At 42.5% G+C, this 144,179-nt stretch overlaps 1 protein-coding gene across 1 annotated transcript; it reads left to right on the top strand.

The window, feature by feature from the left end:
• The first annotated feature begins 23,178 nt into the window (after positions 1-23,178).
• BAZ1A (bromodomain adjacent to zinc finger domain 1A) lies at positions 23,179-132,652 on the top strand. The gene is made up of 27 exons (XM_054027108.1): positions 23,179-23,303; positions 23,966-24,114; positions 33,627-33,905; positions 51,275-51,418; positions 62,768-62,869; positions 64,193-64,280; positions 70,670-70,804; positions 71,345-71,444; positions 75,655-75,821; positions 77,680-77,775; positions 82,765-82,903; positions 83,352-83,498; positions 88,698-88,793; positions 88,930-89,154; positions 91,709-91,874; positions 92,188-92,301; positions 93,626-93,750; positions 97,539-98,150; positions 102,659-102,825; positions 103,209-103,363; positions 107,509-107,657; positions 115,451-115,698; positions 115,789-116,015; positions 117,168-117,655; positions 128,961-129,106; positions 131,001-131,088; positions 131,658-132,652. The coding sequence occupies exons 2-27, from the start codon at positions 24,002-24,004 to the stop codon at positions 131,846-131,848; spliced, it is 4,707 nt and encodes a 1,568-aa protein (XP_053883083.1). The 5' UTR covers positions 23,179-23,303; positions 23,966-24,001; the 3' UTR covers positions 131,849-132,652.
• The last annotated feature ends 11,527 nt before the right edge of the window (positions 132,653-144,179 follow it).

Raw genomic sequence — 144,179 nt, 5'->3', positions numbered from 1 at the left:
GTCCAGTTTGCAAATTAATTCTAGTTCTGCAGTTTCTTGTTGAAGTCTGTTTTTGAAATTTTGCTGTTGAAGAATTGCCACTTTGAAGTCTGTTATTGAGTATCCAGGGAGATTGAAGTGCTCTCCTACTGATTTTTGAATGTTACAATTCTTGATGTCTGATTTGTGTCCATTTGTTCTTTTACGTAGAGACTGTCCGGTTTGGCCAATGTATTTGAAAATGTGGCCTTGCATGCCCATATTACTAAATGACACATTATTAAAAAACTCAATAGGAAACATACTGTTAAATTTGGACTATTAAAAGCACTTGTAGCATATTTCAGCCAAGTAATCAAAGCACTTTACAAAGGAATGGTTTTAGCCCCATTTTAGAGGTAAGGAAACTGGAACACAGAGGTTAAGGGCTTGATTTTTCAGAGTTGTCAAGTACCTGCATCTCCTGTTGACTTCAACAGGGCAGAAGATTCTCTAACCTTTATGTCTTTTGTGACTTACCCAGAGCTGCACAGTGAGCCAGTAGCAAAACTCAGGTGTCCTGATTCCCAGTACTTAGGCACCTTGTGCCCCACACACATTGTTCTGTCTGGGAGGAGTTGCACCCCATAGAAAAAGGCTGTAGAGCCTGCTTTCAGAACTCAGAAATACACAGAAATTCAGGGATACACACAAAGGTAGCACCATTTGTGTGGAGGTCCTGTACCTCATACAGCTCCTAGCAACTCCCCTTAATTCCTTAGCAGTGCCATTCCATTGGAGCCATCCTTTTAGGGACTCCAGCTGATCCTGGCTTGCCTAGAAAAGATATCAGAATGTCAAGCTGTAATATCTTCCCTGGGGGATCTGAATGAGAGCCCCACTCAGTTTCTACCTGTTTCCCTCTCACAGACTTCAAACCACATGGAGATAGCTTTGTGGAGTCCAAAGAGGAAGTGTGTGGGGATATAGTGTCATGGAGGTGTCTGGGCATACTTTCTATGCAGAAATGGGGAGATCTGTGCATGGAAGGTCCCATCAGTGCACCAATCAGGCTCCACAACAGCACCTCACCTGTAAAGCCATCTGGTCTTGCTAGTGGGAGTGTAATCAAACTTTGTTATCACTATATTAAAGAACCATGCTGTATGCCTGCTCTTTCATGAGTGATTCCAAGCTTTTTAATAGTTATCATGATCCATGAGACAAAACATATCATTCTTCAAGGTATTTTCTTTCCTATTCCCAAAGTCTCTCCTGTAGTACCACCACTGTGGCCATAAGGTCAGACCTTTATTTAATAGATGCCTGAAACAGTTACATATGCCTAAAGCGAAAATATAAATTAACTGAAGTAAAATCTATATTTTCAGCCGCGGCCAGCACATCCCTCGCCTGCACCGCTTCCCGCCACCCCATTGGCCCGGGACGGCGAACCGCGGCCAGTGGGGGCCGCGATCGGCTGAACCTGCCGCGTCAGCAGGTAAATAAACTGGCCCGGCCCGCCAGGGTGCTTACCCTGGCGAGCCGCATGCCAAACGTTGCCAACCCCTGATCTAAGTGGAAAGCATCCTCACAAAAGATCTGAAAAAAATGGAGGTATACTATTGGCTATGATGACTTCAACTGAATCATCAAAAGACAGCTATTTCCACGTTCCACCTGAACAACCAACATGCAAAGAAGCACCCGAATGTCACCTTCTGTGATACCAAACGCACACACAAGGATTTCCCGAAATATCTTAGAGTGGTTCTGGATCATAATATCACATACCACCAACATCTGACAAAGACCACTGTCAAGGTAAAAGCTAGGAACAATATAAGCCACAAACTAGCCTTGGGGAGCAGATGCTCACACCTTGCGGATAGCCACCTTGTCCCTGGTCTTCTCAACAGCTGAATATTGCACATTAGAATGGGCAGGTAGCGTATATATGAAATGTGTCAATGTTCATTTGAACACTATGAGAATTGTCACAGGAGTGCTGAAGTCAACACTGACATTCTAGCATCCAATCCTTGCGCATATCTTACCACCATCCCTCTGAAGAAAAGCAGCAATAATACGAGAATCATAGACTCATAGGTCTGGGACCTTGAGAGGCCTAGTCCTGTCCCCTGCACTCATGGCAGAACTAAGTATTATCTAGACCATACCTGATAGGTGTTTGTCTAACCTGCTCTTACAAATCTCCAATGATGGAGATTCCACAACCTCCCTAAGTAATTTATTCCAGGGTTTAACTACCCTGACAGTTGGGAAGTTTTTCCTAATGTCCAGCCTAAAGTGCCTTTGCTGCAATTTAAGCCCATTGCTTCTTGTCCTATCCTCAGAAGTTAACAAGAACAATTTACCTCCCTCCTCCTTGTAACACCTTTTATGTACTTGAAAACTGTTTTCATGTCCCCTTTCAGTCTTCTCTTCTCCAGACTAAACAAACCCAATTTTTTCAATCTTCCTTTATAGGTCTTGTTTTCTAAACCTTTAATAATTTTTGTTGCTCTTTGCTGGACTTGCTCCAGTTTATCCACATCTTTCCTGTAATGTGACATTCAGAACTGGACACAGTACTCCAGTTGAAGCCTAATCAGTGTGGAGTAGAGCAGAAGAATTACTTCTTTTGTCTTGCTTACAGCACTCCTGTTAATACATCCCAGAATGAGGTTTGCTTTTTTTCCCAACAATGTTACACCGTTGATTCATATTTAGCTTGTGATCTACTATGACTCCCAGATCCCTTTCAGCAGTATCCTTCCTAGGCAGTCATTTCCCATTTTGCATATGTGCAATTGATTGTTCCTTCCTAACTGGAGTACTTTACATTTGTCCTTATTGAATTTCATTCTATTTCCTTCAGACCATTTCTCCAGTTTGTCCAGATCACTTTGAATTTTAATCCTATCCTCCAAAGCACTTGCAACCCCTCTCAGTTTGGTACTGTCCACAAGCTTTATAAGTGTACTCTTTATGCCAAGGGTGAGCAAACATTTTGGCCTGAGGCCCACATCTGGGAATAGAAATTGTATGGCGGGCCATGAATGCTCACAAAATTGGGGTTGGGGTATGGGAGGGGGTGATGGCTCTGGTTGGGGGTGCGGGCTCTGGGGTGGGGCTGGAGATGAGGTTTACGGTGAAGGAGGGTGCTCCGAGCTGGGATCGAGAGGTTTGGAGAGCAGGAGGGGGATCAGGGCTGGGGCAGGGGGTTGGCGCGTGGGGAGAGGCTCAGGGGTGCAGGCTCTGAGCGGCGCTTAGCTCAAGCGGCTCCCAGAAGCAGTGGCATGGCCCTTCTCCGGCTCCTATGCGGACGCACGGCTAGGCGGCTCTGCATGCTCCCCATCCGCAGGCACCGGCCCTGCAAATCCCACTGGAGCGCCGGAGGGAGCCATTGGAGCGCATAGGAGTTGAGCGGGGCCATGTGGCTGCTTTCGGGAGCTGTGTGGTGCGGCCCCCAACCCAGCGCCCTGGCTGGAGCACCGGAGCGGGGCAAGCCTCAGATCCCGTTCCCCAGGCTGTAGTTTGCCTACCCCTTCTCTATGCTATTATCTAAATAATTGATGAAGATATTGGAACAGATCCGGACCTAGAACCTATCTCTGTGGGACCCCACTCGATATGCCCTTCCAGGTTGACTGTGAACCACTGATGACTGCTCTCTGGGAATGGTTTTCCAACCAGTTATGTATCCACCTTGTAGTAGCTCCATCTAGATCAGGGGTTCTCAAATTGGGGGTTGGGACCCCTCAGGGGGTCGCGAGGTTAGTACATGGTGGGTCACGAGCTGTCAACCTCCATCCCAAACCCCGCTTTGCCTCCAGCATTTATAATGGTGTTAAATATATAAAAAAGTGTTTTTAATTTATAAGGTGGGGGGTCACACTCAGAGGCTTGCTATGTGAAAGGGGTCACCAGTAAAATTTGAGAGCCACTGATCTAGATTGTGTTTCCCTAGTTCTTTTTATAAGAAGGTCATGTGAAACAGTATCAAAAGCCTTACTAAAGTCAAGATATACCACATCTATTGCTTCCCCATTATCCACAAGGTTTGTTACCCCGTCAAAGAAAGCTATTAGGTTGGTTTGACACTATTTGTTCTTTACAAATCTATGCTGTTACTTATCACCTTATTATCTTCTAAGTGTTTGCAAATTGATTGCTTAATTATTTGCTCCATTATCTTTCCAGGTACTGAAGTTAAGCTGATAGGTCTGTAATTCCCTGGGTTGTTCTTATTTCCCTTTTTATAGATGGGCACTATATTTGCCTTTTTCCAGTCCTCTGGAATCTCTCCCGTCTTTCATGACTTTTAGAAGTCAATCACTAGCGGCTCAGGTATCTCCTCAATCAGCAACTTGAGCATTCTAGGATGTATTTCATCAGGCCCTGGTGACTTGAAGACATCTAACTTGTCTAAGTAATTTTTAACTTGTTCTTTCCTTATATTAGCCTCAGATCCTACCTCTCTTTCACTGACATTAACTATGTTAGATGTCCAGTCGCTACCAACCTTTTTGGTGAATACTGAAACAAAAAAGTCATTTAACACTTCTGCCATTTCCACATTTTCTGTTATTGTTTTTCCTCACTCATTGAGGAATGGGCCTACCTTATCCTTGGTCTTCCTCTTGCTTCTAATGTATTTGTAGATAGTTTTCTTGTTACCCTTTATGTATCTGACTAGTTTAATCTTGTTTTGTGCCGTGGCCTTTCTAATTTTGTCCCTACATACTTGTGTTATTTGTTTATACTTTCCACTTTATGTAGGATTCTTCTTTGAGTTTCAGATCATTGATGATCTCCTGAGTAAGCCAGGGTGTTCTCTGGCCATACTTCCTATCTTTCCTATGTAGTGAGATAGTTTGCTCATGTGCCCTTAAAAAGGTCTCTTTGAGAAACTGCCAACTCTATTGAACCATTTTCCCCTTAGATTTGCTTCCCCTGGGATTTTACCTACCAACTCCCTGAGTTTGCTAAAGTCTGGCTTCTTGAAATCTATTATCTTTATTATCCTCCTACCATTCCTTAGAATCATGAACTCTACCATTTCACGGTTACTTTCACACAAGCTGCCTTTCACTTTCAAGTTCTCAACCAGCATGACAATGAATCCAGATTTGCCCATCTGTGAAGATCTCCAACATCCCCCTCGCTCATACCAAAATGCCACCTTAAGTCCAGAAACCCCTTCTGATTGGCAGCCAAAGTTCTAAAAACCTTGGTACTGTTATCAAAAGACAAGTGACAGAGGCTGTGGGAAATAGTGGGGTAAAGAATCAAGACCTATTTATGGATCCTACAGACCAACCACCTGACTTCACCATCCCACATAAGATATGGATCATAGTGAACTGCATCAGAACCTCACCTGGGCATTGTAATTATCTACTGCATAAATGGAAAATTAAGGGCAGCCCAAATATGTGAATGTGGATAAGATATCCAAACCATGGAACATCTAATGAACACTGCTCTCTAAGATCCTTCTCCAGAGGGACAGCTTTGATTCATTCCATGTCACCTCAGAATCATAAGGGTTAGAAGGGAATGCAAGGGTCATCTAGTCTAACCCCCTGCCAAGATACAGGATTCGTTGTGTCTAAACCATCCAAGACAGATGGCTATCCAGCCTCCTTTTGAAAACCTCCCTAGGCAGTCTGTTCCATTGTTCTACTGTTCTTACAGTTAGGAAGTTTTTCCTGAGATTTAATCTAAAGTGGCTGAATGGAAATGGAAATAGCGTGGATGGCAGAATTGGATGTTAATCTTTAATGTTGCTTTTCACGTTGCTGTACAAAAAAGAAAACTAGTGAATAAGTGCTACTCAGCAGTGTGACTAAAGCCTTGTTTTATAATGGAGGTTTTCACCAGTTACAGACATTAGTGGCAGGGTATCACTGTTGCTGCACCAGTGCAAACTCCTAATGTAGACAAACAAAACCACTATTTGTACCAGTGGAGTTCATGGTGGTTTCAAGCAGAGGTAAGGTCCACTGGTGCAAATAGTGATTTTGCCTGTCTATGTTGGGAGTTGAGAGGGTGCATTTCCACCGATCCATGCTCACCAGTGGCACATGCCCAATAGGTGAAAGATTGCCAAATTGGGCCTGACTAAGGATCTCAGGAATTGGACTACAGAGTTTTGCCTGAGTACAACTGTAGGAGTAGGTCAAAATACATCCATTGATGTGTTGCTTGGAAAACATAATCCTAACTATACATATACAATGATGGGGTCTAAATTAGCTGTTATCACTCAAGAAAGATCTTGGAGTCATTGTGGTTAGTTCTCTGAAATCATCCACTCAATGTGCAGTGGCAGTCAAAAAAGCGAACAGAATGTTGGGAATCATCAAGAAAGAGATAGATAATAAGACAGAAAATATCATATTGCCTCTATATAAATCCATGATACTCCCACCCCTTGAATAATGGGTGCAGATGTGGTCGCCCCATCTCAAAAAAGATATATTGGAATTGGAAAAGGTTCAGAAAAGGGCAACAAAAATGATTAGGGGTATAGAACAGCTCCCGTATGAGGAGAGATTAATAAGACTGGGACTTTTCAGCTTGGAAAAGAGGCAACTAAGGGGGGATATGATTGAGGTCTATAAAATCATGATTGGTGTAGAGAAAGTAAATAAGGAAGTGTTATTTACTCCTTCTCATAATACAAGAACAAGGGGGCCACCAAATGAAATTAATAGGTAGCAGGTTTAAAACAAACACAAGAAAGTATTTTTTCACACAACATACTGTCAGCCTCTGGAACTCCTTGCCAGAGGGTGTTGTGAAGGCCAGTACTATAACGGGGTTCAAAAGGGAGCTAGATAGATTCATGGAAGATAGGTCCATCAATGGCTATTGGCCAGGATGGTCAGGAATGGTGTCCCTAGCCTCTGTTTGCCAGAAGCTGGGATTGGGTGACGGCATGGATCGCTTGATGATAACCTGTCTGTTCATTCCCTTTGGAGCACCTGCTATTGGCCACTGTCAGAGGACAGGATACTGGGCATGATAGACCTTTAGCCTGACCCAGTATGGCCGTTCTTATGATATACACAGCATAAGAGAAGAGGTGTGTCAGATTCAATACTCAGTGAGCTAGACATTACCAGTTTGTAAGGGGGACTTTAACTACTCAGACATCTGTTGGAAAAGTTACATAGTGAAACACAAAATGCCCACTGTTGTTGGAATGTACTGGGAACAACTTCTTGGTTCAGAAGATGGAGGAAGTAACCAGGGGGACAGCCATTTTAGACTTGATTTTGACTAACAGGAAACAATTGGTTGTGAATCTTAAGGTTGAAGACAAATTGGATGAAAGTGATCATGAAATGATAGATTTAATGATTTTCAGGAAAGGGAAGATTGAGAGCAGCAGAATAAGGACAATGGACTTCTAAAAAGCAGATAGGAAGTATAGTAAGAGGCCAATATCGCAAGAGTTCTTCAATTATCTGAATATCAAAAATGAATCCTACTGTAGTGGTCCCTCGCTCTCCAGTGGGGAGGGAGGCCACTCTGCCTCGTTGTAGGGGTGGTAGTCTTCATGCTTGGGCTGCCCCAGCAGGCTGAGCCATACGCAGTCTGTGGTTTGGAGTCCGTCTAGCTGAAGAAACCACAAAACAATAATCCGGGCTTCTGTCCCTACCCTTGGGTTAGCCTTCAGCTGCTCAGCCGGGGCTGACACCAATTAACAGTCTGAGGCCCCCGCCCTTGGGGTGGGTCCGGGCTAGTAGCAGGGTATAGCCTATGCCTCCGGGACAAAACAGACAGCAATTATACACTGTCACAGTCAATAGCCCTAGCCCTTTGGGCTGGGCAGAGCAGGAAGAAGGCTTTAGCCTAAACTTGGGGCTCAGGCAGCCAGCAAACACATACAGACTCAGGGTTCAGGTAGGGGTGAGCGCCCACACAGCCTCAGGGGCTCCAAAAGTATTGTGCATCCAGCAGGCAGCCTAGGATGCTGACAGGGGTGTTCAGAGAGTAGACGCCTCCTGGCCTAAGGTGGGGAGTCAGCTCCCCTGGGGTTTGGGCTGGCAGGGGGACACAGGCCCACCCTACTCCACCACGTCCCAGCGTAGGGCCCTAGCAGTGGCAGAGAAGTCTGCCACTGGGTTGGTGGGGATCCAGCTGCAATGATGCCGACCTAGAAGCGGTCAGCCCTGTAGCCGGCCAGTCGTCGGCTGCCCCTGGGCTACTTCCTACTTCACCAGGGTTTGGTACCTCGGGCATCCCACAGTCCTCAGGCTCCTCTGGATAGACAGCCGATGGTAGTCCCAGCAACTCCTCGTCTGGATCTGTCTCCTTCGGGGCAGGGTGCGGCAGAACGTAGATTCAGCTCCTGGGTGCCACAGCAGGACAGAGGTGTCAGTCTCCTCACACCTGAGTTGCAGGGCCCTCCCTTTATACTTCCTGCCCCTCCCCGGTACTTCTGACGAGGGGGGCGGGGCGGGTTTAGCTCCATCCACCAAGGGGAGTGTAGTGGTCCCTCGCTCTCCAGTCTGGAGGGAGGCCACTCTGCCTCACTACACCTACAAAAAGTGAAACATGGACAAAGTGCTAAAGTTGAGTACAAAAGAATTGCACAAGCAAGTAGGGACAAAAAATCAGAAAGGCTGAGGCACAATGAGTTACACCTAACAAGGGATATAAAAGGCAATATGAAGAGGTTCTTTAAATACTTTAGGAGCAAAAGAAAGACAAAGGAACATGTAAGAGCTAACAACAGACAACACCAAGAAGGCTGAAGTGTTTAATACTTATTTTGCTTCAGTTTTCTCTAAAAAAGTTTATTGTGACCCAGTGCTTAACACAATTAATATTAACCACAAGGGGCAAAGAACATAAGGCAGAACAGGGAAATAATAGGTTAAAGAATATTTAGATGTATTTTAGTTAGCAGTACTTGATGGAATTCATCCTAGGATACTAAAGGAACTAGCTCAGTGGCTCTCAAACTTTTTTACTGGTGACCCCTTTCACACAGCAAGCCTCTGAGTGTGACACCCCCCCCCTTATAAATTAAAAATACTTTTAAATATATTTAACACCATTATAAATGCTGGAGGCAAAGCGGGGCTTGGGGTAGAGGTTGATAGCTTGTGACCTCCATGTAATAATCATCTCGTGGCCCCCTGAGGGCCTGACCCCCAGTTTGAGAACCCCTGAACTAGCTGAAGCAATCATGAAACCGTTTGTGATTATCATGGAGGATGGGTGTGATCCCAGAGAACTGGAGACCGGCAAACATAGTACTTATCTAGAGGATAATAGTGTGATAAATAATAGTCAACATGGATTTATGAAGAAATTGTGCCAAACCAACCTAATTTACTTCTTTGACAGCATCACTAGCCTAGTGGATAGGGGAGAAGCAGTAGACATGATTTATCTAGATTGTAGTGATGCTTTTGACACTGTCCTAAATTAACGAGGGAAAAGAGGTCTAGATGAAATTACTGTAAGATAAGCGCACAATTGGTTGAGAAAATATACTTAAAGAATAGTTACCAATGGTTCGCTGTCAAACTGGGAGAGCATATTATAAAATTTTCAGATAACACCAACCTAGGATGGATTGCAAGCCCTTTGAAGGACAGGATTAGCATTCAAAACAATGCTGACAAATTGGAGAATTGTTCTAAATTTCATCCTGTTGATTTCAATAAAGACAAGTGCGAAGTCCTTCACTTAGGAAGGAAAAGACAAATGCACAACCACAAAATGGGGAATAATTGGGTAGGCAGTAGTACTACTGAAAAAGGTCTGCAGGTTATAATAGATCACAAATTGAGTATGAGCCAACTTGATGTAGTTCTGAAAACAGATAAGATCATTCTGGGGTGTATTAACAAGAATGTGCCACCTAAGACATGGGAGGTAATTGACTTGCTCTATTTGGCACTGGTGAGACCTCAGCTGGAGTACTGTGTCCAATTCTGGGCACCACACATCAGGAAAGATGTGAATAAACTGGAGAGAGTCCCGAGGAGAGTTACAAAAATGATAAAAGGTTTAGAAAACCTGATCTATGTGAAAGGTTAAAAAATGTGGCATATTTAGATTTGAGAACAGAAGACTGAGAAAGGATCTCATAGCCTTTGGATATGATAAGGGATATAATAAAGAGAATGGTGATCGATTGCTCTCCATGTCCACTGGAGGTAGGACAAGAAGTAATCTGCTCAATCTGCAGCAAGGGAGATTTAGGTTGGATATTTGGAAATATTTTCAAACTAGGTGGCTAGTTAAGCACTGAAATAGGCTTCCAAAGGAGGCTGTGGAATCCCCATCATTGGAGGATTTAAGAAGAGGTTAGACAAACACCTGTCAGGGAGGTCTAAGTATACTTGGTCTTGCCTCAGCACAAGGAGCTGAACTAGATAACCTCGAGGTCCCTTTCAAAGCTACATTTCTATGATTCTACATTTGTTGGTAAGCATTCTTTGTATCCAAATGCTGGTGGGCTGCAGGAAAAATCAATTGCTGGCATTTCGCGAAGGTTCATGCCACACGAAAAGTGTGACCATTTTTTGCCTCAAAGGCCTGAAGAATGCATGTTTTTAAAATAATTTTCTCTTCCCCCTTCCCCTTAGGCCTGGCCTACACACATCTTTTGTAGATGAATAACTTTCTTAGTTAGAGTGTAATTTTTTTAAACCAAAATAGTTATCCCAGTACCACTCTTAGGCCTGGTCTACACTACAGGGTTAGGTCGAATTTAGCTGCGTTAGGTCGATTTAAAAATAAATGCAACCACACAACCAACTCCATTCCATCGACCTAAAGGGCTCTTAAAATCGACTTCTATACTCCTCCCCGGCGAGGGGAGCAGCGCTAAAATCGACTTTGCTAGGTTGAATTTGGGGTAGTGCAGATGCAAATTGACGGTATTGGCCTCCGGGAGCTATCCCAGAGTGCTCCATTGTGACTGCTCTGGACAGCACTTTGAACTCCGATGCACTAGCCAGGTACACAGAAAAGCTCCAGGAACTTTTGAATTTCACTTTCTGTTTGGTCAGTGTGGTGAACTCAGCAGCACAGGTGACCATGCAATCCCCCCAGAATCGTAGAGCGTAGAATGTTTCTATGTTCCCCCTATCATCTCTGTCCCTAGAAGGCGAAAAAAACGCACTCGCGATGACATGATTTCCGATGTCATGCAGTCCTCCCACACTGATAGGGCACAGCTTAATGCATGGAGGCATTCAGTGGCAGAGGCCAGGAAAGAATTAAGTGAACGCAAAGAGCAGAGGCAGGACGCGATGCTGAGGCTAATGGGGGAGCAAATGGACATGTTGAAGCATCTGTTGGCGCTGCAGGAAAGCCAACAAGAGCACAGACCCCTGCTGCATCGACTGTATAACCGCCTACCCTCCTCCCCATGTTCCATAGCCTCCTCACCCAGATGCCCAAGAACGTGGGTGGGGGGGGGAGGCTCTGGGCACCCTGCCACTCCACTGCAGAGGATGGCCCAAGCAACAGAAGGCTGTCATTCAAACAGTTTGATTTTTAGTGTGGCTACAATAAGCAATGTGGCCTTGTCCTTCCCTAAACCACCCGGGATACCTTGTCCATTATCTAATTATTTTTTTAGATAATAAAGAAAGAATGCCTGGTTTCAAAACAATAGTTACTTTATTTTGAAGGGGGGAGGTGGTTGGCTTACAGGGAATTAAAAATCAACAAAGGGGGTGGGTTTGCATCAAGGAGAAATACACACAACTATCACACCGAAGCCTGGCCAGTCATGAAACTAGTTTTCAAAGCCTCTCTGATGCACAGCGCAGCTTGCTGTGCTCTTCTAATCGCCCTGGTGTCTGGCACGAAACGATTGTCTGACGTTGCTTTCACAGAGGGCGGGGCAACTGACGACATGTACCCAAAACCACCCGTGAAAATGTTTTTGCCCCATCAGGCATTGGGAGCTTAACCCAGAATTCCAATGGGCAGCAGAGACTTTGGGAACTGTGGGATAGCTACCCACAGTGCATCGCTCCGTAAGTCGATGCTAGCTATGGTAGTGAGGACGCACTCTGCTGACTTAATGCGCTTAGTGTGGACATACGCAATTGACTGTATAAAATCAATTTCTAAAAATCAACTTCTACAAAATCAATCTAATTTTGTAGTGTAGACATACCCTTAGTGTGGATACAGTTATATGGCATAAATGTGACATACAAGTATAGCTTATTCCCTTTCCCATGGGGAAATAAGCTATACCAGTATATATGCATCCACACTATGGGGTTGAACTGCATTAATTATACTGGTGTAGTTAAAGCAGTCTAACTTTTGTGATTAGACAAGGCCTTAGAAATATCAGGAATGTGAAGTCTTGTCTTCCCTTTTTGTTGGAGTACTTCTTAGATGACTCAAATGAGGATTGAGAGAATTCTCAGCCCTTAATTTATGAGATGTTGTTGAATCCTTAACAGAGAGCTTTTTCCCACAAATGTTTTGTTGTAACACCTTGTAGTCAGGCATGGACTCACCCCGTGGCACCTCCTGTTGGTCGTCCAGGGAATTAGCTCACCAGCCTCTGGAGTGCCCTCTGCAGGCCGGTGGTCCACCTGTCATTGGCCCCCATGTCCCTCCCAGACCCCGGTGCCCTTAACTTAGGTGCTGCCCCCCCGGTAGTACCCCACTCTTTCTCTAGGTCTCCCCACCCAGGGGAACCCCCACCCCTTTTCCCAATGTTACCTCAGTTATGGCTACTGCCAGTCACCATCTAGCCCCCACGCCCTGGGGCAGACTGCAGTCTATCAGCCAATCATCACAGCGAACAAGGGGTTTGGACTGGCTGCCTTTACCCACCCTCAGACTACCCCTCTGCAACCCCAATACCTATATGGCCTAGGACCAGGCCCTGCAGCCTGGGGAGTTGCTGGCCTAGGGCTTCCCAGCCCCAAGGCCTTTCCCCAGCCCTGCCTCACTCTAGGTCCCCAGATAAGCTCCCTGCAGCCAGGCCTATCTCTCTCTCCTCTCAGAGAGAGACTCCTCTGCTCTGAGCACCCTGGCCTTCTTATAAGGCTAAGTGGCTCAGTTTGGGGCGTGGCCCCAGATGCAGCCACTTCCCCAATCAGCCGGGGTTTTGCTCCTTTTTACCCAGGCCCAGCCCTCTGCAGGGCTTTTCCAACCCCACTACACACCTATTTAATTAAAAGAAAAGAGTTTTAAGAATATTTTCCCCTCAGATAATCAGGTTTTATTTCCTAAGCATCTGTAATATCAAAATCCCAATAATTCTCCAGTTCTCCATAGAATCTTCCAGGATAGACAAGAATTGAAATTCTAATGAAAAGCCAAAGGGGGGAAAAAAGTACACAAAAAGAACACGAGCTCAGTGTTTTGTATTACCTTTGGACCATTATTTATACTTAAATAGAATTATATAAACAAAAAGCTTTAAAATGTAGAAACTGTGTAATGTGGAGATTACCAGAAGTTATGGTAATATGCTGCATTTGTCAAAACAATAATATTAATAAATTTTCAACATAGCAAGTATTTCTGAAGAAATATTATGTTTTGTCTTTGGTCACTATTGATCCTAGTTATTACTTACAACAATATTATGGATATAGGGTCGAGTTCTATAAACATATTTTCACTGGGACTATTCACATCAGCGAAGTTACTCATGTGCATAGCGTTTCCAGGATCAAGCTCAAAAACAGCAGTGACATTGCATAGTAAATTTCACTGTATAATAGCAAGAAGTCTATAATATGTAAACATATTTATGTAATCTAATCTCAAATCATAAAAAAGAATTGTAAACAGAAAAGAAGGAGTGCAAGGACAATTATTGGGACATGTACAGTTGTACATCAAAAAATCATAAATTATTGCAACATCTTAAAATTATTGGTTCTACTTATCAACAGGGAGATTTTTCCAATGCACTTAATTCATTGAAGGCCCATGTAACATTTTGATAAATGCCAGGTTTGCACTATAAGCTTTTAGATTCTTAATTTTAAATTTGAATACACAGAGTAAGCGAACTTATACAAATCCAGGTTTCAGAACAGACTGATACAAGGCAGAATATAAAAATCAAAAAGTAAAATACTACCAATCTAGTAGTGATGGTGTGGGTATAGCACAAGATGGTAAATTCATCCCTCATCCTCACTTCAAATAGCCTTAATCACTGAGGAAATAAGTTTGGTGGAATGCATGAACAATTCTCACAGTATTAGACAGTAACAATAGTGTCAGTATTCTGTACTCTATGACTGTAATTGAGTAAGAAGACTCAGTACCAACCCTTCTAGAGTTTTAACCTGGTTACAGAGACACTATTAGGAAATGACTAGTGATTACACAACACCTTTTTGCCATGTTGTAATCAGCTCAGGAGCCAACCATACTTGGTTATAGCTCTAGTGTAAATGTGATCAGAGTTATTCCCCTTTCGTATAGGTTATCAGTGTAAATAGCCTTAAAACCAGTAGTTACGAAAGAAATGTGATGAAAAGAAACCTTCAAGGGATGTATCTTTTTATTTTCAGAGATGCTTGGGAAGTTAATGGATGTTGTGTGCTTACATCAGTGGGAGCTGTGTGCCTAAAACCTGTTAAGTTCTGAAAATGTAAGGATCAGTGATAGAATAATTCTTTCTGTGACCCTTATTAAAGAAATCACAATAGTGCCAGGAGGGCCTTCTTAGGATTAAGTCCTTGCTGTGCTAGGTGCTGTACAAACTCAACAACAGACACAAATATTGTCTTGTAGGCTACTCTATTAAAAGGCAAAAAGTAAAGAACTTGTCTCCATTCACAGCTGTAGTTCTGCGTAGGGGACTAGTACTGAATTAAGCGAATGGACAAAATTTTAAGTATAGATGAGAATGTGCTAGACACCGGATGTGATTCTAGAGCTGCTGCCTATGTGTGACTCCTATGGAAGTCAATACATGTTAAAATAATAGAACAGCAAAATCAGGAACTCAAAATCCAAGTGATCAGAAAGCCATTCAAGGACCATACTGAAACACAACTGAGCCAAACTGAAACAAAAACAAACATTTTATGAAAATCACCTGTGTATCTTTTCCTTTTGTCAACTGAAGGATGTTATTATTTATACTATATCAAAAATTTACATACCATTTTACAGTCTAGTAAAACACAATGGACCATATGTAGTGGTACACATGCAGTCGGAGCATACTAGTAAACCTGGCTCACTGTCTCTGCTCAAATAGCTTAAAATCTAAGGTAAGTCAAAAGTTACAGCAATAAGTTGCATTAATTATTAATGTATGCATCATCAGAATTACATAAGATATTTTTGGTTTGTAGGCATTGTGGAAGAAAAATGTTTTAAGAAGGTTGGTCCCAAAATGAGATGTTGCTCACATCATTTATGCAAATCTTCATAATATGTTTGTCCTTTTCCTTTCTTATGTACCTTCTTGATCAGCAGTGAAACAGTTAACAATGTTGACATTTAAATTATCATCATTGGGCATCTGAGGGTTTGTCTTCATGGCAATAGTTAGAGCTAGTTACACTTAAAATGTGTAGGTAAGCCACCTCCCAAGAGGCGGTAGCTAGGTCGACGGGAGAATTCTAGACCTAGTGCTGTCTACTCTGGGGGTTAGGTTGATTTTAACTGCATCATTCAGGGATGTGGATTTTTCATGCCACTAAGCGATGTAGTTATGCTAACCTAATTTCCTAGTGTTGACCAGATTTTAGCTTGAGTTAGGGCAGTGGTTCTTAACCAGGGTACATGTACCCCTGGGGGTACACAGAGGTCTTCCAGGGGGTACATCAACTCAGGGTTTTGGAGCTGTGCTCCAGCTCCGCTCCAGCTCCAGGCAAAAACCTGCAGCTCCACTGCTCCGCGCTCCAGCTCCAGGCTGTACTCCAAAGCCCTGCATCAACTCCTCTAGATATTTGCCTAGTTTTACAACAGGCTACATAAAAAGCACTAGCAAAGTCAGTACAAACTAAAATATCATATAGGCAATAACTTGTTTATACTGCTCTAGATACTATAGACTGAAATATAAGTACAATATTTATAATCCAATTGATATTTTATAATTATATGGTAAAAATGAGAAAGTAAGCAATTTTTCAGTAATAGTGTGCTGTGACACTTTTGTATTTTTATGTCTGATTTTGTAAGCAAGTAGTTTATAAGTGAGGTGAAACTTGGGGGTACGCAAGACAAACCAGACTCCTGAAAGGGGGACAGTAATCTGGAAAGGTTGAGAGCCACTGAGTTAGGGTATGTCAACATTTTAAAAGCTGCAGCAGTGCAGCTGCATGACTGCAGCATGTCAGTGTAGACCAGGGGTGGGGAACCTTTTTTCTATCAGGGGCCATTGACCCACAGAAAAAAATCAATCGTGGGCCACACACAGCCCCACGGGGGGAGGAGGGCAGAGGCTCGCAGCTTCTACCCACAGCAGGGTGAGACAGTACTCGCAGCTCCAGCCCCGCAAGAGGGCGTGGAGGCTCAGGGCTTCCCCAAGGCTCTGGGGTGGGGTTGGGGTGCAGGAGGAGGTGAAGGTTCCAGCTGGGGGTGCAGGCTCTGGGGTGGGACTGGGGATGAGAAGTTTGGGATGCAGGAGGGGGCTCCGGGCTAGGGCCAAGGGGTTTGGAGTTTGAGCGGCAGAACAGGGTGTTGATTGACTCCCTTACTTCACGGGAATCTGCTTCAGAGATCTCCACAAAATTCTCATGGAGATACTGGGCAATCTGCTGCTGCAGGCTCTTTGGCAGAGCTGTTTTTTTCTTGCCCCATTAAGATTAACTTTCCCACGCCACTCTGCCATCACTGGACAGGGGGACCATTTAGGGTGACCGGAAGGACAGCAAGTGTGAAAAATCAGGACAGGGGGTGGGGCGTAATAGGTGCCTATATAAGAAAAAGCCCCAAATATCGGGACTGTCCCTATAAAATAGGGACATCTGGTCACCCTAGGACCATTGCTGCACACAGGCGAGCTGAATAAGGGCCAGGGCGGAAGCCGCAGTCTTGGAAAAGACCCTCCCTTGATTCCCTGCTCACCCTCAGCAGCGAGATATCTTCCATAATGAACACAGCCTGTGGAAAATGTGGGGACAGTAATGATTATAAGCCGCCCACCCCCCAGTGCTGGCTCTCCCCAAGAGCCACGTGCCCAGTGTACAGTACGGTCCTGGAAAACTGATTTCCGCTGCCCCTGTGGTTACTCATCATTTAGGGGGTCTTGTGACTCATGTGTGCTTGCCTGGGGTCAGCCCGTTTGTGACAGGTATGTGAACAGTGGCTGTGTTTTAAATCACTGAATCAGGGGTCTGTGTGTTGCAAACAATACTGCTTCTGTAAAATGTTGCATTTTGGCTTCACAGATATGACCCTTGGAGCCCAGCCTCCCTCTTTGTTATTGCCTGCTGAACGGCTGCATAGAATTAGAAAGCGGCCACAAAAAAATAAAAAGGATTTTCTGCGTGATGTCATGATGCACCCCACACCCGAAAAACAAGAATTGAAGTAGTGACAGGACAGCGAGAAGAGGGACCGAAAGGAGAATTCAGCGTGCCAGAACAAAGCCACAGAGTGGCTCTTAAACATTATGGAGCACCAAGCAGACACGCTCCCAGGCACTACTAGCACTGCAAACCGAGCAGCTCTGTGCCTACCCACCGCTGCCGCAAAACTCTTTCCCATGTGTCCCCCAGACACTGCCAAGACACTCTTATCAATTTCCTGGCTCCAGTCTATACCCGCTCCTGCCCCGTCACAGTCCAGCCCTGCGGATTCCCAGTATCCACTGCACTCAACATCCGTCCCTCTGCAGTTTAGCCCTGATGAAGTACAGTACCCCCTGCCCTGTACTCCAAAGGACAAGGTTTCATATGTTACCTGGACATACACAAATCTTTAACCATCTCTGGACCCCACCTCCTCCTGGGACCCTCCCTTCCCCCATCCCCCCACAGTGCTGATGTGTTTTTTGGTTTGTCTCCTCTATCTCCTCCGGTTGTTGTTTTTTAATAAAAGAATTGTTTTTGTTTGAAAGAAATCTTTATTCCATTAATTGAAAGCAAACAGAGCCCTGAAAAGCAACAGGCTATTTTCTTAAACCTTTACAGTGTATCATCTGCACCAATCACAATCACCTCCTAGCATTACAAGCACTGCACTCCCAAGCATAGCAACAAATATTAGTGACTTTCAGCTTCAAATTGCTGCCTCAAGGCATCCCTGATCCTTATGGCCCCGCGCTGCCCCCCTTTAGTAGCCTTGGTCTCTGGCTGTTCAAATTCAGCCTCCAAGCGCTGAGCATCAGCAGTCCAGCCCTGAGTGAAGCTTTCACCCTTCCCTTCACAAATATTATGGAGCATACAGCACACAGCTATAAGCACAGGAATATTAACAGAGGGTCCTGTGGCACCTTTAGGACTAACAGAAGTATTGGGAGCATAAGCTTTCGTGGGTAAGAACCTCACTTCTTCAGAAGGTCCTAAAGTCCTAAAGGTGCCACAGGAACCTCTGTTGCTTTTTACAGATTCAGACTAACACGGCTACCCCTCTGATACATAGGAATATTGTCATCGACCAGGTCCAGCCTCCCAAATAGGCAGCACCAGCAGACCTTTAAATGGCCAAAAGCGCACACGGTCATTCTGCACTTGCTCAACCTGTTGTTGAACTGCTTCTGGTTGCTGTCTAGGTTCCCCATGTCTGGCTTCATAAGCCACAGCATTAAGGGGTAGGCAGGGTCTCCCAGGATCACAATGGGCATTTCGACTTCCCTTATGGCGATCTGCTGGTGTGGGAAGAAAGTCCCTGCTTGCAGCTTCCTGAACAGGCCAGTGTTCCGAGAGATGCGTGCATCATGCACCTTTCTGGACCAGCCTGTGTTAGTGTTTGAGAAACACACACAGTGATCCACAAGCGCTTGGAGAACCACGCTTCTCCGAAGACATGGCAGCTCTCATTCTCGTATCTTTGTGCTGCAGGGCTGGGGCGAGCTCATCACACAGTCCCATGAATGTGACTTTCCTTATCCGAAAGTTCTGCAGCCACTGCTCGTCATCCCAGACATGCATGACAATGTGATCCCACCATTCAGTGCTTGTTTCCCGAGCCCAAAAGCGGCATTCCACTGTGGTCAGCACCTCCGTGAATGCCACAAGCTATCTTGTGTCATAGCTTCTATGCGTGGTGAGATTAATGTTGAACTCCTCTTGCCTTTGTAGTTTAAGTAAAAACTCCACTGCCACTCGTGACATGTTAGTGAGAGCGAGCAGCATATTGGTCAACGGTGCGGGATCCATTCCTGCAGACCGAAGAGGCAGAGTGCGCAGTACACAAACTGTTGAAAGATGGCGCCAAATGCAGATGGAAGCATAGGGATTGCTGGGATGCGAAGCAATGCATTACGTGGCATTGAGACAGGACCCAGGATGTCCTGCAACCCCCTCTGCCTTCCCAAAACTCTTAGTGGCAGAAGAGGAAGAGAAAGGCCCCGGGGGCAGCTGCCCAGAGTGCATCGCTCTGAATACCAATGCAAGTGCTGCAAGTGTAAACACACTATTGTGCAGGCAGCTGACAGTGTGAACACACAACAGCGGTTTCCCTTCAGCGCTCTCTGAGTGGGGATGTAACTGCTGGCGATGTAAATCTGCCAGTGTAGACATACCTGTAGTATAGACCGGGCCTAAATACACTCAAGTTACTGCACTCCAGCTAGGCTAGCTCAACTGAGAAGAGCATACTGGAGTTACACACAGAGTAATGTGATTAGTAGCACAAAATGATTGGATTAGCTGCTGATGAATTGTAATTTGAGCTGTTGCATTTCCACGGCATTACTAGCTCATGCATCAGGATCAACCCACCCCTCTCTCCCTGAGGAACTAGCTTGTTTGAGTTTAAATCACCATTTAATTTGAGCTAGTGGATTTTTGTGTGTGGACATGAGTGAGTTAGGGGTAACACTCCAGCTAACTGTGCTGTAAAAATGCTCCCTGAGTTAACAGTCCATTGAAATAAATGGGGAAGTTCACACCTCTCCAAACTATTGTTTCAGGCTCTCTACAGGCAGACATTATTGCATCAGCTACACTATAATATTTTATCATTTATCTTCTCAGTCTCAATGGATAGACTTGCCTTTAACAAAAATTAAACATGAGAATCTAGGGCCTCATCCAAAGCCCATTGAAGTAATTGGAAAGACTCCTATTAACATTAGTGGGTTTTGGATCAGGCCCCTGGAGAATAAGATGGTAGTGTCAAAAAAAAAGAAGAAGACGACGACACAAGATCAGGTGGCAACCAATGGTAATTCAAACCCTAAAGAAGAAAAACTGAATGAGGCAAGATGGCAGAGTTGAAACAGGTGGGTAAAAGGCTTACTTTCTTGGGGTTTCAGTCTTAGGATTTGCCTTCACATTAAAGTTGTTCTAGAATAGATTGGTTGTAAATTTAAAGCAGAATAGCTATTCCTGAATAACTCCATGTGTAGATAAGCCCTTAGGGGCTTGCAAGGAAAAAAGCAGGAAGATGGTAGTGGATGAAGGAAACAAAGGATGAAGGAAACTGCAGATTTGATGGAATAGAGGGCAAGTGAAGAGACAAAAGCAGAAGAGTTACTGGGACTCAGGGTAGACTGTGGAGGGCTTTGAAGGAAAAGGAACTTGCCCTGAGTCTGGGTCCACACAGTCCCTAGGAAATTGTTTTACTATTGACAACACAGTAGCCATAAACCTAATATCCAGTATTTTACAATATTTGATATTTGTTATACTCTCAACTACAGGTATTTTTATTTATAAAATGGCATGAATGAATACTGTGATCTGATTGGGTAATGAGGATTCCAGTACATATCAGCTGATTATCACATTTCAAAAAGAAACCGCTACATAACTCCATACTTTTCTACCTTGACTCAAAAATGTATTTTTCAATTAAGTATTAAAGGTATAATGTATTATAACAACTTATAAATACTGTGTAGCAAAGACAAAAAATGACCTTGTGAAAGTAAAAACATAATTTCTGAAATCTGTCAGAATTAATTAATTTCAACTTAAATGCTCAACCTTTCCTCTACCAGTAGCCATTAGCTTGTAGGTGTGTTATAAGGATTCAGTCCTACTCCTGTTGACTTGATTGGGAGCAGAATCAGGTGCTAAAATCTTGGTTTTGTAAAAACAGAAATGGTTTCAGAACTCAAAGCTAAATATACCAACTGCTTCACTGTATCCTAAGCAAGAGCAAATGGTACCTCTGATACCACAACCCTACTACTCAATCCTCATAGGGAAACAGCTGAGGGAATAAATAGGGGGGAGGAACAAGAGGAGGAAAAGGTGAGAACAAGAGAGAGAGAGGGCAAGGGAATCTGCTTTTGATGTCACAGTTCTATCAACTCATGAATTTTTCATGGATGCCAACCAGTTCTAAAATAATGCAGTACTGACAAGCCCAACCATTCAAAAATCATTATATTGGCTCCAGAATCATTAAATTTTAACAAGTAATTAATTTGGGGCTTATTTTATTTCCTGTCTTTTCAGCCTTCAGGGTGCTCATTTTCAAGCTTTTGTCTGCAACCTTTAGAAACTTTTTCTTAAATTAAAGCTGAGATTCCCATCTAATCATGTCTCCAGGAGTTAGAGCTTTAAGACAGTGATATACTGCAAAATTCACCAAGAAATCACGAGAATTAGCATTGCTGAATGCCATTACCCCAATATTTGTAGTTCAAACACTGTAAGGTTTTGATGCAAAACAGACAAAAACATGATTTCAGAGGAGCTTGCTAAATACTTTTTTTTTTAATGGATTAATTTGCAATCACATCTCTGCCCTTCACTACAAATTAATTTATAATGGAGAGTGGAGGATACTGGCAAATGGAGAAAATAAAAGGGTAGGAAATTTGGAGTGGACTTGGGACAAATCCTATTAATAATTTAAGCTAAACATTTTGTAAACTGACTAAATGCAGGGAATAAACATAACTTAAAATGTCAATGACCAAAACCATATTTTTCACCCAGCAGAATAATTCAAACTCTATGATTCTATATCATGGAAACTTTCATTTAGGCTTTGATCATGCAAATTACACTAGTACAGATAACTGCACCTGCATGAAGTGTCAGCGAAGTCCATGGACTTTTGATAAGCACAGGGGACTATACAAGTGCACGTATTTGCAGGAGCAGGGCTTTAGATTGTAAACTCCTACTTACACACCAATCCTTCAAATACTTATATGCATGTGAATAACCCTACTGAGTTAATAAAGTTATCCATGTATTTTGCAGGACTAGCACCTTACATTTTAAAATCCTCAGGGTATGGCATCTAGCAAACCTGAGTGCTCAATCAATATATTTAAAATACATTTATTTAAATAAAAATCCATTTAAGAACAATAACAACAAGATGTGCTTTAGTAAGGTAGTGCTTGCCTGTCCTTAGACCAGCTGAGCTGAAGGTAGCAGGTCATGCTTTGTGGCCCAGGCACTCCTAAACCATGTATGGGAGTTATACTTGAGAATAATTTTAACCACAGTATACGTCCCTGTTCCACCTGAACTCATACAGAAACATATCATTTTGGTCTTAAATAATGGAAGAGAGACATTTCTCCATAATTGTACTACCAGCACTAAAACCTCTGAGATTGCAATTTGTATGAAAGAGACTATAAAGTACTTTGATATTTTTATCCCTGATGAATTGAGCATGTATTGTGGTCAGTGGCTTTTTCCAAAGTTAAGAAGTCAGCGAGGGTTTTGTGTGAGTGTGCACAGAGAGAATTTTCGAAGTAGCAACAGTGATTTCTGAAGAGAGAAGAAAATGTGACACGGAATTTGAAAGGTCTTTATTCCCGTCTTTGAACACGAACTCCCCTGTTAGCAGTAGCTTTCTCTAGTGTCCAAGTGAGGTGTCATTAAAATCCCAACCTGCTTGGGTACCACACCATGAGGAGGATCCAGGTCTTTGCCCCATATAGGTCACCCACCTCACTCTATAGATCTTTAGGCTGATAATTCAAAAATGGAGGATGAGTCTTCTCAGCCATTAATTAATAATGTAGCTCTCTGTCTTCCTGTGTGACACACGCGAGAAGGCACTGGGCGGCCAATAAAGATGTAGGGTAGAGAAGTGAAAAGCTCCTCCCAGCAGCTCTTCCTCATTGAGCTGAAGAAGTAGATCAAAAACTTCCCAGGAGCTGAGGGGGAAGACAGCAGAGCAAGGGGAGGAAAAGAAGCGAGGAGGAGAGGATCTCTTCATATCCCACCCAGGCAGAAAGGGGTCGGGACGCTATTAAACAGCAGGTAGGCAGGAGAAGGAGAAGACCCCATTATACACCACCCAGACGGGCGGACAAGGAAGTCCCCATTACACACCAGCCGGGAATGAGAAGGGTGACCCCATTATACCCTTCCCGGCAGAGACGCGGGGGGGAGTCCCACTGGACACTAGCCCGGCAGGAAGCGAAGGAGGAAGAGAAGTGATCGCCGCTCCCCCTCCCCCCGCGTTTGCTGTGTAGGGAGGAGGAGGCGGCGGCGAAGGGGGAGTGGAAGTTGGTGTCCGGCCCGGCGTGTGCAGGTCAGAAGCGGGGGAAGGGGGTGACCCTGCGGCCGGGGAACCGGAGGAGACAAAGCGCGATCGCAGCAGCCGGGGTATCCCCGAGCCGAGCACGTTGTGTGACTGGGGGGGAGGGAGCCGCCTCCGCCTGCTGCTCGGCGTCATGGCCCCATTGTGAGGCAGGAGGAGGAGGCGGGGGAGGAAGGATCCGCAGCTCCCTCCTCACAGTCCCAGGCAGGCAGCGGCGTGTCAGGCACACAAAAGGCTGCCGCTGGATCCCCGTGCCGCCGCGACCCGGACTCCTTCCCCGGCTCTCCTGGGGGGAGGGACACGCCGGGCCCCGCTCCCTCCTCCCCAGGCCGCCGCCGCCGCCGCTCGCACTCACGCTCGTTTTCCCTCCAATTTGAAGCGGATCGGGGCAGGAAGGAGCGCGCGGAGCGGGGCGATGCCGCTGCTGCACCGAAAGCCCTTCGTGAGGAAGAAGCCCCCCGCCGACCTGCGGCCCGACGAGCGCGTCTTCTACTGCAGGGTCACCAACGAGATCTTCAGGGACTACGAGTAAGAGACCCCCCTCCCCCCGTGTGTGTCCGCTTCCCCGGGCGGGCCAGGGCAGTTTAACCTCCCGAACGGCTGCTGACATCTGGGGTGGGAGGGGATTCCCCGCTCGGCGCCCCGGGGACCCTCCGCTGGGAGCGCTGTGGCCGGCGAGCCGTACTCCTCTCCGGCGGGGGGGGTGCCCCCGGAGACCGGGGGAATCCCCTCACCCCCGGGGTCTCGTCAGGGTTAGGGAAGGGAGGTCACTCGCCGCCCCTCCGCCGGCCGGGGCTCCGTGGGGCGGCGGGGAAGCAGCTGGCCGAGCTGCCCCGCGTGCGTTGTCATCGGCCGCGGGCCGCCAGAGGCGGCGGGGAAGTGAAAGTTGAGCGGGCGGCAGTAAGTGCCTGGCCCGGCCCCCTGCTCCTTCGGGGGAGCCGGAGCCGCATGTCGGCGGCTACTAGGCCTCGGTGTGTGCACCAGCCCCTTGAGCAGGGGCACAACGGTCACCGGGCCGCCGGCACTGAACCGCCGCGCGCCTAACTCTGCGGCGGCCGGGCCGCGGTTTAAATAACGCCGCGGGGGAGCGGCGGCCCCTGCTGCGGGGGGAGCAGCCTGACATGTGCTAGCCTCACTATTGTTGTCGTAGCAGCCGGGCCGGGGTGGCGCAGCATGTGGAGTCAACTCAGCCTCCCCCCCGACACTTAACCCCTTGTTCTCGCCTGGGGTTGCTGCGCCTCTGCGGGTAGCCCCTGGCGTCGCCCCCGCCAGCTCCAGTGCACTGCCGGGTTGGGAGCTGCTGGGTGACCGTTTGAACTCCCTCCCAGCTCCCGGTCTTGAACGTGCCTTGCCCCAGCGGTTGCCGTTGCTCGGGCGCCTAAGCAATAGGAGGGGGGTTCTTTCATCACACAGCTTTGCAGCCCTGAGACTCGTCCTTTGCGGTTGAGGAGGATTGCTGGGGACGGAAGATGTTGCATCTGTCCTTGAGGGCATTAATATCAGGGGTATTATGGTAGCATCTTTAATCCCAAACACTTTGCAGGCTCTCTGCTCAAAGCAGCCTCTTAAGGTCTTCTATGGCTCCCCTTAATAAGTAACTGAGCTTCTCCATGTCAAAGGAAGACCGACTTAATGCAGTAAAAAAACACCCCAAACAAACCCAACATGGTTACAAATAATACACTTGCCCCTCAGGTTCCCCCTCCAATATTTATAGTTTTACAATAATTTTTCTATTTTTAAAAAATGTTTCTTTCCCCTGTTTTTGTGTTAAAGACCAATCGAGATTGTGAAACAAAGTGTTGTCATATGTACAAGGTATATTAAAAAAGCAGAGACAATTATTATTTTTTATTTTTTAATATATATACATGCAGTCTAGCAAGATTAAACCAGAAATACTTTCATTTGCAACATATGAAATTAGAGCACACCTAAGTCTTCTCATGCTTGGACTTGTTTTTGCTACTCAAATAGACTTCACCTAACAAAACCTTAAGAGAAGTTGGATTAAGTACTTTTGAAAGGGTTTTCTGAGCAAAGCAGTGGAGGAGAGAATTTAAAAACAAAAGCCCTAAAGAAGGTTTATTAAGAAGTGTAGTTTGGAAGTGTTTGCATTAAGGTCTCAAGGATGTAAAGGGCAGGAACCTAAGAACCCACGTTTTTCTGCAGAACATAAAACTTCTCATAATTCCATTACTTTTAAAGTTTCTTTTATAAATTAGAATTATTGTTATCACAGTATTGTAACTGACTCTCATTGACATCCCAGGTGCATTGAAGAGGTGTGAAGATTAAAAAAATAAGAATGTCACTCATTCTTTGGAAAGGGCCAGATTCCGTTTTTCAATCTGGTTTGTAGGCTGGAGGATAAATTTTGGATTACATACTACACTCAGGTCGCAATGAATCTTCCCCCAGATCGGATGATACTTTGCATATATATTCAGGGATTGAATATGGCCTTCATGTACTAACTAAACTTTCAGTTACTATTTATCATATTAGATATCACTCAGTAGGAAAATATTCTCTCACTTTCTGGACCTCTGCTATTTCTGCACTCGCCTGTTCTCCTGTATCTGTTTCTCTTCCCCTTGCTTTGTCTCTGTTGGTGTTTAGGCTGGAAGAAAAGATGGTATGTTTTTAGTTTGGTTTGTTTTTTTAAAAATCAAGGTAGCCAATATGATTTGAAACATCACTTAACAACTTGTATAGTCATAGTTTAACATCTTTAAAATTGTGTTAGCTGGTTGTGGTGTACCCTAACTGAGAGTGGTGTTTAAAAGTGCATTAGCTAACATGTTTGGAAAACCTACCTTTCTTCCTTCTCTGTACATGGCCAATGAGATTTATGAGGGCTGGGGAGTTCACACTTTCCAGACCATTGTTTGTTTTATGCTCTGTGCAGTTGGGAAGACAACATTGCCTCAGTGTACACTCACTTTGTATTTAGGTTACTTTTGCAACCATAAGATGTAGAATTTTTTTTTTTTTTTTTTTTAAGTCCAGATTACACAGAATCTGAATTGGCCACATAAATACATCATATAGGCTGGATCTAGCACATTAGGTATTAAGACACCTCAGTTTACATTATGTGCTTAAGAGTTGGTATTACTGCAAGTTTGCACAAACAACAAACTTGGAAATCATCTGGCTGCAAATTTACTTTTATAATTACTATTAGCAGCAGTAATAGAGATGTATTTCTTACATTTTTGTATCATCCCTTTATTATTGGACAGCTGTCACGATAACAACCAATGCATGTAGAACTCAGCAGGACTAACATTTTAAAAAGACTTTTTTTAGTGATCTAGAACTTATTATTTCACCCTATTGGAAAATATTTCATAATTCTGTAATCTACAAAAGAGGGGTTGTGCAGGGAGATGGCAAAATTTGCAGGTGGCACAGTTATTTAGGGTTATCAAGACTAGAGAGGACTGGAAATCTTTAGTGATACCTATCAAAGCTGTGGAATTAAACAGTAGGATGGCAGATTAAATTCAGTATTGACGGTTGCAAGATATTGCATGCTGGAAGGAATAATTTAAATTATTCGCATACCTTGCTAGTAGTAGTAGGCATCCTTCAGTCTTGAGAGACCATAGATATGCACCCTGAGAGGTAAAGAATTTACTCAGTTGGTTTTATGGCAGCCATGGCTGCGGCTGAAGAGAGTCACTCGAGAGAGTGATTTTCTATTGCATCTGTCACATTTAAAGGTGGTGTTTCGACCCTTTGGGCTCCAACTTCTGTGAGCTCTTTTCTCCTCTGCTAAACTGGACTGCTTCCTCTCGTAACTCTGGAGACCTTTGTTAAGCTCTTGTTTCCAAAGGCTGTGGTCCTGAGTATGATTTTCCCAGTTATCCACATCCATGTCCATTTCTTTGAGGTCTCGCTTGCAAACGTCCTTGAAACGGAATTTTGGGCATCCTTTGCGTCTTTTTTCAGATGCCAATTCTCTGTAGAGGATGTCCTTTGAGATGTGCCCATCATTCATCACACATACCCAAGCCATCATAGGTGTCTCTGTTTGAGGAGTATTTTCATGCTGGGTATACTGGCCCGCTTGAGCACCTAAGTGTTGGTGACTCTGTCTCTCCAGGAGATTTCAAAGATTTGACAAAGGCAATGCATATGAAAGCTGTTAAGCCTCTTTTCCTGATGAGAGTATAAGGTCCATGCCTTGCTCCAGTACAAAAGTGTGCTGATAACACATACACAAAAATCTTTTGTGTTTTCTGTCTGTTTAGACCTTAATAGGTTCTAAATTAACTGTAACAGTTCAGGAAAAAGATCTGAGTATCACTGTGGACAGTTCAATGAAAACCACCTCTTGGTACGTAGCGGCATCTGAAAAAACAAATGCTAGGATGCATGAGAAATGGAATGGAAAAATTATAAAGCCCTTTAAAAATTGGTGGTACTATCTGGTAGAATGTGAGGTGCAGAGCCGTGCAATGTTTCTTCCATATGAAGAGAGACTGAAAAGACTGGGAATGTTTAGTACAGAGAGGAGAAATAAAGAGGAGACAAGAGAGAGATACAAAATAATGAACGGTATAAAGAGAGTAGTTGGGGCACTTCTGTTTGCCCTGTCTAATAATATAAGAACAATGGGACACTTGGTGAAATTGAAGGTCAGCATATTTGAAACTGATCGTGAAACTGATTTGAAACACTTTTTACTCAACTGCACAATCAGCCAGTGGAACACATAGACACGAGATATTATTGATGCCAGTAGTTTAGCAGAATTCCAAAAATGTGTAAATGGATAATGAGAGCATACATAGTTACATTACGGTGTTGGTATATTATTTTTTAAAGAGAAACCCAGAATTTTGGAATATATTCTTCAGGGAATATCTAATCTCTAACTAAGGAGTTTAGGAAGAAACTGTAGGCAGATGAGTCCATAACTGCTCACTTTGGGATATTTTGTACATTTCATATTGACCCCTTTTGAAGATAGGATATTTTGGAACACAGGAAATGCCATTCACACTAGCATCCTTGTAAGTCAGTATCCTAACATCATGCCTATGTGTACATTGTATGTTAGATGCCGATAGGGATCCATATTTAAAAAAAAAAAAGAGAGTTTTTCTTTTTTCTTTTCTAAATTCAGGATAATCATTTATTTTTTACCCTTTACATTGGGTTTAGCATATGTCAGGATGAAGTAACATTTTGCAATATTTGATGCTTGTGTTTTTAATTCTGTTTTAAGTAAACTTTCTTTCCTTAGCATTTTAAACTTTCTAAAAAAAGAAATTGACTTGAAATAAGCTTATTCTTAGACACACTCAACAATAAAAACATATATTTAGTAGGTCTTGGGGTAAGAGGAAACATTTGAATATGTTCAATTTAATCAGAACCACACACACCATTTTGGCCGTTGCACAAGGCTGCAGAAACTCCTAAATCAGGCTTCTGCGGCCTTTCACAAAGATTCTCAGTGCAGAAACTGGATGCAATTTCTTTTTTTTTTTTTAATTGAATCTGGCTCATAATAAATCCTTTTTACTTATTTAGTAACAGGATTGAACTACTTTTCAAGGCTTTTGCCCAGGATTTTGTCAATGGGTTTATTCTTGCATAAAAAGTTAACTTTTACATTGCTAATACTTTGTACATTTATAAATATAAATACAAACATGCCATTCAAATTCATGGTTTAGCATAAAGGCTTCCAACAAAAGGAACTCCAACTTAGTCCTCTGGATTGCAACTTGATTTTTGCTACTGTGGAACCCCTGGAGGTCAAATGGGGTTTACGTAGGTTGAAGGGTCCATTCTAATGGGCCTCAACTGCCATTCCATGTGAACTTCATCCTAATATGTTCAGGTGCAGAGCTCTTGGAAAAGTTGGTGATCTTAAAATGCCATATATGTCACAGCTTTTCAACATAAAGGGATGTAATAAGGACACAATTGCAATTTTAACTCTAATTGTATTTGCTTTTGTGAAGTTAAATGCAACATGAAGTATGCTCAATCAAACCTTTTATTTTTCTATTTCTTTTAATACAGAATATTGTAACTACCACTACTTAGCTGTATTGGTAGCTTCTATTTACATAACTGCAATGGCACAAAGATGCCTCCATGGAGCAGGAGTGCAGGAATATTAAAAATCTATTGACATGATGTTGGATTTTTGTTCTATCAGACCCAGTTTCAGTGAAATCCTTAATATGTTACAATAACATGTTAATGGCCTGTGCCATAAATTATCTGTCTGATGTGCTGTTTGTAGCCGCTACCTAAAGTTAAGGGATGCTGCCAAGATTAAATGTAATCAGTTTTTTAAAGTGAGAGAGCTGAAAGGTAGTTTCAGGGACTTTGCCTACTCCTGTGTCTTTGTGACTATTTTGATGGTTTTATAAGCACATTTACTTTTTTCTGCAAATGATTTCTTTCTCCATGCTGATGTGTGGAAAAACCCACACTAAACAAAAGAGTAAACTAACTACCGAGAAACAGGATACACAAAGTGTTGTTGTAGAGTAACTGAAAAAAAATTTTTCCCCCCTCAAATCTGTTTCGTTCATGGTAATCTGAGCTTTCACTTGTAACAAATTTACTTGTAGATTTTACTTGAGAGATGTGTGGGTTTTTTTTTTTTTCTTTCTTTTTTTAAGTTGAAGGTGTCATTTAAATCAGTGAATCTCAAACTAGGGCTGCCGCTTGTTCAGGGAAAGCCCCTGACGGACCGGGCCGGTTTGTTTACCTGCCGTGTCCGCAGGTTCGGCCGATCGCGGCTACCACAGGCCGTGGTTCGCCACTCCAGGCCAATGGGGCCTGCAGGAAACGACGCAGGCCGAGGGATGCGGCAGGTAAACAAACTGGCCCGGCCCAACAGGGGCTTTCCCTGAACAAGCGGCTGCCCTAGTTTGAGAACCACTGATTTAAATAAAAGAAGAACAGGAGTACTTGTGGCACCTTAGAGACTAACAAATTTATTAGAGCATAAGCTTTCGTGGACTACAGCCCACGAAAGCTTATGCTCTAATAAATTTGTTAGTCTCTAAGGTGCCACAAGTACTCCTGTTCTTCTTTTTGCGGATACAGACTAACACGGCTGCTACTCTGAAAACTGATTTAAATAACATGTCTGTCCCCACCACTCCCTCACAAAAAGGTAGCAGCCCTGAAAGGGACACTGTCAATTTGATTTTTATGTTTCAAGTGAACAAATTTTTAAAAACTCCAGTTTCTGATAGTGCCTCTTTTAAATAGTATATCCTGAAACTTTTTTAAAATAATTACTGTATATACTCGATCATTAGCCGGTTCATTTATAAGCCAACCCCCCCCCCCCCCCCCCAAGATGGATAAGTAAAAAAATGTTATGACCCATTCGTAAGCTGACCCTATAATTCAGGGGTCAGCAAACTTTGGCTCCCGGGCCATCAGGATAAGCTGCTGGCGGGCCGAGATGGTTTGTTTACCTCGAGCATTCGCAGGCACGGAGGTAAATCTAAGTAAACAAAGTGTCCCGGTGCGCCAGCTGCTTACCCTGACGGGCCAGGACAGCAACTGGTGGGGAAACGTTTTGGGGGGGAAGAAGCTGGGGGTCAGGGGAGTAACCTCTGTGACCACCCCCCACATGAACCCACCCCCCACACTCTCCCCAGGCCATCCCTTCCCACCTATTCTGCGGAGGGCCAGGGGACGATGTCTCTGGCCTGGGTGGAGTTGCTCCGGCAGGCTGGGCAGTGCGGCTGCAGCCTGCTTCGGCAGGCCAGACCAGGCAGCGCGGCCGCAGCATGTTTCAGCTGGCTGGGCTGGGCGGCACGGCTGCAGTGTGCTCCGGCGGGTCGAGTGGTGCAGCTACAGCCTGCTCTGGGGGGCGGGGCTGAGCGGCATGGCTGCAGCCTGCCAGCCCCCTGCTTCAGAGGCTGGGGAGAGAGCAGTGTGGCCAGAAGCGGAGAGACTCTGGTCCCGCCGCTGGCTCTGCTGGCTGTGCTGCTTCTCCTTGCTCCCTCTGTTCGGGGGAGGGGCTCTGTCCCATCTCTCCCTCTCTATACCCATTCATAAGCTGACCTCCTTCTCTGGTGCTTCCATTTTTTACTAAAAAAAAAATCAGCTTATGAATGAGTATATACAGTAGTTTGGAAAAAAAAAAAAAAATTCTCATCGCCAGTTGATAATTCTAAGAATTTCCTCAGCAAAGGAAGAACTAGGGGATTGACAGGGAGATAGTGGAACTATACACCAAAGGCTCCAGTCCTGCAAAGATTTAGTAAATATTTATATGCATTTAAGACTACTCCTAGTGTAAAAATTAAGTGCATGCATTAGTCTTTGAAGAATTGGGACCAAAGATGCTGTGAAATGCACAAAGTAGAGAAACTGGTGTTCTTTTAAGGAAGCTTTCCTAATGTGTGGGAAGCCCCCATTTTGAAGGCATGGGGAGGACTAGCTGGGAGACACAGCCAGACTCAATTGTCATGTAGAGTCTCAGCTTTCATGTACACAGTGTTTGTGTCTAGCTGTTATGGTTGCAATGCAAACTTTGAAAAGGTGAAGCAAATGTAACTGATCCACAGATGTCTGCCTGAGTGTGTAAAGAGCCTAAAACAATAGCTCTGAGGCGTGAGCTGCCCCATTCACTTAATTGGGTGCTAACTCAGATGACAATGATAATACTTTAAATGTCACCCTTAACTGTTTCACTCATCATCAAAGCATGCAAAAAAAAAAGTATCACATTATGAAGATGTATATCCCAAAGTATGGAGTGTACACCCTGAGGATGGGGCATGATAGATTAGCTGAAATGACACAGAAGATGTTAAATTTGTCGTGTGTCTTAATTTATAACAACACACGATAAGGTTGCAGGGGGGAGGGGAGGCGGCAATGATTGGTTTCATTAGGCTGAAGTGGTCCTCAGTTTTTAAATGTTTAGGAAACACTGCATTAAGGAATACGTATTTAAAGGCACACTGTCAAACTTAGTTGATCCACATTATGTGATGTATTTTAACATAACTATAATCTACTAAATGGCTTTGATTCTACATTTACTTAAAAAAAATCAACTATTCCATCTAGAAATTAATTTAACAAACCACTATTTTTGCCAGGTTCATCAAAAATATTGTGATGGGCTCACCCTGCAACAGCTGTTGAATAATCAATACTGTAGAAATTATGCTGGTGTTCTAAACAGGAAGTAAACAAGAATAACCATGGTAATTTCAGTATTAATTGGAACACAAGAGGGGAAGAAAAATCAATATTTGCCAAATTGAAAAGGGGTATGGGAAGAATCCGCAAAAAAAATATTTTAATGCTTTTATAAGAGCAATGCAAACAGTGAAAGCACAAAAACTATTTAAAAGAAGTGTTATTTTTTAACTTCCCCATTGATGGGCCAGAACACTCAAAAGCATTTAAGAGTTTTGACTGCTGAAAAGCAAACTGGAACTTAAATGAATTAAAAACATTTTAAGAAAAAAAAATTGCCAGACTATTTTATACTTGTACAATTTTAGATGCTGATTTTGTAAGCATATAAATGGGGTGGTGGTGTTAAATTTACACCCATGAGTAGTCTCATTGAACTCAGTGGGACTACTCCGATATATACAATTACTCATGTATGTGCGCTTCTTTGCAGGGCCTAAGGGCCTGACACTGCCCAGTTAAAATCAGAGGGAGTTTTGCTGCATGTAGACTGTAGTGAGAACAAGTTTTGGCCCTACAGTAGTAGATTTATTAAACACTGAAATATTGGGTTGAACAGAAGTGGCAAAATGACCCTTTAAGTATTCCATCATGAAGTGGGAGCCAATAATAACGTGTTCTAAATATACTGTAATGTCTGTAATTTAAGTCTGGCGATACTACAATCTACAACTCGAACAGAAGCAGTGCAATGTTTAAATTTTAGATGTGTAAAGAGTGTTTTTCACTTAGTTGATTGAAAACACGTCACACCATATTAACTGTGACTAAACTGTAGGTGTTGGGTAGAATTCTATTCACTCTTTTTCTTTTTTTCTTCATTATAGTGACTTTTTTGAACGCACCATTCTGTGTAACAGCCTTGTATGGAGCTGTGCTGTCACAGGTAAACCTGGACTCACATATCAGGAAGCACTGGAATCAGAAAAGAAAGCCAGACTTAATCTCCAGAGTTTTCCAGAGGCACTCATAGTTCCAGTTCTGTATTTGGCTACCCTAACCCATCGCTCACGACTTCATGAAATCTGTGATGAAATCTTTGCTTATGTCAAGGATCGATATTTTGTTGGCGAAACAGTGGAAGTAGTTAGAAATAATGGTGCAAGGTAAACACATTTTATATATATTATTCATTAAATATGTGTTACTGTATATGTATTTTTATTATTTACTTATTCATGTATTTATTTTTACAAAACTTGGGGTTATGAATTCTGTAACAAGCTATTTGTAGGACAAGTACAATGACTCTTGCTAGCCATGTGATTAATGCTGTTTATTGTGTTACTAGTGCCTAGGGTTGGATTCCTGGGCTCAGTTTCTCATTCCTTGGCTTGGCAGTTACTGTGGTTGCTGGAGGCAGCACATCCAGCCCCTTGGCATTTTTTTCCAGAGCGGCCCTATTGATGCTGAAGTAACATTGATGTGTTCTGAAGGAATTCCCATTCAGCCCTCTGTCAAGGAAAGCCACTGCAGTGCACAGAGTTGGCTGGCGTTCGGGTGGTTTGACATCCATTAAGGTCCAAAAAACATGCTGTGTGATCAAAGGTTACTTGAATGGAACACAGGAAAATGTTTGCAAATTATCGTGATTTTTGAGTGGAAAAATTATATAAACTTTGGTGACAAACTATTAGTTGATGTACTAGGTAACAGATTTACGAAAATTTGGAGTGAGATGTAATTATCAACTAGGGAACGTTATGAATGACTGCTAAACACTTCCTCAAAGACTTCTTTGATAAGTCTTGTGAAGTGAAGTAGTGTGGAAGTCACCAAATGGTATTTTTGTACCCCCAAAGAGGCAAAGTTTTAGAAAGGGAAATAAGCAATTTAAGCTGGGTTATCCAAGTTTCGTAATTGGTGGACTAAAAACACTTCCATTCCAAGAGTATTAGTTTGTTACAGGAACATGCTCAGAAAAGTGAGGAATGGTGAGAGAGGGATATAATATTTGGTCATTCCAGGGTGCACATATTTTTCTATAGGTTTTTAAAGCTGTTTCAGCTCATACTGTATATACGAACATGTTATGTGCTGCTAACAATGCTTCTTTTTGGTACTATTTTTGTATGAGTTACAGAAGCTTTTAGTTAAGGGAATGAGTGGTGAGGCCACTACTATTAAGGGTTTGGAGAAATCCTGAATTTTAAAGGTATTTTTCTCAGATGTGATCACTTTCATATTTGAATCCATTAGTTTATACTTAGCTATAAGTGTGTTAGTTGGGTTGAATTTTCCCTTACATTGTTTCTCTGAAGGGACCAGGAAATGTTCTTAATTTCAAGTCATAAAGTTTTCATTTAAGTCCCAATCCTGCAAAGATTTCCACATGCTTAAATTTACACACTGAATAGTCCCATTGATGGGAATACTCGGAGTGTAAATTTAAGCATATGTATACATTTTTGCTGGATTGGGCCTTTGTCCTGTTGGGGGTGAGGCAAGCTTCGCCATGCCATGAAGTAGTCGGATGGCATGACACAGCAGCCTGTGGATGCCGTGACATCTGTGGCAAAACCCTGCATATGTTAGAGGGGACAGGGTCTGCATATTTATTGGAGGCCCGCCCTTTCATATGATTCCTGGCTTTGCCTTTTTTCCATGGCAGTACAGATACAGAAATAGTTGTACTATGTAGTGGAAATATTTGATTAAAATCCTAATTAAAATACGAGTCCATGTGCTCCAGTGGAATATTGGCGAATTCAGATGTCTCTGAATTTGTCAAATAAGCACTCTCATATTGTCGTCTTCTTGGGCCTGGTCTACACCCCTGACTGATGTAGCTATGCCGGCCTAACCTCAGTGTGGGGGTAGCTATGTCAGTGGAAGAATGCTTCCATCAACACATTGTTCAAGGAGGTGATGTTCCTGCTCAGATACGAAAAACTGCTTCTGTCAGTGTAGACTGCATCTATGCTATGGGATTATGGCGGCGCAGCTACGGTTAAGTAACTAAGCCGGTATAGTGTAGATATACTCTCAGAGACTCTACCTCTACCCAGGGGTATGTACTGGGCCCAGTCCTATTTAAGATATTCATAAATGATCTGGAAGAAGTGATAAACAATGAGGTGGCAAAATTTGCAGATGATACAAGACTACTCAAGATAGTTAAGTCCCAAGCAAACTGCGAAGAGCTACAAAAGGATCTCTCAAAACTGGGTGGTGACTGGGCAACAAAATTGCAGGTAAAATTCAGTGGTGATAAATGCAAAGTAATGCACGTTGGAAAACATAATCCCAGCTATACATATAAAATGATGGGGTCTAAATTAGCTGTTACCACTCAAGAAAGAGATCTTGGAGTCATTGTGGATAGTTCTCTGAAAACATCCACTCAATGTGCAGCAGCAGTCAAAAAAGCGAACAGAATGTTGGGAATCATTAAAAAAGGGATAGATAATAAGACAGAAAATATCATATTGCCTCTATATAAATCCATGGTACGCCCACATCTTGAATACTGTGTGTGAATGTGGTCGCCCCATCTCAAAAAAGATCTATTGGAATTAGAAAAGGGCAACTAAAATGATTAGGGGTATGGAACGGCTCCTGTATGAGGAGAGATTAATAAGACTGGGACTTTTCAGCTTGGAAAAGAGGCGACTAAGGGGGGATCTGATAGAGGTCTATAAATAAGGAAATGTTATTTCCTCCTCATAACACAAGAACTAGGGGACCACCAAATGAAATTAATAGGCAAGAGGTTTAAAACAAACACAAGAAAGTATTTTTTTCACACAACACACAGTCAACCTGTGGAACTCCTTGCCAGAGGATGTTGTGAAGGTCAAGACTATAACGGGGTTCAAAAGGGAGCTAGATAAATTCATGGAAGATAGGTCCATCAATGGCTATTAGCCAGGAATGGCAGGGATGGTGTCCCTAGCCTTTGTTTGCCAGAAGCTGGGAATGGGCGACAGGATGGATCATTTGATGATTACCCGTTCTGTTCATTCCCTCTGGGGCACCTGGCATTGGCCACTGTCGGAAGACAGGATACTGGGCTAGATGGACCTTTGGTCTGACCCAGTATGGCCATTCTTATGTTCTTATATCACATCATTAGTCTTAGTTGAGCACTAGTTCTAATGTTGCAAATTACTTGAGCTTGTTTTGTGTGGGGCGATGGTTGATCTCCTCTGTCTCTTAGTTGTAGACTTTAGGCTTGGCTTAGCTGATGGTCAGAGATTTTCACTCCACCTTCTCTGGATGTCTGGTTCAAGAAAGAGAGCAGAATACAACTTCAGGAGGTGGTGTTGGGGCGGGAGAATGTCCTTCCTTTCTTTCCTCATGGTTAGTCTTTTTAGGGTTCAGTGTCCCCTTGCTTTGCCTTGGGGACTACCTTTGTCTAATTCAGGGTTCTAACATGTTGGCTATAGCTCAGTGTGGACCAATAATCTGGTATCTTGATCTGAAGTCATTGCAGAATATTCCTATCTGAGGTGGACACTTTCTTGCAAAGTGCTTGTGATCACCAACAGAATGCCCTTTCTGGAAGTGGACATGTGAGAGGCCCATGTGAGAAGAAGTTGGCAACACTTTCTATCAAATGGAATAAGGCCCATTCTCACCTTGCTAAATACAATGTTAACCATCAATTACCCTTTCACATATTTCCATTTGTTTCTTGTGACAGCTAGTGAGCATGATAAGGGAAAATGTTCAGTTGAAAAGTAGATGCGTAATTGGTTAATGCAACTACAGACAAAGTTTGCTGCCTTGTTTCTTTACAGGATGAAATTCGGAGTCCTTTTCACATTTCCGTTTAGAGGTTAATGCACCACATTTATGCATATATAATGCTCTCCTGTAAAATGTTTGTTCATTTCACTTTGAGAATAAATTGAAATATTGAGCTATTGTTCTGATCAAATTGCAATATAAGTTTATCTCTGAATAATTGGATTTGCCTCAGTAAGTGTTGCATTTTATCTGAATTTTAATAATTTAGGAGAATTTTCATTCATTTTTAATTCAAAGGTGACTGACAAAAAACAAGCATATTTTAATTAATAATGCTGGTGTATGAATTAGAGTGTGGAACTACAAAATACACTCAGATTTTAGCTATACTCCTGAAATTAATGTTATCTTTTTAAATGACTAATAAAAGATTGAATTAAAGGCTGGCAAGAAAAATTTTAGGTAAAAAGTCTGTTTCCACTAAGACCTAAGCCGTTCAAGTTTGTCTATTCTTAAACATATGAGCATGAATTGTGTATTTTGTAAAATTAACTATTATACATGCACTAAGGCTGATAGTCTAGAATAGTAGTCCTGCATGGCTTATATTGGAGATCCAAGTTACCTCTTTAAAATGCATGGCAAACAAAGTGCAAAAATCATGTTACTGCTGAAGTATCTCTCTGTTTGGAGTCATATAATTAAACAGTATGGGGGGGACATAAGTTATTCCCCTTTTACAGCAGTTGACTGTTAATTGGACCTTGGCCTATATTTTCAAAGTATTGCATGGGATCGTTAAGTGTAGAAGTCCATGTTATGTATAAATAATATTACAGTTAATAAAAGGATTTATGTGTATTGATCCTCTTGTCTAGCTTCGAAAATTTAGCAAAACATTTACAATTTTTCTGCTAACATAATTGTCTGAAAACTTTTTTGCTGAAAGTTTCAAAAAATCTAGTCTGAGGCAGATGCCCAGCATATAAAATTTCTGCCCAGACAATTTAAATTGGGCAGTTATAAACAATTATGGAAAATGTAGGTAACCTTAACTATAGGCATTGCTACCAGTGCTGCCTGTAATTCTGTTACCTTGTTAAACTGTTTGGGATCCGAAATCTTTATATTTTCAAAGCAATTTAGTTTCTTCTTCCTGTTGTTTCAATTCTATTCCAGTTTTAGTGAAAAGAATGTTTAAAATTAAACCTAGAATAATATTTACTGCTAAAGGTAATGAATTAAGATATAAAATTGTGAACTAAAACATTAACAACCTGTATGTCTCACTGAGACAGAAGGAAAACGGACACTGGGATTATCCCCAGTTTCTTTGAAAAAATATTCTGGGATCTTAAATTTCCATCTTGCACTTTACCAGAAGAAGGTCTTCTGTTTTAACTTCTCACCTAAACGGTGACATGTCTCACAGTACTAGATCCATTTAGTTCTACCTTGTGGTGTCAATACTTATACAGGATATGTTTCTAACCAGCTTACTGAATTCTGAGTCCTGGTAAGATGCTTGAAACTTGGAAGTTTATGGCAGGAGTGACATGCTGCTGGAAATAGCAGTGTGCACCCTGGGCCAAATTGCAACCAAAATAATATGATTCTGTAGTTCAACCCAGTCCACTGAGCTATGTGGCCTGTTCCTGATTTCAGTGGAAACTAGGAGCCAATATACCTTTGAGGATCGGTCCTAGGAGTTATGCTGCTAAATTCAGTGGAATAGGGTTGGGTCCAAGGTATAGTTTTAATATTTAATTGATTGTAATTAAGCATGAGTCTTCTGAGACTTTGGTATTACAAACAATATAATGGCCTCCTTTGCTGGGGTGAATAAATCGGTAGTCTATAAGTCTACAGGGCCATTGGCACTGATTTGGAAGGTGAAGTTGTTGTTCAACCTGCATTTTAGTTTTTCTTAGTTTTTGTCAAAGGTAATTTATACAGTGCCCTCCCCTTGCCCATTGAGGCACATGGGATACTGTACAACAATAACAATATAACTTAATTTATAATAAACACCCCAAACCAAAATTACATAGAAGGGTTACTAGAATGCGTGGGGAAAGGAGTAAAGGGAAAGACTTGCATAGAACAGCTGTTCATTATCAAGGGGGAATAAATTTTATATTCTGTCTGGTCACTAGATTATACTACAGCAAAAAGAATCATTGCTTGCTGACCTTAGGCAAACAATGTTAGAGTGCAGATATCCAACTTAAGTGAATGTAGTGCTTTTGAAAAGTGCCAGATTAAAAGCACTGGTAAATGAAGTCCTCTGTTAGGAAGATATGTATTGCCGTATCTAATCAGACCAGATTAGACTAGTCCAGTATCCTGTCTTTGACACTGGCCGATACCAGAACAACAGGCAAGAAACCTTTTAGTGGGTAATTATGAAATAACCTGCCCAGAGGTAAAGTTTCTTTCTAAGCCCTCCCAGGCATTGGCTTTTGCCCTGAAGCATGAGAGTTTATATCCCTCTTTTAAAAAAAAAAAAGTTATTCTTAATAGAAATGGTGTGGAGGCTTTTTATCACCATGCAGCCAATATGGTCAATCATGATCTGGAGGGATGGGGGAGAAGACCATTTATATACAATGAGAACATAGTTTGTTTTCTAAGCCTGTTCATTAATTGGCACTCTGCTTAAACTGGCAACAGTGGCCAATTGTGGTTTGTGTTATGTGATTATATGTACCTGTCCACTGGGATCTAGGCTAACTTCACATAGGCCACCAAACAACTATGAACAATAGTGTCTTTTAGGCACTAGTGAACTATGGAGGATTTAAATCTGTGGCCTGGGGGCGAAAGATTCTATGCCCCATTATTAACTAATGTCCAACCCATTGAAAATCTGGATGGCGTTTTGTTTTTCTCTGAAAAATAGGCTAATGGGAATTTTTCATTTGTCTGTCAAGAGGCAGGGACTATATGAGTAGCTCCCATTGATCACGCTGAAAATTTGCATTTTCCATGTAGTTGCAGATCCATCAGCCATCCTCTGCAACCCTCATAGAGAGGGTTGCACTAGAAACAGCAGTTGCTGTTGCATTGGTCACAAAGTGGTTCCAAGACCTGAGGGGAAGGAGGATACCATTGCCTTCCCCCAGCTATCGCAGAACTTGCACTCATCTTATGTTCTGGGGAGAGTAATTGCCTCCAAATTGGTGACCTCTTTAAAATGTGAACAGATGTTTAATTTATGGTTCACAATCATTAGCTACATGTATAGATAAAAATATTGTAGATGAATATGTATACCTTTTACAAAACAATATTTGTAATGTTTAATTCTTCATTCACTTTTGCTAAGGCCAGAGTTCATAGAACAGATTAGAACACTGCAGAATTTTGAACTCTGGTTGTCTTAAAATATAAGCTGTTGTGTATTGTGAAGCACCTGTATAACTTTAAGTACTTCAGTAGTCCCAAAGTACTTTGCTGGACTGGGGCTTTAGACTCTTAAGCTATTTTATTTTTAAAGCTTTGTTGCTCATAGACTGGAAGTGGACAACCTCAAATGTCTCTTCTAAACTGATTTAACAGAATTTACTGTAGATTCCCAGAAAATGAATTCTGTATATATACGAATAATTGTTATACGGTAGAGAGAGCACTGCTGTTCTTTTCTAACTTATCTCCTCAATCTTTGTGTCTCATTTATCTTCTCACATGTTGATCTTGGAAGTTTTACCAGGTACCTAATAGAGGATGCAACTGTAGTAGCCAAAGATAGATAAAATGAGTGAGCTGTACTATCCAGGTGAGAAGTCAGTTCCCTTTTCCTCTTGCCTTAGCTTCTGGGAAGTATGAGGATGCTGGGAATGTTACCAGAGTGCTGCCCTCTACATCCTGATTGGTGTTCCATCTTTTGTGTCTGCATCTAGGTAGCCGGTGTCTGATAATTATAAAACCTGCCCTCTCTCCAACCCTCTGGCTGCTACAAGCGAGAAGCAGAATTTCTTCGCTCTCCTGTTTTTCTCTCATCCCATCCCAAAGCCTCCTGGCTAGTATTCCATATGTGTCTGTTTGCTGTTCTACTTTTATCACTACTTTTCACCGCCTAGACTCCGTTGTTGTGTCCCCTTCCTAAATGAATAGCTCCGGTGCTTGCCTCTGGTGCTGTTCATAGCCTTATCAATCAGCAGCAGGTTGAAACTGACTGGTTATCAATGGTTCACTATCAAACTGGGAGGGCGTATTTAGTGTGCTACCGCAGGGGTCAGTCCTGAACCTGTTACTATTCAGTATTTTCATTAATGACTTGGCTAAGGCAATGGAAAATAAGCTTATAACATTTTCAGATGATACCAAGCTGGGATGGATTGCAAGCACTTTGGAGGATATGATTTGAATTCACAACAACCTTGACAAATTGGAGAATTGGTCTGAAATCAACAAGATGAAATTCAATAAAGACAAGTGCAAAGTCCTTTGCTTAGGAAGAAAAAAATCAAATGCACAGCTACAAAATGGGAAATAACTGGCTAGATGGTAGTACTGCTGTAAAGGTTAAGGGGGTTATAGTGGATCACAAATTGAATATGAGTCAACAATGTGATACAATTGAGAAAAAGGCTAATGTCATTCTGGAGTGTATTAACAGAAGTGTCATATGTAAGACAAAGGAGGTAATTGTCCTGCTCTGCTCAGTGCTGATGAGGCCTCAGCTGGAGTATCATGTCCAGTTCTGGGTGCCATACTTTATAAAGATGTGGATAAATTAGAGAGTCCAGAGGAGAGCTACAAAAATGTTAAAAGCTTTAGATAACCCAATCTACAGGAAGTGTTAAAAAAATTGGCCATGTTTAGACCTAAGAACAGAAGATTGAATGGGGACCTAATGATACCTTCAAATATGTTAAGGGATGCTATGCAGATCAATTCTTCTGCAGGTCCACTGGACATAGGACAGGAAGTAAACAGCTCAATCTGCAGCAAGGGAGATTTAGGTTGGCTATTAGGAAATACTTGCAAACTATGTGTATAGTTAAGCACTGGAATAAGATTTCAAGGGAGATTGTGGAATCCCATCGTTGGAGTTTTTTAAGAACAGGTTAGACAAACACCAGTCAGGGATGGTCTAGGTATACTTGGTTTTGCCTCAGGGGCTGAACTAGATAACTTATTGAGTTCCCTTTCAATCCTACATTTCTGTGATTCTACATATACTGTTAAGCATTATATGTAGCCAAATGATGGTGGGTTACAGGAAAAATCAATTGCTGGTATTCCATGAAGGTTCACTCCAGAAAAATCTTAAAGGTGACTTGCAAAGGAAAACAGTTTGTGACCATTTTTTGCCTCAAAGGCCCAAAGAATGTTTCTTGGTGGTGTTTTTTTAGTAATTTTCTGCTAGACCTGAGCTAAACACCTCTTTTGTACCCATATAATTCTTTCAGTTAGGGGTACAATTTTTCTTTTTAACCAAAATAATTATACTAGTACCATCTTTAGTTCGGACACAGTTCTATGATATACTGGTGTCTTGTACCAGTATAGCGTATTCCCTTTCCCATGGGGAACTAAGCTATACCAGTAAAAGAATTTGTATATAAATATAGCTTGTTTTTCTTTTTACTGTAATTTTTAAGACCTGGTTCTCAGTTATAATAAGACCAAGCTCATGATTTTTGGGAAGGACTCTCTGCAAATTGAGTGGAAGATAGAAGGCCACATAAGAACGGCCATACTGGGTCGGACTGAAGGTCCATCTAGCCCAGGATCCTGTCTTCCAACAGTGTTCAATGTCAAGTGCTTCAGAGGGAATGAACAGAATAGGTAATCATCAAGTGATCCATCCCCTATCACCCATTCCCAGCTCCTGGCAAACCAGAGGTTGGGGACACCATCCCTGCCTATCATGGTTACCTTGTAAAACAAGTCTCTGTTTTTACTTATTTAGGAAGAAAGTTTCATCATTTGGGCTGTTGGTTCCCTTATCATAAAGACTCAAAACAAAAGGTCCTTAGCTCTGCTCAAAGGGTACTCTGTTTTACTCATATGGTGGGAACAGTTGCTCCAGCGCTAAGAATTTTTAATGCTAAAATAATATTGCAGAAGATTGATTTAAAGGCCAAATTTCAAATCGTTCAAAATAATTTTGTAGGAGACTTTTAATTCTCTCAAATTCTACCCCTATCTTGTTTTTACATTTCGAGGGTGGATGTTTTTTCTGTCAGTAGTACAGTTTGTATTGTTTTTCTTATATTTTGGTCTAAGATCTATACTCTTCCAGATTACTCCATCTTTGCCTTCAGGAGATGGATGAGCAACCTGTGTACTCCTTATTTCCATGGTATAAGACCTTCAATTTATTATAGGAATCGGTGATGATCTGCTCACTGTGGCCAGATCTGATCGCTGTGGCACTGACTTTGGCACCGGTGATGTCATCTTCACTGATCTCCTTTCTGGCACCAGAGGCACCTTCTACATCAGAAGAAGAAGCGGGTTAATCAGATGTACCAAGTAAACCTGTAGTGCCACTGATTTTTGTTACAACGTCATTCAGCAGATTCTGTAGTGTTCTTTGCAGACCAGGAAATTGGCTAGAGCAGCAAGGTATCCCTTTCTTTTCCCATAGGGCTTGCCTACACTTACAGTGGTTTAGCGGCTGTAGTGCTTAGTGAAGATGCTACCTACGCCAATGGGAGAGCTTCTCCCATCGATGTAGGTACTCCACCTCACCGAGAGGTGGTAGCTATGTTGATGGGAGAAGCCCTCCCCTCTACATAGCACTGTCTGTACTGGGAGTTATGTTGGTATAACTGCGTCGTTCAGGGGTGCAGATTTTCAACACCTCTGACCAACGTGGTCCTACTGACATAAGTTTGTAGTGTAGACTAGGGTTTAGATAGTGAAGGTCGCAGACTGGATAGTTTTAGGAGAAAAGTTGATTCTTCCTCTTTATTGGGTTTCTGTGTGGCAAACTGCATGTCCTGATACACCTATGCAGTTTGGGGCTTCACTAAACCCTATTTTGGACTCCTTACTGGAGGAACAGAGGGAAGCTGTAAAAATTTTTGTCAGTGAGGGTAGAACGTTAGATATTCATTGAGACTATCATATGATACCTCAGATATGGCTAGCGCTGTGGCCACTAGCATAATTATGAGGCGATATTCTTGGCTCGGATCACTGGCCTTGCTCTGGAATCACAGAGAATAATTGAAGACCTCCTCTTTGAAGGGTCAGGTCTTTTTAGTAATGAAATGGATGAGTCTGTAGAGAGGATTAAAACCGAGAGAGTTACCCCATCTCGTTCCCCTCCACTCTTAACTCCTATAGGACTTTCCCAGCTCTTGTCTGTCTCAAAGAAGATCTCCTATACTGCTTTCCGGTTCCATAGATGGTCTCCTTTACAGCAGCAGAGCATTCAGTGTCGGAAAAGATTCCAGCTCTCTGCTCATTCCAAGGCTGCTTCTTCAAAAAGGCCACAGCACATATTCTGTTCAGTCTTTTACCAAGCATTTTACTCATTGGACTGTGCATCATGCTTCACTGTTTGATTTGGTAAAATGGTGCTAAAGTTTGTATTCAGTTAGAACTCCTTGGTCCACCTTCTTTTGATGGGGGGGCACCACTTTGAAACAGGAGTAGATCAAAGTGCACTAAGGAGTGTGTGTCAGCAGGGTTCAAATGGACAGTTAGAGCATGGCAGGCTAGTGTGGGGTAGATTCACACCCCAGTTGCTGCAAGTTAAATGTTCATGTTGACAAGCCCTAAAACTTTCAGTGTGTTCCAGTGCAGCAAGTTGCTTTTACCTTAGCAGCTTTACTGGCCCTGTTCCAAATCTTTTTGAAGTCAGTGGAAAGATTCCTAATGACTTCAGTGGGGTTTGGCTGTCACTGTAGTTATTGCTGACCATACTAGAATTTAAAGAGAGAAACCTAATTAACTCAAATAATTTATGTGACTAAAAAAAACCATTTTATTATGTAACTTTTAATGCAAGATGAGGTAGAAAAAATGTCTTTCGTTCAGTTAACCCATGCTCTTCTTTACCTGGCTCATGCTGAAGGTATCCTTGTTTTAGAAAGCAGTGTTTTAAAATGAGGGGGCTGTTTTTGACAGTTTGCTGTTTTCCTTCACAGTCACATTTTTATTGGGTATTCATCTGTTTTCTTTTATCTGCATTATGATATAAAATAAGATAGATAACTAAGGCTACAATTTTGGCACAGAAATTTTCAATAAATTTCACGGCAGAGGTGAAGGAAGAAAATAAAAAGTCACAGAAAGATCTCCAAATGTAGTTTTCATCTGCTGTTCTTAAGGAAGAGCTATACTTTTTCCCCACTTTTAAATAAACTGAATCAAATTTATCAAAAATTGTTTAATCCTTGTTGCTACTATGAAATATTACATTAATGCTTTCCCCACCCAAAACCATTAAAGAGTAACTTTTGTTGTTTGTAGAAAATTTTGTAATAAAATAAATAAATAAAAAAGGAATTGACACCAAAGAGAATACTGTTGTGGAGTGGGAGGGGAGGGGGTGAGTCGGGAAAGAGGGGATTATATACTGGGTATGCTGAAAGGTGAGGCCCAAGGGGAGAGAGGAGGCATGATTGGAAAGCGAGCCCACCCATAGTGGTGGCTCCTGTCCTGTGGGGCTGTAGGCTCTCCACTCCATGCATTTTGTGACCTGGAACATGTGGTTGCAGCACTATTCAGGTTTGGCACATCCATGCACCCGTCTCCATCTTGGGGTGCCCGAGACCCTCTGGTGATTGGTCCGGTTGGTCTCTTGTGCTGAGAGGCGCACCACCACGGTTTTGACAGCTAGCAGGTGAGGGCCTGGCTGTCAGCAAGCGGCCTGATGCAGAGTGGAACCTGATCAGCACTTTGCATGATGCACCACAGAACCTGGGTGCTGGCTGGGTCAGGCTGCAGCACATTTCCTTCCAGCCAGGTTTTAAAAAGTTGGGGGGCATGGTCCCTTTGACTCTCCCGTCTCCAATGCGTATGGGTCTTGATCCATTGCCATGGAACAGGAGCTGCTACTGAGGGTGGGGTGGGCTCGTCACAGACTTTATTCAAGTTCACTATTATTGTGAATACTGTGATCTCCATGCCTTATCCATAAGACACAAACTGGCTATCTAGTCTGACCTCTTGTATATCACAGGCTACATAATTTCACCCACTTACCTTTGTATTAAGTGCAATAGCTTGTTTGACTAAAACATATCGTTCAGAAGGGCATCCAGTCTTGATTTGAAAACATCAAGAGATGGAGAATCTACCCCTTTCTGTGGTAGTTTGTTCAAATATTTAATCACCCTGACTGTTTGCATTGAAGGTTCTTTTGTTTCTCTGGATCAAGTTTATAGGGCATGATGGTTGAGCAGAGTCTCTGCTATTTTGGGAGGGGAGAGAGAGCATTTTTTCCCCCCTTTGGGACCCAGCAAAGGGATAAAGAAGTAAATAAGTGTGCTGAAATGCTCATTGACTAAATATTCAGCAGCTTCCAGGAAGGTTAACCATTTTCAGTTTTTAAATTATTTCAATTTTTTAATGACACATTGTAGAATTTAGTATAAGTTACAGAATTCAGTCTGTTCTAACTGGAGCTTTCATGAGGCTCTTTTAATATATTTTTTCAGTTTTAGCATGTATGAGCTCCCTCTTGTGGCCCTTTTAAAAATTAAGCACTAGAATGATAGAGTAGCTATGCCTCCAAGCCTATTGGTGCTTTTAATAGTTTTCTAGTAGAAATTAATTTTAAAAAATGTTAGCTAAATTGAACTGGATAAAATTTTCAGGGAAATTTATTTTTCAGCTTATAAAATAAAAAAGTACAAAAACCACTTTTAAAGTGAAACCAACTATATAATGTAATTTTTTAATAGATGTAAAGCAGATAATGCATCTGTACAGGCAGTTTTGTGGACTGACCTCTTCACTGTAAGACAGATGTGTGTAATAAGGCTCACTGGTTTTCTAATTACATTAAACGTGAGTACATTTTGGGGTGGGAAATAGATAAATGTACTGTCTCTTGCTAGTAGCAAGCTAATTGAGGACTGGATGAGCATAAATAGCTCCACATAGTAATATTGAAACACAGTGATCACACTGCTAGGCTGAGTCCTGCTGGTCCAATTTATCTTTGGTATTGGATTGGATAGTAGGTTTAGGCCTTTGGGCATGTATCTGGCAAATCTTGTTGGACCTTGGTCTTTGTCAAGCACCCTGGTTAGAGGGAGCTTATATTTCCTTTATTATATTGCAGTAATGTTAATGTGCATCTGTTTAAATGATTGTGCATGTAAGATATGATGTTGGGGTTCCCTCTAAAGCAGGGGTGGGCAAACTTTTTGGCCCGAGGGCCACATTGGGGTTGCAAAACTGTATGGAGGGCCGGGTAGGGAAGGCTGTGCCTCCCCAGACAGCCTGGCCCCTGCCGCCATCCGCTCCCTCCCACTTCCCACCCCCTGACTGCCTCCCTCAGAACCCCTGACCCATCCAACCCCCCCTGCTCCTTGTCCCCTAACTGCCCCCTCCTGGGACCCCCGCTCCTAACTGCCTCCTGGGACCTCACCCCCTATCTAACCGCCCTGTTCCCTGTCCCCTAACTGCCCTCCTGACCCCTATCCACGACCCCACCCCCTATCCAACCGCCCCGTCCCCTGCCCCCACTCCCCTCGAACCTCTGCCCCATCCAACCCCCTGGCCCCGGCCCCCTTACCATACTGCTCAGAGCAGCATGTCTGGCAGCCGCGCCGCCCGGCCAGAGCCAGACACACTGCTGCACTGCTCTGCAGGAGCGCGCGCTCCGCCGCCCAGAGCGCTGCCCGTGCGGTGGCATGGCAGCAGGGGAGGGGCTGGGGGTAGCCTCCCTGGCCAGGAGCTCAGGGAGGTCTTGAAGGCCGGATGTGGCCCACGGACCGTAATTTGCCCACCTCTGCTCTAAAGTGTCACTAGAAATTTCTTCTATCCACACAACAATTGCAGTATGAGCAGAAGTAGTGCAGATTTCCCTGAACTACCATGCCAGTGTGCCTGAACCCTGATTTTGAGGGACTCTCTTAGAGGTAGTGGAGTAGTTAAATCTTCATGTGAATATGCTGAAAGATTGTATACAAGAGTGCCAGTTAATGTTAATTGTAATGGTAGTTTTTGTGGTTTTTGGACAATTATCAACCAATTTACTTTACATAGGATAACCAGCAGCTGTTGGAGGGTAGTTTCTGGCTGTTATTATCTTGTGAAATATTTGAAACAGTGGTCTAAAGATGAAAGTTTCTGTATCCCATTGCCAATAACCTCAGGTGACTAGTGCCTCCTCCTTCCCTTTCCCTCCAGATGATCTGTTTTGAAAAACATGGACTCTTCATTTCAAACAGTTTGTTTCAGGAGTTAGTATTTTGTAGTGGGGAATATTTTGGGCCTAAACCACCTTGGAAGAAATTCTTTTTTAAAATGTATGTTTGTATCAGTGTATAGCAGATATTATTTTACAAAAAGAGCTCACTGCCAGTTGACCTCCTTTTGGAAATTGTTCATAAATTGATAATCATATTCTGGGACCAAGCAAGATTGAAATCTTTTAGAAAGCAAGATGTGTTAGCCTACTTAGCCTTCTTCCCCCATTCACGGTTCCGAGTTTATAAAAGGGGGTGGAGGGGAGATAGCTCAAGTCGTTCTCTCATTCCTTCTTATTACTGAAAGTGTAGTGATATTGGCAGCATGCTTAGTGGCCTCAATTTTTCTCTTGTTGTTTTCCCTCCTTTTCCCCCCTGCATGCTTATCTATGGGGAGGAAGGGGTTAGTAAGGACTTCTTTATCATTTTTTTGTTTGTTTTTCATTATTTTTTTTTTTTGTTCCTTTGCTTTTGCAAGCATTGCCTGGTGTTTAGCCCTCCTGGGCTGCTTTCCTTCCCCAGTGTTGGTTCTCTCCCAGATGATTTTTTCTCATAAGTATTTCCTTAGGGTTACCATACGTCCGTTTTTTCCCGGACACGTCTGGCTTTTCGGCAATCAAACCCCCGTCTGGGGGGAATTGCCAAAAAGCCGAACATGTCCGGGAAAATGCCGGCCGGGCACTTCCCCTCCCCCGGCTGCTCTGCTCCTCCCCTGACTCTTCAGCTCTATTTAAGAGTCGAGCTGCCCGAGCGCTATGGGCGCTATGGAGCCCCCTTGCCTCTGGACCCCAGCTGCCGGCCGGCACTTCCCCTCCCGGGCTCCGGTGGCGCAGGGTCTGGAGGCCTGGGGGCTGCCCAAAGCCGGTAGCGCTCGGGCAGCTCGGCTCTTAAACAGAGCCGAAGAGTCAGGGGAGGAGCAGAGCCTCCGGCCGCGGTGGCTCTGCTCCTCCCCTGACTCTTCGGCTCTGATTAAGAGACGAGCGCTACGGGCTTTGGGCAGCCCCCCATGCCTCCGGACCCTGCGCCGCTGGAGCCCGGGAGAGGAAGTGCCCGGCCAGGGACGCAGGGTCCGGAGGCATAGGGGCTGCCTGAAGCCCAAGCGCTACCGGCTTCATAGTTTGCCGGGCAGCCTCCAGACCCTGCACCCCTGGCTGAACTCTTCCCCTCCCGGGCTCCAGCTGCACTGGGGAAGCGCCAGCCGGGGGTGCAGGGTCTGCGGGCTGCCTGGCAAACCGTGAAGCCGGTAGCGCTCGGGCAGCCCTTTTCGCGTGGCTGGGAGTGGGAGGGAGGAGGGGGCGGGGTTGGGGCGGGGCTGGGGGTGGGAAATGGGCGGGGCCAGGGCCCGTGGAGGGTCCTCTTTTTTAATTTGTTAAATATGGTAACCTTTATATTTCCTATCTTGGGTCTGTGACCCCACATGCAAATGTCTAAAGGGGCTAAGACAGCTTGGTTCAAGCTCTGTGCTTTGCAATTCTGTGATGTCCGTTAACAATACTGATACTCAGTTCCTCTAAGAAGGTGGTTATAATATCGTTTTCCTTTGGCTACTCTTGCAATCAGTGTTCAGCTTCAGTCATTGTCTACAATGGATAATTTTCATAATGCAGACATGGCTTTAAGAGATTAAACTAAAAAATGTGCACCCAGGAGTGCCAGGGAAGGGAGCAAGTTAGTGGCTAAGAATTGTTTATTATATGGTTATGAAATATATTAAATGAGTGTCAATTGATTATAGATTTTGAATAACACACTTAATTTTGTTTCTTTTATAACTAGCAAATGAATGGATTTGCTTTGTTTGTCATTTGTATGTGTACCAGATGGAGCCTTATTTGTGTCAGGAGATAAATGGGCCATTATTAAGATTAGATACACAATGGTCATTTTAGCCTTGTTTATTTGGGTCATCAACCATACTAGAGGATGATCTTTTCTAGTATAAATACTTTGGCAACACAAAATCCTTCCCTTTCTTCCTAGATTACTATGAAAAGAAACATAGAAGGTTTCTGTCTCGTTTCTAAGTAACAAAGAAAAAATCATTTTATTTTAAAAAGATGTTGTTAATTGTCACTTGGATAAAATAAGCACAAAAGCTCTTACTACCAGTGATTTCAAAATAAACTGAAAAAGTATATTTAAGTAAACAAAGTTAAGTCAAGTATGACTTAGGAAAATTCTAATAATTTACTGCCCTGTTTAGTCAAGTTGGTATATATTTAAGGAGGTGAATTAGTCGCTTTTACAGATGCGGTAAGGTGGAACGCCTATGTAAAATATAACCACTGTTTCTATTCTGGGATTACAAATGTACTTTTAGAATAATTCATTCAACAAATTTAAACTTTTTGCATTATCCTTTGATAATGTTTATAAATGTCTTTATTTTATTTCAGGCTGCAGTGTAAGATTTTGGAAGTCATAGCTCCACCGCATCACAATGGAGTGGCCAATGGCCACATCAACAGTATCGATGAAGACACTATCGTCATCAGTGATAGCGATGATTCAGAAACACACAACAGTTCTGCACAAAATGGGTAAATTACAATTTTTCAAGTGTATCAAATATTTTGATTTAAATTTTGGAAAATGAGGCTAAAGCAGATTTAGTGGGGCTTTTCATGAGGAGATTTGTCTCAAGCAAAGTGCAGAGGATATGGTGTCAGAATATTCACCCAGCTGAGTGGAGTGGCTAAACATTCACAGGTGCCTTATATATTGCAAAATAGGGAATTTAAGTGTATTTAGCCAGAGAGCATTGAAAAAAGAGAATAATTGAGGCATAAGAAGCATTAATCAATTTCCGATTACATTGTCTGTAGGAGGGTAATGGTGTAGCACTTGGTCTGTTTTCAGAGATTCTCTCCTCTACTTCTGCTCTTTTTACCAGACTTACTTTAAACTCTATGTTAGTTTTATTTTTTGTTTTTTTGGACAAAACCTAAAAATACTTGTAAGATGGCAAACACTAATTTAAGGTTTGTATTTTAAATAGGGATTTCACTCTAGAGCAAATATGGAAAAGAGAACTCTTCCAGAAGCTATATGTCCCATTATTTTATGCATTTATTTTGATATTTGTATTAGATGAACAGACTTCTGCCTCATGTAGGATTGCCAGCTTTTTAATTGCTGACAACCAGACCCTCTGCTCCTCTTCTTCCCCCCTGAGACCCCACCCCTGATCGGCTTCTTTCCCCAAAGCCCTGCCTCTGCTCCGGAGCTGCAGCCTGACACGGAGCCTGACTGCCCCCCTCTCCCCCCACCCCACGAGATGGAGGTAGGAGGTGGCCCCAGCTGAGCAGGGGCTGGCGCGGGTTGATGATCCGGCACCTCCCGCCCCCATCCCCACAGTAACCAGACTTTTGGTGTCCAGTCAGTACATCTGACTGGACGCTGCCAGGTGTCCTTTTTGACCCAACAACCCTATCCTCATTACCCAGCTCCTCCTGGACCCTTAATTTAGTATGCCATATTTTTCCTCTGCTGTAGGAAAGACTCCAAATTCAGTTTTATGATTTTATGTATAAGAGCAAGTAGGAAGATCAAATGGGTTGACTTAAACCCTTACTTGAACTGGTTTCTGAGAATGTGGCAAGGAAAACTATGGAGGAAAATATAAAAGTGAGCTAGATTTGAGAATTTTCCCTAGTGTGAAACAAGGTTCCTCTTTACAGTTATTTTGCCAGTCCATGGCGCTGCTGAGCTACAAACTTAGACCACAGTCCTATAAACTGATTGTTGTGGGCAGACCCCTATGCCTGTGTGGAATCCCATTGACTTCAGTAGTGCTTCAGATGGTTGTAGGGGTCTGTCTAAATAGATTGCAGGATCAGGGCCATTACTTTTGAATAGTCTGAAATAGTTATTACTACAATACAGTTGCTTCCTCATTTTCACAATCTGCTATTACTTAGAAATATAAGTGGTACTGAATTAATAAACACTGTTCCAGCACCACGCTCAAAACAGTGACAATAAAGAACCAAAGATTTTCAAGTCCCTGCATTGAAGAGTCCTAGTCTTATTGTGACTCTATGAATTGAAAAAGAAATTGTATCTGCAGAATTATTCTTCTATTCAAAAAACTGTAGTAACTATTAATATCTTTTTAATTTACAAAGTGCCTTATTCCACAGTTTTCTTAGTGTATGTGTGTACATTAATATCTTAAAAATGTTTGTGTATTGCCATAAATTTTGTGTATTCTCTTCTAAACTTATTACAGTATTGTAAAGTCTCTTACCGTTACACCCAAAAGGCCCCAAAAGTGGGGCAAAGAAAGAACTAAGGATATTTACTAAGGATATTTCTATACGATGGACAAAGTCAGTGGATCAGATTGTGGCCTCAGTTATACTGGTGTTAATTTGGAGTAACTTCATATTGGCAAGTAACTTAGTTTATATGACTCACTTCTGCCACTTGTAAAATGAGGATAATTTACTATTCTGTATAAAGCACTGTGATGTCTATGGAAGAAAAGTGCTTTGGAGTTACAAATTATTAGACCCCAATTTTGCAATTGACTGGGTGCAGACTGGCTTCTTCATGCTCTGAGCACCCCATTGACTTTATTTAGGCTACATAGAGGTGCAGCAGTTCATCCTTGCACTGTCAGTTGCAGGTTTGTTAATTATTCAGTTGATGTCAGGGTATGTAACAAGGTTGCTCCTCATGTAACTAAGCAAATAATGAAGGTAAACCTGTGGAATTTTATCTACTCTTGAATGATGTTTCTAGTGTCATGTAAGGGAGTGTCTGAATATTTAAAGAGAAGCCCTCTATCTTGAAATATGTGCATTCTTCCTGTTACAGGAGTATGAAATTCAAGGGAGGTTATCTTTAAATTTAATACAGATATGGACTGCGATCCTGCAACTGGCTCTGTGCAGGGAGACCCTTCTGTTCAGCCAACCCCATCAACTTTCATCGTTGCAGAGCCAGCTGCAGGATTAGGGTTGATAACCTCACTTCACTTCTACTTTTTTTTTTTTTTTTTGAGGGGGAGGAGAGAAACTTCTCATTAACTATATAGAAAGGTTTGTTTTGGCTTGTTATTAAACAATATTATTATTATTTATTATTCTTTGCGGCTGTTTTAATTGGTGGCATATCTAATCATCATTGCGTGATGTAAACATAAAGACCAAACAATTTCCATTACTAGAAGTTTAAAAATACAAAATTAAAATATTATGAATTAGAAGAAATTGCAAAATTGGATAACCTCACTAGACCATATCTGCTACTCCAAAATATTAAAAGTTTAAAAGTATTGACCATGTCCCCAAAAGAACCTACCTGAGTATGCAGTCTTGCCATGAGTTTGTAGGTATTGTGGTCTTCAGTCTCTAAACCCTTACTTACACAAGTAGTACTTAAATTTATGAATTGTCCCATTGAATTAATTTTGTCATGTGGAAAACCTTTTCACCATGATAGATTTTATGTAATTTCTGAATGTGTCTTGGGTACTAGTGAATTGTATACTCAGCACAGTTGTTCATTGTAGCCTTTCTTCCAGACCATTCATTATTGGGGGGGGGGGGGAATCAAACAATGAGTCTTGATTGAAAATTCTCTTTAGCAGAAGAGGTTAAAGTGCTCAGTTTGTTAGTTTTTGATTCTCAGTTACATGTGTATTGCTTCAGTTGAAAAGTAAGCAACCATAGTTGGAATAGGGAGGAAAATGTAAAGATGGTGTGACAAACTGCAGTACTGGTAAGAAAATAGTCTTTATTTCCTGGTCCCAGTAACATTATTGGGCCAGGGTTATAAAAGGTTATGCCTCATCACATGGTAGCAGTCAATATCCACTGTCTGCTTTTACAGGAAATGTTATTGCTCATTAATTGTTAAGACTGATGCATGTTGTCTGAAAAAACGAAGTTACCAAAGGTTACTCTATCACCAGAGGAGTAGTTTGACTGCAGAATCTGTAACTAGTCCAAAAAGTGTGACTCCATGACATGGATCAGATTGAAATTAGTTTTCTAAGCTGTTTGTCCAGCCCTAGCTCTAAGTCTAGGTCGGGGTGGGCAAACGTTTTGGCCCAAGGGCCACATTGGGGTATGGAAATTGTATGGTCCGCCATACATGCTCACAAAATTGGAGGTAGGGGTGGATGGTGGTTGGGGGGCTGGGTTCTGGGGATGAGGGGTTTGGGGTGCAGGAGGGTGTTTCAGGCTGGGACCAAGGGGTTCAGAGAGCAGGAGGGGGATAAGGGCTGTGGCAGGGTGTTGGGGTACAGGGGTGTGTGAGGGCTCTGGCCAGGGGTTTGGGCTCTGGAGTGGGCCCGGGGATGATGGGTTTGGGTTGCAGGAGGGTGCTCCAGGCTGGGACCGAGGGTTCAGAAGGCGATCAGGCATGGGACAGGCTGTTGGGACATGGGGTGGGGAGGTGGAGGGCTCTGGCTGGGGGTGCGAGCTCTGGGGTGGGGCCAGGGATGAAGGGTTTGAAGTATAAGATGGGGCTCCAGGCTGGGATCGAGGGGTTTGGAGGGTGAGAGGGGGCTCAGGGCTGGGACAGGGGACTGGAGGGGGAGGGGGAGGGGGCTCAGGAGCGCAGGCTTCAGGCAGCACTTACCTCAAGCAGCTCCCGGAAGTATGTCACCCCTCCGGCTCCTACGCGGAGGTGCAGCCAGGCGGTTCTGCGCACGCTGTCCCGTCCGCAGATTCCGCCCCTGCAGCTCCTATTGGCTGTGAGCCGCAGCCAATGGGAGCTGTGGGGGTGGCACCTGCGGACTGGGCAGTGCGTAGAGCCGGTTGGCCGCACCTCCGTGTACTATGTAGGAGCCAGAGGGGGGTCATGCCGGCGGCTTCCTGGGAGCCACGTGGAGTGGGGTAAGCCCCTGCAGGGCCGCCCAGAGGATTCAAGGGGCCTGGGGCAAAGCAATTTCAGGGGCCCCTTCCATAAAAAAAAGTTGCAATGCTATAGTTACATGTTATTTGGAAATGTAAAAAATAACCAATGAAATACATTCAAAAATTAATTTTTAATAATTTGAAAATACACAAACTACATTATTTAAAAACATTTAAATGCTTTAATGGTACGTATACATTTGCAGTTACATAATGGGCTGTCGCTGGGTGATTGTGATGGTTGGTGCCAATAGGCTGTCGCTGCCTGGGAGTGGCGCTACTGTTGCCCAGGGCTGGGTGGGGAGCTGGGCTCTGGGTCGGGGATGCCCGGCTCAGAGGGGCTGAGCTCAGAGCTGGGGATCAGGGCTGTGGGGAGATGGGGTCGGGGAGGGGGGGGGGTTCAGAGGGGCTAGGCTCGGAGCTTGGGGGGGGGGGTGATGGGGTCGGGGGAGCCCGGCTCAGAGGGGCTTACCGTGTTGCTTACCCCCACCTCTCCCAGAGCCTCAGCGAGCTGCGTCCAGGATCCCCTGCTGCTCGGCCCGCTGGAGCTCGCAGCCCCGCCTCCTTACCACGGGGCTCCAAGCAGGAGGATCTCAGGCCCCGCCCGAGCCTCACCGCTGCAGTGCTGTCCAGGGCTGCTCTTGGATGCGGCGCATTGAGGCGCTGGGGGAATGGGGGAAGGCGGAGGCGGGGGGGGGAGCCTCCGACATTCTCGTTGGGGCTCCTGCGGGGCCAGGGGCCTGGGGCAAATTGCCCCACTTGCCCCCCCCTGGGCGGCCCTGAGCCCCTGACCCCTCTCCCTGGCGGGAGCTGAGGGCCAGATTTAAAAGGTCTGATGGGCGGGATGTGGCCCGCGGGCCGTAGTTTGCCCACCCCTGTTCTAGATAGTTTACTCCAGGGGAAATTCTGTGCCAAAAAAAAATTTATGCACATGATATTTTAAAATTCTGCATATTTTATTTGTCAAAATATCAGTATATAATTATGCCAGTTTCAATTAATTTCAAAATGCCTATCAGCAGCTATGTCTGTAAAAATACAGATACAAAAAAATTCCCCCAGCAGTAGAGCGTTAAGGAACCCCTAGGACAACCCAGTTCCTGTTTCTTTGCCCCCTCCCCATCAGAGCCCAGCATGGGGTCAAGAATACACCTCCTCCGCCCCCCCCCCGATCCCAGCTGTTTTCCCCCCCCCATCCCAGACACTTGCACACACTCCCTACCCCACTGAGCCCAGCTGTGGGGCACCCCACAGCCCATACATCTGCATCCTGTATAGCCCAGCTGCAGGCCCCCCTCATCCCAACCACTTGCATCTCCGCCCCACCAGAGCCCAGCTGAAGGCCCCCCTCAACCCAGACACTTTTCCACCATAGCCCAGCTGTGGGGCATCCCCCCAGCCCACACCCTAACACCTCTTCCTCACCAGAGCCCAGCTACATTCCCTGTAAGCTATGTGGCCGCGTGGCAGGCTCTCAAGGGCCGTACAGGCTGGTGGGGAGAGGCACACCTCCTCCAGCCCAGCCCCCCCAGTAGCTGCCGGGGAGAGGAGCCCCTCCATCGGCCCGACCTAGGCCTTCCGGAACTGCCAGGGAGAGATGTCCCTCCCCTGGCCCAGGCCCGCTGGAGCTGCCACAGCCAGGAAGGGGCACCTCTCATCTGGCCCTGAGCTGCTGCAGTGAGGGAGGGTTGGGGCGGGGGGAGTCTTCCCTCCCCACGTCAGCCCCGGGGCAGCCTGCACCCCAAACCGCTCATCCCAGGGCCCACACCCCCACTTAGAGCCTCCCTCCATTCCCAAACCTTCTGCCTCAGCCCTGAGCCCCCTCCCACACTCCGAACCCCTCGACTCCACCCCCACCACATGAATTTTGTTATGTGCACCAATATGAAGGTGATGTGTAACACATCACCTCCATATTGGTGCACATAACAAAATTCATTCCGCACAGGGACATAAAAATTAGAGGGAACACTGGAGCCCAGGATCCAGACGGAGAAATAGCGTGATGCTGGGTCCCTGATGCTTGTGTGGAGTTTCCTGCATGCTGCCTTCTTCCTTCAGGGCATGCTGGGTACCGCAGCTGCTGGGAACACTCCAGCTCCCTCCCCCTCGCCCTTCCCCGGCAGTGTCTTCTACTTGTGAGCTGGGCTCTGCTGGGTCCAGCGATCTCTAGTTGTGGCCAGCAGGACTGTAGCCTATTTCTGTGGGAGGAAAGGAAATTCTGTTCATAATGTCAATTTCTGCGCAAATTCTGCAGTGCACAGTGCTGCAGAATTCCTCCAGTAGTAATAGTTACCTTGGAAAGAGCTCCTAATATGTTGTTTCATCTGAACTATACACATTCAGTGAAGTATCCACTTTTGGAAACCTTTACAGGAGTAGCAAAGTTTCAGTGCTAGGGTTACCATACGTCCGGATTTTCCCGGATATGTCCGGCTTTTGGGGGCTCAAATCCCCGTCCGGGGGGAAATCCCCAAAAGCCGGGCATGTCCGGGAAAATCGGGAGGGCTCGGCCGGGGTCGCGGGGCCGGGGGCATGGTGCCGGGCCGGGAGCCGGGCCGGGCGCGTGGTGCCGGGCCGGGGTCCAGGGGCGCAGTGCTGGGCCGGGGGCCAGGCTGGGCCAGGAGCCGGGCCGGGGTCGCGGGGCCGGGCCGGGGTCACGGGGCCGGGCCGCCGGGGGGTGCGCCGGGGGCCGGCAGTGCTGGGTGGGCCGGGGGTGGTCGGCCGGGGCCGGCACCCCAGGGCCTGAGCCGACCCAGGGCCCGAGCCGACCCAGGCTGGAGCCGCCGGGGGGCCAGCCTGGGCCGCGCCTCCTCCCCCCACACTCCCCCTTACCTGCTTCAGGCTTCCCGCAAACGCGGGAAGCAGGGGAGGGGGTGGAGACTTTGGGGAGGGGGCGGGGGGCCCATGGAGTGTCCTCCATTTGGAGGCACAAAATATGGTAACCCTATTCAGTGCATTCTTGGTAGGTATGATGTTAGGTATTCTTATCACATAAGCTTGAAAGCATTGCCAGGTTACACAAGTTTAAACCTTGCTGTGCAGATGTCCATGGATGGATAACCAGGCTCTGCACTGGGGGAGAAATTCATGTCTTCACCTCATAAAGTAATTTGGCTTTGTGTGGGGCATAAGGGTTTGGAATCTTGGTGGGTGGAATTCATCCCGCCCTGAACCTGCTAGCAGGCCACAAGGCTGCAGTGTAGTCTGTCAATGGCTAAAATTTTAGCCTGTTGCCTGCATAAATGGCTGGTGCCCTTCTTTGTCTGCCACCTAACTAGGAATCTGGCCCCAACAGCCTTTCTAGAATATGCTGTGAAGAGGACCTTGTATGTACTCTGTATAGGCAAGTGAATCTTAACCTACCAGCTTAGCAGGAGAGGACCTTTATTTTATTTTTTTGCTTTCAGCGCAGTATTAGGAATCAGAAGATCTGTTTTTTATTTTTTCCCTGACTCTACACAGATTCTTCACAGTTGTAAATTGGAGATAGTAATACATACCTCAACATGGATGTTACAAGGCTTATTTCATGTTGATAAGGTGTTCTATAAAATCAAAGTATTATTATTTTGACTTAAATGGCAGAATAATACAATAACACTCAAAGTTCAGAACTCTTCCATGTGTAACAAAGTAATAACCCTAACTTCTTCTCTTCTTCTCTAGTAAAGATTTTGCAATACAATAAGATCTGCAAATTCTAACTGGATAGCACCTCGTTGAGCCCTTTTATAAGAATGCAGGGCTTCTGTTGAGTCATCCTAGAGTCAGGTGCCAAAACCCTGCTTTAGGATTTAGGGTAATTACTGCTAATTTATGCTAGCAGGTGTGCCTCATTAACTCCAGACAGGATCTAAAGGAGGTGTTTCTTTGGACTAGAGGAAGCCTAGGATTGAGGATATTTGAGAGGAAAACCCTAAGAACACCTACACTTGAAGAGGAAGCTAAGGCTAAGAGTTTATGTTTTTATTGTTTCTGAGTTCCTACTAAAGCTGGACACCAAAAGGGGGTAAGTTTGAAAACTAGCTCAGGGTCTTTATGAGCTGTTGAGGACTGGATAGGGACTCAGCCTGTTCACACCAATATATATGTTGGTGGAATAAATTTGTGAGATTGGTCTTTATTTCCTTGTCCCAGTTCCCCAATATGGGTCAGGGTTACAAAAGTTTCAGTGTCGTATGGGGGAAAACTATTCCTTTACTCTAGTTTTCAGTTACATTGGGTGTTGGGACTGTGAACCTATTTAAAATGGATAAAGGAGTTTAGAAAACACTCTTAATGCTGCTTATTCTGATTGATTTGGTTTTCTACTGGATGTTAGACTGAGAAGGTTCCCATTTACTTGAACCCATCGGAATGAATGGCAGCAAATATGATGAATGGTGGGGAAATTAGCCTGTTTATAATTCATATGTAGGTAACACTCTAATGTTTTAGTTTTCTTATCTTCAGATTATAGAAGATTAATCTAAGTGTGGAAGACCTGATCTTATATGAAAGTCTTCAAGATGTGACACATCCAATCTTAGTAAACTCACTCTCTCCAAAATTATCTTCATACAATCAAAAGAAAACGAAAGGGTCCTTTAGTGCTATCCTGACTAAACTATATTTAATACAATTCAAACAATATATCAATACAATGTTAGTACTTTTAAAAATCTTGTTTAAATTGGGAGTTTATTGACTTCTTAATTAGCCATAGCAGTCTAGATGTAAGTGATTTGGTTTGATAGGTTTTTTGATTACCAGATTTTTTATTTGAGAGTAGGGTCTGAATGACTTTAATAGTTTCAAACCTCCATGCTTTAACAGATATTATGCATATCCAAATTCTTGGAAATGCATAATATAAGAGTGCTAGTTCACACAAGTCCAACAGATACGGTGTCATGAGTAAGGCTAATACCTCCTTTGAGATAGGGGTGTGTATATTTAAATCAAACAAAATTCTCAAGAAACAATCTGGATTTAAGACTTTACCAGCTGGGAAATTATTTGACCATTATAAGCAACTCCTTCAGAAAAAAGTTGCTTAACAAGGAATGATTTTTGTTCTAAAAACAGATCCATCCTCTAAATCTGGGTAAGAGACCCTTGTTTCTCATTTTCAGAGGACACTGGCTCCATCTTATAGGGCTGTTCATCAGTTTGGGGTTTTTTTGTTAGATTTGTCCAATGGTGCATCTGTATCTTGTATATATTCACCATCTTTATACTGTGCAGACCTGCGTGAATCAGAACGCTGAGGCAAATCTCATATCTGTGTAACACTTATATACGATTCCAAAAATCTCTTGGATGTGTCCTTCTAGGAATAAAAAATAGTTTCAAGAATGGTAAAAGAAACGCAAGCTACAATGGGCAATAGTCCGTCTTCAAGCATTTTATGAATTCTACAAGGACTGAATAGCATTACAGTGTATTGCCAAAAAGATACCAGTCCTTCCATGTAATTTATATTCCCATCCAGATCCAATATTAATTTTGAATTGTCCAGTCCTGTGCCTGCTAAAGCAGTAGCTCTTTGAAATTATGGATGAAAAACACTATGTGAAAGTTTAGTATTCTTATTTAATAATAAAACACAAGATAGTTGAAACAAAATAAAATCATAACTTCACACCACTTAGTTTCACTGTTGTATGTTTTTTGTATATAAATAGTACCATTATCATTCTGTTTAAAGCACAGAATATCTAATTTTTAATCAGAGTGTTAAAATATTGACTTAGCTGTGTTTTAGTGATGCTTAGCCTCACAAACACAGGCGTATGAAAGCATCTTCATCTTGGTGATGAACGGGGATCCTAGTTTTCCGTGATGAACCAAAATTTTGTCAAATAAAAAACCTCATAAAATTCTGTATTTTTCCACGATTGAAATGAAACGCTGAACTTTAGTTTCCCTAGCCACAATATATATAGGTATCAGTTGAACACAGTTTTATTGATCTACGCTAGAACCCTGTTTTTCCGAGCCTGCATTATCTAGCTTTCCATATTAATCAAACCACCAGCCTCCTGAGGCTAACAGGGCTGGGCTCGGGCAATCAGCCTCTGAGTGGCAGGGGCTCCAACTGTCAGCGCTGCTTGGAGTTGCGTGCCCGAGCCCCTCCCCTCATCTTAAAATAAGAGATAGAAAGCTCTTTGCTGATTCTCCCAATATTTGATTATCCAATCTGGCCCTGGTCACAATTAGATTGGATAAATGCGGTTCCACTGTTAATTTAAAGTGCATTCAAAAATCAATCAGAAGAGGGGGAGGTTGTGCACATTGAATAAATGACACTGGTACTTTCAGTAAAATTTAGTTAATATATGGTTTTATTTTGTCACAAAATGTAAAAACCAAAGATTCTCTGTAAAACAAAAATTCCACAGTTTTCCATGGTAAACTGATTTCTAGGATCCCTGGTGATGGAAAAATACGTAAGCCTTCGTAAAGAAAATATGCTGAATCTACTGTACTAATTTGTCATAAAAGGTGATTCTTGGACAGTGTATGCTATCATGACTATCTTTTTGTCAATCAATTTTTCCAAAAAGTTAGGAAGTAATGCATTGTCTTGTGAAGTCTCTTCCTTTCAAAATGTTGTCAGCTAGAGTATTCATCCTCCCACACTGGTCCTTTAAAGTGTTGCATTTTAGTTATTACAGCAGTATGGCTGTTTTCCTCTCCTTTGCTTGATCCATGCCAGTAGCTGATGGTAACAGCATGAACTTTGGCGTATGGACTTAGTCAAATAAAGAAATATTTTATAATTGATCTTGTTCTGTCTGATTTTAAAACTAAATGCAAGTACACATGTATATGGCATTTTTATTATTTTGTTTAGAAGTCAGTGAGTTGATTGGCATCAGTGGAAGTTATGGGTGCCACTGTATGTGCTAATGTACTTTCCAGAGGCATGTTCTCTTGATAAATATAATTATTTTTCTAAACAGATTTTGGAACATGGATCTTAAATGTGATTTTTGTATTAAAAATACTTCATCATTTTATTTTACTTTTTAGGAAGAAAAAAGCATTAATTGATCCCTCCTTGTTCAAGTACAAAGTCCAGCCTATTAAAAAAGAACTATATGAATCTGTTACTGTAAAAGCATCTCAGATAAGGTAAAAATTACTGTTTTGTCATATTGTCCTTGTATGTAAATTAGAATTGCACAGGTCTTCTGTAGTATTTGTAGTGTAAACTGTGTACATTTTAGCTATATTGACTTTAAATAGTTTGAAACTGGGGAGCTGAGTTCTGCAATCGTTTTTAAGTGATTGACATTTTGACAGGATGTAATTGTTGCTCTTTAAAATTGAAGGTTTTTAATAATCTCATTCTAACAAACTGTGATAAGTTTTTTTTAAAATAAAATATTTTTTTCTTTTTTAAAGAGTAAATTGTGCATCAACTTCCATAGTGTGTGATCTGAGTGATTTTAGTGGGTATTTGATGTATTAACACAGACTCATTTTGGAACTAAATTATTTGTACTGTAATCAGTCTCTAGTAGCATCAGAAATAGGTGCAATAAGAAAAAGAATACACAGGCTTAAGAATGGAAGGGAATGGTCTTGTGGCTAAATAACTGGTCTGTCACTTGAGACATCTGGGTTCAATTGCCAGTTATGTCACAGACTTCTTGTGACACTGGGCAAGTCATTTAGTCTCTTTGTCTCTGATGCAATAGTCTCTCTCTGTTCAGCAAACACTTACGCACAGGCTTAATTTTAAAGGATTGACTTAAACACATACTTCAAATGCTTTTCTGAATTAGGACCTTTGTACCTCACTTTCCCCATCTGTGAAATAAGAATACTAATATTTCTTTTATCTCACTGTCTCTCTTGTCTATTTAGATGGTAAATAAATCTTCAGGGAAGGCGTCTCTTGTTGATGAGAGTTTATAGTGCCTAGCACAATGGGGCCCCCGTCTCGGACGGGACCTTTAGATGCCATTGCAGAACAAATAACTCATATTATTGTTTTTGTTTAATATTGGGAGATCTACAGAGTCAGTGATTCAGAGATGTTTTTTGTGTGTGTGTTTTTTTTATATATATATATAACAATTGTATGAAATCTCTTACTCTCTATATAGACACACATTTTAAGTGATAGGATTTCCCTGGCTTTAAAACAAAAGTCAAAAGTTTGGATATCTAAAATAATATTTGGGTACAGTAATTAAACTTTTTTTATGTGGAAATCTTGATTCTCATTAAGGTTGTTGAGAACAATAGTTGTCTAAGAAAATACTAAATTAAAACTTTACTGAGAAAATAACAGAAGGCAGAAATCATATGACACTGTTTCTGTGTTCTTATCTGAAGTGTGATCTGTAAATTTACATTAGTTATAAGTGAATGTAGATTGACTTTAGTTGGTAATGTTGTGGTTTTTGTGTTTTGTTTTTTTGTTTGTTTTTTTTAAACACACCATAGCCGGAGGAAACATCTCTTTTCTCGTGATAGACTTAAACTTTTTTTGAAGCAACACTGTGAACCACATGATGGAGTCATTAGAACTAAGGTAAATAAGTGGTTAACTTGTTTGTAGAAGAGAGAGAGAGCATTATCATCTAGAAATATGATTATATGAACTCACATATTTCCTCCTCTTAGACTTTTTACTGAAAAGAAAGTTAGCTGCTCTCATTATAAAGTATTATTTATTTATTATGAATAGGTGAAAATTTTAGTAGGTTTTCTGCTTTCATCAGCCAAACTATACATCTGGTGTGTTCCTTAAGCTATACAAAATTCAGTGAGTAAGACATGGCACAATAAGCTAGTGTCACTCTATTGCAGTGGGTCTCAAACTTGTTTTTGCTGGCGACCCCTTTCACATCGCAAGCCTCTGAGTGCAGCCCCCCCCCCATATAAACTAAACACACTTTTTAATATATTAAATACCATTATAAATGCTGGAGGCAAGCGGGGTTTGGGTTGGAGGCTGACAGCTTGTGATTTCCTCCCCCCCCCCATGTAATGACCTTGTGACCCCCTGAGGGGTCCCGACCCCCAGTTTGAGAACCCCTGCTCTACTGTAATCATGTCTCTCTGCAGATAAAATGATCCAGGGCTTGTCTTTACTGCAACAGTTCAAGTTAATACGCTTGCGTTATCCTACTTGAAATAACCTCGCTCGAGTGAGGTCACGTCTACACTGGCAAAGTTACAGTGCCATTCAGAGAGCGCAGAAGGAAAACCGCTGTTTTGTGGTCACACTGACAGCTGCCTGCGAAGTAGTGTGTTCACACTTGCGGCACTTGCAGCGCTATTTGGAGCAGTGCACTCTGGGCAGCTATCCCACAGAGCACCTCTCTCTTTTGCCGCTAAGACTTGTGGGAAGGTGGAGGGGGTCGTGGGGCATCCTGGGTCCTGTCCCAAAGCCCCATGATGCATTGCTTCGCATCCCAGGAATCCCTGTGCTTCTGTCTGCATTTGGCGCCATCTTTCAACGATTTGTGTACTGCATGCCCTGCTTCTTTGGTCTGCAGGAATGGATCTCAAACTGCTGGTCAGAGCGAGCAGCATACTGGTCAACACTTTGACCTTAAACTACAAAGGCAAGAGGAGTTTGCCATTGATCTCGCCCTGTGTAGTAGCTGTGACACAAGATTGCTTGTGGGATTCATGGAGGTGCTGACCACAGTGGAACACTGCTCTTGGGTTTGGGAAACAAGCACTGAGTGGTGGGATCATATCATGATTCACATCTGGGATGACAAGCAGTGGCTGCAGAACTTTCGCATGAGGAAAGCCACATTCATTGGACTGTGTGTTGAGCTCGCCCCAGCCCTGCAGCACAAGGACACGAGAATGAGAGCTGCCCTGTCGCTGGAGAAGCACATGGTGATTGCACTGTGGAAGCTGGCTACTCGAACTGCTTAGCAACTGATCGGTAGCAGTCTGGGAGTGGGAAAGTTGACCGTTGGACTCATTAATCGCATCCTGCTCCGAAAGACCGTGACTCTAGGCAATGTGTGTGACGTGGATGGCTTTGCACAAATGGGCTTCCTTAACTGTGGAGGGGCGATAGATGGCACGCACATTCCAATTCTGGCACCAGACCACCTAGCCACGGAGTACATTAATCGGAAGGGGGTATTTCTCAGTGGTTCTCCAGGTGCTTGTGGATAACCATGGGCGTTTCACAGACATTAACGCAGGCTGGTCCGGAAAGGTGCATGATGCACGCATCTTTTGGAACACTGGCCTGTTCAAGAAGTTGCAAGCAGGGACTATCTTCCCGGACCAGAAGATCACCTTAGGGGAAGTCGAAATGCCCATTGTGATCCTGGGAGACCCCGCCTACCCCTTAATGCTGTGGCTTATGAAGCCATACACAAGGCAACTTGACAGCAGCAAGGAGCAGTGCAACAACAGGCTGAGCAAGTGCAGAATGACTGTTGAGTGTGCATTTGGCTGTTTAAAAGCTTGCTGGCGATGCCTGTATGGGAAGCTGGACCTTGCTGATGACAATATTCCTATGCTTATAGCTGCGTGCTGTACTCTCCATAATATTTGTGAAGGGAAGGGTGAAAGCTTCACTCAGGGCTGGACCGCAGAGGCTCAGCGCCTGGAGGCTAAGTTTAGTAGCCCTGGTCTCTGGCTGTTCAAAGGGGGGCAGCGCGGGGCCATAAGGATCAGGGATGCCTTGAGGCAGCAATTTGATGCTGAAAGTCACTAATATTTATTGCTGTGCTCGGGATTGCAGTGCTTGTAATGCTAGGAGGTGATTGGTGCACATGAGGCAAGAAGGGGGCCTAACATTATTGTATGTTGCTTTGCAGTGCTCTTTTTGCTTTCACTTATAGAATAAAGATTGCTTTCAAACCAACGCAATTCTTTTATTAAAAGACGGCAACCAGAGGAGAGAGTCAAACGAAAACATTCATCAGCAGGAAGGGGGTATGGGGGAAGGTCTCAAGAGGAGGAGGGGTTCCAGGAGAGCTACAGATTTATGTATGTCCAGGGATCATACCCAACCTTCTCCTTTGGAGTACAGTGCAGCTGGTGCTGTACTTCAGCAGGGCCAAACTGCAGATGGATGGGTGTTGAGTGCAGTGGGTAGTGGGAGTCCACAGTGCTGGACTGTGAGGAGGGAGGAGTGGAATGCTGCGGGTAGAGAGTGCAGCCAGGAGGTTGATAACAGTATGTTGGTGGTGTGTGTGGGGTGCATGGGAAAGAGTTTGGCAACAGCGGCTGCAGGGGAGGGCGGGCGCAGAGCTGTTCGGTTTACAGTGCTAGTATTGCCTGGAGTGTGTCCACTTGGTGCTCCATAACATTTAGATCCCCTCCGTGGCTTCTTTCTATTGTCACATTCTCCTTTCGGTCCCTCTTACTGTCCCGCCACTCCTTCAATTCCTGTTTCTCGGTGGCAGAGTGCATCATAACCTCACGGAGAAAGTCCTCCTTGGCTGCTTTCTAATTCTGGGCAGCCATTCAGCCGCTGATAACAAAGAGGAAGGCTGGGCTCCAAAGGTCATCTCTGTGAAGTTTAAATGCAATATTTTACAGAAGCAGTATTGTTTGCAACACAAACAACACTGATTTAGTGCTTTAAAACACAGCCAGTACTCAAACACCTGTCACTAACTGGCTGACCCCAGGCAAGCACACATGAGCCACAAGATTCCCAAAATGGTGAGTAGCTGCAGGGGCAGTGTAAATCACTCTTCCCGGACCCTGCTGTACACAGGGCACATGGCTCTTGGGGAGAGCCAACACTGTAGAGAGGGGCGGGGGGGGGGGGGGAGGAGGAGGTTGATAATCATTCCTGTCCCCACACTTTCCACAGGATGTGATCATTATGGAAGATATCTTGCTGCTGAGGGTGAGCAGGGAATCAAGGGAGGATCTTCTCCAAGCCTGCGGCTTCTGCCCTGGCCCCTATGCGGGCTAGTCTGTGTTCAGCAATGTTGTCTGTCTGTCTCCTCCCCCCCCATGACGGCAAAGTGGCACAGGAAAGTTACCGTTAATGGGACAAGAAACAAAGCAGCTCTGTCGAGGAACCTGTGGCAGCAGATTGCCCAGTATCTACACGAGAGTTTCCTGGAGATCTCTGAGGGAGATTCCCATGAAGTGAGGGAGTCTATCAACAGCCTGTTCCGCTGCTCAGACTAAGCATGTGGTGGGAGATAAGCCTGCTTTCCACAACCCTCCTGCCCCCTACAACTCACTTAAGCAATTCCCAAAATCAGATCCACTTACCAGTGGCCTCCTCTTCTGTTTGCACTTTGCCAAGATCCGAATGCTGTGACTGGCTAGACTCCTCCAGGGTAGAAAAGAGCTCCTGACTGCATGCATCTCTGGCCACCCAAGTCATCCTCTGCCTCTGGTTCTCCCTCCCCCTCTTCATCCGAGATTTCCTCCTCCTGGCTCGGTCCACTCTTGACTGGCATGTGAGCCAACAAAGTATTCACAGGGGCCTTCGCAGTGGAGGTGGGGTTGTCACTGAGTATCGCGTCCAGCTCTTTGTAGAACCGGCAGCTTGTGGGCGCAGCACCGCAGCTCCTTCACTTTTACCCTACACTGCAATGTGACCCAATCATAGCCCCTTTCTATCATGCATCATGAAATCTGTCCATAGGTATCATAATTCCTACAGCTGGAGCGCAGCTAGGACTGCACAGCCTTCTCTCCCCAAATGCCGATGAGGTCCAGCAGCTCGGTATCGCTCCAACCAGGGGATCGCCTGGTGCATGGAGCAGGCATGGCCATTTGGAAAGATGCATTGAGACCACTGCACACATCACCAAGTAAACAGGAAGGAGACTTGCAAATTTGCAAAGGAATGTACGGGGTGGGGATCATGGTTGGTCACCTGAGGACAGGGCAGTAGAGAGGGGAGAACAGGCATGGTGGGACACCTCCCGGAGGCCAGTAACAGCGCTGTAATTGCCATGGTGTCTATACTGGTGCTGCAGTGCTGTAGCCCCCGGCGCAGAAAGCTCTACGCCTCTCGTTGGGGTGGTGTGTTTTTTGTTTTTGTGTGTGTGTGTTGTGTTTTATTTATTTTTATTTAAAAGAGCGCTACAACTGCGCAGTTTGTGTGCACTAAGTGGCTTAGCAGTGTGTACACCTCGGGAGTTACAGTGGAAAAAGCTGCTTTACTGTGCAGAAACTTGCCAGTGTAGACAGGGCCTGAGAGCGACTACACTGAAACAACTCTCAAACTGTGCAGTGTGTTTAGATTAGCATAGTGATTGGGTTAGCAGTTGATGGAGCTGTATGTAATTTGTGTCCTGGAGATGCAGCAGTTTAATTACCTCAGTTGTGAACAGCACTCCAGTTTCAATCCACCCTCCCTGGCAGGCCAACTAGCTCAAGTTTAAAGCAACCCTTAATTTGAGCTACAGATTTTAATGTGTGGATTGGAGTTGGATAGGAGCAAAACTCAAGTTACAGATCTAGTTAATTATGCAGTAAAGACAAACCCTAAATCTGTAACATTAATGAGACCTGTGTGTGTGCAGGAGTCCAAATGACATCAGCGGGCTTTGGATCAGGCCCTAAATCAGGGGCTCTGAAACTTCATTGCACCGTGACGCCCTTCTGACAACAAACATTAGTACACAACCCCAGGCGGGGGGACTGAAACCTGAGCCCGCCCGAGCCCCACCACCTTGGGCCGGGGGACCAAAGCCAGGAACTGGTAAAACTCAGAACTCTAAAGGTTTGCTGTGAGATTCTGTGCTGCATCTCTTAGATGTGCATCATGGAATTCACAGTACAGAGGACAGGGGGAGAAGGCCACCTCCAATCCTGTGCTCCTCCGTGGCTGAAGAGGCCCTCCATGTAATTTAGGCACCGAAGGCTGGCTGTCTAAGCTATGGCAATTTTCTAGCCTGCCCTTTTTCCTTCCTGTAACACTACCCAGAATCTGCAGTGCTGTGCTGATCCCACTCTGGATACAGTCCTTCTAGCCCCACACATGCCTTTACTTGCAAGAGGACCTTGGAAGATAGCCTAATTGCTGTCTTCCGCTGTGCCTGTGCTGGGTGAATCTAGGGTTACCATATCTAATAAATAAAAAAAGAGGACCCTCCACGGGCCCTGACTCCGCCCCCTCCCACTCCCAGCCACGGGGAAAGGGCTGCCCGAGCGCTACCGGCTTCGGGCAGCCCCCATGCCTCCGGACCCTGCGCCGCCGGAGCCCGGGAGGGGAAGTGCCCGGCCAGCGGCTGGGGTCCGGAGGCAAGGGGGTTGCCTGAAGCCCATAGCGCTCGGGCAGCTCAGCTCTTAAACAGAGCCGAAGAGTCAGGGGAGGAGCAGAGCCGCCATTTTCCCGGACATGTTCGGCTTTTTGGCAATTCCCCCCGGACGGGGGTTTGAGTGCCGAAAAGCCAGACGTGTCCGGGAAAAAGAGGACGTATGGTAACCCTAGGTAAATCCTCTCCTGAATACATATGGGTTTTAGGGCCTTTTTACACTGCTCAAGCCCTTTTATGTGGTGTAAAGGAACCAGAGTGAGGGTTAGACTCCCCACCGTCTGTCCCGATTTTTCACACTTGCTATCTGGTCACCCTATCAGACTCTCATCTCTGAATTCCATCTTGGCAGAGACATAAGGGAAACACACATTTGTTTAAAGTTAGTTCAAAATGAACTTGTAATTTTAAAGTCTGCATGTACATTATGTTGGGGCCAAGTTCTGCCTTCAGGAACACATGCACTATTCCCATTACATTCAGTGGGAGCTGCAAGACAGTTTGAGATCTCAATCTCTTCTTAATATCTCTTTTTTGCTGGATTAATTCTGCATTTGAACCATTGTAAAAGAGAATGTTTGTTTTTTTTCCCCTTGAACTAACAAATATTCATCCAGTTACTTTTATTGTCTTTCTGAAAGGATGGTTTCCTAATTATGTAACTTCATAACACACATCTATACTTTCATATTCCTGTATTAAGGCAATGTCAGTTGCAAAATACAAGATAGCAGAACAAGATTTCTCCTACTTCTTCTCTGATGACCCACCTACGTTTATCTTCAGTCCTGCAAACAAAAGGCGAGGGAGGCCTCCAAAGAGGATATCTATTAGTCGTGTAAGTAATGACAAAAAGTGAACTACTTCTGTCTGGAAAATGAATTGGGGAAATTTATGATCTCTTGTATATCTGGCATAAAAGTAGATCTTGCTTACATTTGGGGACACAAACAGCGAGGAAGCATGATATTTAACCTTTTTCCACCACCTGTTGAAATTAAAAGGAGTACAAATAAATGCATGTGAGAGGGTTCTACCATCAGTGAAGGTAGCAGAAAATTAGCTTTCCAGTATGTCTATTGTAGGGTGCAGTTGGTGTCTTGCACACTAAAACTAAAACTTCCCTTGTCACCACAATGAAAACGACATAACATTTCCCTAATTACACAGGATTCTAGCACAACCTAGAACTCTAAATTTATTAATTATTACATTGCAGAGAATCTTCTTGGTCTTCCCATTATTAGACAAATGCCTGAGGAGCAGTATGCTTCAGTGTGAAGTAAAGCTACAGTTATTCTTTGTTTATACATCTCTTGAAAGAATGTGATGAACCGCAATATATTTTCCCATCATAGCTGCTGTGTTCTTTTTCCAGGACAAGATTGCTAGTAAACCAAATACTCCAGGAAATAGAAGTAAAGTGGCAAAGGAAAGGGCAAGACTCCAGAAACAAAAAGAAGAAATGCAGGCTATGGGTAAGTTCAGCCCTTCTGTAATTGTTAACGCCAGCTCCTGCAGACCCAAGAGCTGACTGTAATAATGGCATTTTGGGTATCGGCTTTCATTAAAATTTTCATTTTAAAACTTACACTGCCATTAAATGACTTGTTTCAATGCTTGAGGTTGTCTCCCTGATACAATACTATTATAATATAATAGAGGCATCACAGGCAGTCAGATTATACTGCTCTCTTCTGTAAAGTTAAGTAGAAGACAAAATGTGAGGGAAATTTATCAAACACGTTTTTATTCTTAAGTCTAATATAAGTGCTATAGGCTCAGTATGTACAAAACCATGGACTTGTAAAGCCAGATGATTGATTGATATATACACAGAGAGTGAGAGAGAGATCAATCTCTGATTAGAAGGAAAAACTATATGAAAGAATACTTCAGAAGTTTAACCAAAAATGAACACGAACCCCTATCTAAATCTATAAGAAGTCTTACCAAAAGCTTCTAACAGACACTTTAATAATCCTGGACATGTCCTTCCACAGAGACTTGGAGCTTGTCTACATGATGAAATTGTTAAGGTGTGATTTCAAAGTATTTTAGTTAAATAAGTGCAAACCTTAACTTTGTATGGATAGTTTTTGTTTCTTTTTTTCCCTTCGGTTTGAGAGGCTTATTTGGTTTAGTTTTAAGGTGAGAAGGAATTGGTTTAGCTAAACCAAAACAAGCCCAGTTTAAACTAGTGTCCACACAGCCTTTACATCAGTTTTTAAAACTATTTAAATTAAACTAGTGCAACTTTCTTGTGTAGACAAGGCATTAAAAGCCTACAGTCCCTTTTCAGTCAAACTCACTCTCTTTCAAAATCAGGGTTGGGGGTTGGCATCTGTTCAGTGCCTTGGGGAATTTCCATTTCTTATCCGTTTATTTACTCAGAAAGGATAAGTTTAGTTAAAGATTTCTGCCCTTTGGGCAAGATTGTCTGATGTGCTTAGGTAAGGGGTAGAATGTTGTTGCACTGCCTTTGAGAAGTCTGGAAGGGAGATTAGGACTTGAGGAGTAAGGGCCCACCTGTGCAAGAGAGTGGACATGAAGGCTCTGCAGAGCCAGGTACTTCTGCTTGCTGGAAGTGGCAGTAAGACACAAGGGAATAAAGGGGCACCTTAGGTAGGCCCAGTTACTTCCTTGTGCTGATTTCCAGGATTGGCTACAATCTGGTCCTATATCAGGCTATTCAGAATGTTATAGCTTAACTCTATCCTTCCATCATCCCATTGAATCAGAGCAACCAGAATCCTTTTGGTTAGTACAGCTTCTAGCTCCAAACTGAATTTGGGAAAAGTTGGTCTTCTGATAAGTGACATGGCATGTATTATCATGGAAATTGTATATATGTCAGCCTTTGGGTTCTATGGGCCTGGCTAGAACATGGCCACTGAAATATGGGATTTGGCTTCAAAATAGCTAGTGACGTTACATTCTCATGATTTTTAACCCAAAAAAATAGATGTGTACATTTTGTACATATTTGTGTATTACACTAGTTTTGTGTGTTCATTTTGCTAATCACTGCCCTACAAACTCTCTGATTTAAAACAGATTATTCACAAGTATTGTAACTTTTCATATTGGGATTACTAACACATTAGAGCAAGTAATTGAATGAGTATGTTCTCCACAAAGACATTTATATTTAAAATATATATATAATATATATATATTTATTCTGAAACATATAACAATGGAAATTCCTTATATAAAGAACCTAAGAACATAAGGATGGCCCTACTGGGTCAGACCAAAGGTCCATCTAGCCCAGTATCCTGTCTTCTGACAGTGGCCAGTGCCAGGTGCCCCAGAGGGAATGAACAGTACAGGTAATCATCAAGTGATCCATCCCCCTGTCGCTCATTCCCAGCTTCTGGCAAACAGAGGCTAGGGACACCATTCCTGGCTAATAGCCATTGATGGCCCTAACCTCCATGAATTTATCTAGTTCTTTTTTGAACCCTGTTATGGTCTTGGCCTTCACATCATCCTCTGGCAAGGAGTTCCACAGGTTGACTGTGCGTTGTGTGAAGAAATACTTCCTTTTTGTTTGTTTTAAACCTGCTGCCTATTAATTTCATTTGGTGACCCCTAGTTCTTGTGTTATGAGAACTAGTAAACAACACTTCCTTATCTACTTTCTCTACACCAGTCATGATTTTATAGACCTCAATCATATCTCCCCTTAGCCATCCCTTTTCCAAGCTGAAAAGTCCCAGTCTTATTTATCTCTCCTCATACAGAAGCCGTTCCATACCCCTAATGATTTTTGTCGTCCTTTTCTGAAGCTTTTCCAATTCCAGTATATCTTTTTTTGAGATGGGGCAACCACATCTGCACACAGTATTGAAGATGTGGGTGTACCATGGATTTATATAGATGATATTTTCTGTCCTATTATTTGTCCCTTTTCTTACTTATTTCCAGCATTGTTTGCTTTTTTGACTGCCGCTGCACATTGAGTGGATGTTTTCAGAGAACTATCCACAATGACTCCAAGATCTCTTTCTTGAGTGGTAACCACTAATTTAGACCCCATCATTTTATATGTATAGTTGGAATTATGCTTCCCAATGTGCATTACTTTGCATTTATCAGCATTAAATTTCATCTGCCATTTTGTTGCCCAGTCCTCCAGTTTTGAGAGATCCTTTTGTAGCTCTTTGCAGTCTGCCTGGGTCTTAACTATCTTTAGTAATTTTGTATCATCTGCAAATTTTGCCACCTCACTGTTTACCCCCTTTTCTAGATCATTTATGAATATGTTGAATAAGACTGGTCCCAGAACAGACCCCTGGGGGACACCACTATTTACCTTTCTCCATTCTGAAAACTGACCATTTATACCTACCCTTTGTTTCCTATCTTTTAACCAGTTACCAATCCATGAGAGCACCTTCCCTCTTATTCCGTGGCAGCTTACCTTGCGTAAGAGCCTTTGGTGAGCGACCTTGTCAAAGGCTTTCTGAAAATCTAAGTACATTATATCCACTGGATCCCTGTGGTCCACATGCTTATTGATCCCCTCAAAGAATTTTAGTAGATTGGTGAGGCATGATTTTCCTTTACTAAAACCACGTTGACTCTTCCTCAACAAATTATGTTCATCTATATGTCTGACAGTATTGTTCTTTATTATAGTTTCAACCAGTTTGCCCGGTACTGAAGTCAGGCTTACAGGCCTGTAATTGCCGGGATCACCTCTGGAGACCTTTTAAAAAATTGATGTCACATTTAGCTTTCCTCCAGTCATCTGGTACAGAAGCTGATTTAAATGATAGGTTACAGACTACAGTTAGTAGTTCTGCAATTTCACATTTGAATTCCTTCAGAACTCTTGGGTGAATAGCAATAATAAGCTAATTTACTTGGAAGTAGTAATTGCTGACCTGATGAAATTTTGACATCTGTAATGCTTGGTATAAAGAGACACTAAGTGATTGTTAATGGCCTGAAAATGGCAACAGGAAAAGAATTGTATTGGAAGTTCAGTCTTTTCAATACAGGTAAGACTATAAGGGCATAAGCAATATTGCTCTGGATTTTCAAATGAGAGCCAACTGGCAATATGTACTCTACAAAACCAGCTAAATGTAGAAACCTGCTAGTGAATGATCAAAATTTGATAGGAAAAACTATAGACTTTTTTAAAAGGGTATTTCTCAGGTTTCATTCCCTGCTTGCTTTAGAAGTAATGACTTCTGTCATTTTGTTCTTTAACCTCCACTTTTAAGTCAGTCCTTAGTGCTTAAGCAAATTCAAGTGATCACTCCATTGACTATAATACCACCTTAACGTAACACACGTTCTTTCCCCAGTCATGCATTATCACTTGTGTTGCTGTAATCAAAACATTTAACCTAATATGTCCTCCTCGTGTTTTTGCTCTACTCCCAGTCCAAATTTTTATCAGCTAGGACCAGCAGAAAAGATGTATTGTTTTTAAGGTGATGGGATTCTTGTAAGCCAGAGATAGATATATGTCAAGTCTTAGGATTCTGATGTTTGAAACACTTGAGCTTCTGCCTGATATTCTTACTGGTTGGCATAGAAACAATTTAATCATCACAACAATTAAAATCTTTTAACTTGATAGTTATCAGTCTACCTATTTAAAGCAGTTATATCAATTAACTTTTTGTAAAAGTGAAATTTAGATTGATGTCCTTTTTTTCTGCACAGCTTTTGAAAAAGCTAAATTAAAGAGAGAGAAGGCACATGCTATAGAAGCCAAGAAAAAAGAGAGAGAAGATAAGGAGAAAAAGAGAGAGGAGCTGAAGAAGATTGTGGAAGAAGAAAGGATGAAGAAGAAAGAAGAGAAAGAGAGACTCAAGATAGAAAAAGAAAAGGTAATAAAATTGCAGTGTATGTATGTCTGATGATGGGATGCACGCTCCTCCCATGGATAGAAAGGTTAATGAGCGTTCATGCACTCAGGCAGTGCCAATTACACATACCTGCAGAACATGCTCCATCTAGAGAAGGAAGGCATAAAAACGTGAAGCTCACAGCAGGGCAGGAGGGGAGTTTCTCCAGGAGGAGAGATGGCTAGGGCCTACCAGGGAGCAAGGGGAGCCCACCTCAGGGTAGTGGCTAGCCACTTTTCCAAATTTATGTTTTGGGGGTGGATGGACTTTGCAAGCCTGATGTGGGCAAGAGGCCCTGTAAGGCTGCTCTCAGCCAACAACCTGGGTAGCATCATCATGGACTAGAGCAGGGGTTCTCACAACAAATTTTTTTGGTGGCTTCAGAGTGCAGCCACCAGCTCTTAGTGATGGCCGCACTGACACTTTTTTTTCCTAAAATGCTTAATTAACTTTAGGGAAAAACAATTAAATATGCACAGATTCATATCCAAATCATTGTAATTTATATTTGTAGGATTTTTTGGCAGACTCCATAACAAAAAATAATGTGGCCTCCCCCTTTGGTTCCCACCCCACCCCCATCCAGGGCTTAATGGGTTCTGGGGCTTACTGTGAAAAGTAATATTTGTTAATATCACAGCACACTTAGTAGTTTTATCGTACAGAATGAAAACATACTTGTGTTCTGTCTTTCTTGTTCTACCAAACATATTTAGAATCATAGCAATGTAGGGCTGGAAGGGACCTCAAGAAGTCAAGTCCAGCCTCCTGCACTGTGGCAGGACCAGTAAACCTCCTAGAACGTCCCTGACAGGTGTTTTGTCCAACTTATTTTTAAATGCTTCCAATGATGTGGACGCCACAACCTTCCTTAAAAGCTTATTCCAGAGCTTAACTACTCTTATAGATAGAATTTTTTTTTTTCCTAATATCTATCTAACCTAAATCTCCCTTGCTGCAGATTAAGCCCATTACTTTTTGTCTTACATTCAGTGGATATGGAGAACAATTGATCATGGTCTTTTTTATTATAGCCCTTAACATATTGGAAGACTGTTATCAGGTCATCCCTTAGTCGTCTTTTCTCAAGAGTAAACATGCCCAGGGTTTTTTGGTTTTTTTTGGGTTTTTTTTCCAACCTTTCTTCATAGGTCAGGCTTTCTAAACCTTTTATCATTTTTGTTTTTCTCCTCTGGACTCTTTCCAATTTGTCCATCCTTCCTAAATTGTAGTGCCCAGAATTGGATGCAGTACTCTAGCTGGGACCTCACCAGTGCTGAGTAGAGCGGGACAATTACCTTGGTTCTTACAAACAACACTCCTGTTAGTACACCCCAGAATTATATTAGCCTTTTTTACAGCAGCCTCACATTGACTCGTATTCAGTTTGTGGTTCACTATAAACACCCCTCTCGCCCCGATTCTCTTCAGAAATGCTACGATCTAGCCAGTTATTCCTCATTTTGTAGTTCTGCATTTGATTATTTTTTTTCCCTTCCTAAGTGTTGTGATTTGCACTTGTCTTTATTGAATTTCATCTTGTTGAATTCAGATCAATTCTCCAATTTGTCAAGGTCATTATGAATTATAAACCTGTCCTTCAATGTGCTTGTAATCCCTCCCAGTTTGGTGTCATCTACAGATTTTATAAGCATACGCTCTACTCCATTATCCAAGTCATTATTGAATAGTATCATTGTTACCTTTTGGAGTATCATTTTACCAAGTAATTATTTTGCTCAGTTTCATTGAAATAGAATTACAGGTTTCTCTGCTGTAGCAGAGTATAGTAATAAAATACAACTGGTTTCATATCTAATTCTGAAGGTTTCAATTTCAGGAAAGAGAGAAATTACGTGAAGAAAAACGAAAGTATCTGGAATACCTAAAACAGTGGAGCAAACCTAGAGAAGACATGGAATGTGATGATCTTAAGGTATAAGTGCTGGGTAACTTTGGGATAGTGCATGCTTGTGCTTTGCAAATTTCTCTGTGCAGCTCTGCTAATGCACCCCAGTCCTGATCTGAAGCAGCTTGTCTATTGAAATACTCAGCTTCTTGAACAGAAGCTGTCAATTGTGCTTAACTGTTTGACTTTGTAATATGAATACATGGGGTTGGAGGCCTGAACTTTTTTTTTTTTTTTTTTTTTTTTTCCCTTAAAGATTTGAATCAGGTCTTCAGATGCAAAAGGCTAGTGTGCTAACCTTTTGGAACAATTCTCCCAGCCACTTCTGCTTTTCTGAAAATTGAATCTTGAGAAACTTGTCTGGCCATTTTGTCCAGACTGGGTACAACAGTTTGGTAGGAGTTTTTGCCATTTTTAACAGTTTACCAAAGAAAGGTGCTAAGATGTTAAAGTGCACATGCGGTGTTCAAGATACTTTTGGGAATGGACAAATCTAATCTTATGAGTGCTTTTGATGTTGTGGTTTTCTTGCCTACCACTTATTACGGGTCTCTGGATTATGCATGATGACTCTCTTCAGTTTGAAATGAACAACTGCTTAATAGAGTTTATCGGCCAGAGTGACTGAGGTGGATCCTTACTAAACCTATCTGCTGAGATTGTTCAACCATGGAGATGTTTGTAGCACTGCTCTGCTTGGGAAAATAAGACATTTGCTTAAGTCTGAAATCTATCCTCGTACTAAATTCATGCACCTTTCAAAAGTGTTAATTTAACTATAGGCCTTTGGAATGAAGGATCCCTTTGCTTTCATAAGATTGGGTTGTGAACAGTCCAGTAACAAGGCTTCATTAAACAACTGGCAACTACAGAAGAGCACTGAGAGGCACTTCTAAAATTACCCTTAGTGAATTAACACACATGCAGCTAATGTGAGTTGCAGTGCTCTGTTAAAATTTGACCCTGAGTTGCTTCTGGCTCTTTGTATCATGTGTTTCTTGGTCATGATTCCAGCAGAGAACATTCTCCACCAAACTCCAGGAGGAAATACAACTTATTTGACTCCTGATTCCAACCATCCAACTTCTGTTAGGCCGCCTTTGTGTTTTTTCTCCCATTCTATTTTGTCATTCCTTTTTGAAGGTGAAAAGGAGGAGCAGCACTCTTATAGAACTTTTTGGTTGAGATATTTGTGGTGATCCATTGCATACTATTGGTGCTTACTAAACTGGATGTTGTATGAAACCTGGAGGGGAAAAAATAGAGTTCCTACCTCAAGGAACTAACATTGTAAATTAAAGACAGTACAAACAAAAATACACTGCACATCAGATTACCAGAATGTGATGGGTTGGATCACAGAAACCCCCTTGGGGCTGCCAACTGATGTGCCAAGACTACTTCTGTCCCTGCCTTCCCTGCCAGCTTGGGACTCCAGAACCCTGCCTGGTTGTGCCAGACACGCTTGCCAGCTACGAACACAGGCCCAGGTCTGAACCACGTCCCCTAACAGTTGCAGGCTTAACTGAAAGCAGCTTAAGAAGCGTTCCTGTCTCTAACACTCAGATGCCCAGCTCTCAATGGGGTCCAAACCCCAAATAAATCCGTTTTACCCCGTATAAAGCTTATACAGGATAAACTCATAAATTGTCCGCCCTCTATAACACTGTTAGAGAGAGATGCACAGCTGTTTTTCCCCCCCCCCCCCCCGCCCCTCTCCCGGCTACTAATATATACTCTGGGTTAATTAATAAGTAAAAAGTGATTTTATTAAATACAAAAAGTAGGATTTAAGTGGTTCCAAGTACGCAAAAGAATAAATGGACACACATCTGACATCAGGAATCATAACATTCAAAAACTAGTAGGAGAACACTTCAGCCTCTCTGGTCATTCAGTAACAGACTTAAAGGTGGCAATTTTGCAACAGAAAAGCTTCAAAAACAGACTCTGCCGAGAAACTGCTGAACTTGAATTAATATGCAAACTAGATACCATTAATTTGGGCTTGAATAAAGACTGGGAGTGGCTGGGTCATAACATGGAGAAAATAGATTCAATTTGTGTAAAGTTGCATTTATCCTTACACCTTTTTGTCAACAGTCTGAAATGGGCCATCTTGATTATCACTACAAAAGCTTCCTCCCTCCCCCCCCACCCCCCCGCTGATAATAGCTCATCTTAATTAATTAACCTCTTAGAGTTGGTATAGCAACTTCCACCTTTTCATGTTCTCTGTATGTGTATATATATCTTCTTACTATATGTTCCATTCTATGCATCTGATGAAGTGGGCTGTAGCCCACAAAAGCTTATGCTCAAATAAATTTGTTAGTCTCTAAGGTGCCACAAGAGCTCCTATTCTAAGAACAGAGTAAATTACCAAACAAAATAAAACACGCAAGTCTGTGCCTAATACAGTAAGAAAGTGATTACAGAAGAAATCTCACCCACAGAGATGTTTCAATAAGCTTCTATCACAGACTGGACGCCTTCCTACTCTGGGCACAATTCTTTCCCCTGGTACAGCCCTTGTTCCAGCTCAGGTGGTAGCTAGGGGATTTCTCATGACTTCAGCCTCCTTTGTTCTGTTCTGTTCCACCCCCTTATATAGCTTTGGCACAAGGCGGGAATCTTTTGGCTCTCTGCCCTCCCGTGCCCCCCTTCTAAATGGAAAAGCACCAGGCTTAAGATGGATTTCAGTACCAGGTGACATGGTCACATGTCCTGTGAGACCCCAAGCCTTCATTCCTCCCAGCCTGACTCACAGGAAGGCCTGCAAGCAAACAGAGCCATCCACAGTCAATTGTCCTGGTTAATGGGAGCCATCAAGATTTCAAACCACCATTAATGGCCCACACTTTGCATAATTACAATAGGCCCTCAGAGTTATATTTCATATTTCTAGTTGCAGATACAAAAATGATACATGCATACATACAAATAGGATGACCACACTCAGTAGATTACAAGCTTTGTAATGATACCTTACAAGACACCTTTTGCATGAAGCATATTCTAGTTACATTATATTCACACTCATTAGCATATTTTCCTAAAATCATATAGAGTGCAACGTCCCACAGAAGATTTAGTCTGAGTGATTAATTTATCTTTACATGCACTTTCTTTATAATGCTTAATCTTGATGTGGGGCAGGAGGGCTGAATGAAAAGAGAATACTCAGAAGCACAGGAATAGGGAGATTGTCCCAAATACAGGCAAAAGTAAGAAAGAGGCTACAAAGGTGAGGGGAGGAAGATAGAAAAGGGTGTTAAGTAAGGATGTGAACGAAGTGTATAAGAATAGAAGGAGAAGGGTATAGTGGAAATGAGAGCTGAGACTGCACCAAGCTATGGAGTTGTGCAGGGATCTGAAGGTGAGAATGAAAAATGTTGAGCTGCGTATGAAAGAAGGGAGGAAGCCAGAGGAGGAGAATGGTGTGATCAGATCAGCAAGAGGAAGTTATCAGCAGTGTTTTGCATATACTTGAAAAAGCAAAATGAGATGTGGGGAGAAAGAGAACAGGAGTTCTTTAACTGAGGTAGAAGATGACCAGGTCATGGTTAAAGATGGATTAACAGATCCGTCAGTGGTGTCTCTAGTCACATTCTACCACATCAAGACTTACCTTAGAGAAAAGATAGTGATCTGCACCTAAAATACCTGTGAACTCAGGCTTACAAGTTGGGTCCCAGTTCTGCTTGTCTGCTGTGTATTTTCTTTGGCATAGAACAGCTAAAATGCTGACTATCTCTTATCCATCTGTGAATGACTTTTATGTACCTGTCCTTAGATTCCACCCTTCCCAAAGAATCTGAACCTCATTCAGAAATATTATGAGCTACTTTAAGCATGAACATAACCATCCATCAATCTTTTGATCTTTGTTTCTGGACTCCCAGTATCCTGGAGAGGAGCCATTCTTTATTTATTTTTGACTCTGACTACCTACCTAGAAACAAACCTTGCATATTTTTGCAAATGTCTCTACTTAAAACCATAAATCAAAAGTCAGATGCGATCATTGTGAAAGGTTGATCATACCTCTCTTTATGTGTTCAAGATCAAGCCAATCTAAAACACCTCCAGCCATATGTCCTCATTGGCAAAGCAATTGCAGTAGAACCTCAGAGTTACAAACACCAGAGTTACGAATTGACTAGTCAACCACACACCTCATTCGGAACTGGAAGTACACCATCAGGCGGCAGCAGAGACCTACCCCCCCCCACCCCCACCCCAAAAAAAAAAGCAAATACAGTACATTACTGTTAAACATAAACTACTTAAAAAGGGAGGGGGAAACAGCATTTTTCTTCTGCGTAGTAAAATTTCAAAGCTGTTTTAAGTCAATCTTCAGTTGTAAACTTTTGAAAGAACAATCATAATGTTTTGTTCAGAGTTACGAATAAACTCCATTCCCAGAGTTTCGTAACTCTGAGGTTCTACTGTATGACAAATGCTAGGCACATACTAATTCACTAGACCGGCCCTGGTCATCCTGATTTGGAATTCTTGTCATATTTTTTGTACGTCTTACTGAGTATTCTAAGAGAGCATTTTTTATTTTTATTTTTATTTATTTATTTATTTTGCTGGCATGAACAATTCTGCAGATTGAGATCCTATAAAATCTGTGAGGAGGAAATGGTTTGAAGGGGCGAAACTGGCAGTTGGAGTTTTTGGAATAACTAACTCTGATCCACACCCTAGTTTAGAACAAGAGACTAAAATACACTCAGATTCATTAGGTTAGCTGAATTATGCATTTAAGGATTTACCTTTGAGCTATATGCAATTGAAAGTTTGATTGCACTATGGCTTTAATAACAATAATACTGCAAGATCTTGCAGTATTATTGTTAACAATTGCTCTGTAAGGTGTATAAAGGACTTACTGATGCCAAATTTATACCACTCACCTTGATGGTAACAAACTTTGTGTGTCTGTTAAGTACTTGGGTATTCTGCTGAAACGCAATGACGTATTGGGTTGTTTCCTTTGTGTTGCAGGAACTTCCAGTTCCAACTCCAGTGAAGACAAGACTGCCACCTGAGATCTTTGGTGATGCTCTGATGGTCTTAGAATTCCTTCATGCATTTGGGGAACTTTTTGATCTTCAAGATGAGTTTCCAGAAGGACTTACTCTAGGCAAGTTATCATTTGATGGTGTGCTTTAATTTACATTGTTCTCCTATATGTCTCATGTGTGCATTTATGAAAGTTTCAGAATTTGTTTACATTAAAATTAACTCTTATTAGATACTTGTACTACTCTCCAGTTTAGTTTTTCTCAATCACCTTGTGGTGGGAATTCTGAAATTTACATGACTTCTAATATAGTAGGGTTTAGTCTGCTGTTTTACAAATATTTTCTTGAATTTCTTAGACTTACACTTTTATATTAATGTGTTAACAAATGGGCATTGTTTGTCAACACTTCCTTTTTCCAGCAACCCCTAAAAATATTTTCCTCTAACACATTAATTTGTTGTACACCTACTTGACTATTACCTATGGGGAAGAGTTTTATTCTTCACTTCATATTTGCTCTTACAGCACTGTGACAAAAGTGACACCTCTTAAATTTTATTCACAGAAGTGTTAGAAGAAGCTCTTGCAGGAAATGATAGTGAAGGCCCACTATGTGAATTGCTCTTTTTCTTCCTGACTGCCATTTTCCAGGCAATGGCGGAAGAGGAAGAGGAAGTGGCCAAAGATCAAATAGCTGATGCTGAGACCAAAGGTTAGACCTTAACTTTACTATTAAAAACTGAAATTCCAATGTAATTAACTTGAAAACTAAACTGCATATACTTTGTTATTTTAGCATTCTTTATTTTATTATGTATGGCAAGATATAAGTGGTGTTTTTTTTTGTTTTGTTTTGTTTTTTAAATGCAGGTATAGCTACAAATGGGGGAGGGGGAGAAGGGGGGAGAAAAAAGTTCCTTAAATAAAGCAAGCTTTTCACATTGTTAAATCCAGCAAAGCACACTAGGCATTTAGCAGTTTGCATATGTTTTGAAAACTTCAATGTTTCCCTCTGTCCCCTTCTTTTCTCCTTCCTTCAGCAATGCTAGATATTTCTCCTGCAGGTCGGGAGAATAGACATGCTCCTGAGCCATCACGCTAGCCTTCATCTGTAGTTGCAAGTTGTCCTTGACTCATGCCTGATTTCTTTCTCTCTCTCTCTCTCTCCCCCCACCCCCCCAAAAAAAAAAAATTAGAGAGCCAAATAATATTCTCTAACTGGAAATTCAGTATTCACTTTCTTTGAAAGCAAGTACTAACTATGCATGCACACTCCTTGGATATCAGGTGGTCACCATGAAGGAGGACACTTCATAGATTGATTTAGCTACTTTTGCCTCTGGGCCCAACTCTTAGATTGCAGCAGCAATCTTTCAAGAGGCATGCAGTGTCCATTGAAAATTTATCTTGTAACTGCTAACATCAAAAGGGAGTTCTTATTTTAAGCTGTCAACGAGTCCTATATACAGGTCTTTATCTCTAATAGTTTCAGTTTTGAGTTTTCATGCACTGGAACAATGCTGTAGTGTCTGGGTTTGGAACACTATGAGCCTGTTCCTGGAATGCTCTCTGCCCACAGAACACTCCCTGAAGTCACAGGGAGGGCTTGCAGAATCTGGTCAGGCATGAGAGTGTTAAAATCTAATCAGACTGCTTTAATCTTTCTTTCTACCACAGTGTTAATTTAAAGCTCTGTTTTGATGGGGATTGGAAAGAAGTAGAATTGGACATAAACTGACCGTATTCCTTTAATATTTGATAGTGCTCTGTTATGACCATATCCCAATTATTTTTAAAATGGGGAGCAAATGAAGAAAATTTAAAGCTGTCTTGAAAGAAAATAATTTGTAGTCTCTAAGTAGAGTTCTTAGCAGAGAAAGCATACCGTATATACTCGATCATAAGCCAGTTCGTTTATAAGCTGACTCTCCTCCCCCGCCCCGCCCCCCAAGATGGATAAGTAAAAATGGAAAATTTTTATAACCCGTTCATAAACCGACGCTATAATTCAGGGGTCAGCAAACTTTGGCTTCTGGGCCATCAGGATAAGCCACTGGTGGGCGGAGATGGTTTGTTTACCTTGAGTGTCCGCAGGCACGGACATAAACCTAAGTAAACAAAGTGTCCTGGCGCACCAGCTACTTACCCTGACGGGCCGGGACAGCAACTGGTGGGGAAATTTTGGGGGGGGAAGAAGCTGGGAGTCAGGGGAGTAACCCCTGTGACCACACCCCACGTGACCCCACCCCTAGCCTGGGACCCCCACACTCTCCCCATCCCATCCCTTCCCACCTTATCTGGGAAGGGCCAGGGGAGGATGTCTCTGACTTTGCTGGAGCTGCTCCAGCAGGCTGGGCAATGTGGCCGCAGCCTGCCGGCGGGCCAGACCAGGCAGCGCGGCCGCAGCATGTTCCAGCGGGCTGGGCTGGCAGGCACAGCCGCAGCGTTTTCTGGTGAGCCGGGCAGCGCAGCCACAGCCTGCTCTGGGGGGCGGGGCCGAGCGGCACGGCTGCAGCCTCCCAGCCCCAGAGCTGCAGCTGCTTTGGAGGCTGGGGGAGAACAGCGTGGCCAGAAGCGGAGAGACTCTGGCCCCATTTCTTCCCTTCTGTCTCTGTTGGCTGTGCTGCCTCTCCTTGCTCCCTCTGTTGGGGGGAGGGGTTGTGTCCCACCGCTCCCTCTGAATACCCATTCATAAGCTGATCCCCTTCCCTGGTGCTTCTTCTTCTTTCTTTTTTTTTTTTTTTTTTTTTTTTTTTTACTACAAAAATTCGGCTTATGAACGAGTATATACGGTAATTACAGTCGGAATAATTTAGGTCACAGTAATTACAAACTTGACACATTTCCTTTCAACTGTTGATGTGTTTTATTACTGGATGTTGACCTCCCTGTGGTATTACTCTTTCTCCCTCCCCCTACCCCTCATAAAGGCAAAAAACAAAACTCACAATTTTAAAATAGGGTGAAATTTTAGGGCTTACATTTTGACAAAGCACTTTTGGATGGCTGTGACTTTGTCAGTGGAAATCCATTGCTTTTAATTTTTAGGACTTTTTGATTTGTTGTGTGTGGGTTGTTGTTTCTGGATCAGAAACAGTTTTGCTCTTAAACTTTTGGTGGACTGGACCAATAAGCATAGGCACTGAGTTTTTAATGTGCCAGGCGGTGCTTCCCCCCCAAGCCCCCACTCTGCCCAGTTCCTCCCTGGAGTGCTCTGCGCCCTCTCTTCTCCTCTTTCCCTCGCCTCCTGATGCCAGGAAACAGCTGATCCCCAGCAGGTGTAGGCCCTGGGAGGGAGGGGGAGGTGCTGATTAGCTAAGGGGAGGAAGAGGTGTTGATAGGGGGGCTTAGCACCCATATTCTCCTGCCCCCTCTTCCCTCCCACCCTGTGGGTGCTTCAGCCCCAGAGCATCCACGGAGTTGGCGCATGTGCCAATAAGATTCCTTCTGCTGTAACAGAATGTCAAATGCCAAATCACAGAAACCTATATTACAGGTAGGAAAAGCTCCCTGTATCTTCTTTGGTCCTTTTTGTTGTCTTTTATTGACAAAACCCACAAATCAGTACTTGGTGTACAATTTTAAAATAATAAACTGAAGCATCTATTATGCTGTAACACCTCATTCTAACAGAGAAATCCCTCTGGATTGTTAGCTTCCAGGAGTGTGTGTTCATAGAAGATACCTGGATCAGGAAATCACCTATAAGGGCACTAGCTACTGAAATGAGAGGTTCCAGAGGAGCACTGCCCCAGAAGGCACTGTGCCTCCCCAGAGCTTCTTAGTGTAGACGGGGAGAGCAGCTATTGCCCTGCTCATGAAGCAGGGTTCAGTATGTTTACCCCTTTGGCCTGCCAAACTTGCTGACTAGTGGGGACGAGAAGCCATGGCTCTACTTCACCCTGCTTCCCCAGAGTTGGCTATAGGCACTTGCTCTACTTTGTTCTTGCACTCAGGTGAGAACAATGACTGTGAGTGTGCCTGGCCCCTACGTGACAGGTGTAAGACAGACAGGAAGACTCTGCGAGTCTTACAACCCTTGCACACCTGTGCAACTGTCAGTCACAGTTTAGTCCTTAAAACGTGGTCCTCATCTGCAAGCTGACTGTATATTAAAAATGGCATCTTCTTAAGTAACAGAGCCTGCTCTCTGTGTGTATTTAGAGTCTCAGGGCTGGTCTCCTAGGTGTCTGTGCAGCATCTAGCACATTTGGATGCTGTTTTAATAAAACTAATTGCTTATTTTACTGACTAAACTACATTTTGAACTCCTGGTAGCAATGCGGAGCCAACACAGCTAAGAGCAAATGAGCTGGATTTTGTTGTCTCCTACATTAGCAGAATAGTTAACTAAATTATTGTTGGTGATGTGTGAAATAGAAATAATCCAACTTGACTTTCAGATTGCAGTTAGTTTGCAGGGCTGGCTATTGCAAAAACACCATTTTACTTCTAATTGGCCATCCCTTGTGGGACTGCAGATAGTACTACTTTTTACTACTACTTTCATTTGGCGCCTCTGGACTTTAATTTCTTGCTGCTCTTGTTCAGACAACTTATCTCTTTCATAAAAGAATTAGAAATTCTTGTACAGCTTCTCCTCTGTCACACTACCCAAGCAGGTTTGTAGCAGTGAGCAGTTTGTTCCACTTTCTAAAACATGCTAGATTTGAAAAGCAGGCAACACTTCAAGAGAAAACACCCAAGAAAAGTGGTTTTTTTTCAGAATTGGAGTTTTATGTAAGAGATGTGGAAAAGTGATAGATGTCCACTTTGTAATATCCGGGTAAAAGCTTTCAGACAGCATTAATCGTGATGCGAGAATGTTATTATTTAATAGTTGTAAACCCACTATTTACGCAGTCTTGTTAAGTTTGGACCTATAGCTCCTTTGCCTGTTAACTTGGTGACCGTAACACTTCATAATGACTTGTACCTGAATAGGGTAAAGTTGTTGAACTAGTGTGCAAGGCTGATCCAACTGTCAACCCTCTGGAGAACTTACCTGTAAGTGCCAAGGAAACTTTGTTTAAGAAGAGGAATTCAGTTTGCCTCCCCATGGATGAGCTGCTTTTGCTGCTGCTGTGTAGTGTTTGTTTACATCTGGCTTGCTTTTATTGGATTACCACTCTGATCATATTTGTGTGGAATGTGTAAACTTCTGTATAAAAGTCAGATTAAAAAAAAAAAAAGGTGATGGATGTTAGCATCTGAAGTGTTTAAACTTTTTTGGATAGTTCTTCATTTAAAAAAACCAAAATGGTAATAAGGAAATAATGATTAAATTGCTGGAACGTGCAGGATAGGATGGAATTTGATTGTACGTTTTTCTCTTTCAAGTGTATTCCCTGGTTTTCCATTCCCTTTCCTCTGTCTCCAGTGTGCATGTTTGCTCCATGTCAGTGCTTTAGCAACTTTAGTCGCTTGTGCATTGTGAGAACGGCTTTTAGTGAATGTTGCATGTCCTTGGTGTACATACTGCTTAGGTGGACATTAGGTAGCATATATTTTAACTTGTTTGTTGAACTGAGGCTGTCTACACTACTGCCAGATCGATGCTCCAGTGATCGATGAACCGGGGGTCAATTTAGCAGGTCTAGTGAGGACCCGCTAAATCAACGGCAGAGCGTTCTCTGGTCGACCTCGGTACTCCACCTGGAACGAGAACAGTAAGGTAAGTTGACCTAAGCTACATCAACTCTAGCTATGCTATTCACATAGCTGGAGTTGCGTAACTTAGGTCGACTTACAGCGGTAGTGTAGACATAGCCTAAGTCTTGAATACGTTGAAGTTTCTGTGAATGTCACGCCATTTTCTTTGTCTTTGCACTATTTTAAAAGGCCTTTTCTTTCTTCCCCCAAAAATCCAAGTTTTAATTTGCACTAGAATAAAGTGTTTATTTCCTTAAAGATTTAACAGAGGCTTTGGATGAAGATGCAGACCCCACAAAATCTGCACTGTTTGCAGTTGCAACTTTGGCAGCTGCATGGCCCCAGTTACATCAGGGTATGTGTGGGTTTCATTTTTTGTTTCATTTATGTGTTTTATCTTGCTCTGTATTTTTTAAAAAGCACATTTTACATTGCTTGGTATGTATTGTTGGTCTCAATGCAAAATAACTTCTCACTGTTATTAACTATAGGCTGCAATTTGAAAAATTTGGATCTCGACAGCTGCACTCTTTCTGAGATTCTCAGACTTCACATCTTAGCATCAGGTGCTGATGTAACATCAGCAAATGCAAAGTATCGTTACCAAAAACGAGGAGGTTTTGATGCTACAGATGATGCTTGCATGGAGCTGAGATTGAGTAATCCTGGTCTGTTGAAGAAACTCTCAAGTACTTCAGTGTATGACTTGTCACCAGGTAATAAAACAAAATGAATGTCATGTTTAAGATGATTCAAAGCCATTCTCTAGGTGACCAATTTCAAATGTAACCCAGTGACCCAAAAGTTATTTAACAACCATTTGTCCTGTGTAAAACAAATTGGCAGTCTCACTTCAGTTCTTGGGGAGACAGGTATCCATGTCAAAAAACTATCACCCCAATTGGAACCCTTATAGATGGTCTCACTGAGAGGTCAAGGATTGCATGGGCGTGGAAATAAAATTACCCTTTCATTACTAGAGGCGTTCCATTCAGGTCAGAGTTGGGGTGGGGCAGTGGCTGGACAGCTTATGCTGTTGCTGCCTATTCTGTAGTTAAGTAGAGGACCTCCACCTCCAGGGTTGTCAGTCCAGAAATTATCTCAAGTGCCGTGTGCTCCTGTGAATATTTTTACTTACAACGGCTATACTACTAGGTATGCAAACTTAATTGGCCATAAGCAATTTTTAAAGCTACTTTTTGTTTCTAAAATGCTTCAAGATATTGGACACACAGATTCCCTTTTTCCTGCTTATTGCACTCTGGAGGAAGCTTCACTCTGTTCATGATTTTTTAACACTGGTGATTTATATGAATAAAGAACCCAGAAATTCCCACTTAAGTAATAGGGCACGTGATGAAGTCTCAGAACTTCTTGTTTTCCACTGAAATAAATTGGAGCTTTGTCTTCTCTACTGCATTTCTCAGTTGGCAGTTATGTTGACACTAATAGAAGTGTCTATTTCAAGAAATTTCTGTTTTGTACAATGTCAGTTGCCTCTTGTTTCACACATCCTGTGTGCATTAGTGCTCTTACTTGGATGCAAATGTACGTGTTTTTGGCTGGGTCAGCTTATATGTGTTTCAAAACCAGTTGCTCCCATCTTCCGTAACATATGGAATTCTTTGAGAGACTGTCTCAAGGGCATGGCTTTGTGGAGGAAAGAAATAAAAAGAATACAGTTACTGAATAACTAGAGTCCTTCAAATGAACTATCTTCAGATTCGATAGCCAGGTGAACCTTTGATCCTTGGAAAATGGCATTTTCCAGATTTCAAGTTAAGTGAATGCATAAAGATGGCTATATAGTATCTTGAACTTGTCTCAATGTACATTAAATCTATACATTTCTGCCTGAAAGATAGAATGTCAGTGGGTCCTGAACCCACATGGCTTGTTGTGTAGACATTCCAAGAGTGAGCTCATCCAATGAATTCTTTTCATTGATCCATAGAGCGAAACTAGAAAGCTGAGTCAATCACTGTGATATAACCTGCTATTTTTAGGTTGCCCTGTCTGTTTTGTGCCCACAACATACTTTCTGAGATGGTTCATAGGCATAATGGCCACAGCCCTTTCGGTGCCTATACCTAGCAACAAGACAAGCATATATGCAGTTTGTATGTGTCCCTGAGAGGACAGAAACAAGGTTCCCTTTGAAAGCATGAGCCAGAATTTCTCTTTTCACCTCCCAGCCCCCAATCCGCAGGTTTAATGGTTGGATCCAATTCAAATTAGTAAAACAGAATATGTATATTTTAAGATAAATACAGCAGAACCTAAAATAAGAGTTAGGATATCTGCAAAAATATGCCATATGTTGTGCTACAAACTCAATTACACAGGAAAAAAAGATAAAAAACAATAATTCTGCTTTACAGATCACCTAACTCATAAGATGTCCCTGTTTGTTTAGAGCCACCACCACGTGTAGTGCATGTTTACTACCTTCAGATTAGTGCTTTGTCATTGCTGTAATCTGTGACTTTCTCCTGGGAGAAAATGTCCTGTCTGGGTAATGTTCTTGCCAGATATTGCCACATATGCTTTTGGTCACAAGGTGAATGAATGATTTTAGTTTGGAAGTTATGTCACTGCACATACTAGCTTTAAGCTGGTATCCTCACACTTGCAGATTTATTTTATTTATCTTTTAAATTGCTATTTCCTTTTGTCTGGTACAAGATACATAACATTTAAGACTTAAATTGCATCCTGATTAATAAATCATTTCCCAGGTGTCACAAATGTTTCAAATGAGAATTTAATTTAAGGTATGGTAATGGTAGCTTCTATGTTTTTGAGATTTTTTTTCTTTCATATTATCAGTGTTTCCCAGTGTGAATTTCAAACAACATAAATCTTAGCAGATGTCTTTCTTTCTTCCAAAACTAAAATACTTTCTACCTTTTTGTACTGCTAAAAATGCTTATGTAATACTTTCCTAGGATAACATGTAGATGAAAAATTCACACTGGAAATTTATTTGTGCAATGATCACAGTTCTTAGTTTATAGATAAGTAGACTACAGAAGTAAAAAAATCATAACTATAGGTTATAACTAAACTGGGCTGGTTAGTTACCTCATGGCACAATTGCCAACAAAAAAATTGGCATTTCATCTTAACCCTGCACATCTGACAATGTCTGCTTGATTTGATATGTCATTTCTTCAGTAAGAAGCTATCTTGGGCCTGAAGCTTACTATATAAAGAGTACTTCTGCACCTTTTATAATGAAGCATAAACAATTAACATGAATTTTATCAGGGGAAAAGATGAAGATTCTTCATGCCCTCTGTGGGAAGCTTCTGACTCTCGTCTCCACTCGAGATTTCATTGAGGACTCTGTTGATGTATTACGACAGGCAAAACAGGAATTCAGAGAGTTAAAGGCAGAACAACATCGCAAAGAAAGAGAAGCAGCAGCAGCAAGGTAAGAAGTGAACATAACCCAGATAAAACTAGGTGGGACTCCTTTACGTCAAAAACTTAGCTGCTGGATCTGAAGAAGTAACAATTACTGTTTTTGTTTGTTTGTTTTTTGTTTTGTATTCTGCCAGGCTCTTAAGGCCTCAATCAGGATTGAGGCCCTGTTATGCTAGACATTGTACAAAGATGAGTTCCTGCCCTTAAGTTAGCATTTTCATCCCATGGTGATTATTATAAAGGAAAGGGACATAACCAGATTAAATTAGGCACTCTCTTTATATGTTAATTGCTTTTTTTTATATTCCCCCTATCTGTAGGATACGTAAGAGGAAGGAAGAAAGATTAAAAGAGCAAGAACAAAAGATGAAGGAGAAACAGGAAAAGCTGAAGGAAGAGGAGCAAAGGAATCCTTCTGCAGAAGTGTCTGTTGGGTAGGATCAGTTATTCTACTATGATAAATACAATTTTGAGCCTGCTTTTTAAATGGTTGGTTTTGGTATATGGGACCAGACCCTAAGGCAGTGTAAATCTTTTTGACTTAAATGGAACTATGCCAGTTTATACCCACTGGGAAATCTGGTCCTTAATGTTGATTATAGAAACAAAAGGAAAAATGATTGTATAAAACAATACCATTTTCTTTTTAAAATAATAGAAAAGGGTTGTTGAATACAGATATTTTCTATAAGCAAGTAAAGCCATGGTGTCCGACAGTAGCAGTTTGCGAGGTTAACATTAGTACTTGATTTTCTAATTTACTAACTTGGGTGACTGTAGATCGTTATAGATTTTTAAGGGCAGAAGGGACCATTGTGATAATTACTTTCGCCAAAGTACCTCATTCAGTAATTTCTGCATCAAGCCCATAACTTTTTTGTTTGAACTATAGCATAAATATTTTGATTCTTAACCAGCATGCTATTCTAGATTATCTCCATAGAACTGAGGTTTTTACACTGATAGAACCCTGTATTTCCATAAGCAAGACTCATACTTATGCAGCAGCACATGCATGCCTTCCTTAAGACCCTAAATTGTATTTTTCAAGGTTCTGATCCTGCAAAAATGTATGTATATGCTGATATATGTGTAGTCTCATGGACTGCTACTTGTATGCTCTAAAGTTAAGCATGTTACGTATTTGCAAGATTGGCGTCATGCTGTGTAATAACCACCCTATAAAAATCAGTGCTTAGTAAATGGTACAAATGTGGGTAAGGGAAATGTATTTTCAGTTTTCTAAGAGGGCACTGCAAACAATGTAAAATAAAAACTAAAAGGCTACATCCTCAGCTGGTGAAAAATGGCATAGCTCTGTTGAATTCAGTAGAGCTACGCTGATGTACACCATGAGGATCTGGTTTTAAAACTATAAAATTCCTTTAAATGTTTGGGATGGTGTTTAAAAATAGTTAAGTCCTGGATTAGGCTTTAGTACAATATTTCTGTGGTTATGGCTCAATGTTTTGGTTTCTAGGAAATACTTCCTATATCTTTTTAAAGTTCTTTTTTCTACCCCCTCCGCTCCCCCCAGTTTATATTCTTACATTAGGATGTGAAGTTCGACTATATGGAGTCATTTTGTTGAATAGTGAAGTAGTATAATAAAAGGAAAAAATACATCTACAATTCTTCACAGGGCAACTTTTGATAATAAAATACTCATTGTAAAGCATATTCGGCAATGTACTGTATGTTCTTTGCCAGCTTCATTCAGTTCTTTGACTATGGACTTTCGTTGTATTATTCCATCAGGGAAGAAGAACGGGAAGACCTTGATACTAGTACAGAGAGCAAAGAAATTGAGCAGAAGGAACAAGACTTGGACACAGTGACCGAAGATGAGGAAGAACCAGGACCAAACAAAAAAGGAAGAAGAGGTAAAAAAATAAATTACTGTGTACTTTGTATGTATGCATAAACCAACAATTGGGCAAATTTTTACTTTTCTAGTAAACCTTTAAAAAGCATTAACCTTCATTGTAAATGGAAAGAAAAACCTTGATCATAATGAGTTAATAAATGAATTGAGCTGGTTTGATCCCTCTTTTAGCTCTCAGTCCTATGTACTCTAGTGCTTCTATTCCTCTATTGTCTTCTCTGGTTGCCTTCTGGACTTTGTGTGTAAGACAGGAGATAGGCTGTGGCTTGAAAAACTGTTAGTTATTAGTGCTCTACATGAATGGTGGCCGACTTCAGGCACTTCATCTTTTGTAGAATTTAAGAAACTAGGGTTACCATACGTCCTCTTTTTCCCGGACGTGTCCGGCTTTTTGGCACTCAAACCCCCGTCCGGGGGGAATTGCCAAAAAGCCGAACATGTCCGGGAAAATGGCGGCTCTGCTCCTCCCCTGACTCTTCGGCTCTGTTTAAGAGCCGAGCTGCCCGAGCGCTATGGGCTTCAGGCAGCCCCCCCTTGCCTCCGGACCCCAGCCGCCGGCTGGGCACTTCCCCTCCCGGGCTCCAGCGGCGCAGGGTCCGGAGGTGTGGGGGCTGCCCGAAGCCGGTAGCGCTGGGGCAGCCCAGCTCTTAAACAGAGCTGAAGAGTCAGGGGAGGAGCAGAGCCTCCAGCCGCGGCGGCTCTGCTCCTCCCTGACTCTTCAGAGCCGAGCGCTACGGGCTTTGGGCAGCCCCCATGCCTCCGGACCCTGCGCCACCGGAGCCCGGCAGGGGAAGTGCCTGGCCGGGGGCGCAGGGTCCGGAGGCAAGGGGGCTGCTCGAAGCCCAAGCGCTACTGGCTTCACGGTTTGCCGGGCAGCCCCCAGACCCTGCGCCCCCGGCTGGGCGCTTCCCCTCCCGGGCTCCAGCTGCGCTGGGGAAGCGCCGGCCGGGGACGCAAGGTCTGGGGGCTGCCCGGCAAACCGTGAAGCCAGTAGCACTCGGGCAGCCCTTTCCGCGTGGCTGGGAGTGGGAGGGAAGAGGGGGCGGAGTTAGGGTAGGGTTGGGGCGGGGGGGAGGGGCGGAGTTGGGGCGGGGCTGGGGGTGGGAAATGGGCAGGGCCAGGACCCCGTGGAGGGTCCTCTTTTTTTTATTTATTAGGTATGGTCACCCTAAAGAAACCAATAATTTTTCCATAGTGTTCTTTAAGGTGATTTGTACCACCTAACTAACTAACTCTATCGATGGAGGGAGGTGTGAGGCATGATGCATCCAGGCCCAGATTTACCTCCAGGCAGACAGCTTTAATCAGGGCAGGCTCCAGGATTTTGGCTGCCCCAAGCAGCCCAAAAAAAAAAAAAAAAAAGCCGCGATCGCCATCTGCAGCAGCACTTCAGCGGGAGATCCTTCACTCTGAGCAGGAGTGAGGGACCGTCTGCCGAATTGCCGTCGAATAGTTGGACGTGCCGCCCCTCTCCGAAGTGGCCGCCCCAAGCATCTGCTTGGTAAGCTGGTGCCTGGAGCTGGCCCTGGCTTTAATCTCCCCTAGGAGCTTCCGAGGAATTCATCTAGGAGGAACTGCAAGTGAGCTGCACAGAATCATGCAACACTGTGGCTTACAGGCTGTCTGTAGGGCCTCCAGGGATGAAAGAGTTGTCTAACTTTTGCTGTTCCTCTGGGATGGACATTTTCTACCTCTGTGGGCTTTGTGCGAGGTTCTTTGCTTTTGAAAGCCCTTGATGATTTTGGACCTCCATTGATACATGGAATAGGAATTCTGAGTCTTATTATAATGCTTTTCATTCTGTAGTGCTTTCCATTGGATGTTGAGATATGATAATCACAAATGTTTGCAAAAGCTAAAAAAAATTATATATTTTTTAAACACTAATGTATTAAGCCTTAAAATACCATTCTGCCTATATGGTAGGCAAATATTACTATCCACATTTTACAAATGGAGGAAACTGAGGACAATTACACAGGAAGTCTATGTAAAAGCCAGGAATAAAATGCGGGTTGCCTGATTCCCTGTCCTCTGTTTCAACATCAAGTTCTTCTTTCCAGTTTAACTATCTCAGCCTGTGTTGCTGGCAGGGTCTTTAACTTTATTACAGTTTTACTCATTAAATCATATACTGGAATGTTTTCAGTGAGTCCATGTTGAAAATTAAGGTAGTAGAAAATTAAGGTAGTAAATTACTTTATCGTGAACAAACTTTTCATATAACTGGGATTGAAATGTATGTTTGTGTACTCTGGGGTGTGTGTGTGTGTGTGTGTGTGTGTGTGTGTGTGTTTTGGTTTGTGGGGTTTTTTTAAATAGATCTCATGGCAGTAAATGCAAGGCCAGAACTTTGTGTGGTGGTTTCTCTGTGAAATCCTTACAATTTTACTTAGTCTCCCATGAGAGGTTGTCTGTAACACCTTTATATTCTCAATGGTATAAATAATTATAAAGAACAATAAATAAAACTTGTTCTAGGTTCTGGAAGGAGAAACTGTTATAAATAGGCCTTTCCTCTATGCATGCAAGTAAATTTTGTTCCTTTTGTTCCTTGCTATTGACCAGTGATAAGTTAACCTGATTCTAAACAAAACTGTTGTGAATAAAGTGGGAGAATCTAAGCCAGTGGTCTCCAACCTTTTTATGCCCAAGATCACTTTTTGAATTTAAGGGCAACCCTTTACCCTGCCCCTTCCCCAAAGCCCCTCCTGCTCACTCTCCCCTACCCTCACTCATTTTCACTGGGCAGGGGGTTGGGGTTCGGGGGGGGGGGTGCAGGCTCTGGGCTGGGGCCAAGGGGTTCACAGTGTGGGAGGAGGCTCTGGGCTGAGCCTGGGGCAGGGGGTTGGGGTGCAGGAGGGCATGAGGGGTGCAAGCTCTGGGAGGGGGTCGGGGTTGGGGCAGGGGGTTGAGGTGCAGAGGGAGTACAGGGTGCTGGCTCCAGGAGGGGACTCAGGGCTGAGGGTTGGGGTGTAGCCTCCCGCCGGGCGGCACTTACCATGGGAGGCTCCCAGGCAGTGGCGCAGCGAGACTAAGGGCACGTCTTCACTACCTGCCGGATCGGCGGGTAGCAATCGATCTATTGGGGATCGACTTATCGCATCTAGTGAAGACGCGATAAAATCGATCCCTGATCGCTCTGCCATCGACTCCGGAAATCCACCGCGGCAAGAGGCGGAGTTGACTGCGGCGCGGCAGCGGTCAACTCGCCGCCGTCCTCACAGCCAGGCAAGTCGACCTAAAATACGCAACTTCAGCTACGCTATTCACGTAGCTGAAGTTGCGTATCTTAGGTCAACACCCCCTCCCCCGCCCCCGTAGTGTAGACCTAGCCTTAGGCAGGCTCCCTGCCTGCCCCGGCTCCACACTGCTCCCAGAAAGAGCCAACGTGCCTCTGCAGCGCCTGGGAGTGGGGTGGGGGGCACGTGGCTCTGTGCGCTGCCTCTCTCTGCAGGCACCGCCCTCAAATCTCCCATTGGCCACAGTTCCTCATTCCCAGCCAATGGGAGGTGTGGGGGCGGTGCTTACAGGCAGGAGCAGCGCGCACAGACCCCTGCCCACTCCCCAGGGCGTGCTGGCTGCTTCCGGGAGTGGTGTGGGGCTGCGGCAGGCAGGGAGCCTGCCTTAGCGGCAGCCCCGCTACATCACCAGTGATCGCGATCGACTGGGAGAGTCCCCAGGATCAACCAGTCGATCGCGATTAACGGGTTGGTGACCACAGATCTATGCTAATGACGGAGGTTACAAGTACAGTACTGTCAGTTTTCTTCCTTTCATTTTTAGGTAAGAGAGGGCAAAACGGATTTAAGGAATTTACAAGGCAAGACGAGACTTCTTGTGAAAAGAGTGAACCTCTTACTGCTGAGGAGGAAGAAGCTTTAAAACGGGAGCAACAAAAGAAAGAGAAGGAACTTATAGAAAAGATTCAGAATGCTACAGCCTGCACCAATATCTCTCCACTGGGTCGTGACCGCATGTACCGACGCTACTGGATTTTCCCCTCCGTTCCTGGATTGTTTATAGAAGAGGACTATTCTGGTCTCACAGAAGACATGTTATTGCCTCGACCCTCTTCCTTTCAGAATAGCGTACAGTCTCACATCACAAATGAACTTCAGGTATCCACTAAAACTGGAGAGTCTTTGAAGTCATCTGAATCTACCTCCAATATTGACCAAGATTCATATGCCAGTGTTGCTGTAGAGGTGCCAAGACCAGTATACAAGCCAAACCGCTGGTGCTTTTACAATTCTCGGGAACAACTGGATCAACTCCTAGAGGCTCTGAATTCCCGAGGACATAGGGAGAGTGCCTTAAAAGAAACTCTTTTACAAGAGAAAAATAGAATATATGAACAACTAAACAGTTTTCCTGTGGAAAAATTCCATATTCCAGGTAAAGGGCAGCTTCCTCCAAATGTATTTGATCTTAATTTGCTTTCACAATTGATTTCAGAGTAGCATTATAAGAATTCTTATTAGAATATCCTATAAAATGATTAAATGATTCTACCAAATGTCTTAGCAGCTGAACTCTTTGCTTTTCAGAAAACAGATTTCAGTGTGTTTTTGTGATGGATAATGTATTTCATGAGTGTCTCAGTGGAAGGGTAGTGGCTTCACTGTTTTCTCAATGTTGATTCATAAATCAGAGTTGCTATTGTTGGTCTTTTTGAAGAAGTAATTAGCTATACCCACCTGGGAAGAAGCTAGCTACAGCATGCATAGCTAGGAAAAAGGCAAGGGAGTCTTAAAGGTAAAAGAAAACTTTGGTGTAGATGGTAGATCCTGAACACTGGTATCTGACATGAGCTCGTTTTCAGTATATTGATGATATCTCAATATTTCTGCTCTGAAAGAAAAGACAAGATGGTCTGCCTTTGAAGACAGAAGACACAAGGAGAGGCAACTACTATTACTTAGGCTTGGATGGGTGGATGGCTTTTCAGATGATGATTTGTGAAATAATTCAAAACCTCTGCAGAACTGATTAATATGAACAGGATAAACAATTATATGTTGCCTGATTGCTTTTTCCCAAGAATTTGGCACAAAGACCTAACTGTGCTAGCCTTTGTGTGACATGCACAGACTTATCCATGCAGAAGTTTCTATACTCATATTGGCACATCCTCCCTACAAGAGTAGCTTTTTCTGAAGAATAACATTGCTTTTGTGTGTGTCAAAATTTGGAAGCCTGCTTGAAACTATTGAACTTTTTTTTTTTTTTTTTGCTTAGAAAAAATGAGGCTTACATATAGGTATACTACCAGTAAGACAGTTGCATATATCACTGACACAAGTAAAGGCTGTGTCTTGTATACTTCACAAAAACTTAGTGAATTTGTTTGTGAAGTGTTTTACAGGAATTTAACTGAAAAGGAAACTTTCTATGGTACAAAGTATTTCATTTAGGGCAAGTCTACATTACAGCGCTACATCGATGCACCTGCACTGGTGCAGCTGTGCTGCTGTAGCGTGTCTGGTGAAGATGTGCTATGCTGATGGGAGAGCACTCTTCTGTCAGCATAATTACTCCACCTCAGCGAGAGCAGACAGCACCAGTATGGACAGTGTGAAACTTGTGTTGCTTGGGGGTGGGGAGGAGGCTTTTTCACAGCCCAGAGCAACGTAAGTTATATCGACTTAGGCTGTAGTGTAGACCTGGCCTGAGTCTTGAATTATGTAAAATTCCTGTGAAGTTATCCACAGTGAACTATCTTGAGACAGTCTAGGTAGGGGTCGCAAGCTCATTCAGAGGAGTGGTCTGGATTCCTTGTTTAATTATAGCCTGTGGGTCAGGAAATGCATCCAGGACACTTTCTATTCCCTTCAGTCCAAAGCTGATCTCCCACTGTTGTCAGTGGAGGCTTGCAAAGAGATCAGAGGGAGAACACAGCCTTTATATAGTAATTAAACTTTGTTTAGTACCTTGTCACATTCTTCACTCTAAGGAAAATATGTTCCCTTTCTGGTCAGAGCTATTTAACTATTTGTCAAGTACCAGAGGGGTAGCTGTGTTAGTCTGGATCTGTAAAAAGCGACAAAGATTCCAGTGGCACCTTATAGACCAACAGACGTATTGGAGCATAAGCTTTCGTGGGTGAATACCCACTTCTTCAGATGCATGTCTGATGAAGTGGGTATTCACCCACGAAAGCTTATGCTCCAATACGTCTGTTGGTCTATAAGGTGCCACAGGAATCTTTGTCGCTTTTTACCTATTTGTGTTTTCTTCCTTTTTCTTTTTCTTTTTCTTTCCATTTTCTTTGTCTTTGTGTGTCCTCTGTTTTTCACTCTGCATGTTCTTCCCTGCAACAACGCCCAATTCCAAGCATCATGGGCTTTACTCCCACCTCCTACCTCCATTACATCTACTAAAATGAAAGAATAGCTAATGTTAACAGTGAAATGTAACTGTTGGACGTTGGAATTGACACTCAAATAAATTAATAGGGGGTACGGGAATTAATACCAGTGGGTGGTGGTTGTTTCAGGCCGTCTGCAGATTCATTGTTTTGCCTTCCTTTGGAAGGTTATCTCTGCAGACATGAGAGGCTAGAAGCTTTTTTTTTTTTTTTTTAATGAAATCTTTAGATTCTGTACAATCTGACTTTTTTGTAATGAGGGCCATATAAATAAATGATGTGTGCCTCATCTAGCTGATGCCCATGTGTAGGTGCCCCTCATATAAATGGATATTGGTCACACACACAAATTTCTTTCCTTCGGTATGTTTTAGGTTTTCATTTACAAACAGAGAAAACATTATAGTATAAATGTAAAAAACTCCACCTCTTTCCCCGTTACTGCTAATGATAAAACCATGTACTCTGGACAGGAACTCTGGCCCAGTTTATTCAACAAAGGAAAGAATTCTGTGGTAAAGTTTGTAAATTGTGCTGCAGTGATGATATAGCCATGGCAATTTTACTTTTTGGTTGGAGTTCCGTTGCAACAGAACTTAGCAACTCCCCCGTTTCCTTCAGTTGAATGGATCAACAATATGGTTGTAAATGCTTTAAAATACTACCAAGGTATTCCTTTAAATGTTATAGGCAGCAGCTTATTGTTTTCCTCCTTCCTTCCTTCCCCCTTCCCAACCTGTCAACTGGCTTAAAAACAAGACTAGAACCTGATAACCCTTAATTTTAAAATGTTTCTCCAGTACCTATCAACTTTCTCAATATCATCTCTTTGCAACTCACAGCCTACCATTTGATTCATGCACAAGGCCTAAGCCAAAAAGAGAACCATCCAAACACACCTTAGAGCAGGGGTGGGCAAATTTTTTGGCCCGAGGGCCACATTGGGGTTGCAAAACTGGATGGAGGGCCGGGAAGGGAAGGCTGTGCCTCCCCAAACAGCCTGCCCCCCCCGCCCCCTATCCACCACTTCCCACCCCCTGACTGCCCCCCTCAGAAGCCCCGACCCATCCAACCCCCCCCTGCTCCTTATCCTCTAACTGCCCCCTCCCGGGACCCCCACCCCTAACCGCCCCCTGCGTCCCCACCCCCTATCCAACCTCCCTGCTCCCAGTCCCCTGACTGCCCCAACCCCATCCACACCCCCACCCCCTGACTGCCTCCTGGGGCCCCTTATACAACCCCCCGGCCTACTTACCAGGCAGAGCAGCATGTCTGGTTGCCATGCCAGCCGGAGCCATACACGCTGCCGCTCTGTTCGGCAGGAGTGCACAGCTCCACCGCTCAGAGTGCTGCCCGCACAGCAGCGTGGCTCAGTGGGGGAGGGGCCGGAGGCTAGCCTCCCTGGCCGTGAAGGACAGTCCCACGGGCCGAATGTGGCCCGTGGGCAGTAGTTTGCCCACCTCTGCCTTAGAGTAATGGTACCTGGTGGAGACATGTGGAAATTGTTCCATTACTTGCAAATGAGAGTAATAGAAATCTAGGCATGTAAATAGTGGTTAAAAAAAAAGTAACCATGTAACCAATTAAAATGTTATCGGTTAAACACTTAACCGGGGAATTAGGAATGCTGGGGGTGCTGCAACACCCCCATGTATTACATGGGACCCCGGCTGCTGGCTCCACGTGCCTGGGGCAGCAGTGGAGCTCTGGCTGGCAGCCAAATTTAATTGTTAACTGTTAACCAAAACTGATGAGAGTGATGCTTATTGGTTAACCGGTTAAACTTTTACATCCCTATAGAAATTTCCCCTTCTCTCCCTCCCCTCCCCCCCCACCCCCAAAATCTGGGAGTTACAATTACCAACAGCTTCTGTCAGTTCATTCTTGACTGACTGCCTCCAAGTTTTTGTGTACTTCTCTCTTCAGCACACTCCCACCCTAACTCCCTTACACCCTGTGAACAAAGACTTTTGCCATCCATGATGGTTTTACAGACTGTGGGTTTAATCTTTTTGAGTGTGTTGTCAACTCTTTTGTGCCTTCCAATCTTTGGCATATATTTAACTTTTATTATTATAATGTGCTGTTTGACATTTATTTTCATATCTTAAAGCTTTTATTATCCCATTCTTTCATTTGGCTTTTTTAAAGGGACAGTGTCAACTTAACATCTAGACAATGTGACAAATGAGTTAGTAGTGTCAGAGACTACTGGCGGTTACTTGTTAAAGTGGTAGGTAAAAGCTTTTAAGATAGGCATGTGATTTTTAAGTAAACAATATCCCTTTAATCTGCTTGCTTTCGGGAGGTCTGGATGTTAATATCCATCTTTCTTTGGGGATGTAGATATTTGATCCTGGTTTGGGTTAGATTCTACTTTGATGATATGAAAATCTCAATACTGAGATACTTTCTAATAATGAGAGGTATTTTAAAGAACTATTTTTTGTTAATAATAATCCTATTTATTTAAAGTGTATTTTCTTGTCACTTGAGAAATAGAAAGCCCTAACAAAAAGCGTATTGGTTGTTGCAGACAAACTTCAAAGTGACAACAAACCTCTTTCATCAGGGCGGGGAAGAATACAGAATGCACATGATACATTTCAAATGTCTGCAGAAAAGCAACTTGAACTGAGACTTAGAGACTTTCTTTTGGACATTGAAGACAGAATCTATCAAGGAACACTGGGGGCAATTAAGGTATTACATTATAGTTTTTCATGGAAAGTAGCATTTCTAGGAACCAAACAGTGCTGCTCACTCTTTTGCCTGAACAAGAACTGTGCACAGTTCTTGATTTCATTTGAAATTCAAGTTTGGGGGGAGGGATAGCTCTTTGGTTTGAGCATTGGCTTGTTAAACCCAGGGGTTGTGAGTTCAATTCTTGAGGGGGCCACTTGGGGATCTGGGGCAAAATCAGTACTTGGTCCTGCTAGTGAAGGCAGGGGGCTGGACTCAATGATCTTTCAAGGTCCCTTCCAGTTCTAGGAGATGGGATATCTCCATTAATTTCTAATTTCTTAAACATGTACAATTATTGGCACAACCAGAAGTCTGCAGTCTCTCATTCATGTTTTCTGCAGGTTACAGACAGGCAATCTTGGAGAGCAGCCTTAGAAAATGGGCAGTATGAGCTACTAAATGAGGAAAACAAGGAAAATGGTATCATTAAAACTGTGAATGAGGATGCTGAAGAAATGGAAACAGATGATCAAGCCAAGTTTATTGTAAAAGACAGGTAAGAGCTGTGATTTAAATAGCAAATATCTTTTCTTTACCAATCTTGAAATAGTTGTTTTCTATGTGTGTTATGGGATTTTTGTGTAGGTTGACTTTTTGCACATCAACACCTTGCTAAACTAACTGCTATAATTTTTTATAAATTCTCTGAACCAACATTTTCTATATTAAAAATATTAGTTTTTTTAAGCAATGTATTAATGTCCAGTGAGCTATAGAACTTTGCTCTAGTATTTGCATGACCGTGTTTGTTACTTTGTATGTTTAAATAAAATAGGTCAAGTACTATGTTGCAAAATATACACATGTATTTTATATCTTGCAACATATTTGATCTGTCTGACAGCCAACATCCAGACTTAATTTGCTGGGGAAAAAAGCTCAATAGAAAGGCTATATAAGCCTATGATTTAGTCAAGGGTATTTATAGTATAAGTCATGGACAGTTCACGGGCAATAAACAAAAATTCAGGGCCCCCGTGACCTGTCCATGACTTATACTATAAATACCCCTGACTAAATCTTGGGAGGCTGTAGGGGTGCCCCGGGGTCAGCGGCACCAGCCACCTGGGGCTACTAAACAGCTGCTGCTCTGGCTGCCTGGGGGGGACTGCTGCTTGGCAGACCCTAGGACCGCCTGAGCAGAGGCCGGTGCAGTTGGCCCTGGGGCCGCTCCAGCAGCGGCAGGTGTGGCTGTCCCTGGGGTCAGCCACACTGGCCGCTGCAGAAGTCAGAGTCACAGAAAGTCATGGAATCCATGACAGACACTGAGGTCTAAGTACAATTAATGTTGCATCATTGTTCACCCTATCCCTCCCCCAACCCTTCACCAGATGAGCTGCATGTTTAACTTTTCTTCAGCAGTAGGAAGAAATTAACACAATGGCGCCCTGACCTTTATTAGAATCTTTGATATTGCTGCAATATAAATAATAAGTGAACTGATTTTTGTGAAATACAGTTCACTCTATTTAACACTAGTTGTGATCTACCTAAAGTAAATTGCAATTCAGTAAAAACAGAAAGGAAACCTCAAATTACATAATATTGCAACTATAAATGTATACATCTATTAATAGACTGTATACATGTAAGGATGAGGAAGAGGGACCTTTTCCTAAATCAGTTTCTCAACCTATGAAACTGGAGACATTGGTAGAAAACTTTTTATTGCCCCATTCTCAGATGGCTCATCTTCAGAATCCTTTTTGTAATTGTACACTAACTTAATGGTTTCAGAAACAAAATCTTTAATATATATCGTGTGCCCTGAAATAACATGGATATTTATAGCTTCATCCAGAGAGATTTATATTTTGTTAAACACTATACTTTTGTTCCGATTGATTAATCTCTGATCTGGAGAGAGCAAAGCTGTTCGTTCCAGATCAGAGATTTATCAAAGTTATTTGTGGACAGCTTCCTGAATCATATCTTGAGGTTGGGAATTGGACAGTGTTGCAGTTAGAATTTATTTTTTCTTATCTATTTATCTTTATAGCATGTTGCTGAATTAGCAGTCAGACTAAATAGGATCCTAGTTTAAAACAGATGTCCAGTAATTGTTCACTCATTTCCTTTGTATCTTTGATAGGATCTGGGGATTTTCTGCTTCCTGAAAGCCATAATATTGAACTAGTCCTTTCATGTTTAATTTTAAAAAAACTGAAGTTTTAAGTACTCTTTATTGCCTGCACTCAGTTCTACTGCAGAAGCCTTTAATTCCACCATTGTTATTCATAATATTGACTCTTTTAATTAAATATTCTGGTTTGTGCGCCTCCAATAAAAGTCTTGTATACTAAAATAGAAACTTAAGGATTCTGGAGTCATGTGATGGAACCCTTTTGATGTTGGTCATTCCATCCAACTCTGAGCAAATGATGTCTCATAAGGGCCTAGGAGGCCAAGTAGTGCAGTATAAAGAAGCATGCAGTCTTCTTTCCTCTTTCAGGCTTTTTGGGCAACAAAGTATTAAAGGTACACATATGACTTCAAAATAGTGTTAGCAGCTTTTGAATATCAAAAAGAGCAGCAACAATAGAAAGCTTGCTTTGTTCATTCATCAGGAAATCAGATTTTAGTTTATCCTTCATTAGTGATGTTTAATCAACTGCTAACAAAAGTTATTTCTGTAAGAATTGCTCTTCTCCATTCTACTGCAAATTGAGTGAAAAACTTTTAACTATACACCTCTGCCCTGATATAACACGAATTCGGCTATAACGCTGTAAAGCAGCTCTCCAGGGGGGCGGGGCTGCACACTCCGGTGGATCAAAGCAAGTTCGTTATAATGCGGTTTCACCTATAATGCGGTAAGATATTTTTTTTGGCTCCCGAGGACAGCGTTATATTGGGGTAGAGGTGTATTTTAAAAAGAAAACTGAGTAACTGCTTTCTGTGTTTGAAATGTACTCTTACTTCTAGTTGGTGTTGGAATATCTTTCAAGCTCCTTTGTTTCACTACATTCAGTCCGATTCCAATTACTGAAGTCAGAATTCAGGGCAATGCACATTTTGAAGCTGCACTATCAGTTGTCTGCACTATCAGACTACAAATTTGGTACTCCTTCTTGGGAGAAAATGTATGCTTTCACTTAAACAAAATTGAAATGCTGACTTACTTTCCATTTCGCTCTTTATCATCTGCACTTACTGCAGCTTACTTGTCTGTTCAAACTGGCTTTTAAAAAAAATAAATGGGGGAGTGGGGGGAGATTACCAGGGAAGATAGTGGTTTTTGAGCAAGACACAAGTGGGAAATTGTTTTCTAATTCGCTTTAAGAAGATGATGATGTTGATGCTTCTGTCTGTTAAAGGTAGTTTTAAAACTCGTTAAGTTTGCAGTTATTACTGGTCAAGTGCAGGGGTTTTTGTTGTTTTTCCCGCCTCTAGAATTCTCTTTTTGTCAGTCTGATAGTTATATTCTCACAACAAACTTGAACTCCTGCTGACCCTACCATATGTATTCTACAATGGTATAGCTGATGGGGGGTGGGGGAACGAGAGTTGGAGGTTAACACTTACAAATTCTTTGGGGCCGTGATAGTTTAGGTGCTTTTTGTAGAGGCTTAAAGGTTCACTTCTGGTTATCACATCATTTAGAAAAAAACTGACTTCTGGAAATATTACAGTTAACAGTGAATTTTAATGAGGTAGAACTGCAGATGGTTACACTTGACTCAGACTCAAACCGATAAAAGGCCTAATGCTCTTATTATGGAAGCAATCCATTGTACCAAATGTAGAAAGCTTTCATCATATCTGCTAAGCCCCATCAGTATGATATGTTGTATGGGCTCTTCCTGAAAATGTGTGCAGATTGAAGACTGACTTGGTCTGTAAGTGACTCTACTCCATTTAGAGTCATTGCAACTTGTAATATTATGTCCCTCAAGACATAAATGGATTTGGGGGATATTTTTAGGCATTGTCTCTACTTTCAGCATGAATGGGCTATTTCTGCACATTGTAGTTCTTTTTATCTTTGGATTTTGTGGGGGCCTTTGTCTTAGGGTTTTTATTTTATGTTAATTTTATGAATATGTGGGGAAGGGTCGTTATCCTGATGTTATGTAGTATAAATGTAAATATATAGTGATGGTGAGCAATTTTATTTTCACAGGGTGGAATTTTTGAAAGCAACTCAGTGATTTAGTAGTGCAAGTCCCAATGTAGACATTAAGGAATGTCTGAAAATTTCACCCTTGTATACTATAAATGGTTATGTTCTCGTATTTGGTTTGTTCTTTCTATATTGCTATACTGCAGTCTTAGAATAACTTATGCTATTTATTTGAAGGGGGATCCTAGTAAAACATTTTCCTACAACTGTCAGAGGTTTTTTTTGTGTGTGTGTGTGTGTGTGTGTGTGTGTATTACACTATTATATAATTCCTGGGGCCAATTCTTGTTACTTATGGTGTAGCATTTAGGGGCTCTTTAAAACAGTATTTTATAGCTGCATGTTCAGTATGTATTTGGTAAATGCACTACAGCTTGTGTGGGGTGAAGACAATGGAAACCCACAGGGATGCAAACAAAGCTATATAATTTTTTAAAAGATTTTCATTAATATTTATCTCCTTTCTCAATATTGGATTTAAAATCCCATAAATCCTATCAACTTTTTAAAAATTTTAGACTTGTTGGATTAAAAACGGAAGCTCCAAGTACTGCATCAACAAATACGAGCACTCCGCAGCCAGTTAATAATGTGGTCCATTACTTGGCATCTGCACTGCTTCAGATAGAGCAAGGCATCGAGCGCAGGTTCCTCAAAGCACCACTTGGTAAGCATTTAATCTTGATATCATGTCTTCTTTTATGTATTAGATTTTTTGAAGAGAAACAGATTTTTTTTTTCCTTTTTCTTTTTCTTTCATGAAGTGTTTTGGTGATACTATACCAGGACAAAAGAACACATAACTAACACCTTTCCATGGACATTGTGAAAATAAAAATATTCAAGAAGTGGTTATTGCACAACAATAATTGCTATAAATCTGTGGAACATTGGGGAATGTTCAAGTTCCCCAAATTCTTTCTATAGTTTCTGCTCTTGGGCTATGTGGCCTTTAGTGTGTACTCTTGGGAATTTGAACAAAAAGCTTATAGTATAAAGTGTAGAACACCTTGGACAAGACAACTTGGTCCAAGTCTCAAGAGGTATGTGTCATCCAGTGGTACCTGGGGTAGCCCTCATGAAAATGCCAAAATCAGGACAGGCTGCAAAAGGGAGAGCAGAAAAACAGGTGGTTAACACTGAAGTTCAACTCACCAACCAGTCACAAACTGTACTTTTGATCCCCCACACTGGTTATCAAGAAGCTAAAAAAGAAATCACACAGCCCCCTTATTGCATTCCAGTACTCTGGCTCCCAGTCAGCACCTAGGTCCAGTACAGTGAGAAGTTTATTTAAAAAACTCTGCTCTTTATACAAAATGTTCTTCTGAACCCCAAAGGGCCAGCCACATTGCCAGGCCAATATTCGGTTGGATCTTACCCAAAATACCACACTGCCAGCCAATCCTTTAGCATCTAAAGCTAAAGGTTTATTCTAAAAGAGAGACCAAGAAGAGAGTTGTTAAATGATAAAGCTGTCAGATACATACAGAGACTTCAAAGTCCATATGTCAGGTTTTTAGCAGTATTTTGGGAGTTTGCTGGCTTGAAAGTCCCTCTGGAACACATCCACAGGATGGGTCATTCAGTCCTTTGTTGAGAACAGGGGTCCCCAACACAGTGCCCGCGGGGTATCTAAGTGTGCCCGCGTACTGGCCGGCGGACGAGCATCCGCCGAAATGCCACCGACAAGCAGCAGCATCCAGAGGTGTCGCCACCGAAATGCCGCCGATTTCTGGTGGCGATGCCTCTGGATGACGCTGCTTGTTGGCGGCCTTTCGGCAGATGCTCGTCCGCTGCCAGGGTCCTCCGTGGCTCATCATCTGGCGCCCGCCAGACGAAAAAGGTTGGGGACCACTGGTTTAGAGCTTCAGTTTGTTACTCCAGAGGTAAGAAGCAGGAATGAAGACCAAACAGAGACAATGCAGCAGCCTTTCATAGTCTTTTGCCGTGTGGCTTGTTATTTCCTTTGTCCTAAACACAAGATACCCAGCACATGGCATGGAAAAGCCTTAGAGTTCTCTGTCTTTAGGCATACCACATGCCTTGCTGACTCATAAGGTGTATTTCCTGGTTCCTTTCAATGGGTTCATTGTACAGTTGAAGACCCTTGATGGGCCATTGACCAGGCTAGGCAGTGCTGATGCCAGTCTGTCTGGGGATATCCCCCAGATGCACAGCACAAGTCTGAAATACAGATATATCATACATATCTATAACTCACAATACAAAGGTGATACAAACATATAAACAAGATTATCATACTTGGCAAATCACAACTTTTTCACAGATACCTTACACAGCATATCTGATCAGATTCCTTGCAATTTTATAATATTGGTATAACTAATATTATAAACGGTCTGCCATATTCCATGTAGTGTCACAGCATGTACAGTATACGTCTGTCGAGCACTGGTCCTTTTTTCCCCCTCTAACCTGCCTGAAAGTAACTAGGAGAGACCCCCTTTTTGTTGTTGTTGTTGTTTGTTGCTTTATCATACAGTCTTTTCCTTCTTCAGAGAACCCCTATTACATTAATTTATCCTCTAAATTGTTCCTTAGAAATTTTAGAAAAAAAACCTAAAGTTCCTCGTTACTGAAATTATTAATCTAGAATACTTTTTAGTTCTGTGGCCTTTATGCTTGTAAGGACTTTTTTCCCAACATCAAGCATAATTTTGCTAAGTGTTTTGATCAATCAAAAACTTTTTTTTTTCCTTCAGTTTTTTCCATTCAATGTTACATTTTTTTGGTGTGTTTGAAAATTTTTTAAATCAACTGTATCTAAATTTTTAAACAAAACATGGTTTTGAAATGAAAAGTCAAAACATTTCATTTTGAAAATGTCAATAATTTTTTTTTTAATTTAGCCAAAACCACTTGTCAAATTTATGAATAGTTTTATTTGCCCTGAAACGGCGTTTTTGCTGAAAAATGCCATCTTCCTAAAAATTTTTCCTCGGCTTTAGTCCCATATACATTTGAGAGTCCACTTTATAAATTACTCAAATATTCTGTTTTCTTTGTTCACAGTTTTCCATAGTCCTAATGATTAGATTTTTGGGAGGGAACGGGGTAGGAATCGTGCTTTCATACAGGTTTGTTCTGTTGTCTTACAAAGAAATCTAATAGTGTTGTAGGATAGCTGGCTTGTCTAAGTGGCAGGCCTTAAATCTCATATGTCCTTACTTCTCCTTTCAAGACTCTGCCATATTACTTTAACTAAACAGGTATTGTTAAAGTGCTACAGACCCTGCATCACCCCAGTGTGGAACTGTTATGCCAATATATCTTATTCACATGCAGGGAAGGGGAATATATTATACTAATATAAGGCACCTTTATATTGGTATAATTTCATCCACACTGGGCAGGAGGGCGAGGGAAATTGTACTGCTTTAACTATACTGTTCTAACTATATTGCAGCAGAAAAACACACACTTCCCACCCCCAACTGAAATAGTTTATACTGGCATAAAAATTGTGTACACCAACCACTCTCACCGAATTCTGTATCAGTCTGCCTTGGCAAAGTGATGATATATTTTACTCCACAAGTTTTCTTGTCAGCCCCCAAGTCATAGGTATTTTTGGTCAGGTGGCCCTTATGCACAGAAAAAAGTCATTTTGTTGCAGTTACTTCATACATAAACCAAGTTAAGATATTCTAGAACAAAGCCTGCTCATTTTCTAAAGAATTCTAACCAGGAAAAAAAAGAAGAAAAAAGCTAACACTGCTTTAAGAAGATAAAACAAGACTGGTTTATAGGGCCAGGTCTAAAAGAATAAAGAGAAAATTCAATCAAATAACTAAGATTGAATTGTCATCACTTGAAAAGGTTGGTTATTTGAGCTCCATTTCAGCAGGTTTAATTAGTTTGATGGTAAAAATGCTGGACGTCGTGGAGCTTTATGTACATGAGAGCTTCCTGGGGTAAACTTTTTGTAAGAATAGGACCCCTCCATTTTTCTGAAACAAACAAAAGTTACAGTAGAATCCCTTCACTTTTTTTGTCTTCCCTGTTGCCATTTCTTCATTCCATTTCCCTGCTTTTTTATCTTTTCCCTTTGTTTTAGTTCCTGTTCTCATTAGGAATTGGAGCCACATTTGAAAACCGTTTTTGCCCTTAGCTCAATTTCCACCTCTCCTACTCTCCCATCCATAGTGCTTTATGAGCACTGAAGGAACTTCAGAGTGAAATTTACTATGAGCACTGCCGGTTTTACTTCTTGCAGCCTCCAGGGTGTACAGTAGACAAAGGAAATCGGCACAGAGTTGAATGACCAGATGCTCAACTCTGTTCCTTTGTGTTCTATGTGTGCACCAGGCTGCAAAGAGAACTCTATCACTGATTAGAGAAAGTTTCGATCTGAGGTATGCGTACAAGTGGAGCAGCAGAGAATGACTGACAGAGTAACGGGTTTCAGAGTGGTATCTGTGTTAGTCTGTATCAGTAAAAACAATGAGGAGTCCTTGTGGCACCTTAGAGACTAACATTTATTTGGGCATAAGCTTTTGTGGGCTAAAACCCATTTCAGTAGATGCATGGAACGGAAAATACAGAGGCAGGTATAAATACACAGAGTAACAAAATTCAAAGGGGAATTTAGGAAATGCAGGAAATATTACCATCTATAGGAGTCCTATTGGTATCCAGGAAGTGCTAGGCAGATTGCTAGTTAGTTGCTAATCTTTCAGTTTGGCAGCCAGATTAAACAACAAATTGGTTTTGAAGCTACACTGCATTATATATTGGCTGCAGTGCCATGATGGGATTTGTATAAAAATTTGTTTTCTGTTATTGTTGGTCCTGCATAGGGACAAAATTAACCCAAGAATACTAGGGAGAATTCCAGTACCAGGGAAAGGTGGTGGTACCTTCTGTCGTACACAGTTGGGCTTGCACAAATTCTATATTGAAACATCTGAAAATTAAAGCTTTTACCTTTTTTTCCTGGCAATGGGTCTTTTGATGGAAGAAGTGGGGTTGTTGGTTTCTTGGATGCCTTTTTTTTTTTTTTTTTTTTTTTTAAAGCACTCTTATATAGTGCTTTCTATCAGTAGATCTCACAGTGCTTTACAAAGGAGGTGAGTATCATCCCCATTTTATAGATGGGGAAATTCAAGCACAGAGTGGTGAAATGATTTGCCCAAAGTCATCCTGTAGGCTAGTGACAGAGCCAGGAATAGAAATCAGATCTCCTGAATCCCAGTCCAGTGCTCTGTCACTGGACCACACTGTCTCTCATAGAACTATAGAACTGCCTCTCAAATACAGTCTAGTCATTATTTTTCTAGATTTCTATATGCAAGGCGTGACTCTAGTTCATTGGTTCCTAACCTTTTATTTTTGTTGTTGGAGCCTCTTTGTGATTGGTGGATAGGAGCTTTCACCTCCCCTTAGTCCTTTGCAAAATACATTGTTACAGTTCTATTACGCCATTCTTGTCTTTTTCTTCGAAGATTTTTGATATTTTTGTTTTGTTGTTCCCCTCCTTTCAACATGCAATATGCTGTACTGTTTTATACATCCCTCATCACCACACTATCTGAGCACACCTTCCATAGTACAGTAAGTGATATGACTAGCATCTGTCACATGTGGTTCATTCCCCAGACTCCTCCCCAAGGGAGAATTTTGTGTGCAGCGTAGGGGTTTGGTTTTTGTCTTTCAATGTATATCTTGCTATATGTGTGTTAAAATAGGCAAGGTCAAAGAAGTGTGCCTAGGGTCAAGTGTAGATAGTCTCTTGGTCTATCCAAGGCCATGATCAAGTGTCTTGATGTTTTTGGTCTTTTGGCCTTGAGATGAAAACCCTGTCTTTGCTTCTGGGACCTTGAAGTGAAAAAATTCTCTAAGTTAGATCTGTGCTTGGAGCAGAAGTTGGTAAGGTTTGTGATGCTTCACAGTCTCGGACCAGCCCCTGAGAAAGTTCTGTCTGATAAGCTTTCCCCTTATAGTAGAACAGTGGTTTTCAACTGTTAATTAAAAAGTTGTTTGAAATAACTTTACAAATTTAACATTAGGTGATGCAGAAGATAATAAAAGGAACCAATGGGGGTATAAAAAGAGGAAGAGGGAGGAAGACCAGTCTAGTCAGAAAGATGGTAAATTTTAAAAAATGTTCTGTATTTTTAAGAGTTAGAAAAAAACTGAAATATTTTATTGTCACTTTTTTTTTCTTGACATGTTGATAATTCTATAGTCACTTGCATAGAATGAGGGAGTAGAGAGCTCTGAAATCGTAAGACTGTTTGTTTCTTCCTGCCCATCTAAATGGTGCTTGAGGTAAAAACAAAAATAATTTTTAAGGGTAAAATGTTTTACTTTTTTGGCAGAGTCAGAAGGAACTACACTTGGTTTTGATGTAGGAATCTGCACAAGTTCATAGAAGCAAAACCTATTAGTTTATTCTTTATTGTCTGAGCAACATAAAAATCTACCACATATATGATTACATAGGAACCCTTCCTTGAAACTTTTTGAAATAGAAAATTGTTCCCTGAACACATTTACTGATGTGACAACATGGATTTATCAAACAAGTTATCTAGTGGAGTAGGACCTAATGGCCCCAGCTGAGATCGGGAGGTCCCACATTCACTCTGTAAAGACCTGGGAAAAGAATATCCTTTTCCCCCCAAAGAGTTGACAATCTGAATAGACAAAGGGTAGGAGGAAAAAGCATTATACTGCTACACAAAGGGAACTGAGACTCTATGATAAAAATGACTTAACTGTGGTCACACAAAATCTGTGGCAGAGCTGGGCATTGAACCCAGACCTCAAGTCCCTTTAACCACTGCTTTAATCACAAAAATAACCTTCCTCTCTGTTGAATTTTAAATAATAAATAGAGGTAGATTCAGATTTACCAAAACCTGAGGTCTTTTGCCCAGCTTCCCTAACCTAAACTCTTTCTGTCTCCTCGCTGGGTGGTGAGAGAGTCTCTTTCTATATTTGTCTAGTCATTGCAGGCCTTTAGTCTCTGCCTTTTCTCACAACCAGTGTCTAAACTGGAGTTGCGTGACAGTTTAACGTGACAGTTTAACATAGGCAGTGCTAGGAGGAGCCACACTTCAGTACCAGATTCTGGGTGGGAAGGAAGAAAGGGCCTTGGATGAAGAATACTTAATCTCAACATGGCCTATTAAATGATAGGTTAGGGTTGGGACTTCTCTCCCTGGGGAGAAGTTGGTTTGCCAGCAGCTGAATTGTAGACCATTCCTGTACCCATGTCGTGACTGGCAATGCAGGTGGCATGATCATGCACTTCAGTAGTGACATACTGGTTTTCCTCTGCTTACCCAGTTTTCCAGACTGCTTCTTTCAACACTCAGGAGGAGCTTGCTGCTTTTTTAGCAGCAATGTTAATCTTCATTATCAGAAAGCTATCGTTAGTCGACCCCCAACAGACGTAATTCTGGATAACCATACACATTGCCTTCCTTCCTGTTCTAGATTGTTGCCTAACAATTCTTCCATTAAGGCACTAGTCTAGACAGATCCACTTGTCTGTGTTGTCATATGACGCTTTGTAACAGTAGCGGGAAGGTCCTCTGATGATGTAGTTTGCATTAAGTTTCCAGAAAGCTTGTTGGTCATTTAAAATCTCAGGGCCAGATTCAGACCTTACCTCTACCACACCTGTAGGGAAGAAGCAGCCAAGTAGGACATAACTTTTTTCTGACCCACTCTGAACTCTTCCAAAAGCCACATAGTTTATAGGTCTTCCACAGAAAGAGTTGTAAAGGGGAACGTTGAAGGGCTTGGAATCAGTGGTATATCTGGGTGTGGGGTTTTTTGTTGTTGTTTTTTTTTAACATGAGTGCTGTCTATCTTGCTGATTCTCTCCTCTTCTTCCTGCAATACAGGACCATGCAACTTGTATTTACTTATTTTATTTCTTCAAATTTGGGGTGCATGATTTAGATTTTTTTTTAATGAGAAAATGGTTATTGTATAAACATCAGTGCTGAGCAACTGCTGTAACTTTTTTTACTTCCTCCTTGACCTGTAAATATATTGGTTTAAAAAACAAGTATTTCCAGTTACTTTTCATTTATTTAGTGCCTGTGTGCTGGAGTATTTTCTTTCTTTTAGTTTAAGAATCTCTTGGATTTCAAAATTGACACCAAAGCAAGACACTTGACATGAATATTCACATCATGTGTTGACAACAGCTTAGTGTTAAAGGGAGAAATCCAAAGATGAAACTTCATTGTTCACAGGTTTGCACTAAACTCTTGTGCCAGGATGTAAGCCAGGAAATCCCTGACACTGAAGGGTTAAGAAATGAATGGGAATTCTCTTTGGGTGCTTATTCCTATTTTATCACATGAAAATTAGCCTTTACCTATGAGTATCAGTTCAGATACACAGAATCTTCAGTCTAGAATGAACCTAGATGTTTGTATAAGTAATGTAATTTCTGTTTCCTTCCTATAATACAAGATGCCAGTGATGGTGGCCGTTCATATAAAACAGTCCTGGATCGCTGGAGAGAATCTCTTCTTTCTTCTGGCAGCCTGTCCCAAGTCTTTCTACATCTCTCCACATTGGATCGAAGCGTTATCTGGTCTAAGTCCATTCTAAATGCTCGTTGTAAGATGTGCCGAAAGAAAGGTGACGCGGAAAGCATGGTGCTGTGTGATGGCTGCGATCGAGGTTATCATATCTACTGTATCAGGCCCAAGCTCAAGGTGTCTGAAGAAAAAGCTTTTGAAAATCTAGAATTCAGGTAAGGCTTAAGACTGATGGCACCTCACTAATGCATATTTGTATATTACCAGGCCATTCCTGAAGGAGACTGGTTTTGTCCAGAGTGCCGACCTAAACAACGTTCTAGACGCCTCTCCTCTAGGCAGAGACCTTCTATGGAAAGTGATGAAGAGGCTTCAGAACAGTTTGAAGAGGAGGAGGAAGAGACTTACTATGAGGAAGTGGGACAAAGTGAGGAAGAGGATTATGAGGAAGAACAAGAGGAAGAAGATGAATCACAAGAGGAGGAAGAAATGAGGTAAGTCAGGGGCCATAAGAACTGTTACTTTTTAACACTATTATTCTAATGGATTAAGTGTGCTTAGTGCTCTACAAGACAGAAGTATGTGATCTTTGTCTCAAAGAGCTCACTGACTGAAAGAGTTGCAGACACTTCGGTCAGTGGTGACTATGGCCCTCAGCATTTGGTTTATTGGAGTTACGTGCATAAATATCCACTCCTAGGGATGAAAATACACTCTTATTAATGTGTATGTGAAAGAATACCACCTGCGGTCACTAATTATGGAGTGTCTGCTCATTCTCAAGCCACAAAGATATATTGGTATTTGGGAGAGGTGCTGTTCAGAAAATTAAATTCCCAAATTTCAGAGTTTGGGAGTTTCAAGGGAATAGATGGACATGGTGAGAACTGGATAGTAAAGAAAACAAAAAGGTTCTCTCCAAAGGGAGAATTCTAGGGGTGTGTAATAGGGCCAAGTAAACGTGCAGTTGGAAAAATCCAGTAAATTGGTTAATTTGTGTTACAAATCAAGAATGTATCTTCAAGGGCGCTTGTGACTCAGGGAACACTTTCTCTATAGTCATTTGCAATTGAGTATGAATTAGAGGAGTTGCATCCTATCCCCAAAAGTTGGGGTTTAATCGTTTGAGAGAACATACGTTTCCATGAGACCATCAACTGCCAAATAGTGTCCCTTGGATCTCCCTTCACTAATCTTGATCTTGTCTTGTGAGGGCATTATGGCAGACCCAAGGACTGGACAGGACTTTGTTAGAACCTGTCGTCTCTGCAGCTTATTTATGTGGGGATGGGATTCCTGTGTATTACTAGCAACAACTCTTTCCTCAAGAAACAAGGAGCCAGTTTAAAAAATAGAACCCAGGGGTCTCTCCAGGCAGCACATTTCTAATACCAAGCTGTTGGGCTGACTAGGCTTTTCAGAATCTTTTTACTACATGCTGCACAGAGCATTTGATTTTAGAGAACTCCACAGAGCAATGTTTAAGAGTGCTAGTTGGATGCCAGCTTCAGTGGAAGCCAATTTTCTATCTTGTTAAACAAATTAGGTACCAAATTAGAATCCCTGAGGAGAAGAGGGGTGTAGGAGTTTAGAACAGTTAGAAGTAGTGATTTGTACAATACTGCTATGTACTTACATTTTTACAGCCCTTCAAAACAAGGAAGACCACAAGTCAAACTTCCATTAAAAATGAGAGCAGCTAAACTTAACAACCCCTTTTCAAGTCGGAGCAGCCAGCGTCAGGCCAGTGGAAGATATGCTTCTCGGAGTCAGCAGAATACACCTAAGCAAATTGAATCTTTGTCGAAAGTTACTGGAAGGGGGATAAGAAAGATAAAGTCAGCCCCTCCATCAGTAACAAAACCTTCTTTAAGACTGAACAGCCGTACCACTCGTCAGAGTCAAGGCTCATTACGAGCAGATGTATTTGTGGAATTACTCAGTCCTCGAAGACGACGTAGAGGAAAGAAGACTGCAGATAGTACATCAGAGAACAGTCCTTCTCTTGGCTTCAGAATTGTTGCCACCACAGACTCACGTGAACGGCTTAGAAGATCTCCTCCAGTTTCTACACAGAAGTTTCCTCTTCAGGATAGTGAATCTAAGAGAAGAGGCAGGAAACGACAATCCACAGGTTAGAAAAGCTTTGCTAGGAAAAAGTTAAAGCTACTCCTTAGATGGTGGGTTGGGGGAAGGTTAGGGTTTTGAGGTGCTTATTGAGAAGTGGTTATATGGAAAAATTCTTACGATCTACAAGACAGTTCCATTGAAAATTAACCTGTTGCCACTACAAATTCCTGTCACTAATCCTTAAGTACTTTGAATTAACCTGTCAAACTGAGTGATCAGATCCATGGCACGAGGGTTAATTTAGTGTTTTCACTTAATGTGGGGTGCTTTCTAGTTAGTGAACTGTAAATCTGGAAGTGATGATAGACTGACCATGAGGGTACTCCATATGTAACTGCTAAAAGGCAAATACTAAATCTTTAATAAAGCAAATCCTAATAATAACCATCAAGTAAACCACGGAGGATACAGAAATAAAGGGACAATGAAGTTAGGAATATGGGTAACAAATAAAAAAGAGATTTAGCCTAGAAAAATGTACGCTGATAATGTTTGGAGAGACAATGCAAAACACTCAATGAGACAAATATTTGGAAAGCCACAATGCCACGAAAGACCTAGTATGTGATAGAAGACTGCAAATTAGCAAGAGTGGCAGTAAAAAATGCTAATATTTTGTGTTGCATTTTGTACCATTTTAAACCTTCATCTTTAGGTGTCTCTGCTTATCCTGTAGCTAAGAATTGCCAATACACCTCTACCCCAATATAACGCTGTCCTTGGGAGCCAAAAAATCTTACCACGTTCTAGGTAAAACCGCGTTATATAGAACTTGCTCTGATCCACCGGAGTGCGCAGCCCCGCCCCGCGGAGCGCTGCTTTACCGTGTTATATCCGAATTCGTGTTCTGTCGGGTCACATTATATCGGGGTAGAGGTGTACTCTGCTAGTCCTTCCTGATCAGAAAGCAGAGTAACTGTTCTCTGAATTAGTTGCATTTGTAGGATGGAAAAATGGTAGCTCACACAGTAAGAGAGGACTCTGCTATAACCCTATAGTAGATAAAGGCTTATATAGAGCATCTATGTATGAGTTGCTGTTTTGGGTTTTTTTAAACTGTATTCTTGGTTATACACACACTTTTTTAAAAGGTATATTTTTATACTGAGCTTGCTAGATTCCTCCTCTTTTATCCTAATGTGCCTGGACATGATCTTCATTAGGTCACTACTGACTTTGTACTGTATTTCAGCAAGGCTGTAGCACAGTTCAGATATGTGGCCTTGGTATACAGATGGGACTGAACCAAACTGTGAATTGATTGGGGGCTATTGTATTGAAACTGGGTCTCCCAAAATGAAAGCTGCTGGTCATACTGCCAGGGTATGACCGTGAGCAGATCAGCAGTGATTACAACAGGGCTCTGGGAATGAGGGTGAACGTGGTATTCTCATCAGTCCTGCTGGTTGAGGATAGGAGTTTGGGCAGGGATAGATGCATCCTGGAGATGAGTGCCTGGCTGCACAGATGTTGTTGACAGAAGGATTTTGGCTTCTTTGACCATGGTGGGATGCTGTTAGGGTCCACAGCAGTCCTCCTTCCCCAATCTCTTACCCTGATGAAGAAGGGGAAGAGCATCTTGAGTTGCTTACTCACTAACATAGTAAGGAGAGTTTTAAACTAGGTTAAAAGGAGGCAGGGTGACAAAACCCTACAGGTAAGTATGAAAAGGTGATCTTGGCAGAGGGCTGGAATTTGGGGGGTGGGGAATGGAAAATTACAATAGGTTCATAGGCTCAACAAGAGGGAAAACCAATGGGGGGAATCTCAACATCTTGTATGTAAGTATAGAAATGCAAGAAGTATGGGGAATAAACAGGAAGAACTGTAAGTCTTTGTATATAAGGAAAATCATGATGTAACATGCATCACAGAGACTTGGTGGGATAAACCTTATGACTGGAATATTAGTATAGAGCAGAGGTTCTCAAACTGGGGGGCAGAATGTATTCTGTGGGTGTGTGAGAAGCTTTGGGGGGTGGGGGGAATTACTGTACACATTTTACCCACAGCAATGAATAACTATTCTGATTCTTCCAGACATATCAGGTCCTCAGATGGCGCTGTGCATTTGATTTTAGATCAGTGATCCCCAAACTTCTCAGGGTCATGCCCTCCCTTATCCCTGTCTCTGCCCTCCCCTCTTGCCAGGGCCAGGAATGGAGCCTCAGTCCAAAGCCACTACTGGGCCACAGTTGGGGCCCAAGGCTGGGAGCGGAGTCTGGTGTGGGACTGCAGCTGGGGACAGGGCTGGAGCAGAGTGGGGCTGGGTGGTACTCCCTCCCCACCCCCACCCCTCATGGGGGCTGGCCTGGGCCCTGCCACGCCACCCCCCTCAACCCCGAACTTTCCCTCACACCTCCCTAGGGGGGTGTGCCCCACGGTTTGGGGACCAACTGTGCTTTAAATGGTGCATTTTGATGGATTTCGGTTAATCTTCCATAGCATTATACTAAGTCGTTGCCATCTGTACATGAATCTGTTTAATTGTAAGCATCAATCACAATCGCAGTTTTGCTTTTGCTCTTATTACAATGGATTGTTGGCTCTGTTTGAAGCAATGCCTTGCTGTTTTTAATATTTAGTAAGAGTTGCATGTTGTGGGTTTTTTTTGTATATGTATTTGTGTGGCGCAGGGGCATAAACTACTGGAGACACAAAGAATGGGGGCACATTCAAATAAGTTTGAGAACCCACTGATCTAGACAACATCATATTAAATCTACTCCTGACAAGAAGCCCAAACATCTGACTTGTGAAAAAATTCTTCCCAACGTCTACTAGCCTTCATTTCAGAATAGCAAATGATCAAGTGCTGTTGGCTAAGTATGACTATCTCATTCGGAATTCACAGACTCACAGCAGAACAGAGCTCATTTCCAGGCTCTGATTGAAGAGGGTAAATTGGTGGCCAGAACTGCACTTCTGCATCAGTGGTTGGTGCAGCAGACAGGCCATTGTGATGCATCATAAGTAAGGCTACGAGTCTGTCATGGATTCTGTGATTTTTTTTTATTTTTTTTTTATGACCTCTGCAACTTCAGCCCTGCACAGCAGGGTGAGCCCTGGGTGGCAGGGCTTGGGCTTCTGTGAATTACTGTTTATTGACTGCGATCTGTCAATGACTTTTACTAAAAAATAATCCTGACAAAAACTTAACCTAAACCATGAGTCATGATTTAGGTTCTTAGGGGATTCTCATGGAGGTCCAAAACATGGTGAAGGATTTACCTTTTTGATAATGCCCCTTTTTTTTTTTTTTTTCCCCCCCAAGGAAAAAACAGATGAGTCCTTACATACTTCCTTTTGGGGGCAAGAGTCCTTTAAAGTATCTCAGGCAGCCTTACAAACCTAAACGGGCATTTCAATGGTTTTATCACCAGTGGTCTTATCTCTTACAAGGAGGACACAAAGAATAGAGGAGTCTCGTTTCCCAGCACCTCCCAGGCCTACAGCACCATCTCACTCGAATCCCCCACTGAAAAGATATTTTTGATGGGAGCTCAAGAGATGTAAACTATTTATGATACTACCACTGCCCTATCCTCACATACTTTTCAGTGGCCATTTCACACTCTGTTTCCACAACTGAACTGCCATAACAGTCAAATGGATATTAGATATCTTCCATTACAGCTATATAGAGTTTATGTCCCTATCTCCTCCAAAATCCCCATCCCTGTTCCACCTTAGGGACCATTCTCATGAGGGGATTCTCTGGTAAGAAGAGTGGAATCCCTCCTCCAACAAGAAACAATAGAGCTTCAACACCAATGGACAGGTTTTTACTCTATCATTCCTAAAAAATGGGAGGTTGGAGACCTGTCCGTAATCTCCGTTATCTCAACTGCTTTATTCAGAAGCTGAGATTTCACATGGCCACTCTGGCATCAATAATCCCATCCCTGGAAAATGACATAGTTTGCAGCTCTTGATGTGAAGGATGCTTACTTTTATGTAGATATTCACCCCCACCCACAGGTATTTTCTCAGATTCATGGTGGGCTCTGACCACTTGCAATACACAGTGCTCCCAGTTAACCTCACAGCTGCCCCCGGGACCTTTACTAAGGTCTTTCTGGCAGTAGCAGTGCATTTCTGGTGAAGCCATTCCATCTTTTTCCTCTATTGACAGTTGGCTTCTAATTCCCAAGGTGCTTCAGGAAGCCTACAAGTCAACCTCATCAGTGCCTAGGAGTCAATGTGAATTTAGAAAAGTCTGTCCTTACTCTGATGCGGATTATATTCTAATACTTCAGTCATGGCAAGAGCTTATCTACCAAGGGACAGGTTTTGCACCATGAGCAACCTAATAGATCAGGTTATATGCACTCCTCAAGCTCCAGTCAGAACTTGTCTTTCCATCCTGGGGTACGGCTTCATGTGCTTGTTATCTCTGTCATGAGTGAGGGCCTGCCTCAGGGCAGACTGTCAGAAAACAGGGCAGACACCCCAAACTGGTGATGTGTTCTATAATTAATTAATTTCATCAAGCCAATGACAAATGTGAACCTTACCATGGAGTCACAGACAGTTCTTCGAGTTCTTGCTCATGTTGAGTTCATTGTAGGTGTTGGGCGCACCCAAGTGCACAGCTGTCAAGAGACTTTTGCCTTGGCGGTACCCATAGAACCAGCTGTGGCGCCCTCTGGAGTGCTGCGCCCTCTGGAGTGCCACACTCATGGTGCAGTATATCAGGCACCACCAACCGTGTACCCTCTCCGTTCATTCTTACTGCCCATGGTGGTCAGTTGGAGTGCCTCTGTCCCTTGCTTCATAAGCGGTCAGCGGTTTCTCATCTAGTTTAGCCTTGTGCTTTACCTGTAAATAGTTTTAATCGTTGTTAGTAGTTAAGTACCCATTAATTGTTTAGTTAGATAGTGTCCCAGTGGGGATTTTGCCTGAGGGGCATGCCCCGGTCTTCAAGTTTCAAGCCCTGCTCGTCGTATAACAGGCCTATGCCTGTTAGTGACCTGCACAAGAGTTGTCTACAGTGCCTCAGGGAAACCCATATAAACGAGCGCTGTCACATCTGCCAGAACTTTGCTCCCTTTGCGTCCGTGGATGGAAAAACTCCTTCGTGTACCAGACAAATTGGATTTTGTGATAAAATGATTACTTATACCAAAAATCACATCAGATCTATGTTGCTTCCAGTCCCAAGAGACCAGTCACTTACCCCAGATCAGTTGGAACGCTAGATCTTTCACCAAAGACAACGCTGGTAGCCAATTCTATAGTAAAATAACAAGGTTTATCAGCTAAGAAAAGGAAGTGAGAGTTATTGGGAGGTTAAAGCAGGTAAAATATGTGCACAAGGAGTCATAGTTTGTAAATTTATAATCCCAAATGGTGGCAGTACGTGATAAATTGCTAGTTTCCCAAAACTCTTTTCAGAATACCCAGATTATTTCTGAGGATCTCTGCTTTCTTCTGGTGCACTTCCCTGTAAAAGTCCAAACCGTCCAGAGATACAGGATCTTTCGTTGAATCCTTACTTATAGCTTCTTTACACAGAAAACAAGCTGGTAGGGTTTACTACTCAGGTAGGCTTTTCCTTTGACGGAGAATGAGGAATCCATTTGGGGCCTTTGACCTTCAATCATCACACACAGAGACTACTTATTTTGAAATGAGCACTTTTCATTTACATTCTACAAGGCTTCTTTCTCATTTGATAGGTTACTTAGTTGCAGGGATATATACAATGTAAATGTCTGCTACTACATTATAATGGGAAACAAATAAGTGAAAACAATGCAAGTAACATCCCACTTGTTTTTATTAACTTTAAACACCAAATACACTCTTATACATTTATCACTTTGATCTATACTAATATACAAGTGAATTGGCCTGAGGGCTCTGGCATGAGCTGGCATCTGGTCTGAATCTGTCATAATACCATTTGTCACACTCTACCTACATAGCCTTCAGGTGTGGCCCCAGACAACTATTCACCAACCAAACACAGTATGAATACCATGGTAACAATTCTTTCCAAATTAACATCTTCCTTGATATGGTGGAAGGTTCCTTATCACGTATGTGTGGGCATCCCCTTCCTACCATCCTTTCCAGACAAGATCATTTATAGACACTTCTCTTTGGCTGGAGAGCCCACATGGACAACCATATGGTGCAGGGCAATTAGACATCTCAAGAGACCAGGACACATATCAACCTTCTGGAATGCCAGGCAGCCTGAGAAGCTTGCAAGATTTTTCTCCAATTCCTCCAGTCCCACTATGTTCTGATGATGTCAGACAACATGGCAACTGTCTTTTACATCAACAAACGGGGGGTGGGAGGGGCAAGATCAATCCCCCTGTGTGTAGAAGCAGTCACCCTGTGGAACTGGTGTATCAGGAATTGAATCACTCTGTTGGCAGCTTATCTTCCAGGAACTCAGGATGGGTTGGCGGACACCCTCAGCAGGCCTTTTGCCATCAATCATGAGTGGGAATTGCATGATTCAGCCATAAATAGCATCTTCACTCAGTAGGAGACCAGCGACTGGGATGTATTCGCCTCCCAAACAAGCAAGAAATGCAATGTATACTTGGCGCTCTAGGACTATGCTCTCAGGGTGATGCTCTTTTTCTTGCCTGGTCAGTTCATCTGAGCTATGCCTTTCCTCCTTTGTTGCTCCTACCTCAGTTCTTACAGAAAATTAATCAGGACAGAGCACAAGTCATCCTCATTGCCCCCCAACTGACCCAGACAGTTTTGGTTCCCAAGTCTCGGACTGTTATCTTGTTCTCTGATCACCATTTAGTACTTTTGTGATCTCTTGGCCCAGGAGAAGGACAGGATCAAGCATCTCAACACTTATATGTTTTATCGTATGGCTTGGTTTTTTGCATATTAGTGCTCTGGAGATGTATAAATGATCCTTAATAACAGTAGCAAGGACTCCACTAGAAAATGCTGTTCAGCCAAGTGGAAGCATTTTTTCCATCTGGGTACAGAAGAAACTTTTGTATCTCTTGAGTCAGCAGATAGTCCAAAATGAGGGGAATATCTTCTTTCTCTCAACACAGCTGAGCTTTCCCTCAGTTCTATACAAGTCTACCTGGCAGCAATCAGTGCATGCTATCTATCCTCTGGTGATTATTCAGTGTTCACTCTCCGATTGACTACCAAATTTTTAAAGGGCCTAATTAGAAGTTTCCCACCACTAAGGAATCCTACTCCTCGTTGAGACTAAAATCTTTGTATTTTCAGTACTCATTAAGCCTCGCTTAGAACCATTAGCTTCCGTGTCTCTCATAGCCATTCGGAATGCAACTTCCATTGATATCACCTCAGCCAGAAGCATGGGTAAGCTAGGAACTCTAATGGCAAATCTGCCATACACTATATTCCATAAGGACAAAGTGTCTTTATTACTCTAAAATTCACCCCCAAAGTAGTTTTGACGTTTCACATGAAACGATCAATAGACTTACCTGTGTCCCCCCTCTCCCTGAAACAGCATGTGTCTGGAGAGGAGACTTCATTCCCTGACTTCTACCTGCGAAGGACAAAACCAATTAGAAAATCACCTAGATTGCTTGGTTTGGTTTGGTTTGGTTTGTTTGTTTGTTTGTTTGTTTCTCGCTACAGCAGAATGAGTCCGAGGTTAAGTGGCCATGTAGGTAGTATTGGATGTGGCCCACAATGGTAAATAGGTTGAAAACCAGTGGGTTATCCTCTAAGTCAGGGGTCTCAAACTCCCGGCCTGCGGGCCATCTGCAGCCGGTGAGCCTCCCCAATATGGCCCGGGGGGCTCCAGCAGTTTTGGGGCCGGGTTTCTCCAGTGGCCCCACCTGCCGCCCCCGGGCTCTCCCCCCTCAGGGGCCCCAGTAGCGCAGCAGAGCTGAGCAGTGGCTGCCAGCCCCTCTGGGGCTGTGCCTCCATGCACTGCCCCTGCCCTGAGTGCCCCTGTGGTCACAGTGCCTGGGGACAGAAGCGTGCAGAGGCCCCCCCAGCCTGCCTTGGAGCCCCAGGTAAGTGCTGCACCCCTGACCCCCTCCCAGAGCCTGCACCCCCTCCCCACATACCCCAGACCCCCTCCCCCACTCAAACTCCCTCCCAGAGCCCAACCTCTCACCCCTTCTGCACCCAAACTCCCTCCCAGAGCCTGCACCACAATTCCCTACCCCAGACCTCTCCCACCCAAACTCCGTCCCAGAGCCTTAGGCAGGTGGGGGGGTGAAGTTTGGGGGAGGGGGGCAGTTTCTGTGTGGCATGAGTGACATTGGCCTGTTGGGAAGATTTGAGGACTGGCACTGGCCCTAAGGTAAATTGAGTTTGAGACCTCTGTTCTAAGTGGATCTTGGGCTGTATCCTGCTTTGCTACCAGCTGCTGCATCTTCCTCCTCCTCATGGGTTGAGGCCTCATTCTGCAAGAGCACAAGCAGATTCAGTGGCATCGCTTCATAAAGTACCCATTTCTTGACACTTGCAGAACAGCTCCGTGGAGTTCCATACATATGTTTGCGCATCATTATGTTCGAGTGCAGAACTCCTCTACTGATTCATTCTTTGGGACGGTGGTTCTCCAAACAGCTCTGCCATTTATCTCCTCACACCCTCCTCCTACTTGAGTACTGCTTGTCAGTCACCATAGTGGAATACACATAGGGACCAGGTCTCAAAGAAGAAACTGTTACTTATAGTAACTGGAGGTTCTGTGGTCCCTATTGGTATTCCACTACTCACCCTCCCTCCTTCCCCTCTTCTTTGGATCTCTACTGTGGAAAAGGAGTTAATGAGAGCTGGCAGTTTCTTAAACAGTATTAAAGGCACTACATCAAACTATCCCTATGCAAAAGAAAGATAGGAAGAATAGTAAGAGGCCCGAAGAGCTCTTCAAGGACCTGAAACTTAAAAATGCATCCTACAAAACTTGGAAACATGGACAAATTGCTAAGGAATACAAAATAGCACAAGTATGTAGGGACAAAATCAGAAAGTGTACGGCACAAAATGAGTTACGTCTAGCAAGGAACATAAAAGGCAATAAGAATTGGTTCTATAAATAAGTCCTGAGCAAGAGAGAGACAAAAGAGAGTGTAGGTCCTCTGCATAGTGGTCAAACAGAGCTAATAATGGACAACACCAAGAACACTGAAGTGTTTAAATGCCTATTTTGTGTCAGTCTTTTAAAGAAGTTGTGACCTGATGCTTAACACAATTAATATTAACAACAAGGGAGACGGAACACAAGCCAATACAGGGAAGGAGCAGGCTACATAATAATTATTCAAATCATCAGGGCCTGATGAAATTTACCCTAGGTTACTTAATGAACTAGTTGGAACCATTTGCAGTTTCTTCGAGAACTCATGTAGGAGAGCTGAGGTCCCAGAGGACTAGAAAAGGGCAAAGACCATATTTATCTTTTTAAAGGGGTGGAACACAGAGGGGAATTATAGACTAGTCAGTCTAATTTTGATACCTGGAAAGATACTGGAACAAATTATTAAACAATCAAATTGCAAGCATCTAGAGGATAATAGGTGATCAGAAACAGCCAACATGGATTTGTGAAGAACAAATCATGTCAAACCCAATTTCCTTATTTGACGGGGTTACTGGCCTCGTCGATAGGGGACTCAGGGTCAAGCAGTAGGTAGACTTGTATTGATTTTAGTAAAGATTTTGACACAGTCCCCACATGTCATTCTCATAAACTAACTAGAGAAATGTGGTCTAGATTAAATTACTTTAAAGGAGGTGCACAACTGATTGAAAGATTGTACAAAGAGTAGCTATCAATGGTTCACTGTCAAACTGGGAAGATGTATCTAGTGGAGACCCACAGGGGTCAGTTCTGGGTCCCGTACTAGTCAATATTTTCACTGATGACTTGGATAATGGAATGGAGAGCATGCTTATAAAATTTGCAGATGACACCAAAGTGGGAGGGATTTCAAGCTCTTTGGAGGACAGGGTTAGAATTCAAAGCGACCTTGACAAATTGGAGAACTGGTGTGAAATCAACCAGATGAAATTCAATAAATACAAGTACTTCACTTAGGAAAGAAAAATCAATGTACAACTACAAAATGGGGAACAACTGGGCTGGGCAGTAGTACTGCTGAATAGGATCTGGGGAGTAATAGTTGATCACAAATTGAATGGTGATGCTTTTGTGGGGGATGAGGGGGGAAGCCTGTAATCACTCTGGGGTGTATTAATAGGAGTGTCATACATAAGATACGGGATGTTGTTGTTCCACTCTACTTGGCATTGGTGAGGCCTCAGCTGTACAAGTTTGGTACCATGCTTTAGGAAAGATGTGGACAAATTGGGTGAGTCCAGAGGAGAGCAACATAAAATGAAAAAGAATTTAGAAAACCTGACCTATGAGAAGATTTTGAAAAGTTGGGTATGTTTAGTCTTGAGAAAAGAAGACTGAAGGGGAACATAAGTCTTTAAATATGTTAAGAGCTATTACAAAGAGGAGGGTGCACAGTTGTTCTCAAGGTCCACTGAAGGTAGGACAAGTAGAGGGCTTAATCTGCAGCAAGGGAGATTTAGGTTAGATATTAAGAAATCCTTTCTAACTATAAGGATAGTTAAGTACTGGAATTGGGTTCCCAGGGAGGTTGTAGACTACCCATCATTGGAGGTTTTTAAGAACAGATGAGACAAACACCTGTCAGGAATGGTGCAGATGTAATTGGTCCTACTTCAGCATGGGGAATGGACTAAATGACCTCACAAGGTCCCCTCCAGCCTTACATTTCTATGATTCAACATTGTTTACAGAACCTTCATTATCAAACTTCTATATGATATTTAGCTGTAAATTGACTCCCAAAGTGAGTAGTGTGTGAGAGAGAGAGAGAGAGAGAGAACCCAAATGATCTTCGGTCTTTTATTGCCCTGATGAGCCACACATCCAAAGAAGTGAAGCAGAGCCCCATCTGCTTTCTTTATACTTTGGAAGAAGAAATTAAGTAGTAAAATCCATAGAGTTCCTGCCTCGTTTGCCAAACTTAGCTTTTCAAATCCACCTCCACTAGCTATGAATAAAGTCCACAGGATGGGGTAGCTGGGCAAAATAAAGCTAGCAGAAGTGTTACTAGTACATCTACATTTAAAACAGTATGAGGGTGGGAGTGGGAGAAATTTCCCACCCTTTGCTGAACAGACCGGCCTGCAAGAGAGCCCTACCTGATCTTGTACCTTCCCGCCCTCTACATCCCATTAGCTCTTGTTGTTACACATTCAGGGTTTTCATGTTTTATTAAATACTTAATATTGATGTGCCATTTTCTTTCTTTTTGTCAGTAATTTTGTGATCTATTTTTCAGATTCATCTCCTCACACCTCATTGAACAGGAGGAGTTCGGGTCGCCAGGGTGGAGTCCATGAACTGTCAGCTTTTGAACAACTTGTTGTGGAACTGGTACGACATGACGACAGTTGGCCTTTCATGAAACTGGTTTCCAAAGTCCAGGTATGCATTTCCCTGAAAGTCCTATGGGCTGGTACAGAAGAATGGTAAGACTATACTAGCATCACAGAATGCCTGTTCTCCTCAATCACATTGAAGCTGCTCCTGGTGCCTGGGGGTTGCTCTGGTATTACCAGATCTGGAATTTCTGTTCATGACCAACCTCTTACACAAAAACTTGAAACTGACAAGAGCAGGAATTATTAGGCAGCTGGAAGGAGTGATTTTAAGATTAAAGGGGTGGGGGGGAATCTCTATCTTCATAGAGAAGTGGGTTGGTGTGGACATTATAACCATTTACACACATGAATGAAGGGTATAAACATCAAAGAGAGAGGAGTTACTTAGATCAGGAACAAGTAGGGAGGGCAATATCTTGGAGTAATGGGATTAAAATAAGAAAATCTCTGGCTGAATTTGAGAAGAGCTTCTGGATGGGGAGCAGTATTAATCGTGACCTTCAGAAGAAAGTGGTAGAAGTTCCATTGCAGATACATTCAAACTAGACTAAGCAAAGCACTAGAGAAAAAGTCCCTTCTATGATTTGAAAAAGAAAAATCCACAGCTAATTACACTTTTAATTGTCTATGTAGTGCCAGAACAGATTAATTTAATTACTTGCTGCCTGTCAGTGTGCTGACCTGTATTTACAAATTCTGGATGCACTTAATGATTACTCTTTATAAATGCCAAGGAATGGATGATTTTACCCATCTGGTCTTCTTCACTGCTAATTCCTCCTGCAAATTCCCTAGCAAGTTGCACCCCAAGATGTATGTTCAGAAGAGAGCCCATAGCCAGATATAATTTGGCTCAAAATGTGTATGCATGTTTCTGAGTTTTCTTATCAGACAACCAAATTTGGGATCCAAATTGTCCCATAAACAAGACACCTTTTAAAAATTTCTTCTAGTCTGATTTGGGGGATGGGTACCTTGGAATGTGTGCTTGCACAGAATTCAAGGTTTGTGAGCCAAATGATCAGTGTCTGGGTTCAGTAATCCTCCTTCCCTTTGCTTCAATCATGTATGCATCTCTTATTTTGACTAACTGTGAGTGATTGACTGAGCGGCTGCTCTCTCATTGTCTGGCATCTGCATACAGTCTATCCTATATGCCACATAGAAATCTGCAGTGTCTCCTACCCTTCAAACAGGCCTAACTGGCATTTCAAGGAACAAAATAGTGCAAGTATGTGAGGAGTAATAGAGTGAAAACAGCCATCCCTCAGCATCAAGGGGCTTGTAATATTCTAAAAATAAGTACTACTACAAAATGAAAGGAGTTTGGAGATGCCTTAGAACTATAGAAATGTAGGGCTGGAAGGGACCTCAGGCGATCCCCAGCACTGAGGCAGGATTAAGTAAACCATCCCTGACTAGTATTTGTCCAAGCTGTTTTTTAAAATCTCCAATGATGGGGATTCTACAGTCTCCCTTGGAAGCCTATTCCAGTATAGTATATATTATGTAATATAAATTATTTTTGCATCTTAGCAAGTTTGAACAGCTCTAACACAAGTGTAAAGCTTATAAATTAAACCACTTTTTTTTTTTCTTAATTCCTCCATCAGATATTTATGCTTGGGGTTCTTTGCCCAATTTCTTTAACTTCTCTGAATGCATTATTGATTTGTTTTATATTTTGTGGTCTCTTGCTTGAACAACTTTAAAATTAAGTCAAAAAATTAATAGCTGAATTTCAGTAAATTCTGGGTGTCAATAAAAGGCCCGTTAAGAGTCTTTCCACTGTAACAGTAGAAAGTCCAAGTAAATGTGTGGCTTTCTGTGTATATCTTAACACCTAATTATTATGAATCGAATTTAAGTTTATTTATATTTTTACATAATAAAACGAATAGTAAATAAAATAGTGAATACTTTTTTTTTTTTTTTAGGTACCAGACTACTATGATATTATCAAAAAACCTATTGCCTTAAATATAATCCGTGAAAAAGTGAATAAATGTGAATACAAATTAGCATGTAAGTACTAATTACTGAAGTAATTAATTCTGTGATCTGTTCTTTACAGTTAGAGGTCTTAGCCCCTTAAAGAAGCAGAGCTGGTATGGGAGGATTTGAAAACTGGTATTTCTTCAAAAAAGCATTCTTAGAAATGTATGAACTGCTTTTTTCAGTGTAGTGATTGTGTTAGTAGTTGATAATGTTTTCACCCCTCAGCTCACAGAGAGTAATGCAGGTGAAATGTAACTAAAGTGAATGGTCATGGAGTTTCAATTACATTTTCAAGCCTTAGAGATGGTACCTGTTAAATAGGGTTGTGGCACATTGATGGGATACATACCAGAAAACTTCCATTTCCATTGCTTGAAGACAGAGGACTCTGACTGTAGGGTTGTTAATCTGACACTATACATACGCATTAAATTCACCCCATTTATTGGTGAAGATCTCTTTGTTAGCAACTCTTCTTTGCGAAGGGCAGCATCGTACTGAATTCTGTAGTGCCATACAGTATGCTTTACTTATACTATTATCTATGGTGGCCTGGCAAATGCACTAAACTCATTTCTTTAATTTTTATTTACCAGCTGAATTCATTGAAGACATTGAACTGATGTTTTCGAACTGCTTTGAGTACAACCCTCGTAATACAAGTGAAGCAAAAGCTGGAATAAGACTTCAGGCTTTTTTCCACGTTCAGGCTCAAAAGCTTGGACTCCCTATTGCATCTGGTAATGTGGACCATGCTGCTCCAGCTGCAAAGAAGTCACGAATTTAACCTCTTCCTTCCAAAGGATTTTTTTGAGGGAGCCTTTATATTCATGAAAATGAAACATTAAATCATGCAGTCATCATATCTGTATAAAGCAATAACACCAGTTTAACCACCTTGAAGTGTGGCCTGCACTATATTCTCAATTTAATATTAAGCACTCAGGAGAATGTAGGAAAGATTACCTTTGCTACAGTTTTATTTAGTGTCTAATAACTTTGATAGATGTATTGGATACAGTACTGGTTTACAGAGGTTTTGTACATTTTTAAGACATTCATGTGTCCAAATATCTTCCAGAAATATTTTTTCTGCGCCATATGACCTTGTTTTATCCTCTAGATTTTCTAGGAGCTGTGGTATTGTGAGGACTTTATCAACTCAGACAAAATCTTCTACTGTAGCACAGTTGAAGAAACTGTGTAAATATCTGAAACTCTGAGTACACCTTTTCAACACTACACATGAATGAGTACAATTGCATATCCTTTAAAGTACTGTACCAGTGCTGGCTGGAGGTATTCAGTCTGAGTTTATTAAGTAGATATTTATTTAGCATTCAAAGTAATTTGTGAATTTGTTTTGTATTTATAAAATTTGTATGTGGGGGGGATAAAAGTTCATTAACTTTTTTAATTTTTCTCCTGTGTTTTGTTTATTCCTCTAACTTCCTGATGATCAATTGATAAAATAATACCCTCTCCTCTTGCTGGCAGTTCTTTAAGCAACAAGTAACTTGCAGGACTGTATTATAAGTTTCTATGTACAACTTTCTAAGTGTACAAATAAAATGATACATTTTTCAAAGTATTCTGAGCTTCTGAAGTTACTTTAGTCTGCCATCCTTATGCAGTCCATGGTCCCAGTGTTTTCAGGTGGGAAGCTGCTTGTGTGAGAACAGCAAGATTTGACTATGATGAAAATTTACCTTAAAATAGCATAACAATCTTAAATTATTCTTAAATATTTCTAGCAGTCTTGAACATAAGCAAATTCCAGCATCTTATCCCATCTCTTGTATGCTATTCTACACCAAGTTGTTGATGCAAATGCCTTGAGAATATAGGTAGAACTGTGTGATACCCTATTGATCAGCTTTTTATTCTCTTAAATAATATAAAACTTTGTAATGTTTAGTTAGCCAAAATCTTGAAAACGGTCCTGAAATCCTTTTGCTTATTCTCTAATAGGAAAAAATGAAATTAAGTTTGGAATTAAATATATACTTTTAAAATTGAACTGGGATGGTGACTTTAAACACTGGCATAAACCAGGAAGGAGTTTTTAAAGCACTATTTTTCAAGCTGGGGATACACCACACCACATGAGCCAGGAATGGCATGAGGCAGAGAAGAGCAGTGGGTAGATCTGGAATCATGCAATTTTTCCCATACCATCTATGCACACTGCAAACATGCATCAATGGCTCCAGATAAAGCAGAGGGGATGGTTCTTTGGAAGCTGCACACCTTCCCTCCCTGTTGTGGTGGTGGTCCTTAATGTAGCTAGCGATGGAAGAATCCTTCACATAGCTGCAGGCTCAGACAGCAATTTGCCATCTCAAGTTAATTTTTCTGCTTTTGTGGTGCTTGACCCCCACAGACCCTGCTTTCCATGGAAGTTCTGTGTTCACACACCAAGGGCAAACACACTGCCTATGGCATGGCCCATGCAGGCAGCCATCTCAAAGAATCACAGTTACTAAGGAAAGTAACTACACTCTGTAAACCAAGGAGTCCCAGGCCAAAATAGCTCAGAAGTGTGTATTATGCTCACAAACAGGGAAGAATTAGTAGGGGAAGCAAAAGTGGATGGGAACCTGGGAGGCAGTGACCATGAGATAGTCGAGTTCAGGATCCTGACACCAGGAAGAAAGGAGAGCAGCAGAATACGGACCCTGGACTTCAGAAAAGCAGACTTTGACTCCCTCAGGGAACAGATGGGCAGGATCCCCTGGGAGAATAACATGAAGGGCAAAGGGGTGCAGGAGAGCTAGCTGTATTTTAAAGAATCCTTATTGCGGTTGCAGGAACAAACCATCCCGATGTGTAGAAAGAATAGTAAATATGGCAGGCGACCAGCTTGGCTAAACAGTGAAATCCTTGCTGATCTTAAACGCAAAAAAGAAGCTTACAAGAAGTGGAAGATTGGACAAATGACCAGGGAGGAGTATAAAAATATTGCTCAGGCATGCAGGAGTGAAATCAGGAAGGCCAAATCACACTTGGAGTTGCAGTTAGCAAGAGATGTTAAGAGTAACAAGAAGGGTTTCTTCAGGTATGTTAGCAACAAGAAGAAAATCAAGGAAAGTGTGGGCCCCTTACTGAATGAGGGAGGCAACCTAGTGACCGAGGATGTGGAAAAAGCTAATGTACTCAATGATTTTTTTGCCTCTGCCTTCACGAACAAGGTCAGCTCCCAGATTGCTGCACTGGGCAGTACAGTATGTGGAGGTGACGACCAGCCCTCTGTGGAGAAAGAAGTGGTTCGGGACTATTTAGAAAAACTGGACGTGCACAAGTCCATGGGGCCAGATGCGCTGCATCTGAGGGTGCTAAACGAGTTGGCGGATGTGATTGCAGAGCCATTGGCCGTTATCTCTGAAAACTCATGGCGATCGGGGGAGGTCCCAGATGACTGGAAAAAGGCTAATGTAGTGCCCATCTTTAAAAAAGGGAAGAAGGAGGATCTGGGGAACTACAGGCCAGTCAGCTTCACTTCAGTCCCTGGAAAAATCATGGATCAGGTCCTCAAGGAATCAATTATGAAACATTCAGGGGAGAGGAAAGTGATCAGGAACAGTCAGCATGGATTCACGAAGGGGAAGTCGTGCCTGACTAACCTAATTGCCTTCTATGATGAGATAACTGGCTCTGTGGATGAGGGGAAAGCAGTGGATGTGTTATTCCTTGACTTTAGCAAAGCTTTTGATACGGTCTCCCACAGTATTCTTGCCGCCAAGTTAAAGAAGTATGGGCTGGATGAGTGGACTGTAAGGTGAATAGAAAGCTGGCTAGATCGTCAGGCTCAACGGGTAGTGATCAATGGCTCCATGTCTAATTGGCAGCCGGTTTCAAGCGGAGTGCCCCAAGGGTCGGTCCTGGGGCCGGTTTTGTTTAATATCTTTATTTAATGATTTGGAGGATGGTGTGGACTGCACTCTCGGCAAGTTTGCAGATGACACTAAACTAGGAGGCGTGGTAGATACACTAGAGGGTAGGGATCTGATACAGAGGGACCTAGACAAATTAGAGGATTGGGCCAAAAAAAACCTGATGAGGTTCAACAAGGACAAGTGCAGAGTTCTGCACTTAGGACTGAAGAATCCCATGCACTGCTACAGACTAGGGACCGAATGGCTAGGTAGCAATTCTGCAGAAAAGGACCTAGGGATCACAGTGGACGAGAAGCTGGATATGAATCAACAGTGTGCTCTTGTTGCCAAGAAGGCTAACGGCATTTTGGGCTGTATAAGTAGGGGCATTGCCAGCAGATGGAGGAATGTGATCGTTCCCCTTTATTCGACATTGGTGAGGCCTCATCTGGAATACTGTGTCCAGTTTTGGGCCCCACACTACAATTAGGATGTGGAAAAATTGGAAAGAGTCCAACGGAGGGCAACAAAAATGATTAGGGGTCTGGAGCACATGACTTATGAGGAGAGGCTGAGGGAACTGGGATTGTTTAGTCTCCAGAAGAGAAGAATGAGGGGGGATTTGATAGCAGCCTTCAACTACCTGAAGGGGGGTTCCAAAGAGGATGGAGCTCGGCTGTTCTCAGTGGTGGCAGATGACAAAACAAGGAGCAATGGTCTCAAGTTGCAGTGGGGGAGGTCCAGGTTGGATATTAAGAAAAACTATTTCACTAGGAGGGTGGTGAAACACTGGAATGCATTACCTAGGGAGGTGGTGGAGTCTCCTTCCTTGGAGGTTTTTAAGGCCCGGCTTGACAAAGCCCTGGCTGGGATGGTTTAGTTGGGAATTGGTCCTGCTTTGAGCCGGGGGTTGGACTAGATGACCTCTTGAGGTCCCTTCCAACCCTGATATTCTATGATTCTATGATTAAGAAATCCATTAATATACTGTCAGAATGTAATAGTTACCAACAAAAAAAAAAAAAAAAACGTTTTGGAGCTAAAGTTTAAAAACAGTATGGGGGTGAGTTGCATGGTGGGATAGCTACCCATGGTGCACTGCTCCCTGTATTGATGCAAGTGCTGCTAGTAAGCATGCGCTCCACTGACAGGGAGCATAATGTGGACATGCACAATCAATTTAATTACTGCGGTGGCTGTAGGTCAACTTAATGTAAATTGACTTAATTTTGTAGTGTAGACATGCCCTCAGTCCTCATCTTATTTTTCATTTCAAAGATATCAGCATCAACAGACTACATCTTCATCTACGTCTCAACATAAAAAGAAATTATTCCAATGAAGACTTAAATCAAAGCAATATTCCTCTTCATCTTTGCTGACTACAAGGCTTCAGATTTCATTGAAGGACTGAAAGTTATGGACCAACTGGTGAGGATATGTCCCTTCCTTTGTTTAGAGATAGGCTAGCTCATTTCATTGTCCAATGTAATAAGTCTCCAGTTGTCAAATGGGTACTAGATATTCTAGAAAAAGGCTGTGTAATACAATTAGAAAATGTACCTCCTTTCAATTCTCTCTACCTTTCCCTTTTCAGGGAACTTTCTCACAAAGGTCTTCTATCAGAAATTCAGAAACTGCTTCTCATCGGCACTGTCAGGAAGATACTGATCTGTGGGATTAAGGGTTTTATTGAAGATGCTTCCTGGTACAGAAGGAAAAAATAAGAGTTTCTATCCAATTTTAGATTTAAGAAAACTGAACAGGTTCATTCAGAAGTTCCAGTTCTGATTGCTAACCCTAGTTTCCATAATTCCTTTGCTTTCAGTTAAGGATTATTTCACAACTCTTGATTTCAAGGATGCATATTTCTATCCACCCAAATCACCAGAAGCACCTTTGTTTTGTAGTTGGACAAAGACATTTTCAGGACAAAGTCCTACAACATTTGGGCTTTCTAAAATGCCAAGAGGCCTTACAAAGTTCCTTTTCTATAGTGGCAGTGCATAGAGAACGGTATCTTTGTTAATCATATTTGGGTGATGGCTGCTAAAATCTTCATGTGAGGATCTCCTACTTCACATCAAGTTTATAACCTCCCTTCTTACGGACTTGGGACTGTTTCTGAACAGTCATATCTCTGCCCAAACTCCAGAGAATTCATTTAATCAGCGCTATACTGGACTCAGGAGCAGGAAGAACTTTCCTTCTGAAAGGTTTTGGAAGACAGAGTTGATCCCAGAAAGTGATTTTCTTTTTGAATCTGGGGGGGGTGTCTCATGACAGCAACCGCTTATCTACTCAATTTGCATGCCTCACAATGATGGCAATGCAGCTTTGAATATCTCAAGTTTACAAACCTACTCTGGATAGTCTTCAGATGTTTTTCACCATGCCTCAAAACATTCTAAATTTGTTGACAGGTATATCAAATGTTCTTAGAGGTGTCTTGTTCAGTCTCCTTTCACCATCTGTCATGATAACCTCTGATGCATCCAACAAGGGATGGGGACCTCATCTGGGTCATTTTATCCAGAGACCACTGGGTGTCTCAACAAAAGAACTGCTTATAAATGTTTTGGAATTAAGAGCCATTTGTTTGGCTCTCTGATCTTTTCTTCCTCATATAAAGGGGAGGGGTGTTCAGGTAGTAAAGGACAATACAACCGCTATGTATTATGTCAACAAGCAAGGAGGCACGCATTCTTCCCTATTATATGCAGAGGCAGGCAATTTATGGGATTGGTACATTCTTTATAACATCTATCCAGTAGTCCTGCATTTAGCAATTTGTTAGCAGATCATCTCAGTAAGGACAGTTGTCAGATGAATGAATGTTCCCTGAAGGATCAAGTGGTACAAGTTTTCTCCAGATGAGATTAGCCTGTTGTAGAACAGTTTGCAACAAGGTTCAACAAAAAGCATTGTCTCTTTTGATCAAGAGCAGGAGGACAATCAGTCCCTCTCAGACGCTTTCCTATTGTATTTGAAACAGGGCCTTCTGTATGCTTCCCCTCCCCCCTTTCAGTTTATTCGCAAAGTGGTGAAGATACCTCCAGACGGGAAGAATAACCCTGATAGTCTCAGCTTGACCAAGACAGCACTAGTATATGGCCTATAGGATGGAGATTACAAGTGTGTCTCAAGACATGTTGTTGCAGCAGCAGCAGCAGGGCAGGATCCCTCATCTGGACCCTCAATCTCTCCATCTGATGACCTGGACTATTGGAATTTGCCTAATCTTGGACAATCCTGTTCCTCATTGGTTCCAAATGTATTGCTCAATTCTAGAAAACAGTGTACAAATAAGTATTATTTGAGCTGGACTAGGTTTGTTTTTTGGATGCTAGGAAAATCTGATTCACCAATTACAGCTTCTATTCCCCGGTGGGTCTTTCAGCCTATCCTATTTTGATTGATGGTAGATTGTATTGTGCACAATACAGGGTTTATCAAGGGGTTGTCTAACATATATATATCCCTTTGAGGGATCCGGTTCCAACTTGGGACCTTAATTTGGTCTTAACTAGGCTTAAAAGAACCTTTTGAACCCTTGGCAGTGTCCTTTATTTTACTTACCTACTAAAACTGTGTTTATTATTGCTATAACATCAGCCAGGAAAGGGTCAGCAAATTGCATGCTTTGATGGCTAATCTGTCATTTACTATTTTTCATAAGGACAAGATGGTTTTTAGACCTGATCCCAGGTTTTTGGTTGGTTGTTTTTTTTTTAACTAAAAAGTATCTAAGTTTCATATCAGACTATTATTTACTAGTATTTTTTGCAAAGCTGCATGCTAATAGAAGGGTAATTTGTACTACATACTTCAGATGCTGGAAAGGTGGTGTGCTTGGGAGAGGGTTCCCACATAGACCTTCAGGTGGTCTTTCCATCCTGAGGTAATCCAGTGCCCACAGAGGTATGGTGATTCATTTGGCAAGGCTGTGTCTGTTTAACATGTACATGGTTTTGAGTCAGGCCTAAAGGTATCAGAGATGTAGTCTCACACGTGGTGTAATAAATGGTGAAGCCCAGATGAGACCAAGGAGTTGAAGACAGGCCCTTACTGTTCTCTGAGGACTCCGGTGTAGAGTAGTGATTGGCCTGAACATGGTAGAGAATCCGTCCTCAGGCAGTTAGATTTCGTTGGAACTGCCCTGTACTCTCTCTCTGCTGAATGGATATTAATGTGGGCTTTCCCAGGTTGATATGTAGGCCCAGGACTGAAACAGGGCTAAGGCCTTGTTGATTGCTGACTGGACCTCCAGAGCAGAATGCCCCTTAAGGAGCCAGTCGTCCAGACAGGGAAAGACTGCTATACTCCATTGACACAGGTGAGCCGCGACTACTGAGAAGATCTTCGTAAAGACCTGTGGGGCTCTGGAGAATCCGAAGAGAAGGACACAATATTGACAATATTCTGTGCCTATGACAAAGCACAAAGTGTTTGTGGGAAGGGTGCATAGCAATATGAAAATGTGCATCTTGAAGGCTAAGGATAACAGAGTCACCATCCTGAAGTGCTGCAAAATTAGATGTTCAGGTTCCTGAGGTCTAAGATTGGCCTCCAGATGCCATTTCTTTTGGGGACCAGGAAATATTTGGAATAAAACCCTCTTCCAACTAATTCTGAGGAATTAGATATATTGGCCCCAGACACGAAGAACTGGACCTCCTGCTTTAAGAAACTCTCAAGAGAGGGGTCCCTGAAGAGGGAGGGGTAGAGGGGGGAATAGAATGGAAATGGATATTATTTCACATAAAAACCACCTCTAGCATCCATTTCTCTGTGTTGATAAATTCCCAAGCAGCTAGAACGTGGGATAGGTGGTCCCCAGAAGGCCGTGGTGGATGGCAGATTGGCACAGCAGATCTGGAGGAGAGGGATGTTTGTTAACTTGATCAGTATGTCAAAATAGTCATTTAGAAGAAGGCATAGGTAGGGAAGTCGCTGTAGAGGATGGTCTCTTCTTTTGAGGTTTGAACCTTCTTCTAGGTGGTTCCATATGTCTGGAATAGGTAGGGTACAGGTGGTAGTTGAATGGTCAGGAGCAATGTGTTGTCTGCGATTTACTAAAACGCCTCTTTGTTCCAGGCACATAAATCCCAAGTGACCTCAGTGTTCCCCTTGAGGGAGTGGAGTGAGGTATCATATCGTTGCTGAAAATCTTAGGCCCTTCAAAAGGGAGGTCTTCCACCATGTTTTGTATCTCCCTAGGGAGGCCAGAAGACTGGAGCCAGGATGCTCATCACATAACAGTGGTGGCTACAGATTATGAAGCTGTGTCAGCAGCATTAAGGGCAACTTGCAAGGAAGCTTTGGTGATGAGCTGGCCTTTGGAAATGAGAATTTAGTACTGCTTCCAAATGGCAGGTGGTCAATAAAATGAGTAAACATAGAATAGTCTTTGAAGTCCTATTTTGCCATCAGAACTCGATAGTTCGCTACCTAAAACTGCAGAGCAGCGGACGAGTAACCCTTCCTGCTGAGGAGATCTAGGCATTTATCCTCCGTGTTGGAGGAAGTGGATTTTGAACAAATGTGACCATTTCTCTCTTACTCTGCTTGCCAATTTGCAGGTAGGCCTGAGTGTGGCAGGGATCTGCCATAGATTATGGGCAGGCGACAAAAGAGCCTCATTAAGGGGAGGGCTTTTTTACTCTACGGGTGGTGGTCGTATAAAAAATGTCCACAAGCGAGTGCTGAGACTCTTGTACATCCTCCACGGAGATTTGAAGGGACTCCACATGTCATTTCATTGGGTCCTGAAAGGTCCTAAAATCATCTTCACAGGAAGGTGATGGTGGCATCACTGCCTCATCAAGGGGGGAAGAGGACTTGTATGAATGAGGTGTCTACTTCTCCATCAGTAGCCACCGCTCCTCCTGTACTGGGGAGACCAATGGTACTGGTGGCTGATGTGGCACAGGTAGGTATTCCAAATGTAGCCTTTTCCAGACAGGTACCCTATAGCATTGGTCCCCATAAGAGGCCCAGTGGTTTCAATAGGCCCATTGTGATGGAAGGGAAGGGAAGGAATTTATGTTCAGAGAGGTGGGGGCATCTTCTGGGCTTTCATGAGTCCTCAGGGTCCACCTCACACGTGTAGGGCGGTAAGGCAGAGAGGTAGAGCACAGAAATTTCAATCTGCCAGCAAGCAGAGCTGAGAGGCACTATTCCTGGTATTGAGTTTCCTGGGTTTATAGTGGTTATTTTTTGGATAATTACAACATCCCTGTTTAATATTTTATACCTAGGGTTTCTAATTTTTTGTTTTAACCGATAAACACCAATAAAACACACCTAATTAAAAAAAAATAAATCTGTGTTTATACAATAAACGCCAGAAATGGTTACTTGTATCTATGGGCTTGTCTACATGGAGAATAATGCAGATCATGGGGGTTTAATTTATAAAGTACACTAATGTGGTGCATTAATTGGTCCATGTAGACCCTGCTGGTGCACACTAAAAGGTTCCCTTGTGCATTAGTATTGTTTGAAACAGTGGTATGTTAAAGCACTCTAGGAAACTTGACAAAGAGATTACTCATTACAGTATATATGAAGAGAGAGCTCTGAAAAACTCATATTTTTGGACAACTACATCAAACTCAAAATTGCTAAAATAAACCACAAGTCCTCCAAAATGAAGTACACCCAAAACCAGAAGCTTATTTATACCCTAAATACTCACCACTGTAACTATATTTTACCTTAGTTTTTGTCACAAAATAGCAAAAATCTCACTCTTGGGATTTCAAACATAAATTGCTTGACGATTGAAGGAGAGGATATCTACCACTGACTTCAGTGAGACGTTCCGCAAAGCATCATAGATAGCAATGTTGTTCAGCACTGCAACAGGTAGAGTCATCTTATTCCTCACCAGAGGGGGGAAGAGTCCAACAAGCACAAATACTCAATGCTTCTGGCCTCCATGGTTACACTGAAACAGTGTCTCCAGCTGTTAAGAGTCACTTGCTTTTAATGGTAGAAATGGGCCAGATTTCATACAAGGATGTTATATTACAGCATACTCTCTGAAGCACTGGCTGCTGCCCAGACAGGATCAATTCCCATTTATTCTTTCCTATAGTCTCAAGAGTTTCACTCCATGGGTGGGTTTCATCAAAGAGCCTCAGCAGAAGGATAGTTCTTTACAGCAATGTAACTGAGCTGGTAGGTAGTATAATGTCACATCAATAGCCTGGTATTCATTATATATAATATATACAATGTATAATTATATACAATTGTGTACACAATCTGCTTTGAATGATGCCTATATGGAGGAGCTGAGGGTCATATGTTGTTTGCAGTGTAATTTCCCCCAGGATTTGTAATAATATTTTGGATTTAATGTCACAGGGCATTACTGATCTGTATACCGGTAATACACAATGAAACCAACATACTAGTTTTATAGACTTGCTAGAATTCTATTAATTTAATTTAAAGATACCCTCGATGCAGCTCAGTTTTAACATACATCTTATTTACACTTCCTCTATGCAGTTCTCCGATGAGTAATTTTTCTAGTATGTGCTTAATTTTGAAAATCTAAACATTTTTATTGTTTTTTCCATGCACAACACCTTAAGTTCTCTTTATTTTTTTATTTTGAGAGGGAAGAATTTTAAGAGGCTGTGATGCAGTGACACCTTATTATCGGCTAAAAAGGGGTAAAAGCCTGTTAGTCTCATCTACTACACCTGTGCTGTAATTAATTAGTTGTTTCTTAGCTAGAGGGAGTGGACTAAGGGGCATCATGGGATAACTTAATGGACACCTGAGTCTCCTAAAAGGCTGAAAGCATTCAGTCTGTGGGGAGGAACCACAGAGAACAGGATGATTTTGGGAAGGGGCTAGTGCCAGTGTCTGCAGGAGAACGAACACCTAAGGATGACACGGCTAGTGCTCAATACTGGAGCTGGGGGAGAAGACTTCCGAGCAGCCCAGAAAGGGAAATGAAGACAGAGGCCAGACACATGGCTGATTAAACTAATGTCTAAAGTGTCTCAACTAAACATTTTTACCTCCAAAGGGATCTGAACAGGACACGTCTCAGGTTGGACGTCTGAACTGTGCACAAAGGCAGATGGCTGATAGGGCAAGAACTCCTGCAATGTGATACTCTGATGATAGGGGGTGCTATGGCAGAGTGCAACCACTTACAGAGGCCAATTATATTTTGACTTGGTTCCTATGAATCATGCAGATGCAATATCAGAATGTGATTTGGGATGCTGAACTCATTTCAGATTTGAGCCTCAATTTTGACTTTAATGGGACTCTGTGTGGGCACCGTGTTCCACCCACGTGGATCTGATTGCAGTAGGGCTTTGTATTTCTCTTTCATGGACAATCCTCTATAGTTTCCCCACTACAGGAGTCACATGATGGGCTTTGCAGTCCTGGAATCATTCTACAGCAATATAACCATTAGGGGACATGTTCACACTGACCTATCAGTTCAATGATCTAACAACAGTTATAAAAGGTTCCATATTCTAACCATCCGCAAGTCCTCCCATTCCACCAGTGGAAGTGATCTCAGACCCATCTATTTATCTTCGGTTGTGCATTTAGGGAAGTTACCTTAAATTTCCATAGTTGCTAATTTTTTTAGATAGTATTTGTTTACATAATTTTAAATTGGAGTGTTTACTAATGGTAGGATCTAGTGGTGTTGGATTCAGAGAACTGTCTTCAAGCAATATGCGTTATGTAAAAACAAAATTTCCCTCACAGACCAGCACAATACCTGATAATGCAACTCAAGCAGATTTGGCCTGTGCAGCCTTTGTTCTCAGTGCTAGAGGTGAATGGGAAAGGCACCTCAAGGTATTTGTACAAAAAAATGTCTACTTCGCCTTCTGTATAAAAGGTCTCGGAGTTATCTGATTCAAAACCTTCAGAATCATCTCCTGAATAAGAAGGGAAAGCTTCAGTTTCAGTAGCACTTGGAGAGCACGGTGAATCCTCAGGACCACTATCCACTTCTCTCTAATAAAAAAGGAAGTTGCTTAAAAGTATCAATACACTGAAGGCAGAGGTCTCTAAAGTATGCGCTAAATCTAGCACATAGAGTTGATTTTCTCATTGTACAGAAGACACTCTGGATCTGGCCTTGTCCCAGAGCAACCCATAACCCCTGGATCGTGCATACAGTCTTTTGGTTGCCAGGTGCACTCATTTGCTCATCAGCGTGGGATCCCAGTCTATCTGTACTACAAG

Source organism: Malaclemys terrapin, chromosome 4, assembly GCF_027887155.1.
Source record: "Malaclemys terrapin pileata isolate rMalTer1 chromosome 4, rMalTer1.hap1, whole genome shotgun sequence".
Classification (NCBI taxonomy): domain Eukaryota; kingdom Metazoa; phylum Chordata; order Testudines; family Emydidae; genus Malaclemys; species Malaclemys terrapin.
Note: the sequence above shows the minus strand (reverse complement) of the source record. Positions and strands in the feature narration are given on the sequence as shown.

Bases quoted from the DNA above. Each gene is read 5' to 3' on its own strand.
- BAZ1A (XM_054027108.1), top strand. From the start codon at position 24,002: ATGCCGCTGCTGCACCGAAAGCCCTTCGTGAGGAAGAAGCCCCCCGCC. The intron at 75,822-77,679 runs GTAATAAAATTG...TTTCAATTTCAG, and splicing joins TCAAGATAGAAAAAGAAAAG to GAAAGAGAGAAATTACGTGA. The intron at 115,699-115,788 runs GTGTCTGAAGAA...GTATATTACCAG, and splicing joins GTATCAGGCCCAAGCTCAAG to GCCATTCCTGAAGGAGACTG.